The sequence below is a fragment of the Cyprinus carpio genome, chromosome A21 (genome assembly GCF_018340385.1).
Source record: "Cyprinus carpio isolate SPL01 chromosome A21, ASM1834038v1, whole genome shotgun sequence".
Taxonomy (NCBI): domain Eukaryota; kingdom Metazoa; phylum Chordata; class Actinopteri; order Cypriniformes; family Cyprinidae; genus Cyprinus; species Cyprinus carpio.
This window is the reverse complement of record NC_056592.1, coordinates 9904690-10022510: the sequence shown is the minus strand read 5'-3', so window position 1 is coordinate 10022510 and position 117821 is coordinate 9904690. Positions and strand designations below refer to the sequence as shown.

General features: G+C 35.9%; 5 protein-coding genes and 1 pseudogene across 12 annotated transcripts; 1 reads left to right on the top strand and 5 right to left on the bottom strand.

The window, feature by feature from the left end:
* Positions 1-9832: 9832 nt before the first annotated feature.
* LOC109086166 (ankycorbin-like) lies at positions 9833-60894 on the bottom strand. Of its 5 annotated transcripts, none has more exons than XM_042778915.1 (18): positions 60753-60894; positions 59831-59903; positions 32398-32528; positions 27242-27330; positions 27054-27118; positions 25250-25307; positions 24081-24151; positions 18156-18262; positions 17800-17987; positions 17164-17189; positions 16704-16787; positions 16442-16531; positions 15019-15138; positions 14418-14519; positions 12576-14117; positions 12331-12483; positions 11523-11588; positions 9833-11326 (listed from the first exon to the last, which is right to left on the bottom strand). In XM_042778915.1, exons 1-18 carry the CDS (start codon positions 60764-60766, stop codon positions 11249-11251), a joined length of 3057 nt encoding a protein of 1018 aa, XP_042634849.1. In that variant the 5' UTR covers positions 60767-60894; the 3' UTR covers positions 9833-11248. The 5 variants fall into 5 exon arrangements, with proteins under 5 accessions (XP_042634849.1, XP_042634850.1, XP_042634851.1 ...); XM_042778916.1 differs by having other exon boundaries at positions 15019-15135; XM_042778917.1 differs by having other exon boundaries at positions 60568-60844.
* Positions 60895-65491: 4597 nt separating this feature from the next.
* Positions 65492-69099, bottom strand: LOC109046313 (annotated as a pseudogene).
* A 2836-nt stretch (positions 69100-71935) lies between these two features.
* On the top strand, positions 71936-74512 carry LOC109046385 (relaxin family peptide receptor 3). The gene has a single exon (XM_019064136.2). It carries the CDS (start codon positions 72418-72420, stop codon positions 73648-73650), a length of 1233 nt encoding a protein of 410 aa, XP_018919681.1. The 5' UTR covers positions 71936-72417; the 3' UTR covers positions 73651-74512.
* A 404-nt stretch (positions 74513-74916) lies between these two features.
* On the bottom strand, positions 74917-85840 carry LOC109046384 (membrane-associated transporter protein-like). 2 transcript variants are annotated; one of them, XM_042778914.1, is made up of 8 exons: positions 84943-85840; positions 84424-84842; positions 83612-83788; positions 81144-81490; positions 78744-78887; positions 77608-77731; positions 76991-77196; positions 74917-75328 (listed from the first exon to the last, which is right to left on the bottom strand). In XM_042778914.1, the coding sequence occupies exons 2-8, from the start codon at positions 84809-84811 to the stop codon at positions 75113-75115; spliced, it is 1602 nt and encodes a 533-aa protein (XP_042634848.1). In that variant the 5' UTR covers positions 84812-84842; positions 84943-85840; the 3' UTR covers positions 74917-75112. The 2 variants fall into 2 exon arrangements, with proteins under 2 accessions (XP_042634848.1, XP_018919679.1); XM_019064134.2 differs by having other exon boundaries at positions 74918-75328; positions 84424-85839.
* Positions 85841-86019: 179 nt separating this feature from the next.
* LOC122149289 (alpha-methylacyl-CoA racemase-like) lies at positions 86020-96096 on the bottom strand. Of its 3 annotated transcripts, none has more exons than XR_006162919.1 (7): positions 95787-96002; positions 95434-95688; positions 94573-94716; positions 92919-93079; positions 88607-88793; positions 86351-87687; positions 86020-86314 (listed from the first exon to the last, which is right to left on the bottom strand). XR_006162919.1 is itself a non-coding variant. In XM_042778913.1 (7 exons), exons 3-7 carry the CDS (start codon positions 95678-95680, stop codon positions 87278-87280), a joined length of 1149 nt encoding a protein of 382 aa, XP_042634847.1. In that variant the 5' UTR covers positions 95681-95688; positions 95787-95799; positions 96025-96077; the 3' UTR covers positions 86021-87277. The 3 variants fall into 3 exon arrangements, 2 of the variants coding, with proteins under 2 accessions (XP_042634847.1, XP_042634846.1); XM_042778913.1 differs by adding an exon at positions 96025-96077 and having other exon boundaries at positions 86021-87687; positions 95787-95799; XM_042778912.1 differs by lacking the exon at positions 95787-96002 and adding an exon at positions 96025-96096 and having other exon boundaries at positions 86021-87687.
* Positions 96097-110559: 14463 nt separating this feature from the next.
* On the bottom strand, positions 110560-114546 carry LOC109083894 (probetacellulin-like). Its single transcript, XM_019098630.2, has 6 exons — positions 114291-114546; positions 113770-113856; positions 112441-112558; positions 112216-112362; positions 111972-112105; positions 110560-111200 (listed from the first exon to the last, which is right to left on the bottom strand). The coding sequence occupies exons 1-5, from the start codon at positions 114328-114330 to the stop codon at positions 111973-111975; spliced, it is 525 nt and encodes a 174-aa protein (XP_018954175.1). The 5' UTR covers positions 114331-114546; the 3' UTR covers positions 110560-111200; position 111972.
* Positions 114547-117821: the final 3275 nt, after the last annotated feature.

The window sequence follows — 117821 nt, the reverse complement described above, 5'->3', positions numbered from 1 at the left end:
CAAAGACCTCTATTTCTGGAAGAAAACAGCATTCTGGCTGTTGATAGAGGGGCTGCTGGACTGTCTCAGACAGACAGGATTGTTACTCATCCAGACAGGCCTCTACTCCCCTAGCACTGTGAACATTACTCCAGAGAGGCTCCCTCAATCTCATCCCGCCCCAGTGTTGACATTCTCTGCCTGGTACTGTCAAAGAAGAGCCTTCAGCGTAACTAGCCACTCATATGCTGAAGCATAATGAACCACTGTCTGTGAGAACTTCATGAGAGCATCAGGAGATAGAAGCTGTAGATAGATTTCCATACACTGAAAGGTTCTGCGGGCTTTTATGACTCCCTTTCCTGACCTTCGCCTCCTCCCTGTGTATTTGTTCTGTCACTTTACAATGCTAAGGGTTTATGGGTCCTGTGACCTGTGCTCATCATGTCAATAAATCCACACAGATTCACTGGTGGGCAACCACACCAGTGGTATAATTGGTAACACTTTACAATAAAGTCTCATTTATTAACATTAGTTATTAGCTAACATGTACAAACAATATATATTTTTACACCATTTATTAATGTTTCTTAATAAAAATACACCTGTTCATTGTTCACAGGGCATTAAGGTTAACAGATAGAGCTTGATTTTTTATTTAAAAAACATTAAGTAATATGAATAAATGCTGTATAAGTATTTTTCAATTGTTTGTTATTGTTAACTAATGAAACTTTATGTGTTGTTTTATCTTTAACTCTAAAACTATTAAAAATAATTTTTGTTCATTTAAATAAAGCTGAAAAAAAGATGTTGTAGAAAATGTTGACTTGGCAATGAACTGAAATAAAATAACCTGAAAATTAAAATAAAGCTAAAATTACTTAAACTTATTAAATAAATACATTTTAAAACATTATATTATATATAAATAGTACTTAAACAACAATGGACCACAAATGTTTAGTACTATTACATAGTCACTAATAAATGGTTGGTATGTTTAAAATATTATATTTTTCTTCTTCACTTGCTCCAATTGATTCCACATCAAGATTGTTAAAATAAACTCAGAAGCAAATATTAAAGGGACTTTTCAGCCAAAGATATGTCATCACCATCATGTTGTTCCAAAAATGACTTCCTTACTTCCTTCCATCAAGATTTTCAAACAGTTCCTCTTGCATAACATTATGGTGAATAAATAATGACAGAGTCCTAATTTTTGGGTGAACTATTTTTAATATGCAAAAGTTTGATATGTTGAATCCAGCCAGTTGTTGTTGATTCCTCACAAAACAAGTATGCAAGAAATTGTTCCTATAAAAGTGAGGTTAGAATGTTGCCTGCTGTGAGAAACACAAACAAGAATCCAGCAAACCTCAAAAACTCTCAGTGAAGAACAAACCAAGATTACAGTCATTTTGGACACTTGATTGTGGACTTACTGACCAGCAGATAAAATAGCTTAATAGGATTATAGTAATATGATTTACAAATCCTTGAAGAGAGCTGAAAGCACAAAAATACACAAAAGTCCAAAAGAGTGATGAACTGCCTCATTATCTTAAAGCTGTTCACTAAGAGAAATTGGAACAAGATGAACAAAGCATGGTATACTTGCAGAGTGGAAAGACACTGAGCATTGGCATGAATATTTCAGAGCCATAAAGGTTGGATTTCATCAGTCTGGATGTGCTGTCAGAAAACATTAACTGAGCACAGCCTGTAAGACACAACCCTCCAACAAATAACAGCCAATGGACATTTACATTACTGTATGATCCATCAGCTTCACTGCCAGCTAGCTTTGTAATGCTCAGAACTTTAAAATTCTATTAAATTATTTAAGGAAAAAATGGCAGCTATTGTTGCTAGAAAGTAAGTAAAAAACCTAGAATGTTAATTTCAAGCATTATGGGATATATTTGACTTAATTAACTGATATGTTACTAACCTAGGAGTCATAAATAAATAAAAAACAATGGTAAAAGAAGGCAACATGGTGACTTGAAGTTGAACCACACACACACACACACACACACACACACTCAAATGAATGAGATCTGCTCAATAAATAGAAGAAAAAAATAAGGAAAAGAAATATAGAATGTCATTACTGCTATTCAATATCTGAACCAAGTAAACTGTGATACCCTTCTTGTTTTAATGCTTAAAAGCTGCATGCTGCATCCATGACAGCTTACTGTGAACAGACACCACAGAAGGTTATTTATTGGGCACTGATGAGATCTTTATCTCCTACTTTCAAATACTTTGGAAGCATTATCTTCTTCCTCTCCGGTAGTTTGGCCATATACCCATTTACAATAACATAGTGGACAAGTTCTGCTTTGAAGTGTTCAGTCCGTATTCTTTCCTTCGGCTTATCTCACCTCCCATAACCTCCAATGAAACGTCAGTAGCACCCACTGTCATCCAGAACAGTTCACTGCCAGAAACTTCCTCAAGCCTGTATCGAAATGTTTGAAACTTACTGTGGCTATAGTACGAGTCGGTCATGATCATGAGACTCTAATGCTGTGGAGTGGGAGGGTGTGAAATATGCAGGAAGGGTTAGAAGAGTCATCAGTATCGGTTTCCCAAGAGAGATTTGTTGTCAGGTTAAGGTATAAGTCATGGATGAGCTCTGGAAAAGCTCAAACACATTCTTGTTTTAATCAAAGTTCTCTTTGTCAATTGTCAACATGCTAGACACCTCTAGACTTAAGCAAATAGACTTTGCAAATGAGAAAGATCTAATGGACAAACCCCACAGTGGAATTCAAGACGTCTAATACTGAACTAAAACATACTTTGTCTAATTTCTAATGAGAAAAACACATGTGGAAGTTAAAAGCATTAAGAAATGTCATTAAAACATCATCTTACATTTAGTCCTGTCTATCTTTGGTCCATTTCTACCCAGACACCAGTGGGAGGTCTTCACCTCCCTGATGGATCCTAAGGTAAAGCCTGACCACTTGTAGGAAACTCCACCACAGAGCTCTCAAGTGTAATAAAGGCTCAGGATGATCCGTTTACATGAGCAGCTGTGTAAATGATGTCAAGATTTTCCAGGAAACTGCTCCGGGTTGTATTTGCAATATATTCGACCTGATTCATCATTTACTAACGAGACTTGACGTTGCTTCACTTGATTTATCTTTGCACAAAAACATCCAGGGCCCACAGATTATTCATCTTGCTTTGACTTCTCTTCTTCTTGAGCTTTTGCAACAGACATCACATCCAAGCTCCATTTCTGCTTGCGGTCTCAGCTGCACAAGATCTCAGACGTTCTGGGTTGTTAGTGTTTTTTGCGGTGTCTCACATGTTCAATTATGAGCACGGTCCAACGGACCTGATAATTCCCTCTGTTTATTTCTCCTGTGTGGCATCATCTGCTCATTTTTAATTGCACTGGACTTCTCTCTCCTTTTTTTTTTTTTTTTTTTTTGCTTGATCCTAAATGCATTCGTTTAAAGCCAGCAACTGTTACTGTGAGGCTTATCTAACAGGTAATAAATATAACTTTTTGTAAGAATTTACATGCCATAAAAAATTTATATGTTAAAGAGGGACTCATAAATCAATTGTGAAACTCGCAAGAGACTGCAAATGAAATTACTAACAATAACAGGCCAAATGGGAATGGGATATATAACTTTTCAGAAGCGTGCAATAAGTCCTGATTCCATTCCTCTTTTCTCAAAAAAAAAAAAAAAAAAAAAAAAAAAAAAAAACACCACAAAGCATTTTTCTAAATATATGCTAAATATATGTTGTAAACAGTTAAGTAAACAGTGAAATTTAGTTTCAACCTTCATATACCAAAATATATTTCAAAATGTATTTCTGGTAAATACATTTCCAATCTTACAGTAGCCTACATTTTGGCTAAACGCGAATGTGGATGGAATTGCCTATGTGATATATGTTTACACAAATAAAGTTTTTCTTCAAATGTAAAATATAAATGGATATATATGTGACATTGCTGCTGAAATTTATAATTTATTTTTTTGTATTAGCCATAAAAATAACTTGAGTGAGATATTTGCAATATGATGAGGAAAAATGAGCAAAATGTATTATACAACTGTTTATATAACAGTTTATTTTGGTATATCAGAGCTCTAGCCTGCAGAGAAGGCTGAAATAATACTTGCATGCTAAAAGCACCATTAATTTTTTTTAATAATCATTGTCAGATCCCTGTCAAAGAGTCAAAAGCTCAAAGACCTCAGTTTATAAAAAAAAAAAAAAAAAAAAAAGGTCTTCAGATGTTGAATAAGTAGCAAGACTTGGCCGCTATGATGAGGTGCTAAGTGACTATTTATCAGTCTCTGAAGATCTGACTGAGGAATTCAAGCAGTTTTAGGGAGTTTCTAATGCTCCAAGAGATTTTATTACTTGACAAACACTTTGTCCTTGTGCTGTTTTTATGGGAGATCAATGTGCTAGTCAATGTGGACACAACCCATTAGATAGTAGAAACTATTCTGAATCGTTTATTTTGTAAATTAAAGGAATACTTCATCCAAAAAATGAAAATGACATTTTCTATGAAACACATATATATACATTTTTTTAACTTTCCATTCAAGATGTATTCCTTTATTCCTTGTCCCATGATAAACCACATCTGGAGTAGAACGGAATGAAATCAATGGTGACCATAATTTTGATGTCGATGCCTAATCCAGCTAGGTTTTTTTTTTTTTTAGTAAAACCCAATACTTGTCTCTTTACTTCCATTATCCTCCAAGGGACCATTTTTAAGCCACTGAATCTACATCACCATTTTATAATACCAAGAATAAACTTGCAGAGAACATCTGATCCCTACTGCAATGCATGGGAAGGAAGCTTGGTTGTTTGCCAGCCTCTGCAGAAAAGACCTTGCCGCATTTTCTGCTGTAATAACCGAAACTATATTTTACCCTGAAATCAAGAACAAACTGTTGGTAATAGCCCAATACTTATTAAATTATCTATGGTACAGTAGTGGTTACACAGAAAACAAACAAACAAAAAACATTTATACATCTTTTTACAATGTGATATTTTGGTTGCAACTAGGTAAAGATGCAATTAGTTTTAAAAAAAGTTTTAAAATGCAGCTCCACAAAGCCATTTACACCACACTCTTTTGTCACTTAATATTTTATTTTGGTGCGTCAATCTATTAAATTACTTAGTAGCCTATATAAAACCATGATCCACACTCAAAAATAGTCTTCTTTTTGCGTTTTATTTGACATTAAAAAAAACCTACTGGTGATCAATGTAAAATAAAACACAAAAAGAAGACTTTTTTTTAGTGCAGATCATAAAAAAAAGTTTTAAAAACCTCAATTTTTTTTAAGGGGTGGTTGATTTTTTTTTTAATGTTTTTTTGGTTTGTTTTTTATGTTTTTTTTTGTTAGTGTGTAATGTTTGTGTTTTATTTTAAAATTTGTGTGGTTTGTTTTTTAAAATTATGGCTGTTTAGGGATTACAACAAGTTTCTTCCCAGGTCTGTTATGTCATGAACCCAGATAAACCCCGCCCCCGGGAACACGCAACAAAGGGGGCGAGGCCATGTTGTGCTGCTTTATAGAAGAGGAAGAGAAAACTAGGGGTGTATGTAAAAATCTGTTCATATATGAATCGCGATTCTGTCTTCTAACGATTCTTATTGATTCACAAGTTTTAAAATAATCCTGTCCATAGCGTTGCCCTGCCCTACATCTCTCTCTCATTCAGATCGTCAGATCAGCTCCAACAAACTGTTCCATTTATACACTTATTTTAACATAGCTATGAGAAGCATTATACATGGACGCGGGTAAGGTTACTGTGCTGTATTAAAGCTATACCAGAAGCAGTAGCATTTACAAACAACAGCTTATCTAAAAGTATGAAAAAGTACCTTTTTCCTCAACGCGGAAGTAAGCCTATGGGTGAGACTTCCGTTTCATTAGCCGCTATAGGTAAATAATGAGGAGAATAACAATGTGCAGTAAACGGTAAAACTGTTTGCAGTACAAACCAGTGTTCTTAATTAAGATAACAGATTCAAATAATATGATAGGACACATCAATTGTCAATATCAAGCAGCAAAACAAACTGTTTTGTACATCTAAAAATAGCTGGACCCAAATGAGACCAGAAGCTAGACCCATAGAATTTACCAATGGCGGCGCCCATTTTTACTTCAGGAAAAAGGTGGATAGAGGACGTCATTGTTTACAATACAATTGGAGCACATTCTGTCCTTGAGGGGCGGGATGTTCAGATGTGCTCTAGAGGCGGTTTAGCGAATCACAACACACTGAGCCAGCCGACCAATCTCAGCCCATCGCATATTTCTGAGGGAGGGGCTTCATAAAAACAGGAAATAATCCAGAGGTTTGTCAGAGAGGGGACAGATCGGTGTGGAATAAAGGTAAATTATGTGGAAAATAATGCATTTTTTTTTTTTTAAAGGAAGCATAAACACGTTAGACTGCACCCCATAAACACATTGTTGGAGGTCATCCGCAAGGAAGTCAAGCCATCGGTTGCGGTTTACCTCGTGGTCATCTCAAGCCTGTGGCCCTCGGATCAAACTGGAGAATGACTCTCGTCGGATGGTCAAGAGGGAGGCGGAGGACATGGCCGAACCAGCAGGTGTGACGTTGCGGAGCCAGGCAGGATGCTCTGGGCTGACACGTGCGGGCTCTAAGCACTTGATTGGAAACCCTCTGGGGCCACCTGATGTTCTCGATGGTTCTGAGAGCCCTGCTATCAAAGCCATCTAATCTTGCAGCCAGTGTCTTATTTAAAGGCCAAGTCCCCGCGCCATAAAGCAGGATGTTTTCCTTAAGCAGTCAAAAATTACATTTACTACGAAAACAAAACTAGATCAAACTGCAACTTTTGGGAGACTTAGCCTACACGTTAAGTTTGTTAAAATAAATAAATAAATAAAAAAAATTAATAAAAATATCAGTAACACAACAACATGTGAACTCTTGCATAGTATTGGCTCCTGATATTCGAATTGAATAATCTATGTAGGCTATCCATTCTTTGTTCTTTTTTCAAAAACTTGACATTTCAAATTTCACACATCTACAACGCGAAAAAACATCTGTCGCATAATTAAATACGTCGGATTTTACAATGTGAGAAGTTTTTACAAGGTAACTGTTAGTTGTGTAGCTGCATAATCTTAAACTAACTAACTGAGTGATGTATCGGCAGTGCAGGTAATAACCAACCCTATTTCACCATATTAGCACGTTTCACGGATCGTAACAGCAGGGAGTCAAATGTGGTTCCACAATAAGATGGACACGAGGACAGCTGGACATGGTGTCTACCGTTCCTCTGCCCCAGACGGTTTGATCCACCACATGCCTATAGCACGGTGGACCCTCATGAGCCATTTCCTTCACATGTTGCTAACGGTTTTCCACCGACATGACTGGCCTTTTGAAGTCCCTTTTAAGAGCACAATTACTCCCCCTTCCAGACAGTACATTCACTTCTCACCTTTTTAATAAGTCACTCATAGACAAGTGTTTGCACCTTTTACTCGCTCTCTTTCTTACTTATTTCCCTAGAAGCCTTAAGTGCTACCATAAATTCCCTGTCACTTGACTGCACACGGTCGCCCCCCTCACCAGGTTGATTCTCCTGCTATTTTGAGTCACTGTGAAGGGGCCTCCACACTTTGATTTTCAATGAGTCAAGTGTGACTGAATATAAAAGAAGCCATTAGAGGGCTTGAGACTTAAGAGGCTCGAAAGTCCCAATGCTGCATTAAGAGAGTTCACTAGTGAACTCACCAGTTCATGGTGTTCTTCTATTTACAGTTTCTTCTGTTAACAGAGAACGACAGCGGATCTGGGAATGATGTCATTAATACTATTATCCCGTCTGTTTTGATATGCAATTACATCTGGTTCCATTTAGGCGTATCGGATTGTGATGGCGATGCTGTTGGCCTAGAGGAGGTTTTGAGAAAGCATCAGGTTGTTGTGAAGTTAAATTTAAATTAAAGTGAAGTGTAATTGTAGTTATTGTTTTTAATTTTCATATTCATCATATTGTTATAGTTTGGAAATGGGTAAAAGTGCACATGTAAATGAAAATACACACACACACACACACACACACAGTGTCTGGTTCACTATCCTCGTGGGGACTCCCCAAAGGCATAATGGTTTTTATACTGTACAAACTGTATTTTCTATCTCCCTACACCTAAACCTACCCCTCACAGAAAACTTTTAGCATTTTTACAATCTCCAAATAAAAAAATATATATATATTTTGACCAGGCCCCTAAGTTGCTGTGTATTCAGGTTTAAGTCCCCACCAGTATAGAAAAACGTACACACACACACAATTATTGCACTGCATTTATTGCATATATATTGCATGGTCATTTCTGCTACTTATGCTTTTAAATGCATTTTTACACAAACTTTTTAAGTCACATTAAACTTTTCATTCCTCATCAAGTAATACAGCATGAAAATCTCAGGATAAAATGAAACTATGTAACTAGATAGAATTTTACTTTTTACTATAATTAATAGTTAATAAAATGTCCACTTTTTACTTTAATTTATTTTTGATATTTTGTTATTAATTTTGTTTAATTTGTTGTTTAAGCTGAGACAACACTGTGGTGTAGGTTCCAGAGCAGAGGTGGGATGCGGAGCGACTATTCAAGCTCATTTCTTGGGACAGAAAAAGAATAACAGCTGAAAGTCTTAAAATTAATGCGCAGCAAAGTAAACAGCTTTCCACCTCAAAGTTCTAAACCTATAAAACCGTTACTAGTATTTCTGCCGTGGCAGGCACTTCAGTATTAAGTACTCTAATGTGGTGTCTATTTGGTTAAATTAGATGTTATTCTCTCAGAACAAAGTGAGAAAGGGTTATTTTAAAGGGGTCATCCCACAGGGTACAAGTGGTGACATTACCCAGAATTCAGTTGGCATGACATCTAAGAACATTCTAATGCTGTGTGCTCAGAGTGAGATGGACTATTGTCTCTGGATCGGCCTTCAGGCGCTGACAGTTTTTCTCCTTGCCAAACTAGCATCTTAAAGCATTGACAGCAGCCTTCTTCATCAAAGCAGCAATTTTATGAAATTACCAACAGGACATGGAACTCACATGCCGGCCTGTTTGTTTTTGTGTTTTCTCCTAAAGAACTGTAAAATGGAGTAAAATGGAAAATCTTCCATTTGTACAGCATTACTTTTACAGCTCCATGAAACGATTTCAAATTGTTTTATAACTCTTTAAAAATGAGGCGCAACTAAAAAAATGTTCAACACTGGTAAGAATCCTACAGCACTATTAAAAACAATACCATTAAATTAACTTTATCAAATTGGTAACACCTTACAAAAACGCCTCATTTGTAAACATTAGTTAAAGCATTAGCTAACATTACCTAACAATGAGCAATATCTTTTGACAGAACTTATTAATCTTTGTTAATGTTAGCTGATTGTTAGCTCATTTAATAACTTTAAAAGATTATAAAGCAGATTATAAAAAATAAATATATAATAACAATAAAAACTCAATGCAGAATCACCATTAGCCATGAAATTGAAGCCAGGGCTGAGCTCTTCCTGCCTCTGGGAAGCTGTATTCACATTTGTAGAATATAAATTAAAAATCAATAACAGGAAAGCATTTTGGTGAAAAAACTGTTCTTACATAAGCCTAAAACAATTTGTAATATTTCTACATTATTTGAACTACGCTACAGTGACATAACTTCTCTGAACTCACTCCTAGTCCCTATATTATTTAGATTTTTGTTTTTTTATTTTATTGAAGACAAATAAGAACCAATTCATAAGTTTAATAACTAAGCAAAAAATACTTGGCAAACAACATCTTGTCTTACTTAACAAATACATTCGAAACATAACTCAATTGACTATGAACTGAACATGAATTATGACACAGTATAAGAACAATAACAATATCATGGAAATTCAACAGGGCAGTTTGATATTTTTGCATTCAAAATCTTCACTTCAGAAACTTAAATTTAGGGTCAGATATTTGTTGAATATTTTCTGATGCAATTAGGGCTATATGATCTAATGTGTTTTTTACATTATGAACTTGTACAATAATGCAATGGCACTCTGCAAGCAATTGCAAGTAACTGATAAGAAAAAGCAAATACGGCACACAATAGTGTTATTTCTAGGTAATGGGAACTCAAAATTTCAATAAAAAACTCCTTACAAATAAGTTTATATCTTATGTGTCCCTTGAATTCATTCAAAAGCTAAACCAGGTAACGAGTGAATAGCATGTTTTCAAGTGCTATTTTATATTTCTTAACACTAAAGTGGGGTAGAGTGTTTATGCTTACACTGTTGAAGTACATGCACACCATCTCATCCTTTTCAAACCTTATTTGTTGTAAAAACCACAACTACACTGAAGTGCTAAGGCTAATTCACCCCTCACTGTGTCACTGGAGTCTTTAGTACACTACTAACTGCAGTAATCGTTTTTAACATACAGTGATTCATTACTATCTTAGTCTTAAGAATGAACAGAGGCACATGGACACAACTTATCAGGTGTCCTAGAAATGGCAGGTAAATGCTGGCATCAAAGACAGACGAATGACTAAGAAAAGTGCATTAGGCACATGGGCATTTTGTCAAAGCACCTACCCTGAAAAAGTGGAGAATTCAACACTACAGGAAAAGGTAACAATGTCCTAGAACAAACACTGACGCACTTCACTTTTCACAGCATGCAGATAGTACAGGTGGCTGCGATTTTAGAAAGTCCACATACTACAACTGAAAAAGAGAAAACAGTTGTAAAAGGTGCATTGTAATGGACTGCTATGCAGGCAAACATGCTTCGTGCTTTGTTTTTGCTTTCTACCCCAATGCAAACTGATTACCTCACAACAGATTCAAATACTGATAAGATTTTTTTTGACAATGTACAAAAATTTTCAAAAGAGATTTCAGAAAATCGTTGACTGTAGATTGTGTTTCTTTTTCTGGCACTGAGATTATGCACACATCAATTGTTTTCCTCTTTTCGTAAATTACTCAAGTTCACTATACTTTTCCAAACTACCAGGGGAAAGCCAATGGTGATTTCAATTGCAGTGCTTCACAACATGTGTCATTCTGATTGATGGATTCTGGACTTTAGTTCTCAGATAAAATCCTCTGATCACTGTTTTTTGGCAGTTCATGAACAACTGCAATACTGGCTCCTTCATTTGGCCTCGGTTGGCATTTTGCACATTACAAGTATCTGCTTCAAAGCCTTTTGCACATCTTCATCCATCTGGCCCTAAAAAAGAAAGGTTTGAGAGTTTAAAAGTGCTATTCTGAACTTAGAGAAAAAAACACAAATAATTTAACAAGTTAACAGTATATGGATGGGAAAAAACTCAAATGAATAACTTGAACAACAAAATAAAGAGGGAGAATTTTAAATGTTGATATGTGCACACTATAACATGAACTGATTGGAAATAAATACAGACCTGGACAGCATAAAGAAGGTGCATCCGGTAAACGGAGACAATTTCATGGTGATGTTTCTTTGATTCCTATTGTGAAAAGCAAGCAGTTACTTTGAATATGTTTGGAAAGCTATTTTGAAAGTATGTATGGGGCATTTGTCATGCACATCCAATACAACTTATTTCATTTTCTCTGTTGATTACACAATACTGTTCAAATGTTTTGGGCCAGTAACATTCTTTTGAAAGAATTTAATACTTTTATTCAGCAAGCATGTATTAAAATGATCTAAAGTAACAGTGAAGACATTTATGTTTTTTTTAAACCTTAAAAGAATCCTGAAAAAAATGTATCATGGTTTTTAAATATTAAGCAGCACAACTGTTTTCAACATGGATAATAACAATAAATATTAAGAATTGTTATAATTTTAGAATATTACTGTTTTTATTGTATTTTTAAATAAACGAGGCCTTGGTGAGCAGAAAAATCATTACAAAATTGTACCATCCCCAAACTTTTGAATAGTTCACTTGTTATATTTCCTATAAAGAAACGGTCCACCATTAGAAAAGGTTGTAGTGCCAAACACTCGTCCAAAAATCCAGTAGGCAATTAACATCAGGTGCTTAGATCCAAAATATACAATAATATAAAGATGAAAGAGATCCGCACTCGCCCAGATTCAGCCAAAAAGGCTCATTACATTTATTGCTCAGAAAAGTGCAAATATCTTTGTGACCTCTGAGCAATAAATGTAATAAGCCTTTTTGGCTATAAAGAAACAGAAAATCGCTAATTTAAGACAGAACAAGGTTTGTAACATACAGCAAGTTGATATTGCAGTTGTTTGATCTGCTGTTGGAGCGAGTCCACCTGCTGGCTTTGCTGTCTCTTAGGGGTGCTAGTGGTGTACGACAGCTGTGAAAGGCTGTTCAGAGCATCCTTTAACTTCATAACCTCCTTCGAGAGCTCATCAATCTGTAGATAATAAACAAACATAACACATTAGTTGCTAACATGACACACCAGCATCATTTAGACAGGGATATAAGTGGGAGAATCAAAATCACCTTTTTATTCTTCTCTCGCTCAGATATCACATGGTTTTCCACCTGCTTCTTCAGCTGGACAACAACATCCTGAGCCTCCCTGTGCTTGGTATTCAACACACTGCACTCCTGCTCCCTGCACACTACCAGCTCCTGTGCTACTTCTCTCTCATTCCTGGCATCCTTCACCTCCTGCCAAGCGGCGGTAACCTCCAGGGCCATCTCATCCTGTTTCCTGAGAGCATCCTTCAGTAGGTGGTTCAGGTGACTTATCTCACTCTCCAGCTGCTCCCTCATCTGCTCATATTCCATTCGGGATAATGAATCATCTGGAGTTACATCCTTCTCAACTGTTAGTCTGTTCTGCAAAGCGTCCACCTGCAAAGTCTTCTGGACGAGCTGCTCTTGAAGAACCTCAACTTCTATCTCCAGGTTCTTGATGGCATTCCCCAAGGATGCCACAACCTGGGTGTGGTCTGCAATGGCTATAGATGATTGAGCCTGGTTTTCGGCGTCTTGTTTAACCTGGGCTATTTCTTTAAGTGCCGCCTGATGCTTAGCCTCAGTGTCCTTCAATACTTTCTGCATGTCCTTAATCTTGAATGCCAGCTCTTGAATTTTCTGCTCATGTTCCTCCTTGGTGACACAGATCTCGTCTGCCTTGTCCTTAGGCACTGAAGCTTTGGCCTGCAGCTGGTTGTGGGCAGTGCTAAGCTCGCTTTTGGCCTCACTGTATGACTTTGAGAGCTCCAAAAGCCGCCGCTGCAGCCCATCGATTATCTCGCCGAGCTCTGCCTTCATCTCCTCAAAGTCTTTGGCAGCAGCCTCCACCGGCACAGTGCCACGAAGAGCCTCCTGGAGCATCCTGATCTCCTCTTGAGACTCCTTGTACTTCTCGTTTAACAGCGCCTTCTCCTGATTGATGTTCTCCACCAAAGCATTGTATGTGTTCTTCAGTTCTTGAAATTCTTCCTCAGACAGATGGTCACTTTTGAGCTGAGCCTGAAGATCTCTTATCAAACAAGCATCTCGCTTTTGCTCCTCCTGTGATATGGCCAACTTTCCCTTCAGTTCTTTGACCTCCTGCTCCAAGCAGCTTTTCAAATACTGAAACTTCTGCACCAAATTGTCTTCTTGTGTGCTCACAGAACCACCCCTCATCTGTAACTCTTGCAAAGTTTCTTGGTATTTTTGGGTATCTTCACCCATGCTTTTAGATGCAACTTCAGTTTTTTCAAAGTCAGTTTTGAGTCTGTCCTGAAGGGTGCTGTTCTCCATTCTGGATTCTAGAAGTTTCGCCTGCAGATTCTCCAGCGCGTCCTGTAGTAGTCTCATTTCTTTATCTGCACTCAGCCTGGTGTCCTCCTCCATCTCAGGTTTGATTGAGGAACCACTGATGTCCAGAACAGACAACTCTGAAAGATCCTCTTCGTCACCAGTATGGATGTGCACGTCGCTGGAGAGCTCGAAATCAGCACGGGTGGAGTGGTACGAGCCATTAGATTCAATGCTGTTTGGACGGGAACTTCCCTGGCCTTCCTCTCCTTGAGGAGCTGGACGTTTCTGCTCAGTGAAAAAAGATAATGACTTAAATGGCTAAAAAATTACAATGACCTGCAATTCTTATTTCCAAATGCTCCTTACTTAGAAGTGCTGTGTGCAATTTTCACCAACCAAACAAATTTGTAAAAATTTCCAAACAGGTTTCCCAGTCTAGCGCTGTTTACACAGGCAGTCCTAACACTGACTGTTTGAATGGCCTGACATGGCAATATTTTCTCCAAAATAATTTAATTTTAACTGAAAAACATTACATGTTATCTGTAAGGTAATTTTGAAAATCACAATTTTACGCCAAGTTACCTTTATTATTTGGGCAAGCTGTTGGTTTTCCAGGGAGAGAGAGGCTATTTTTGCTTGCAGGACTGCAATCAACGTCGAATCTGCATTCCCAGAGTGCTCCGTCTGTTTCAAAACAGGCGGACAACAAGAGATTATTTTACAACACATACTTTTTATTGGGCCTTAGACACCAAAAATTCCGCAAACAGATTACCCATGATCTGTTACCACATTGAGAGAAGTCAAGCAAGCCACCAAAAACTTTCGCTGACATAAGCGACTGTTTTGAAGAACATCATTACTGAACACAAAACAGTGTCTCCGGGCTTCGATGCTTACTCAAGACTCTGTAAGGTCACATATTAAAAAAAAACCAAGGTTTGCGTCACTAGTTAAAATTCAAACACGATGCACAAACTTAAACAAAACTCATCCACAAGTTTGAGGCCAAGACCGGTGGTGAGGAAGAAAGGTCTGCTTTTGTGTCCCCTTAAGCAAGGTCCTTCACCTGGCCAGGGCCAGTAAAAATGCAGCTGTTAAAATGGGTTCCAGAGAGCAAAAGTGGCTGAAGATCAAAGCAGCTGCCACATAAAGGAATACTAAAGGGCTGTGCGGTACTCGCCTTGAGCTCAGTCTGCTCCACAATCTGCTTCAGATCTTCAATGGTCTCAAGCAGCATGCTCTTTTCCTCGTGCAATTTTTCGATCTCTTCTTTCAGTACAGCACTTTTCAGCTCCTCCTCCTCGACAAACAGGAAGTGAAGAACACCCAGTTAATCATGTCATTAAATAATGAACAAAACATAACAGCAACATGGCTATGGATTAGCTAAAACATTTTCAAAATGCCTACCTAGACTGCATTTTCATTATATATACAGTACAGACCAAAAGTTTGGAAACATTACTATTTTTAATGTTTTTGAAAGAAGTTTCTTCTGCTCATCAAGCCTGCATTTATTTGATCAAAAATACAGAAAAAAATGTAATATTGTGATATATTATTACAATTTTAAAATAATTGTTTTTACATTTATTATACTTTAAATTATCATTTATTTCTGTGATGCAAAGCTGAATTTTTAGGATCATTATCACATGATCCTTTAGAAATCATTCTAATATGATGATTTATTATCAAAGTTGGAAACAGTTCTGCTGCTTAATATTTTTTCAGAACATGTGATACTTTTTTAGGATACTTTGATGAATAAAAAGTTAAAAAAAAAAAAAAAAAAAAAAGAAGCTGTTTTTAAAATATAAATATTTTGTAATAACAATATACACTAATGGTCAGTAATTTGGGGTCAAATTTGGGGTTTCTTTCTTTTTTTTAAATAAAATCAATACTTTTATTCAGCAAGGATGTGTTAAATTGATAAAAAGTGATAGTAAAGAAAATATATTATTAGAATATATGTTATTAGAATTTTTTTTTTTATTTTGAATAAATGCAGTTCTTTTTAACCTTTTATTCATCAAATATATTAGACAGCAGAACTGTTTTCCAACACTCATAATAAATCAGAATATTAGAATGATTTCTAAATGATCATGTGATAGACTGGATGTTACATGTGACGCTGAAGGCTGGAGTAATAGTTTGATGATTATTCTTTTTTGCACAGGAGTAATTTTTTTTTTTTTTTAAGTATTTTATTATAGTAGAATATTATTTTTTTTTGTTGTGATGACAATATTACTGTTTTTTTTCTGTATTTTTGATGAGCAGAAGAAACTTCTTTCAAAAATAGTAATGTTTCCAAACTTTTGGTCTGTACTGTATATATATATATATATATATATATATATATTATATATATATATATATATTTTTTTTTACATTTTAATTAAAATGTAACATTTTTAGCTTTTTTATTTTTTGTAGTATTTTTTGGCATTTTATTATTATGTTATTATTACAATCAATATTAAAATAAATTATAATAAATATACTTATTACACTCAATATTACAATTAATACTTTCTTAATTTATACTTAAGCACATTTAACTAATACCCCTCAACACTTCTTGACTATTTTACCTTGTAATCAAATCTTTTGGAAGAATCACTTTTGCTGGACAAAGGAGTTTCAGTTGGAGTAAAATATGGTGGTGAGATGATACCGGCCGACTGAAAAATAAGACAAAAGAAAGCTTTGAAGTGAGGCTAAGCTTAAAGACAGTATGGACACAGAAAAAATGGTTAATTATTGTCCGTACATTCAGAAGTCATCAAATAAATAGTTGTATCTAAGTCTTTTAGAAAGTGCAGAGATCATAGATTCAGCACTATGTGCCTTTACCTGGACTGGGCTAATAGGAGGAGGAGGAGGTGCTTTTCTCTTTTTGAGGGTGGAGCTGCTGTCCTCATTTAACTTTTGACCATGCTGAGATTGTGTGCGTGATAAGGAGATTGGCAAAAAGAGGGAGGAAGACGAAGTAAAGTGTTTAAGTGGTTAGTGAAATAAACACTGCATACTTAGTTTGGAAAAAGAAAACAATTATCACTACTGCGTAAGGCAAACACCAGTGCATATTTCTAACAGTGCATTGCGGGAATGTTTGTCAACAGTGAGAAAAGAATATTCAATCAAAAATCCTGGCTTGAGGTTGATTACTGTTACTCGTGAACTAAGCATTCAGTGAAAATGTGAATTTTAAGCACCTACGGAGAACCTTTGCAGGTTCTGTCAGTCAGAAAATGAGGAAAACCATCAAGTCTGAGGGGAGGAAAATTAATGGAATCAAAATTAGCTTGCTTACCTGAGGGGTTCTCGCTGAACTCTTATCTGTTCAAACAAAGATACAGGAGGGGAAAACATGGAGTGGAAGTTATGATGGGAAAAACGAAAATGGCCTGGTGCTAACATTAGTCATGCTGTCTGAATCTTTCCTTGTTTCATTATTTCACAAACACATATGAGATATTCTGCAAAAAAAAAAAATTTGATTAACTCTCACTCCCTGGACATGTGTGAAGCAAGAGGCATTTTTAAAATCATTTTCATTTAAAAAAAATGCCACTAGATGGCAATGTTGAGCCAAAAAGCTCTGCGCAACATGAGGCCACAGAAAGGAAAACCCAGTGAATATTTCACATTGAACTACAACAGACTTCGGAGGGTTGCAGTAGTTCTGATGTGATATTCAGTACAGTGAAGAAATGTTACTGTTATTGTTCAGTTTCAGATGGAGTGTCATTTTATTATTTAATAAGAGCGACACATTATACATAGTGTCCATGCTACACAAAACAACAAAGTAACAGCAACAGCAATAACAGCAATAATGTGGAATTACAAGCAGCTCCACAAAACAATGACCAATGGTATTATAATCATAATTTGGAGTGTGAGCTTTACAACAAAACTGTGTTAACTGGCATTCACGTGTGTTTACCTGAGTCAGACTGGTGTCTGTGAAGGGTCATGTTGAGAACGGTTCGGACGTCGCTGCTACCTGACAGCTTGGCGTAATAGAGCACATCGTGGCCTAATGAGTCCACCATTTGTAGGTCAGCTCCCCTCTGCACGAGCAGCTCGACAGCAGCCGGACAGCTGCTCTCACTGGCCAACATCACAGCGGTTCTGCACGGATAACAGCACGTCACTTACACTAATGTTCAAGAGTTTGCTGTCAAAAATTAATACTTTTATTCAGCAAGGATCATCTCACTTAACACTTTATGATTGAAGGCATGACATAATGTTTGAACTGAAAATCTTTTGGTATCAGACTGATCACCAGAACCATACCTGCCATTTTTGTCTCTAGCATTGATGTTAGCACCCCAGTCCAATAAACTCTTGCAGACCTCTGCGTGTGCATGCCTAGCTGACAAAAGCAGGGGTGTGAAGCCATCCTAAATGAAAAGAGCTTTGGGTCAACATAATTTTTCTACAAATACCACCTTTTGCATATTAAGAGGCTACGTTATAGTAATAGACAATACATTAGACAGAATTGGCATTAAACAGTGAGACATTTATCATCAAGATGTATTACAGCTTTGGACAGCTAATATCAATAGAAGTATAACCTGATGCATTAAATTCTACATGACAGTAATGTACATAGGTGAATTTCCAAATTTCCTTGAACGAACAATACTTTAACTGAGAAAGGACGAGCTCAGTGCTCCCTGCCGGTGACCCCAAAGGTCACAGGGTTTCTGCCAATAATTCCAGAGTGAGAAAAACTGACAGCTCATCAAAAGCACATTTAGGGTGACAGGGCTGAATTTGATCTACCTGAAAACTACACCATGATTCTGTACAGCACTGCACGAATGCATACGTTTTCTCAGTTAAAACTACAACAACAACAACAACAAAAGAGGCTGTGCATGCAAAACATTGTGAGCTATAAGGTAACGTTTTAACGTTAAGCTATATTTGAATAATTTATAAATAAAAACAAGAGTATATATATTTTTTTTCTTCAGAAAGCAAGAGGTGCATATCTAGACTTCTATTTAAGCTCACAACATGGTGCGTTTTTTCCCCGGAACGTGTGAGGAAACAAGACACAACCATTCCTTTATAAGCCCTTTAAGCTTGTGCGTGTTTGAGGTACACCAAAAAGATTTAAAGTCCTCTTTAGATGCTTTTCATTTAGTATCTTAACTGGCAAATGCTTAGTCATTGCAGTCCAGGGGATGGTTTAAGCTCGTATGGCATTAAGCAGAGAAATTAAACGATTTAGTACAACCCTATGCACTGGCTGGTTTCTATCCTGGCATGTATTGAAGAGCCAAGACAAGATTAAATTTAACAAGCTAACATTTAAGACATCTGGAAGGTCAGCACTCAGCCCAACAGGTCAGGTGCTATGGAGAAAGTCTGCTTACATATACCTCAAGGGCTTTCACAACCATGCCCATTTTGTCACTGTAATAAAATGTTAGGATAGTTGTATCAGAAATGATTGGTTTGTTTGCATAATGAGGAATCAAACCCATAAAAACATTTTATAAATGCACTAAATATCAAATTTTTCGAGGCATGATATCTTAAACTGTTGCAATCATATGAACTTACACTCTTAGAAAAAATAATTAAATATATTAACTATTTTTGCATTTTTCGGATCATCAGTCATCAAAGCTCTGTAAATATTGGTCACAGACAGAGATTTACTGTAAATTTCAACAAGCTGATTACTCACTAAAAACTCCCACAGATCATGTTTTCAGGCCATTTTAAGTCTTATTTTGACGTAACAAAATGGTTATATTGAAGTGTGTGAGTTGTTTACTTACATTTTTAAATTAGTCTTTCCATTAACACCATTATATTTTTCATTCAGACTGATTTGTGAAAGCGGAACACACATGAATACAAGAGGTGGGATTTATCACACAAACCAATTACATGACCAATATAACCAACATAATATCCAATGATACCACGATGGAGGCTTTGCCTCCTCTCACGTGACTTGCCCCCATTCAGTCTCAATTTTCCCCCACCAAACTCACTGCATGCTTTAGGGGGTCTGTTAAAATTTAATGGGCCCAGGGGAACCAAGAAAGATGCAGACTACCACTGTAGTCAAAAAAAAAAAAAAAAATGATTCTGTACAAAAGAACACAAAACAAAAACGAGTGATTTATACACTTTTTAATGTTATATTCTGTAATATTTCCATTGTTTTTATTTTCGTACTACGTATTTTTTTTTCACTGCCTCCCTTGCCTCCTCAAAGGAAATGCCCCTGCTTTGGGGTGCAACAGCTTGTAACTGGAGCTTGTCAAAGGGATACTTTTGAAACTTATTATTACCTTAAGTAGTAAGGGTGCTCTTAAATTTAAAAAATATTATTAGGTTGATAAGTTAGGTTTACCTTTTTGGGTTAGTCATGGTTTTTTACTTTTGTAGGTGCATTTTTGGTTTTTTTTTTTTAATGTTCACTTTTGTTATATTTTGAACAGTTCATCCAAAAATGAAATTTCTTATTTATTTACCCTCATGTCATTCCAAACATGTAAGACTTTATTTATTTTGTGAAACAATAAATTTTTTTAACACAACATGATACATTTGTGGTGCTTTTGCAAGTCAGTTGCCATTCATTGAAACTGCACGAAAAAGAGCCTTCAAAGTAACACCCTGTGTGTTCATTTTTGGGTGAATTATCCCATTAAAATACAACCACATTTTTTCAGTGTAAATTCGATATTTAAGCATACTGCATGCCATATTCTCCTGAGGGTATAAGCACCCCATTTGCGGCAAGGGAAAATAAGAGAAAAAGTACCAGGTGTGAGTTTTCTAAATTAGACCCAGCGGCTTTTGCAAAACTTTAGGTGAGTCAATGTTTTCCATCCATTTTCCAGCTCAAAGGCAAACTCCTAGATGAGTTTTAATTGTAAAAGGAACCTATCAGTGGACTTGTCCATTGCTAACAGTCTGGTCTTTGAAAATAAGGCCCAGTCTCTTCTGAGCAGGCATCAAAGGATCATTATTTGTGCTTGAGCCCAGAATGCTATTGCAACATTAGTTGGGCTACATTGAATAATTTAGCAGTGAAAGTAGGTATTTCCGTGTGTTCAAAGCAATGGGCTGAGTGGGCAAGAATCATCAGAAATGTGCCAAGCTTGCCTCAGAGCATGACGACAGTTGATAATCAGTGACCGAAAGCAGAAGCAGCTTCTGATGCACATCTACTCTGACACTCTCTCTCTCATTCTCATTTCTGTCAACTGAAGCCCTTCAGACACGATTGTCTAAATAAGAGCCACAGCTTGAGGGTTCTTTGCCTCCCACATCGCCACTCTGTCTCTTGAGTATTTTACAGCTTGAGGAGCGAAAAATGGTTGGTTTCATTGGAGCTGCTGATATTATGACAATTTAGATGTGTGAATTAGAGAATAGGTGATAATGTCAAATAGAACACAAAGGGTGTTTATCTAGCAGACAAGCACAGTGGTTAAAGGAATAGTTCACCCAAAAATCAATAAATTAAAATTTTGCCCAACATTTGCTCACTCAGAGGCCATCTAAGATGTAAATGAGTTTGTTTCTTCATCGGAACAGGTCTTGAGAAATCTAGCATTATACCAGTCGTGTGGATTACTTGTGGATTATTGTGATGTTTTTATCTGCTGTTTGGACTTTCATTCTGATGGCACCCATTCACTGCAGAGGATCCATTAATGAGCAAGTGATATAATGCTAAATTTCTCCCAATTTGTTCTGATGAAGAAACAAACTCATCTACATCTTGGATGGTCTGACAATGTGTAAATTTAAATTTTTGAGTGAACTATTCCTTTAAAGATTAAGTTTATGAAAAAGACATGATTTTGATACACGTAAAAGAGACTTGGGACTTTTATTTATGCAAAAAACAAAAATATATCCTGCATTTTGCTCTGCTACATGCAAAAATGGATTTTAAAAAACTTGACTTTAAGGGGAGTCATTATTGTGTTTTATAGTTCTTATGTTGTCTAATATTAAGATGATTATAATAAATAATTATCTTCATTTACCATATATTTTTGTCATACATTTTAGTGAGGATGACTTAGTAAAGGTTGTTTAGCTGTTGCCTCTTTCTTCATGCAGTCTCCCCTGACAGAACATAGCTATTTGAAGCATTATTAGAATGAAATATTTCTCTGGAGTTGCATCAGGGTCGTTCATCCTTCCCTGCAGTCAGTCTAATCTCTGGGATAAAAGCACTTTGAGTCTTAACAGTAAACACTACTAATAAAGGATAACTGTGAATAATTGTGGATTGATTTCTCAATTAAAAGACACTGCAGGGAAAGCTCCGACCATCCAATGATGAATGTTGAATAAGAATAATTTGTGTACTTCTTATATATGCCCAGATAAAGCAGATGCATATTAATGAATTCCTGACACTAAGGAGTAAATAAGGTCAGTGCGATGGGCAACAGATTTGAGTTTTAGTATTGTGATCGTTTCACTTTACAAGAAACTTTTTAACAAAACACTGTGATATAAAAAGCCTGGATGTGCCAGACTGACAATATTTTTCTTCTGTTGTCTAAAGTTCTGAAGTCTTTCAATTATTTAAATCTATATGTACTATATATATATAAAACTACACCTCTGGGATGATTGTTAAACACAAACATGAATGGCAGATGCTAACACGAACCATCCACATATTTCTATGCAAAATTTGGGACATGAAAAAAGGTGGATATAAACAAAATTTGTACAAAATCTTTAATATATTTACATATTCTTTTCAGAATTTAATATAAGAGATCAGACCGTAATTTATTTCATGTGTTTAAATAATATATTAAAGATATAGCTTTATCATAATGTATTACATATTAACTTATATTTATAAATAATTTATTTAATGTTATTAACTCTCTGATATCTAGTATAAAATTCAAACTCTCTTTATATAATTTTTTTTGGTAATATAAATGTTAGGGCTGCCCCCTAATAGTCGACTAATCGTTAGTCGACCAGAAGAGACTTGGTCGACCAAAATTTTATTAGGTGTAGTTATTGAAGTGTCATGTAATGCAGTTACCAGCTAGTTTATGGTAATACAGTATCGATGGGCAGGACATCCAAACGCTCGACTATCATTCATCAACCTCTGAAATATGTTAGCAACTTTATATGGCCGCTCAATCTGATGTTAAACTAGACAAATGCGCGCTATTGAAGTGTCTGTGTGGAAGCTGAACAGCAGCTTGCTTACTGCAGGACAGATGGAGGCGCCGGTGCTCTCACTTGCTCTTAAAATAATCCCTAATTTTTGGTCATTCACAATAACAACAAAACATAGCGCATTTGTAAAATAATGAAAGCAAACATGATGCGCTTTCTGCCGTCTCGGCCTGTGGACTTGAACACGAAAGTCGATGTATATCTTACATAGATATATGCCTTACAGACATTAAAAATATATATATAGAGAGAGTGAAATGTCTACTTTCAAATGAACCAATTCAAATAAAAAAAATTCTCAGATTACATAATCCATATGAAACATGAATACAGGCGCATCCACTACTGCGGAGTCAGTGTCACCGACTTCATCTCTTGGTCAGAAAACAAAGAAAGCACTAGTTTATCAAATTATTAAAATGTTAATGCAGTCTCCTTACTGTTTTTCCCTGAAACATTCAAAATCGTTTCTTCTGCCGGTGTGCTGTGACAAGCTTTATGCATGTACTTGAGCGCTTATTAGGCTATGTATGAAATTAAAGGCTCATTATAATGATTTAAATGGTTTATTAAAAAATTTGCTTTCAGTCGACTAATACTTCAAATGAATGACTACTAGTTGAAATATCTACTACTAGAATTCAAATTATTTTTGTAGTACTAGTCAGTGCTCTTGTCATTACCCAGACAGAAGCCATTTAAAAGCAGCACTGTGAGACTCTCAGAGGAATAAAAGAAAACAACATTGTAGAAGAAAACGTAAAAGACGAGCAGAGCCAAAAAAACAACCCCGGACAAGCAATTTTCCAGTAACAGGGACCTTAAGTGTGCCATGGGGATTTTAATCAATGCAGCCGAACACAGATTCAAACCCACAGAGAACAGAGTTGTGTTTCACAATGCATGTTTCAGGCAGACCACAGGCAGTTCTGAAATGCAGCAAAACACATGCAGAGAAAGACAGGAAAGACATTTTCTCAGCAGTTCAGATAGCATAAGACTCATACATACCAAGTCCTTAAGATTGACATCACACTTGTGCTCGCACAGAAGCTGAACTATCACAGTGTCTCCGCTGGTAGCTACAGGAAAAAAAAAAAAAAGAGAACAGATAATCAGAAGCAGTTCTTTATCCCCACAGAGACACAAACAAGTGTTTAACAGCTGGCCAACAAACTCCTTAAAGAGTAATAACACTTTAAACTTTCCCACAGAGACTGAAACCAGGCTCATAGTGTGTGACAGCACTTATTTCAATTATTAGCGCCCGCTAAAAATTATACCATGTCCCATTTCTCAACCAATCACAGCCATTATCATCATGTGGCAGATGGGCATAAATGCATCCTCCCATCAGCAGAAGGATTTCAATTAAATTCAAGTTTATTTGTATAGCGCTTTTTACGATACAAGTCATTGCAAAGCAACATTACAGAAAATTAATTTTCTACAATATTTAGTAGTAGCTTATTAGTGGTTCCTGTCAGTTTATATACATATGGCAGAAATGTACAGAAGAATCAATTAAAGACATAATCAAACAGACGATGAACACTCATAGTGTGAGATTTATCTGCTTTGTAGTCTGTATGAAACCATGTTTTGCTTCTTGTTTTTCCTCTGCAGGATAATGAAATCCTGCCAGCAGATTTTTGACCTCAGCATGGCTGAAATCTTCTTGCTCTTCGTGGCCTATCCCACCCCAGTTCAATCCCTAACAGCTGGCAAAAGGCTCAATTATAAGCAAACACGCCGGCAGGTTCCACCCCACCACACCACATTTTTTCTATAGAGTGAAATGGGCTTGCTAGGGAGCAATTTTCTCCACAAATAAAAACATGATTTTTTTTTTGGTGTTTGCTCTCTACACCTGGCAATTTGGTGCAAACGGTCTACAATAACATTCTGTGCTCGAAAGTAAAGTGGCACTGGTGAAGTCGTGGGGTTAATGTTTGGAAGTGCACATTTATGCCAAGATGCCACTCTGAGCAAACAATCAATCCTCAAAGAGGTCCATTAAACCAAAATAATGAAAGAAAATGAGACATACTGAAGATAAAGCCTGCTGCTTCTCTTTGAACAGCTCCTCTCTGTTTTTTTTTTTTTTTTTTTTTTTTTTAAGTCTAGAAGTGATAAAGCAAGCAAACTATTCAATAAAACATGAAAATTTTGCACCTCACCTGCGTGATGGAGAGCCGTCCTCCCAGAGCTGTCCGGCGCATCCACCACACACTTAGTCTGTAGAAGGAAGCGCATTAGATTATTGCTTCAAAGACATCATCTAAAACCACCATGACATGTTTTACCCAGAAGGAACTGTTAGACACCAATTACACCTTTCAATCAAAACAGCTACACTTTTCACTGAGCAATTTTTGTTTGGTGCAAGTTAATGAAGTGCACTACTATTAAACATTTAACTGCATGTCAGGCCAGTGTTCATGGATGAACACGCACAAGGCATTTATTTGACGGACATTATCAAAGTAGAGGTTTAATATATTAAATCTGACTGTGGCAGCCAATCAGACCTAAAACTGTGGGTAATGTGGACGATACAATAAATGAGATCACAGACACACAGCAATTAAGCCTCTAGTCCATACTGCTACTATTGCATAAACAAGATTCCATATTTCCTCTTAAATCCCTTAATAACTTGTCTTGTATACCCAGATAAACTGACAAAGCTTAATTTAACCAGTATAGAGCCCAATGATGTTTTTGCCATTAGAAAAGAATAGCTGATCTATCTAGTCTACGGAAAAATTAGCAAAGAAAGCATCTGTTGTATTTAGGATGCCAAGGAGTTTTGGTTTATGAAACTGCTGGATGAAACAGAATTACTACTGTCAGGCCCTTTCATTAGTGCAGCAGTTAAGTCTTCGGTTTCACAGGATCTCCAGGGGAAAAGGCTAATTAATTCAAAGCCACCCTGGCCGTGTGAAGGGGAATATATTTCCAAGTCTTTCCTTAGTGAAACAACACTATTCAAAACCTCTAATTTTTCACTTAAGGAACACTTTTAAGGTTGGATGGTTAACACTGATGCAAAAAGAATACTGTACACTACCATGGGGTCTGTACAATTATTTTAATGTTTTTGAAAGAAATCACTAATGTTCGCCAAGGCTGTGTTTATTTTTTCTATTTTTATATATTTTGAAATGTAATTTATAATTCCTTTATAAAATGCTATTTATAAATGTGAAACCACAGATTTGTTTGCTGTTCAAAAGAAAGGCATTACTTGAAATGCTTAACATTAATTGATTAGTATTATAGTTTTAGAACAGTATAAATTAAATCATATATATATATATATATATAACTGCAGATTCACTTTTCATGCAAAACATTTGACAAATAAAAAGTTGTTTAAATTTTTAAAATAGACTGTTCAAAATTGAGACAAGTATTTGGATATTTTAAGGATTTTGTGAAATGATATTCAAACGTGTTTAAGTGTGTTTAACCATGTCCAAATACTTTTTGGGGGAAGACTTATAAGTCCTACTGTGCGAATTCAACTTCTAGTGCAGTGTTAAATTGCTAATATTGATGCCTCTTTTAATCTATACTGGCAAAGCCAATACTGGTACCCATTAGTGAACAGAGCTGACAGGCTGTGGATATTTCAGATCTATGCAGATCTGATAGAATCACATGGAACAGGGAATGAGTTGTCCATGATGATAAAAGAGATGCTAGATAATGTAACTGGCGCTTCTCCAGACTGAGCAGAGTCTTCGAACATGCCAAGCTGCCCACACACATCCAAACATGCAACACTCTCCAAGCTCACAGAGGGAGGCCGTGGGATTTGCTAGTTTACGAAACTGCAGAACAAAATCTGCTTCCTTTGTTTAGCTGGCACACACTGCATGGCAACAGACATGGCTGTTGTTCACAGTAGCATTCGCTCCATCTGTTTGCGAACATTGAACTATCTGTCTATGATTCACAATCAATCAAAAACATTACCTGAAGCAACTTTTTGGCACACTCTGGATGGTTGTTTTTGGCAGCAAGGTGCAAAGCAGTAAACCCTGATATGAAGAGAGGAAAACAACACTTGTTATTCACAATTTATTCATGATGTGTTACTGATGTAACAAAAGTAATGCAAAAAAAAAAAAAAAAAAAAACATGTTAATCTAGTTGTAACCGACCTGAAGTGTCCTGCAGAGAAATATCAGCACCGTGAGCCAGGATGACAGCAAGGCACTCAGCTTGACCTCGTGTGGCTGCTACATGCAAACTGAGGAAGAAGGAGGAGGGGGCCTTGAACACTTAATTTTAGTTGCACATTACCCATGTCTCTCACATTTGGTCAGTTTTTACACCATGTACAACCTGTCTGTAACCTACATGCAGTAAATAGGGGGCTCTTTGATTTCAGAAGTAGGTCAAAGACATGGTCTACATATATGCTTGTCCTAAGGCAATTGTAAAGCATTCTAGTGTGAATGAGTGACATTAGATCAATCCTTTTCATTCTGTGTAGTAGCAAGTCAAGCACAAAGCAGCAATTAACACGGTTGTCAAAATATAGTAAGAGCTTTAAATTTGAAAGGCGGCTGCATTTATTTTAGATGTGATATCCAAAAATACAAAATTTTTAAAGGGTTTTTAATTATTTTAATATATTTTAAAAATGTAATGTATTCCTGTGATGACAAAGCAAACAATTTTGCTGCCATTACTCAAGTATTCAGTGTCACATGTTCAAACAGTTGTGCTGCCTATTATGTATGTGGGAACCATGAAAAAATAGTTTTTCAGGATGCTTAGATGAATAAAAAGTTCAAAAGAACAGCATTTATTTGAACATGAAAACTTTTGTAACATTATGAATGTCTTTAGTGTCAATTTTGTTCAATTTCATGCATCCTTGCTCAAGAAGACACATTTCTTTCAGAAAACAAGGACCCAAACTTTTGAACAGTACAGCATGTTTTTAACACACATTTTGGAGGTGTTATTTGCATCTTGGTGTTTCCATCCAATGTTAACCAAAATTGAATAAAAAATAAAACTAGTAATGACATCTAAAATTCACATTAAAAAATTGGAAAACAAGCTAATGAGGAATAAATATGTGTGGGTAAACTACTCATTTAAATCCTTCATTAGTCATGAAATCTCTGACCTGAGGGCACAGAAAACTGGAAAAGTGGAAACTTTCCTTGTGATTAAAAGGTTCAGTCTTCTCCATCATGTAATAAATAGCTCCCACTGAATCATGTTGGTTTGATATCTACCATCTCTTCATTAATTGGCTCTTTGGAGGACGAACTTAAAAAAAAAAGACACTAAATTAATCTAAAAGAAATTGATTACAACCTATCTGGAAGATAAGGATCAAGATGCACTGGGATCTCTCTTTTGGGCAGGAACAAAACTAAAGCTACACAAAATGTCCTGAAAATGACCTTGATAATTATGTCACTCATGACAGCATGGGTCTGACCTTTAAATGAACAAACCAAGAACTTTAAACATTCAAATATGGCAATTTAAGAATAATACACATCACTCTAATGTTATTAAAGGTCAGTCCAGGAAAAACTACCCTATTTTTGGAAGAATTAAAAAAATTTAATCATTGGTGCTTTTAAATTTGTCTGAAACAACATATAAAAGGATAGTTATCATTTCATTTTTTTTTTTTTTTTTTTGAAACAACATTGGAACACAAAGAATGTTGGCAACCAAACTTTTTGGTTTCCACTTACTTGTATTGTATAGGAAAAGGATATTTCTCAAACTCTTCTTTTATGTTCCACAGAAGGTCATACAGGTTTGAAAAAATATGTGGGTGAAAAAATGTGGACAGAATTTACATTTTTTTGAGTGAACTTTTAAAAAAGAAAACTTGGTAAAGTTTTAACATTATGAGTCCTAATCACCAATGTTCCATCTAGGCTACTTGCATGCATTGACAATATTAGTTGTATTCATGGATGCACACTTTTTATGCCGCAACGAAGAAATAATATGCCGATAATTGCAATGTTTGGGCAAACCACTACAGAGTTAGTGTCGCTATTGAGTTAGAATTGGTGAATGTGGTTTACAGGTGGAAATAGCGGATGATGAACACAGAACAGTAACAAAACCCTGATACATTTTCAGTCACACACAAGTGTAGTTGTGTGCAGACTCGAGTACTTTGGATGTTTTATAAAACTATATAAGAATTCACATTAACTTTTTTTATTTTTTTTTTTTTTTTTTTTTTTTTTTTATTTTTTTTTTTTTGAGTTTAAATGTTTGTTTGTTTAAATGCTTCAGTTTGTTTTTATATTATTTTATTAAGATAATCTGCTTAATTTTTTCATATTATATAATATATATTATATAATATAATACATAGTACAGGGGTCGGCAACCCACGGCGGGGTTGGCAACATTGGGGGGGTGAGGGATAATCGCTAGCATGAGAGAATTGCATACTGTTCATTTTGAGGTGATAACTTCTCATAGTCACACAGCCTGTTAGGAGCTATAAATACTATTAAAGTGTGAGAATTAACTTGCACTAGTCTACGGATGCGCGCGCAACCGCTGCACATACTAGGCGCTTCAGATCATAGCCTCAGCGGTCTAAGAGCACTCGTCAATGTCATAATGACTGAGATGGCCAATCAAATCAAAGTAGGCAGGGTTAACTGTTCATAGAAGCAGAGCGTGAAGCGTAAATTTAACGTTAAAGAGAGCGAGGTAAGATGAAGCTGCAAATAATTTAATATAAGGTAACAAACGTTTTATGATAGAAATGTTAAATGACCAACATATATCCAGTGATGCAAAACACTCATTTTTTCTCAAATATGGCCACTTTTAGACGATCCATCTGAGAGAAGAGCTCGAGAGAGAGAGAGGGATGTGTAAATTCACTGTTCTGTGTCTCTCTCTACAAATAGCTACTTTAGTTCTTAAAAAAGGCTAGAAATATAATAAAGAATCGATAAGAATCGATTAATAAAAGTTGCATGGCAGTGCTGTGAATTTTATTTTTTTCTGAGTGTTATTTTTTGCATATGATGTGTGTGTGATGTGTGTGTGGGCGTGCACATCAATTAAAGCAGCGCATTAATATAGAACGGTGATTAAACTGAACGGTTTTAATACATTGAAGAAATTATTTTTAAAGAAATGCTTATTTTTAAAGAAATGCCACACACACACACACACACACACACAAACGGTCACTTATAAAAAAAAATTATGAAAAAAATCCTCAAAAAAACTATTTGCATGAAAATCAAATATGCCCGCGTATAAATTTAAAAAGATGTAGAATGCATTAAGGGAGGGGTGGGGGTGTTGGCACAGTGGTTAACCAGAAAAATTTAAAATGAGACGTCATGAAGAAAAGGATGCCGACCCCTGTTATAGTATTATAAAGAATTGAACTGTTCTGTGTGAAATTCTTTTAAAAATGGGTTTTTAATAGAATTTTTTGGTAACAGCACAACTCAGATAATCTAAAATGTGAATTATTTGGTTACAACAATGGTCAAATCAAATATAAATAGCACATTAAAGTTAAAAGTTACACACTTTTTTGTGTGCGTGCTGTACAGGTCTGGTATAAAGAATGTTTTTGCTCAGGTGGCCAAAATGTCCGCACAAAAGAGAAAAGTTTTGTTAGGACATTGATAATAGATGTAGTGTTAGATTCAATTAAATGTTCAAGTCAATTAAATGTTCAGTCACTCTGCATTCTCCACAAGGTAGAGAGGAGATTCTGTTTCTTTTAACCCTGAAAAGTAGTGGTAACAGCATTTGTTTCGTGTTTTTGTAATAAATATGATCAAGAGCTCTCTCACAGTCCTTTTCAAGGTAAATAACATGAGCATATGATTACCAAATCGCACAGGGTCTTGTGTCCGACTCTTAATTATCAGGAAATTATATCTCCATGGCGACTGTGATGGTTTGGAAATTCTGCAAGTGTCATTCTCTGGCTCGTGAACCCTCTGGAGCGCAAGCACTCGAACACAATGAACTCCTCAAACGGGCAGATAAGGATTTATTGTGAGCCTATGAGAGCGCTTCGGCTCGAGCAATCGTAACGCAGGACACTGGAGACTCATTCAGGTCAGCAGTGTCTGAGTTCATTACTTACAGAGTGAAGAGAGCAAGCTCTTCTCTCTGCATTCACTGTAACTCATTCACCTCTGCTGTGCTGTTCGTAGGAATGTTGCTAATTCTTTCTTTATAATTGATGTTTTTAAGGTATGTTAATAATTAGCCTACATTTTATTCCATATAACATGAGAGTTTTCTTCTCATGCATTACATCAGACAGTCTTACAGACTAGAAAAATCACGCTAATATTGTGGTTAAAATCACTGTGCACATTTTCATCACAATATGATTCTATACATATGAGTGTTTTTGTTGTGAATTTATATTTAAGCCTCTGGTCTCTATATTTATGAAGTCACTCAGAACACTCTATCAATGCCCTAGCAACCAGATAGTAACGCACAGTACTGAGCTCTGCATAAGAAAACTAAAACTTAAAAAAAGTGTCTTGCATTAAGAATATTTAATGTTGAACTTGTGATGTCAGACTCTAAAAATGTGGAGAACAAATTCCTTTGTGGTGGATTTAGATTTCCTATTATTCTCACAAACACAATAAATCTGTCCACATCATTACAAAACGTATATTTTTCACCAAAAATATAGACACAAGCATGAAATTACTCAGGTTGAGACTCCAATAAACAAAAAAGAATCCTATTAATCTCTGCCAAAACAAAGAAACAAAGCATTCAAACTTCTTTAATAGTCTAACATATATTTAAGTGTCCTTCCTATGACTTTGAAGCAAAACGACAAAAAGTTGCTAAGTGAAAAAAATCAGAAAAACTAAGCTCTGATCTCATTTTTACAGGACTTCAAGTGTTTAATGCTTTGTTGTTTCAAATGTGTGTCATGCATGATTTTAAAACTGGATGACTTGCATAAACAAATCGAGCATTCACTTCTGAACACCTGTGTGTCTGTTACGGTAAATAAGGGAAAATGAAGGCTGATGTAAATGCAATGTAAGAAAATGCTGATGGGGTGAATGAAGGACTAACTTTGTTTGACTGGGGTTTAAATTATAATTTCTACAGCTAAATAAACACTCTGATGAACGGATGCAAAAAAGCACAACTCACATCTCTCCCTCAGTTGTAAACACTCATACAAATTTATTTATACAAATCTAGAAATTCTCTCAAAACACTGCTGAAGCCACAATTAGAGCAGTCAATGTCTAAATCAAATAAGAATGAGAGCAATATCAGTTCCAGTACTCACGCAGACTTGCCCTCGCTGTCATGCTTGGTGGGACAGGCTCCTTTCTTCGACAGGAGGGAGATGACTTTATCTGCTTCTCCATGCTCTACTGCACTGAGGAGACGCTCATCATTCTTGTTCCATTCATGGGCCTAGAGAAGAAAAATGGATAAAACATTTAAAAACATGCACACAATTCATAGATGAAGGACTGCAATATCAGCTTTTGACAATATATGATTTTATATTCCACAAGTAACAAAGCACAAAGCTCACTGCAATTATTAGATGAGAGTGGCATATTACAAATAATGTTTAGTGAAGTTTTGTTCAGAAAACATCACAGACTAAAAGATCAACCTTGTGATTGAAATTTCATTCTTTTTTCATCAAAAAATTGTAAACCCAGTTCTAATATTTTGTAATGAAAAAAAAAATTTAATGTCAAAACTACCAAAAATGTAAGAATTTCACTGGTGGCCTCAGACTTTGGGCCACACTGTGTCTAGCTTATCTGATAAAGACTTGAACGATTGCAGTAACAAGGGACTTACAGTAACAAACAAAAATGGGTGGTTTTGTAAGAGTTCCCATAAAGTGATTTCTTCAGCCCAGAAACAAGGGGTATGGGTAGGGCTGTGCTATTTATCGCATGCGATTTATGAACGCGATATCGCCTTGCTTGTCAGTGAACTACAGCTCTGTGTAGTGAATGCCCCTCAATCTGAAAGCAGGTGATAGCTATTTACTACTAATCACGGGACGGGCTTAACTGACGAGATGCACATGACAATCAAATGTGATTAACTAAGTAAGTAGGGCTGGGCGATATATTGAATATTAGCGATAATATTGGAATAATTTTGACGACCATGTAAAATTTGAAAATATTGTGAATATTGAATATTTCAAATTCAAGCATATATTTCCCAAAAGAATGCGCCGAACGTCCAAAAATTTGAAAATAAAAAAGGCAACATGTAACTGCGGACTGCTCATTGCGCAAGCACGCCGACAATGATTTGAAAACTAACGCTGGAGTTTTTCATGAGCGTCGTTGCCAGATAACAAGAGTTGAAAATTGCTGTGAATCAGAGCTTTCGCTGTTTAAAGACATATACATTTTCTACGTCCAAAAAGTATTTCTGCCCAGGGTTTGCTTATTTTAAGCAATCTGGCAACCATGCGCATGTGCTCACTCCTCATTGCGGAGGTGATTTGGAAGATGTTTTGAAGATGGTGTTTAGGGTTGTGTTTAGAGATTTGTTGAGAGAGTCTGTGTTCTGTCATGCCGACGATGATTTGAAAACACTAACAAAGCTGGAGTTTAGCGATCTAATGAAAATCAAGGTTTTTTTTTTTTTTTATTTAAATGCAAATGCAAACATATCGAGATATTTGCAATTGTGATTGCTGAATAAATGCACTTACTCGACCGCTGATGTTTGAATAGAGACGTCCTCATAGGCGATGATTAAAAACACCCATTTGGATTTACTATTAGGAAAGCGTTTCAGTCTGTTATATTTCCCACTTTTCATAATGATAGACAGAGAGAGTGCACTTAAAGTCTTTGGTAGAGAAACATTAGGCTATATTTGGATTATATATTATATTTCACTATTATATTTACCAATATCATATATATATATATATAAGTCTTTGGTATTATTTATATATATATATACATATATATATATATATATATAGCTATACCTCTATCTAAGAGGGTTTTTAGTGTCAGTGGGAACATAGTTTCAAGCCACAGAGCTTCTCTTAAAACCGCAGACAGTTGACAGACTTTTGTTATTAGCTAAAAAACTTGTGAAAAAAGTTAAATAAAAAACACTTATCCCAGTTTAATTATTTCCCCCAGTTGCATAGTTTAAATTGTGAATTGCATGCACTAAAAAAAGTTGACAGAATGCACTTTCTGTAATTGTTTTGCACTACTTCAGTTACATATAGGCCTACATGTGTTCACTTAATAAAAAAAGAGTAAGTGATCACTTGGTGAAGATTCTTTTTAACTGCTTAAATTAGCTGTTCATTCTAAAAAAAAAAATTTTTTTTAATGGGGCAAAAGAAAATCATGTTTTTTTTTTTTATTTAAATGCAAATGCAAACATATCGAGATATATATCGAATATCAACATTTTAAATCATGTTTTTTTTTTTATTTTTTTATATATATATATCGCCCTGCCCTAGCTGTAAGTTAACAACCACAATTCAGTGTTTCCCCACACACAGACTTTACATGGGTGGGTCACCTATATTAACGGCCGCCCAAATATACTTTGTGAAACATTTTTGCTTTTATTATTTTCTATACAATAATATAGATTATTATTTATTATGCATTTATTATACATATTCCACTTATAATAATATTTTTATGTATTTTTTTAATTTATCCGTCCAAAATAATGAAACCATCCGCGGTCGATTAACTACACGTTTTGTATCTGCTCGTTCTGTGTGCTCGAGAACTGTTTCCTCCCGCTGACATTCGCACGTGCGCTGCAGAGACAAGTGCGGGTGCTTCAGGATCATTTGCGAATAAAAATAGATGTGTGCGAACTGTAAAATATATTTAGGAGCATGCGAATAAAGCAAAATCCCTCTGGGTGAGTTTTCTTAAATTTAAATGTCATAAAAAATCTGCAATGCATGAAATAGTAAAACAAACATCTTGTTATATTGTATTTTGGGGATGGAAAATCATAAATCGTGACATGCTATTGATTATTAAACTTCAAAAGGCTGTGATTCATTAAAAAAAGAAAAGAAAAAAAAGAGTGTTGGTTGCAGTATCACAAGGTGGCACTGATGAGCGAGCACTTCAGACTGCTTTAAAGCGATTCTCAGTCAATGAATAGCGCACATTTATGCCAAGCGATTGCTTATGAACTCAAGTTGATGAATTATGACAATGTTTTTATTTATTTATTTATTTTTTTAGAAAATGATGGCTCGTTTCGCTAGATAAGACACTTATTCCTTGTCTTGTATCGTGTAGAGCCCTTTGAAGCTGCACTGAAACTGTAATTTTGACCTTCAACCGTTTGGTAGCCGTTGAAGTCCACTATAAGGAGAATAATCCTGGAATGTTTTTATCAAAAACCTTAATTTCTTTTCGACTGAAGAAAGAAAGACATAAACATCTTGGATGACATGGGGGTGAGTAAATTATCAGGAAATTTTCATTTGAAAGTGAACTAATCCTTTAAAAGTCATAAGTTAAGTGTTTTTTTTTTTGTTTGTTTGTTTCTCTCGTTGTTCTGGGCATTATTGGCATTTTGGTTACACAATAAATTGAATTTCCATTTAATTCATAGTAAACTATTGTTGTTTCTGTCTGGAATGCTTACAAAGAAAATACATTTATTATTCAATATATAGATTTTAGTAGTATCAGTAAAATCTGTGTCCCATTCACTGAGAGAGACGCTATATGACAAAGCATGGAAAACTATGCTGTAATTTTGCATAATTTGCAATGCATAATAATGCATAATATGAGTATGTAATTAAATGTAATAGCATCCTATGTAATGAATGAATTTCAATAAATAAAAATCACATTATTTGTATTGATAGTAGACCATTCTTGTGCTGTGGGTTTTCCACCCAGCTACCACCACAAATATTTCAAACCCTGCACTGCAATTAGGCCTACTCATATACTGTATCATTGCATTGTGGTATTGCATAACAGCCCTTTGTAAATGTGAAGACTGACTGCTATTGACACTTGTGGGTCCATAGAAACAATTTCCATCAAAATCAGTGAGGTGAAAAGGAAAGCAATCATATGAAACAACGGATGAAGTCACCTGAATTTACCTATAATTTACATGCATCTCAAAAGGAATGAAATGCCTGTAGCATGAATCACATTATTTCCTTCCAGTTCTTCTGAAACCTCTTAGGCACCACAGGAAGGGATGAAACTGTTTCCTAACAAGGGCTTATTCACAGCTGAGATTCAAATGCAGACAAATCTAGTCTTTGTAGCTGTGCATAACAGTGAAACAATGCCTAATGTTGAATATAGTAAATCAGACCAACTGTTTGAAGACCCCCTTTGAAGTTATCAATGCAGGAAATCATTTGGAGAAGTCCGCAGATACTAAAAACTTGAAGAGTTCAGAATGAACCGGAATGCAATTGCTCTAAATGTAGTCTAGGCAGTAAGCTAAAAGCAGATCGCTGAGGTCAGCCAGCGAAACGCAGAGGCCACTGCTTAAATCTGTCACTATTTTTAAAATGCAGTGTAGCATTACACGAGCCACAGTAAACCCATCACTATTTTTGGGAGCTGTTTTTTGGGACTTTGGCCTACTATCTGCAATCAGCTGATGCTATTTAAAGTTGACTCATGAAACAAAATGAAGATCATTTGTAAAAGAAACAGTTTGTTATTTTAAGTTGACTGTTTGAATTAGCCTCCTGGTGTTCCCTGATACTACATTTCAAAACAGATATGCTGAGAAAATCAATATGGGTCTATAGTATTCCCTTACATTTTGGGGAAAAACAGCATCATAATAATATTCCCTTACATTTTTGGGGAAAAAAGGATTATTATTTTTTTTTGTTAGGTACTTGTTGAAAAGAAAGTACAGTACTGTGCAAAAGTCTTAGGCACGTTAGTATTTTCACCCCAAAGAATGGTGTTCGGCCAGTTATTTCTGTCCTTTGCTGTAGTGTGTCAGTAGAAAATATCAGTTTACATTTCCAAACATTAATTTTGCCATTAATTTTAATAATAATCTAGTGAAATTTTTGAATGCACAAGCAGTCTGACAACAGCCGGTGCTCCACATGGAGATCTGATCTCACCATCATCGAATCTGTCTGTGATTACATGAAGAAACAGATGAAACTGACAAACTAAATCCAAGTCCACCATGTATACACCGGATGCAAGTGGCTCGACAAAATACTATAGAACCACTGATCTATAATAGAGATTCATTATATATAGAACAGTCAATAGAACTCATTATAATCAGTGATGCTGTCTACACTGGATGCCGCGCGGCATGACACCACAAATCCCTGACAGTAAACTGCTGCCACGTTCTATTTATGATGTCCTGACACAGATTTCAAATGATTTTCAACAGTCACTTTGTCGCGTCCAGTGTAGACAGTCTTAAGCTGATGCGGCATGGCCCCACACAACAACTTTTGCGTCCGGTGTAGACACTGTGTAAGGAGAGATGACTGAGCATGATGGCGAATGATTTGCAGATCCTCAGTACCACTGACAAACTGCTGGAGCAACATCGTGATGTCTATCAGCCATCGGCGATGGACGATGGCATTGTCTATCGGCCCAACCCTAACTGTAATTGTCGATTATTCCTCTGAAATTTTAATTGTGATTATTAATTACAATTATAACTTTAATTCAACTATATTCATTTCCCCCAGGGGGCAATTAGTTTTGCAGAAAGACATACAAACAACAACAACATAAAAACAGAGAACAATACAACAAACACAATCCTAATTACACAATTTACAACCCCATCATTGGACTTGTAATTGTGGCATCAGTGATTGTAATCGCGCTTAAAAATTTGATTAATTGTGCAGCCCTAACATCAAGCCATTGACCCTATACTATTAGAACACAAGTAGCCTACTACTAGATCAAATCTGCTTTCAAAATTGTTTGTCTTTTTTCATTATAAAAGTTTTTTTTTTTTAAATGAGGTTAAAATATTAATTTAAAAGAAGCACAAGACAATGTTAAAATAGCAGCTGAATATATAATCTGCTATGTATGGCAATGATATTTCTATGAGAATCTTTCCTACTGAGGTGTTCTATATAAACGCTACATGAATTGCAAGTTTTGGATTAATATCCTTAATCTGAAAACAAAACAGCTTCTGGAGACATAGAGGAATGGTGCACAAAAATAAATAAAATCTAATGCTTGAACAGGATGCATTCTATTTAAAATAAAAATACGAGCAAGGATATAAGATTACATGACTGACATTATACTCGTCTTGCAAAGGACTGCACAGAACATCACTGTCAGTCCATTGCCAAAACTGATATGATAATAAGCTTTTAATCCACTGTTAAGTGGTAATGAACGAACAGACTTTAGACTGTTTAGTAGGGCCCTATGATTTCTGCGATGATGAAAACGCGGACGGAATCGCGGAATCCAGTCATAAAAACGGAATTCACAGTTTAACACGGAATATCACAGAATTTGTCAAATTTTAAATGTATTAATAATAAGTAGGTATGTAGTATAGCAGTAGGTAATCGAGTAGTAGGTAATCAAATTACTATATAGACTAGTATCTGTAAATATTAAGCTGCAAAAGTCAATTTAAATATGAATCCTGCATGTTCTGCGTGTTTCTGTTAATGAATGGCGCAGATGCACGGTTTCGTTTATAACACACATTCTGAAGCACGCGTGATGCTCACGGTGATTTCAGCGTCTGCTGTCTCTCTAAACGAGGACGTAAACACATAAACAACATCTCCAGAACTGCTCTGAGATTCACTTCGTGAACTATTGACCGTTTGATCTGAGTAAAACTAGCGTCATATCACATACACAGAACTGTAAAGGTATTCATGGCAACCCGTCAAAATAAATGTCTGGTTTGATTTGAAGTCTATTTTGCAGTAGAATGTACATAGCCTACTACTACTAAAATGAAACAAACATTATTTTTTAATGATTAATTACACAACATTTCTTCTTCAGTTTTAATTTTTTATAGTAAATCCCCTTTGTTTGCCAAAAAATAAAAGTTTGCTTAATGTTCAATAATTAAAAGATAAATTTAATTGATATTTTATGCCTTCAATTGATAACCAGAAAAGTTTTAATACACAACAGAATTTCTGAGGGGAAAAAATCTTAAGGCTGCTTTAAGAAAAAAATGAATAAATTAAGTTGTTTATGCATTCAAATAATCTGACATGCTAAAACAGAATTTGGTAACAATAAAAAAATGTGGTAAGAAAAAATAAAACATTTCATAGGGCCCTAAATGTAATTTTTGTTAAACTTTTAATAAACTGAGGTGAAAATGTATTAGTTTCATGATTTTAAATAATTATACATGGTTTTTGATTAATACACTTTAATTTAACTATTAAAAAAAGGAGTTGAGGAAAAAAAAAAAGAATCCAAAATGGAATGGAAAAAATGGAATTTGGAAAAAAATAAAACTGATTTCATAGGGCCCTACTTAGGCAATAAAAAGATGTGAAAATCTACATAAACTTCCAAAAGAAACTTTAAACAACTAGCAACAGCCTGGAGATCTTGTTATTTATTTTTTTTGTGTCATGGTGGGCCTTTGCAAAAACAGGAAACAATTAATATTATCTCAAAAGGGCCTGCTGGGACTAAATAACCACTGGAGAACAGGGACATATGGCACAAACATAACCTCCACCTATCGCTAAGTGTAAGCATTTAACTTTTATCTGACAAAGGTCCATTTCAGCCATTTAATATTTAAAACCAGAGGCAAGACAGGTGGTTTAGATCAAATGGTTTTCAAGTTGAATTTGTGTTATCTGCTCATAAACATATGCAGTTAACAAAGTAGGAAAGAACATGGAAATTTCATTATTTAGAAGTTAAGAATCAATGAACATTAGGAATATGTCTCTAGCACAATTTATAATCTCCCGGTCTTTTAGTGCTCATACACTAATATACCTCCTGTCAGTAAAATAAATGGTAGATCATTTTACTTCCTTGCCCACCGGCAAAACAATGTGGGTGTGTTGCCAAGTTGTGACCCTTGTACTTGACATGTCATGCTAAGTATTTTCAGTTCACTAGGCCCTAATGCTAAATCTAATATGAGACTTTTCATGCAAAAGAAGCATAACAATGGATTCATACTGCCTGTACCTGTACATAAGCCATCTGGATCAAATTGTCACATATCACGTCAGGCCATGTGAACCAGCCGTTGGCTTTCAAACTAATGACTTCTCAAATATGAAACCAGCAGCCGATCACCTTGAGAACAGACTGTACTATGACCTCTTATCACACATGTCTCTGTTCAAGCCTGGCACTAGCCGTGTTCTCCGTTTGAACGATTACACTCACATTGCTAACATTTGGACCGTTTCTCTTTCTTGGATTCCCAAGATGATAAGCTCAGAGCAGCATGGTGAATGCTCAGAAAAGCACATTCCTGTGCGAGAATGTTTAAGCCTCAGAATCACTCTATCATATTATTATTATTATTACATGATAGATAATCACATGATACAAAAAAAGCTTCAATGTCCACATATGCTTGAAGTAAAATAAAAAGTTGAAAGTGCATGCAGCAAATGTGTCAATTTCCCATCGCTCTCCTCTTTGACGCTGTTTATTGCACTTTGTTGAACTTTTGCACTTATCCTAGGCTTTCACACTTTGGCCTACACCCAGATACCAAAAAGGTCTATGGGTGCACAGCTTACTGTCATTCAAAAGTTTGGGGTCAATACAAAGTTGTTTTTTTTTCAAAGGGTCATCGGATGCCCATTTTCTACAAGTTGATATGATTCTTTAATGGAAATGCGTGGGAGCACTTTAAATTGAGTGAGGACAAGATAAAGGCAGTGAGCCAAATATGCAATTTGAAACTGGCCTACCACAACAGCACATACTTTATAATGTTATGAAAACCTGCACTGTAGTATACTGTATACACACAATTTCGTTGTCGGTTTTTAAATCCGCATTTGAAATGTCCTGCTTTGTGCAGCGCGCAGTGTCACGTGTCATAACAAACAGCACGTGCTGTCAGTGATTCTGCCTCTAGAGGCCGCTCTCGCTTTCATACTGTATGATGACAGCAGTGCTTCTCAGCCGCTCCAGCAATAGATGCAATCCGAAAAAAAAAAAAACTATCAGCATATCAATATCAGTGGTTTTTTGCCGATAGTTCCAGCAATCAACTATCGTTGCCGATTAATCGGCAAAACAGATATATTGGTCCACCTCTAGTATTGGATACTGATAGAATATTGGTTATCAAATGATATTTTAAAGATTAAGCCACTTAAATTAATCAATAAAAAAAACACGATTTATTAACAATAAATACAATCTGAACAATAAATACAAATTGAACATTTGTTTTTCACTTAAAGGGGTCATATGATGTTACATTATTTTGTGTATTTGGTGTAATAAAATGTGTTTATGCGGTTTAAGGTTCAAAAAACACATTATTTTCCACATACATTATTGTTTCTCCTCTATGCCCGCCTTTCTGAAACGTGACGATTTTCACAAAGCTCATCGTTCTAAAAAGCGAGTTGTGCTCTGATTGGCGCGTATCCAGCGCATTCTGATTGGCCGAATACCTCAAGCGTGTAACGGAAATCTTACGCCCCTTACCATACTGTGATTCCGTGTCCCGGTGCAATGAGACAAAACCAATACAAGCCATTACAAACGAGGCAGTTGTAGCATCCAGTGGGGACATAATTACTGATTAAAATGACTTATACTGTCTTTCTACCCCTGACGTTGCATCGCGCCGTGTAAACATAAAACCATGTCTGCATTTGTGATCGGAGAAACAACAAACAACAAGCGCTACTCTACACTAGGGCTGTGCGATATGGACAAAAAAAACCTATCACGATTTTTTGATAAATTTTGCGATTTCGATTTTAATCACGATTTTGACACACACACAGACATGCTTTATAGTCATAAATGCATTCAGTATAAATTTGAAACATATTTCCAAAAGAAAACCAATGAGAGCTTTATCAAAAAGTTGTAACATGCCTCTAGAACAGACATAAGTCAAAATAATCACTACGTAAAGATGTCAAACAAAATCTCTAGACATATGGCAAAAAATAAATAAATAAAATAAAATCCGTGTCCAGGGCTTTTTTTTTGTGTTTTTTTTTTGTCATGCATTGGTCATAGAGCTTATTGTAGCGGTGCCTTAGGTGTTGAAACAGATTTGTTATACATTATACATGTTCACACGTACTCCGTCTGCAGTGCGTATACAGTACGTGTATGCGTTGCAGAAGCAGCAGCGAGAGCACGTTATTGTAACGCAAAAGCACATTAAAATAATACGCGAGCGCGAATCTCTCCGCTCGCAGCAGATTTCCTTTGCTCTGTCCCAAAACCAGACACACGTTCTCAGATACACGCTGCTCTCCTCCGGAGAGAGTGCGAGCACTTAAAACATGTCTCCTCTCACTCACTCACAACTCTCTCTATCCTCATGCGCTAGATATTCATTCTTTTTGCACCTTTCGATTTATAAGCTTTTCTGTTCACATCTTTTACCGTGTGCAATGTGAACGTTCTGATCCATTAACATGGGCTCTGAAAAAATACGCATCACAGACAGAGTGTGTGAACCTGGAGTTAGGCATATGCCCAGTCTGTTTTGTTCTCGCGCTCCACTTAGGTGTGCTGCATTCTGATTGGATCGGATAGCATACTGCGGGAGGTCGCGGCCGCGGAAAATCGTGCTATAAAGCGATTTAGAAATCGTGCACACTCAAATCGTGATTTTATTACGATTTCGATTAATCGCACAGCCCTACTCTACACTGCTCAAAATTCGCGTTTGAATCCTCAGTGGCAAATCCTTTAAATATGAAAACATACTTACAGGCTGTGAGTCAGCATTATTTGTCAGAACACCGGCATTGTAGGCTGTTCTCCCAGGAAACAGTCCTGCTCTGTAAAATGCATTGCACACATCTAAAGATTTGGTCTGAACTGTTTTGGAATAGTGCTGTAAATTCACTGATTTCTAGTTGTGTCCTCTTTTGGAAGACCAAACAAAGTAGTTTAATTTTCACAATGAGACACATAGTGTCTCCACGACATGGCAGCAGCAGTAACAATTATAAGGAGATTATTGTGGTTGTGTGTTTTTTCTTTGGGTTAATTTTTTGGTGTTGTTATTATTATCTTCCCACACAGTGATGTAGATGTGGGGGCGTGTTTAAATGAGGCATTTTAGGAGGGCACGGACGAGCTGGAACAGCTTGTAACACTCCAAAGTAGTGTTGTCACGGTACCAAAATTCCAGTATTCGATACCAATACCAGTGAAAATCCACGGTTGTCTGTACCAATTTCAGTACCAAAGCAAAACATAAAAACATGCTAATTAAAAAATTTGACTATACTTTTTCATTTAATCCAAACTGTGTACATATTTAATTTTAAAGGGCTTTTAAAGAGCTGGTCACATGGTATTTTAAAGTGTCCTAATATTGTGTTGGAGTCCCCTACAACAGGTTTAAATGCATCTAAAGTAAAAATAAATAAATAAATAAAAAAAAAAAAACACCTTCTAATTAAACATTGTAATTTTCTCAGAATATACATTTAATATTAGAGTCATTTGCCAATGATTTCGAAACGATTCGTTCCAAATAAAGGTCGGAGCAAACCCCTCCCTTCCATAAGTCAACTATGTTCTGATTGTTCAGCTGGCCAAGCCTGTTGTGATTGGCACAGAGAGGAGTCCTAGAGTCAGTTAGCAAGTGCTACCATTGACAAAGCACCTTCACATAAAACAATAATATAGTGCTCCAATCCGTTCTTATAATAATGCCATAAAAAACACTTGTCTAAGCGAATCGTGCCCACAGCTAAAGTTTAGCTGCTAAACTGTAAACACTTAAAACAATAATAGTGGATATGTTAGCCGAGTGCTAACGTGACTAACTGATGAAACAATACAGTTTCTAAACCAAAACAAATCTAATGTAATGTTTGAAGAACGACAGACAAAAGACACTCTGTCTTAACTTTTAATCAGAATGCAGAACAGTATCACAGGCGCACCAGCCTAACTAACTCGCCCGTCTCTTGAATAGTGATGTAAAATTCCTAAATTGATTCACGTTGTTCACTCGCTTGTAGAGGTGAAACGGATCATAGTCAATCATTTGCACTTGTTTCTAAGTCTTGCCAATTTAAACATTCAAGCGTTTAAAACCATTCACGTGCATTCGGAGCTTGAGCACACTCATTCAAAGCGCGCACAGAGCTGCGTTTCAGACAATGCGCGTACACAAAATTGATTCCTCTTTCACGTATCCTTGTTTCTGAATGAACACATACACACAAAATTAGCTCCAAATAATTGTCTCTACAAGTATTTTCATAAAAACAGTCGGTTATGTCTTAAGTGAACGTATACAGTGGAGAAAGAAATCTCCTGTGCATTATTATATTGGTTCTGTGCATTCGGTCTTAAAGGGGCAGCAGCCTTTAATTTGCATCTCATTCGCAAAGCTAAAATCAGACCATTCTGTTTTTGCTTCATATTTTTAAATTATACAATCCAAATGACATGTATTTATCATCTTTTTTGGATAGTACTTCAAATGGTTGGCTCTGATTTTAAATAGAGCACAGACAAAGCCTTTGTTTACATGAAGAGATTTCTTTTAGTTGTATAATTTTTTATTTGATTTGGGCTTTGTTTTATTATTTAACATTTCAATTTCACAAAGAAATATGCAGCATTTTGTCTGAGAAATTATAAAAGAACACCTTTTCATTTATAATTTGTCTTAAATGTCATTTTGTTAAAAAAAACTAAATATATAAATAAATTGTAAGAAAATTTTATGCTGTAATCTGTATTGTGAATTTTATAGCATTATAAGTTTATTGAATCGTTACATCCAAAATATGCTACTAGTTTTTGCTGATCATGCTGATTTGTCCACAGTAGTTCAGCCAATGTCTTTTTATTCAGGCTAGTTAAATTCATTTTAGGCTACCAAAACCTGAAGAATGCCTGGCCAAAGGGCTACCAGGGATTTTGAAATTTTGCGAGCCCTGACACTACTCCAAAGAGAAAGAAAAACTTGAAATTGCATTATATGACCTCTTTTAATTCACTTTTAAGCTATAAATATCCCTAGTAAGCTATATCTGCAACTTATATATATATATTTTTAATTCACTTTTAAGCTATAAATATCCCTATATATATTAATATATATATACATACATATACACACACACACACACATTTAAAAACATACTAGTATATTATGATATTTATCAAATATGTAACTTAAACCATTAAAAAAAATCTATAGAGGTAACAGTAGAAAAAAATATATTTCTTAAAACCCCCTAGTTCAAAATAACATTAAACCTGCTTGCTCTGAAAGATGATGTGAATTAAATATAATAGCTTTAATATTTGTCCAGCCAGATGCCAGTTCACGAGGGTGAAAGTACACTAAAGACATAATCTCCCTCTTAATCTCATTATTAGATTTTCAGCCATGTGGCATATTGATAAAACCCAAGTGAATAGGGAAGAGCTTGAGGGGTTGAAACGGAAGGCTCTGGATATTCATTCAGGGCTTTACCATTAGCATGGTCTGAATGCAAATCTTTGTGGTGCGTCACTGTACAAAAGACATCCAGATAGAACTACTGAGACGTCTGAGAGAAAATCCTTGGTTCAGATTCATGCAAATGGTCTGTCCAGATAAACAACAGCTGTTAAAGCCACAATGTTATTCCCTAAAGCTTGTTTTCACACATATTGAGATGTTCTTAAAACCTGGTTTTTGAACTGTCCCCAACCCCCAACTCACTAAAAGCATACTCTACTCATATAACCAACCACCTCTTCCATAAAAGAGTAAAGAGTCTTTTTGTGGGAAAATTTTATTACATGCTGTACAAATGCCTCCCTTTGTTTAACAAAGTTCAGAAGTGAGCATACTATGGAAGTTCATAGATTTGAGTAACTGCATGTGTTTTGCCAGTAACTATTATAGAAAAGTGTGTTTTTTATTGTAGATGTTTATCTGTGACGTTGTCCAGTTTCAATCTGAAGCAGACCAAAGTCATACGAGGGGCAAGTATCTGTAGCTCTGGGAAATAATTGTGATGTTATGACTTCCAGTACTTTCTAATGCCAACCACATGAACCTATTGCGAAAAACAATGCATCTTTTCTATTAAACTACATCTGCAACTGCTTAAACTATTGCACAATGTGGGGTAGTTTACACTGGTCTGAATAGATAGGAGGATTCAAAAAAAAAAAAAATCAAAAACCACATGACTTTGAAGTTCAGTGAATAAGACTTAAAATAGACCTTCTGTACCTAACTGTGCACATCCATTATCACATTCCACCAAACTCATCCGCTCAGAAAGAATGTGCTTTTTAATCCCTTGAACTTGAATTCCGTCCCTTGCCAAAATTCTTGGAGGAACTCTAGAGATAATTTGCCTCTGAAAAGAGATAAAACAAAGGGTTGGAAGATGTTGTAGAAAGTAAAGTTTAGAGGGCATGATGACTGAAAGTTCAGAAAATCTGGATTGTTAGTGATTAGAGATCAGTGAGGTTTGTCTTCAAAAGTATGAAACTTTCTAAATGACCTTTCTTTTTTTAAGGGCTGCCAATCGATAAAAAAGTCAAATTGTATTGAATTCATTGTATAACGTCATTTATTTTGTTAAGAAATTAGCCCCAAAATGAAAATAATAAAAAAATATTACATTATTGTGAGTGACATAATTCTGGTGGTGACACAGCTACTCATTATAGCTTTACTGCATGTTTGCCATGGTTGTCAACAGTCGCAGATTCCATTATAGAACAGTGTTCTGTCATGTACGGCTCTCATCCACAGCTCACTCACCATTGCAGTGATACCCTAAAATAAAATGCATGCAAATACACCCCCACTCGTGACATACATCCACTGACATACAGATGTAGTTTTTGTATAATATAGAAGTTGCTTCAAATTATGCAGGATTAAATTCAACACCCCTGCTATTTCCACCAATTGACACCCACAGTCTACACTTCTGTCTTAAGATAACGTACAATAAATACAAAGAACACATCTGAAATTATGCATTGTTGTAAGAAATCAACACACACACAGAGACTTATCTGGGATGAACTTCCTAAAACAATAATACTTAGAGTTAGTAGACTGAAGCCAGTTTAGAGAGCCAGACCTGTTTGATTCATCCTGACAGTTAATTTCTCAACCTGGAAAACCTGTCATCACTTCACCATCAACAACTGTTACAGAGATGATTCATGACTAAACCTAACTAACTAGGCTCACAGAACTTAAGCTGACAGAATGTCTTTAGTCACTGGGGCGATACAGACAAGCCATCTTATACTATCAGGGCAGCAACATTAGCAAACCACAACTACATGCAGGGAAAACAAGGCAAATGATAACTGGAGTCTGGAATAGCTGTATTAGGCCAGAGGATGTAATATGTAGACCAGAAGGGAAAAGGGCTGAGGTTAAAGGGAGAGGGGGTTGTTCGGGCTAGATTTGCTAATCTCTAAGAGCCAGGCAGCTGGGTCCAGCCTAATAAAGAAACCACCTTCCTAGTGCGGATACCTGCTAGGGATGCATTGATCTGATACTTAGGAACGGTATGAACTCCGATACTGGCATTTTCTGCCAGATTGGGTATCGGTCAGACGAACCGATCAATTCCGACCAAATCCGATATTGTGCTTATACTATTCTGTGTTATTGTTAAGCCCCACGAAAACACAAACACATTATAAAACACCATAAAGTCAAACTCCAAGTTTCCTGAAGCTGCTCCATAATTCAGTGTGAGGTAAAGGTGAATATTAAAGTAGTTCAATTCAAGTTGACGTTAACTCTTCTCTCCGCTGCGGCTGTCAGTCATCCTCCATTCAGCATTCAAACTAGGGTTGGGTCAATAGACGATTCCATCGTCCATCGCCAATGGCTGACATACATCACAATGTTACTGCTAAATTATCCACTAACCTAGTTTATAATAGAATTTTTGTCATAGATTATTATACATTTTTTCATTTGTTATTTTTCATTAAAATGAAGTTGTCTATATTTAGTAGATTGTTTTTATGCTTAATTATCCACTAACCTAGTTTATACCTGGCCAGATATTTAGATTGGCCAATTTTCTGGATCGGATCCGATAGTATCTGAAAAAATTGTATCACTGCATCCCTGCCCATTCTCATCAGCTTTACAACCAGATACACTCTGATTGGTCATCTAGGGCTTTATCTGATTGGCCCTGGGCAAAATGGATGAGAGCTGGAAACATCTGATTGGTCAATTAAAAATTGAAAACAGAAATGGTATGATGGTCAGTTGTTTGACTAGACAATTACCAGAAATGTCAAAATAAAGCTCACGTTTACTGATGTTATTTTTAGTAATCATTTCAATGTTTGGCTGGCACGACCAAAGATATGAAATGAAAACACACTTGGCACTGTCAATAGAAGATGCTATTTATAAAGCAACCAACTTTTGGAAAGGCTACGGGAATGTTACAGTAGACCATGACCCACTCCCTTTAAGGTTTGAATTAAGCAGTGACCGACTCTACATGTGAAATGTGTCAGTGTACGATAGAGGATAGAAAGGAATTAGCTTCTGGACAGTCTGCTACAACCAAGCAAATAAAGTAAAACTCTTTTGGGGTTGGGGATTCACTACGAATACTTTAACAGGCCCTGTGAAATAGCATACACTCTGATTCAACCCACAAAATAAATATTGCACAGGAGATGTTCGTCTCTGCCATTTGAGGTTATACAATGTAATGAAGGGTTGTGTGTTTTACCCTCACATGGCAGAGACCCTGTTTCTAAAGCCCCTAGCAGCCATATCTTACTGATGAGGTAATTCCACAAAACACAGCAAGCCTTATTACTAACCAGACGACCCTGCCTCCCTCCTCAACCACTTTAACCTCAGCACTGGATTAATTCTTTTCAGAATGGATGCACTGACCCAAGATGAAACCATAATTCCATTAACAACATTATAATGCCATTAATCTACCTTTTTTGTTGACTAAAGTTTTATGGGAAGAGTAAAATTAGTAAAAATTATCTCCTCAGACAGCTTGGGATTCATTCACTGAGAGTTTCATCATGTTGAAGGTTGCAGTTAATGTGGAAAAGGGCCAGGTTAAGGACACTAATTAAGCGCTGTGCACATGATCCAGATGAGAGAAATCCAATCTGCTGGGAGGTTTTTTAAAGAATTTTGCTAACCATACAGTTTTGGTGACAGTCAAAATATTTCATTATTATCTTTTCATATGTTTCACAAAAGAAAAAGTCATACAGGTTTGGAACGACACAAGGGTGAGTAAATTAGGGCTGATCCTAATACCATTTTTTGAGCTTCGAAGCTTTGATAGTCATCAACACCGAATATTCGAAGCTTCGGAGGGAGGGGCTGAACATATTCTTCTCTCTAATAAAGGGACATATGGACACAATATGGACACGTGACACATTCAGAATGAATAAACTTTTAATAACTACAGAACAGTGCGAGCCTGAAGCAGCGCGCCTCACGCAGACAGGGCTTACTGTGCGTTCACACCGCCAGCGTCGAGAGCCATTCATTTTCAATGTGAGCTGGCGTCGAGCAGCGGCGCGGTGCGACTTGGCCATTGAGAGCGTCGAGGAGAGTTGAAATCAGGGCAACTTTATGGTAATGAGCTATGACGCGGTTGGGCAGCAACCAATCAGAACGTAGAAGTCCACCGCTTGAGAGGATTACAGAGAACGCAGCTCTGACCACATTAGTTCTCAAAACAAAAGGTTGATTATTGCTGTGGCGGGTTTGCAGTAATAATGTGTCCCTGTTTGCGTACGGGGATATAAAAAAATTAATTAAAAATGATACGTGGACCAAGGTGTCTGAGATTGTTCATTATTCTGGTGAGTTGCTGATGTGCAGTAACGATATAAGAATAATAATCTAATGATATCATAAATAATAGTACAGTAGTCCCAGTTTACTTTTAAACAAATTTCCTTGATTATACTTACATTAAGTAATGTTTATACTTGATTATATTTATATTTACTTAATATAAGGGCTCCAAACAAAAAAAATCGAGCCATTGGCTCCTATAAGAAAAAAACTTAGGAGCCAAATAATTTTTTTAGGTGCCACAGAATAAACGTGTTTTATTTATTTTACGATTATTATTATTATTTATTTATTTACATTTAAATCATACTGTCATGTGTTTATGTCTCATCTTTTCTTGACTTTATCAGCATTTTAATCCATCTTGTAGATGACCTGGGAACTAAGGTTCACTTAAAGTGGGAACTAAATGTCTTTTCCAGCTTGAAATCTACAGTCACAAAGAATTGTTCATTACACAGAATCTGTACCAGTATCATGGAGCATAAGCATCACTTGGGCCACTGAGTGTAGCTTGGGCTCCTCCTACATGAGACATTTCAGTAAGTTGTACTATAGGATCTCTTATAAAATAGCCTAACTTTTGATGTTAATTCATGTTCATTATGTACTATATTAGTAAAGAGAAAGATTAAATGGGTTCACTTGCCCTTGAACTGAGGCGCTAAAGTGACCGCGCCTGCTGCATTAAGGAGCGCCAAAACTGTATTGTTTGAATTTCGTTATGAATTCGGAATAATTTTAAAGCTGGTACTTTTTATTAAAAAGTGACAAAGCACAGAGCTTTTTGCGATTACTGGACGGCAGTTGCACTTCAAATAATGAAGTTCACAAATTAAAAGAACACAGACAAAGATCTTGTTTAGAAGAAGCCATATTAGTAATTATTATAAACGAGAATTGTTAACGATATTGCCAATATCCACACAGCTGATAGCTTTACCTGTTCTAGTTTGTTCAAGTTGTGCACGAAATAGACGCTGTATTTTCTGCACTTTCCCTTCTTACGTCTCCGTCATTTCTCTCTCGCTGCACAGCGGAGCTGCGTTTATCAGACTGTGTGCGTCAGCACTGATGTGCGGCAGAGATGAGGACTGTCTGAAACTCTCTTTTTCCACTAAAACTTTGACGCGCATCGTCTCAGTTTATTACGTGAACATAACAAAAGATTTGATCACAAAACAATTAGGAAAAAAGGCATTACATTAAAATTTTTAAGTTATAACATGTAAATACAAGATAAGCATTCGATCTACGTCAGAGCGTCAGAGCGTTACCAAATCTTTCTGCAGCGTTGAGAGCAGGGCGGCCAGAGCGATTTTTGACGCTCCCGACGCCGGCGGTGTGAACGCACAGTTACACCCCGAGAACGGACACGGCACTAGTGATACAAAACACACAGGTCTGTTAAGAGCAATAGCCTACGTTTAATATAGACTAATTATTATTAGGCTGGACTATTGTACTTTTTTTATGTATTTTTTTTTATGGCTACCATGCATTCGCAAGAATTTTCCACATTCCGTGCTGATCCAGGCCAGTTAGCACAGATACGGTTTCATTTTCCACTGTGGCGTTTATAACGGAGATCTCTGGAATGCACTACAAATGCATCAGTCCTTGCCATGGTAATGCAAGTGTAATATAAACAGCGATGTGGACAATGAACAGATATTTCTGTTTTTGGGACTTCTTTTTTATCTGTTATTTACTTCGTCATGTTAATTGAAAAGAAGTATATGCATGGTTAAAAAATAAAATAAACAGAATGCGACGACGGGTATAATATCAATAAGCGCAAATGTTTCCTCCAGAGACCAAACTGTCTCTCAAGACATTTTTTTTTCCTTTTTATATTGAACGTAGCATAGCTGTTTACTAGGCTGTTTGGAGAAACTGGTAGCCTGGCAACAGAGTGGCGAAGTCAAGCACACGCACTCTAACAGCACGGCTAAGCCATAGACAGTAAAAGAAACAACCACACAGCCAACCCATTGGAACTCAATTGAGACAAGCCGTGAAGCCCATTTTTAGCGATTACACAAACTTCCGTTTCTGACGCAGGCAGACTCAAACTCGATTTTGATGAGCGTCAGCAACCTGTCTGACAGATGTAAATCTTCTAGTAGCTGTGCGTGCAAACTGCCATCGTTAATCTTGCAGAGACGGCGAGCTTGAGCGGGGAGTTCTTTGGCCTAAATGAGCCCCAAGGAGTAAGTATTCTGATTTATTATTTTGTATAGAATTTTACCAAGACAAAATGTAAAAACCCAGTACGCCACTTATCTCTTGACGTCTCCCCGATTGCCTGCGAGCTTCTCCTCCTGTTTGTACGGTAATTTTCTCTACTGTGCGACAGAGAGTCGAGTGGTTATGACGCAATCGTTAGCCTATTTTTTACAAAACTACTGTTTACAGGGGCCATAATGTAACATAGAATGGTAATGGAGCACCTTTATACATTGTCGTGTATCTTTAGAAATAAATAATGGACAAATGGAGTCTTTAAAATAAACCTCAGATGTAAAGTTATCGCTGTCAAAAGTGACGCCAAAATGATGGGAGTCAATGGGATGCTAACGCAAGTGAAGTTCTGCTACAAGATGGCGGCACTGCGGCCGACTTCAACTGGTAGCCGGCAACGAGTGGGCTTCCTTCCCCCCTGCACACGCACTCTAACAGCACACACGCACTCAATTCCGGCCGAGAACAGTTTGTAATCGTGCTGCGCCATACCAGGCTCACGTGAAAATACCACTGTAACCGCACCTGACAATCCTTAGAACTATTTGGCCCAATAGTAAAAAAAAAAATGGCTATATTCAAGCGCAAATGAAGACCGTTTCGCGGGGGATGCCAGGTGCTTGCAAAAAATAAAAATAAACAAAAGATTATTCGAATCTCAAAATTGAAAATCGAATGCCAACCCACCGAACGAATATTCAAATATTCTTGTCTAGCCCTAGAGTAAATGATGACAGAATTTTCATAACTGGATGAACTTTTCATTTAAGACTTGGGCGAGGAGTTTGACTTCATGGTTAGATTTAGGTTCAGCGCTGTTCATTTTGTACAACCTGATTTCTTATGCTTTCTCAATCTCTTACAAATTATTTTGACTTCTCGTGAAACTGGGTTGGAAAATCATGCTTCAAAGTTCATCTGATCTAAAGCATAGAAGACACAGCTTTGCAAAATAAGGATAATCTATGCCATTTCCCTTTTATTCAATTGACCAAATTCCTCTGAAAAACAAGAAGTACAAATCAGGACAACTAAATGCATCAGTGTTCTAGTAAACAGATAAAAGCCCAAATAGCATCAGTGCATAGCAAATTACAAGTGAAATGTTCAAAGCATTCAGGCCACAACGTGCAATTAAATGTTATCCAACAATTCAAGATACAATATTTCCAATGAATCTAAATTAAGGTAACAACTAAATGAAAATAGGAAAACCAGGGAGCCTATTAAATACATTACATGATACTGTTAATTTATTAAAAAGCTTGTTAGAGACAAGCTAGTAAATAAAGAGACTGAGCTATAACATCAGCAGTCTGCAGAACATCAGCTAACATCTAGTCTCTTACATGGGAAAAGAATCCCAAGCAGGAGTGGAGGTTTTCCAAATGTTTCCTCAATGACTTAGCAGACCCTGTGTGACAAAAGACAGCTCTCATCATGTCAACATAGCAAAATTTGTGTACACAAAAGGTCTATTCTTGCAAGTGAATGATAGAAGTCAAACAAAGACACCATCCTACTGAGATACAATAATCCTAGTCTACACCAAGCTGTTTTTAATGTCTTGTAACTTACACATAAGGACTGGAATTTCATGCCACCCCGAGCAAGAGGCTAGAAAAAGATTTTTATGATTCTCTAAAACATGCCACAAATACCAACAAATGTAATAATAGCACTATCTCTCACTCTTTGTTATGCAATATGTTACAGGTAAACCAGGACTGTTCAAATGGGACTACAGTCGAGTCGAGTAATATCACATATATTACAAGAACTTGCCAATCAGTTGCTCTTATAAAAGTATTTATCCTGGCAGTTCTAATCTCCTGCTTTGCTCAAGAATGAAAACCTGGCCTTACATGAATATTCCTGTAGGGTTCTGGACTGACACACAAACCCCAAATTAGAACCAGGAGGATATTTTGTTTCTCTTGTTTTTGATTTACCTCTTTTTCTAGAAAGCACCATGTATGACAAAGAACTGAAACAAGACTTTTGATTGGTGAGTGTATAAGTTACAACTACGCATAACAGAAGAATTGGTTTTATAGTTAAGACATAATTTAAAATGGTAATAAAAGAAGAAGTTATGATAAAGATTCTCATACACATATATACTATATATAAATATACACACACACACACACATCATACACATATATACTATATATAAATATACACACACACACACACACACACATTATATATATATGACAACATTAACAGTTAAAAATAGCGGCATCAATGCAAGCTCCATTTGACCCTATGAATCACCCATAGTTTATGCCAGGGTTGCCAGATCTGCAGTTTTTCTCTACACCAAACATTATTTGTAGCGCGCCTCCCATCCAGTAATCGCAAAGAGCTTTGTGCTTTCTAACTTCTGATAAGAAACAATGTATCAGCTTTCAAATCCTTTACATTATATCATTAAAATTCAAACAATGAATACCATTTTGACACTTAAATGTGACGTGACAGATTGCTGTAGCAACTCCGTTCAATCAGCAGCGTGTAGTCTCTTTCACTTTAATAAGTTACAGCGCAAAATAAACATGAATGAACATCAGAAGATATGTTGAAAGAGACAGTATAGCTTACCAAAATGTATCATGTCTTATGTAATTGCTCAATCAGTGTTTCAACTCTGGAAAGATGCTAATAAAACAGATTCTGGACAATATGTCAATTAATGTGGCATTTACCTAAGCAAAGTTGTCCACAATTCACAGTTCATTAGCTATAAAACAACACTAAAGAGGAGCTTTTTTTACATAATTATATATGTATGTTTTAATAAGACTGTGCAAATGAATTGTAGACATTTAATTTTTTATTTGAGTGTAATTATGATATCTGAAAATAGTTGAATAATATAACAGCTCTGTTGTTTATTTTAACCTTTAATATTATAGTAATGTACCAAATAATAGGTTTCGCTGTGTAGTAGGGCTGGGCAATGATTCAACATAATGAGAATTATCGTGATATAATTTTCCTCAATAAAACGATATGAAGAGTTCGATAAATGTTCACCAGGGGTATAATGTTTGGCGATCGCTAGTCAGCAGGCTTTTCTAATCTACACACATCTTTAATTTTTAAGTGAGCCCGTCCTTTTACCAGGTGTGGATTTTACTGTAGTCGTAACACACCCCTGCTCTACACCATGGTATTGTGACAGAAATATTCTGAGATATTCACACTGAATTTTATTAAAGGAGTAATGGTTTATAATTTTAGTATGTATATTGTGATTAAGCTTTAGCATGTGTGCATTTATACTGAATGTTTTTAGACTACTGTTTTTCATACAAATAGGCTACCTAAAAACCATATAGTTATATATAGGTGCTATGTGTGATTTTAACTGTGTTTATCATGATTTAAATGTATGCTACTATGGGAGACCAATACTTAATTTAAAAGTAAATAAATAAATAAAAACCTGGTCAGAATAAATGTAATCATATAAAACTGAGGTTGCTACCATTTTTTACAGATGGCTAACTCAAGCTACTATCAAATGTGCATTTCTAAGAGACACAAAATGATATTATTACTATTAATATTATCAGGCAACCAAAACCTGTTTTTTGTTTCTGATTTGAAACAATATCACTCATTACAACATGCAGAAACTAAGAAATATTTTTTTCTATTTAGATATTTATTTTGTTAAGGAAAATTAATGGCCTGATATCTACAACTTTCACTTTGGAGCAAAAATCTGGCTTTAAACTTGAAAGAAATAAAGATTTTACATTTGTCGTGATAATTATCGACATCAACTGATAGGAAAAAAATTATCATGATAATTTTTTTGGCCATATTGCCCAGCCCTACTGTGTAGTTTTTCCTTAAGAAAATCAAACTATCGGTATCGGCAGATAACATTCTGAATAATCAGCTATCGGTAACATACGAGTTCATAAACTTTGCTATTGCTGCTGTTGTTGGTAATTGCTGTATTTGTAGATTATTGCTACAGCTGCAAGCAAGTACAGGAACTTGCTACTGACAGTATACGCCAATATGGTGCTGTGAATATTTAAAGGGGTCATATGATATTGCTAAAAAGAACATTATTTTGTGTATTTGGTGTAATGCAATGTGCTTATGAAGTTTAAGGTTCAAAAAAATATTTTTTTTTGAATATTTGTAGGTTTTTTTTGATATTTTATGCCCCGCCTTTCTGAAACTCTTCGATTTTTACAAAGCTCATCGTTCTGGAAAGCGAGCTGTACACTGATTGGCCAGCTATCCAGTGTGTTGTGACTGGCAGAATTCCTCAAGCGTGTGATGTTGATGTTAAGAACATTATTTTGTTTTTTTGGTGTGTTGTGGTGTGATTATGAAGTTTAAGTTTAACCTATTACAAACGAGGCATTTGTAGCATCCAGTGGGGACATAATTACTGATTTTAATGACTTAAACTGTCTTTTTACGTGTTGCGTTGCGTAAACATAAAACCACGTCGGCATTTGTGATCTGAGAAACGACAAACAACAAGCGCTACTTTACACTGCTCAAAACTCGCATTTGAATCATCATTGGCAAATTCTTTAAATATGTAAACGTTATTGCGGTGTGTGAGTATGAAGCCATGTATTTTCCTTGCAAAGTTGGAATTGCCCTGTTTTATAGAAAAAGACACGGCATTGTAGGCTACTCTTCCAGGAAACAGTCCTCGTCCTCTGTAAAATGCTCTGCATACATCTGAATATTTGGGTTCAACTGTTCTGGAACAGTGTTGTAATTAAATAAAACTTAACCACTGGTTTCTAGTTGTGTCCTCTTTTGGAAGGCCAAACAAAGTAGTTTCGCTTTCACAACGAAACACACAGCATCTCCACAACATGTTGGCAGCAACAACGAGAATAAAAGTTAGCCTTCTTTCTTTGCATGAACATTTGGGCGGCGTTATGCAAATCTTCACGTATCGTGAAGTAGATATTTGGGGACGAGTTAGAGCCATTTTAGGTAGGCATGGTTGACTTAACTATTATAAAGAATAACTCTTTGGATTTGAGACATTAGTCTTTGCAACTTTACAGATCTTCTTTATGCACCAAGAGCTTGTAACACTCCATAGAGAAAGGAAAAATTTAAATCGCATCATATGTCCCCTTTAAGACATACTGCTGCTGCACAAATGGCCTTTATAATAACACGTAGCAGATCTACACAGGTGGAACTGGGGAAGGTGGAGGATTTCAGAGGAAAGTGCACTGCAATACTCAAGCGAATGCTAACCAGTCATTTATATGTAAAGCAACAAGCTCATTGGCTGCATATGAAACATGAACAAATAAGCTTGTGACAAGTCGTTTAATGCTAAAAAATATCATCATTTTTAATTAAGGACACATCAGCCTGCATCATCTAGAGTTTCATGACAGAATATATATTTAATTCAGTTAGAGAAGAGACACTAAAATTAAAAACTGAACACGGCTACTCAATGCAGTTTCCCAAACAACAGTCGCAACACAGATCAGCAGTAGGAGTAAGATTTCATTTATCACGTGAGGAGATTGAGTTAAGCTGACTGACAAGAAGAGTAAGGTGAGACAGACAAGATGATGGCAAAAAATTAGTTTTGAAACAAAATGCGAAAGCACCTGTTTGACTGACTTTGGGATTTTTGTGTTGTCTTGTCTTTGATTTTTGAAGTTTTTTTTTTTTAAATATTCTTTGTTATTTGGTTCCACAGTGTTTGCTGATTTTATTTATTTATCATTTTTTATTTTACATTATGATGCATGCCATCCCTCCAAGCTTTCGTTTTGCTAATAAAAGTTCTATAGCCTGTTTCTTATTTATTTGTTTCCAGATTTTTTTCCCCATTTAAACATTGTGTAAGTTATTTGTTATTTTATATTAGGCCTTATTAGCATGGCGTATTCTTATTAGTTCTTTTTGTATTTGTTTTATTTGTTTTTTTAAAGTTCTATGTTTAATGTAAGTGAATTTGTCATTGTACTGTTTTTCTGTTGTCAATTCAAGCAAGTGACATGGAATTGCTGGCAGATGCAGGAAAACAGGCCAAAACCATGATACTACCACCACCATGTTTCACAGATGAGATAGGATTCTTATGATGAAATGCAGTGCATTCTTTTCCCCAAACATACCGCTTCTCATTTAAACCATAAAGTTCTATTTTGGTCTCATCCAGCCATTAAACCTTTCTCCAACAGTCCTCTGGCTTGTCCACATGATCTTTAGCAAACTGCAAATGGGCACCAATGTTCTTTTTGGAGAGCAAATACTTTCTTCTTGCAACTCGGCCATGCACACCATGGTTATTCAGTGTTCTCCTGATGGTGGACTCATTAGCCAATGTTACATACTTTTGCTGCTTACAGATATGTAATATTAGATCATTTACCTGAATAAATAAATGACAAAGTATATATCATCACCTTGGAAGTATAAGGCTCTATCTGCCAAATTTTGTACATTTTGGGACTGACGTATGAAAGAGACTTGTCCTCCATATCCCATATCACTATATGGAATGCAAAAACTTTGAAACTCAATATCTCTAAACTGCTCAGAATGCAGAAAGAACCTTATAATTCCAAGGTGACGATATTTTCATTGTTTGAATGGGTTCTCTTTGTCAACTCTACCTATGAACTCAGTGAGTGGATTTCTTAAAAAATGTCAGTTTTGTTCCTAGGCAACCACATTGTTGTGCAAGCAAACACCCACCAAGTAAAGAAAAACAGTAAAAGACATCTCTGCCACCATACAAGGAGAAAAATCAATATTATGAGCTGTGAATGTGGCTATGGCAGGCTTGCTCTTAACAACATTCCGTGCAAATGTTCAAAATGCCACTGTGACCATGTGCTGGCAGAAAGTATATTAAAACTCAGCTTAGTTCCGCGGTTTGATGATCACATAGAAATTCACGGTAATCTCTATCCGCTGACTCAGCCCAAGTGGCAATGATTTGGCAAGCCAAAACATGCAATTATAAGCAATAACGTTTCGTTCAAGTACATTCCAATACTTCTCCCTGAGACTGATGAAGATTTATTACAAGCTTAGAAATGATTGCTGAATCACATCTAGTGCCAGGAAGCTCCTCTGAAGCTTGTTTTTTCTTTAATTCTTTCTTTGGGAGTGCAGAAATTCTCGGCTTTAAAATGATACTCCCAGTTATGACTCAGTCATCATAAAGCTGCAGACATGTCTGATTCTGAGTCATTCACCTCAAGTCTAGAACATTCACACAAGTCAACTATGAAACTACACCTCAGATTCCAAATGAATGAAAATATGTGAATTATAAACATCATATAATAAGTTGTTAAATTGTCATCTTATTTCACAGAGGGACTTTTTAGACGATTCTCAATTTAAGTGTACAAGACCAACACAAGAATCCCAAACCAGCTGAAAATACATTAACTCATACTTACATCACTCTTCCTAAACTTTGCCTTCAAGCTCTTCATATTAGTCCATTCAGATTCCAACAGATCCCAGGTACACCTGAATAAAATCAAATTTTAGTTAGTCCATACACACACACACACACACACTCCAAAGCTAACTGTCGCTTAATACGGCAGAAACTAAGGATCAGGTCAGCACTGTTATTAATGGCAAATCTAGGAACAAGCTCTTGGAGGCAAAACACAGAGGTAGATCAAGTTACAGTGGCCAGAGTACTGAATCTAATGTGTGGTCACTGTGCAAAGTTTACAATGTCAGAGCATTTTGTGTTTCCTAAACTTTGAGAGTTAACTGTGTCAATTGTGTCAAGAGTCCAGACACTCTGAGAGCTCCATAAATACAGATAAACCGGGGTCACTGATATTCCTGGATCTTCCTGAGGAGTCTCCACGGGAAAGTGAAAAGTTTGGATGGAGTGTTCAGAGAGACTCCAACAAGATAAGAAAAGCAAACAGGACCGACCCTGCGCTTCACTGGGGAACAATGGCAACATACTGTGTCCAAATATAACTGACAGGAATGATGATTGTAAACAACATTGGCATGTAGATGTAACACTGAAGCGAAATTACAGCTTTTTTATTCGATAGCGTGAAGTCTGAAAAGTTCGCTTCTAAATTTCAGGGGAGTACCGATGGAAAAAGCCTGAAACTGGAAGGAAAGATACACGGGAAAAGAGTGTTTAGATTTCTGCACTTACCCACTTTGCAAAAGTTAAGCCGCACACACAGACCTCAGGGGTTTGTTGCTAACACACTTTTCCGAGTGGTGTTAAATTATTAATTTACCATTTAGTGCAATTTGGACTCGCGGATATTAGAAGAAAAACGGAAGAAAATGTGAGCGGTGGGCTAATGGGGAGAAACCAGAAGCAAAGTTATTCACCGACAACAATCCATTCAAGCGGCGCTCGCGCTGCTTCTGATCGTTCCCCGGGCAGACCGAGTGACGTCACCATCCATGTGTCCTCGTGACCGAGCTTGACTGACACACTCACACTAGGCTACACGAGCCACGTTATTCCCCTTACAAAATTTTACTATGGTAAGCAATACTGTTTACCAAATGTCCGTGTGAGTCTTTAATAAAAGGATGATTTTAAAGGAAAATATTTCTCGGTCAGACTTTTTGAACATTCTTTTTTTTATTTTCTTTTTTTAAATTGTTATTAAAAAAAACCCACCAAGTTTTTGTTGACCTATAAAAAAAATTAAACAACAAAAGTTTTTAACATCAAATTATACGAGGGATTTTCCCCTAAGAACCTAGGAAATAAGTTCAATATGTTCTGTTCATGTGGTATTCATGTGTACAATTTGTAAGCGTTTGTAGCCTATGTTTTTTATTCATAACCAACTGATTTATTTGTATTTTTTATAATTTAATTGACGGCCAACTACTTTGTTGAGTTATAAAAAAGCTTCACTGAAATACTGAAAAACGTCATCACACGTCAAACGCAGGATGTGATTTAACAGAGAATTCAAATTTAAGTATTGCTACTACATTAGTATTGCTAGTCTATGGCTACTCTGTAAAAGACGATCACGAATTCATTTTAGGCTATATTTTACCGCTGTAACAAACTATTACACCAAACCAGTTATTCTGTCTGAGGAAAGCATTTACTGGTGTCAGTAATCCCTCGAGAGCAGATATCTTTATGATTATGCAAACAAGCAGTATATAGAAGTTGTGAGCGATAGGCTATGCTGGGACCATAAAAGTGCCCTCGGGGTCTGAGCCAAACGTCGGATTCTACAATCCGGTGCAGCAGTGCTGGGAAAGGGCGCCGCGAGGTGGACAAGTCCAGCGATTTTAAACCCGTACTTGCTACAAATGCACCATATACTCAGTCAGAACACGTTTATACAATCTCATTGCTTGATAATATAGTACAGCACATATGGCATCAAATAGAACTGTGTGGCCCATCGACTCACATTGTGGAAGAAAAATAGCTGCTGGTAGAATGAGTTTTTGCTGTTTCTTTTCAAATAAACCACTAGGGACAAGGCTTGTATTAGAATCACTGCTGTAACATCAAGCACATTCATGCTTCATTATGTAATTTTGGATTTCACCGTACAATAAAATGCAATGACAGTAGGACTAATAGACTGACAAGCAGCCCGCCCTTATAATTTCCTCAGAGCTGCAACACATCTGTGGTCATGCAGCGCCAAAGCAAAGAATAACACCACAACTGCCTTTTCGGTTAGTGTGGTCGGTATGTGCCTTGGTGGTCCATTGCCACAAGCAACAGAGTAATCAACACAACAATAAGTTCAAACCACAGGTTATTTAGGTTACCTATCAAAAACATTGTAATGAGGAGAATATGAAAAGAGTCTACAAAAGCAACACAGCCTCAGGCTACATAGAAACTTGCAAAATAATTTCAGATTCTTTTTCTTTTTTTCATGTCAGATCCCTCAGCTCCACCTACCCACTCAAAATTACTGTAATTCTAACTAAAGCCACCTGCAACAGCTCATCACTCACCCTACATAAGCAGCACTCTTCACTCCATCATTGTCTGGTCTTGGTGTTACCACATGTGTGCAACCTGACTACCTACCTGATACTTACCTGTAGACAATCCTTCTTCTGTCTTCTTCAGTCCTCTTTACCCACAATGCCCAGCATGATGTTATTCATCTACCTGCAAAGATATAGACTGTTACTCTTTTAGCTAAGTTTGAATTCTCTCTAATACTCACCCCATATCCTTGCTTGTCTCTGCTCTGTTCCTGCAATAAAGACGTGTGTGCACAAGTTACTGTGCCTGTTATCCTCTTCTGTATGCTGACAACAGTGAGGTCAGTAAGATTTTTTTAGGATGCATTAAGTTGATCAAAAGTGACAAAAGAGACATGTATAATCTTACAAAAGATTTCAGTTTTAAATAAATGCTTTATATTCATTAAAAAAAAATCTGAAAAAAATATGTATTATGATTTCAGCAAAAATATTATATAACTGTTCAACATTGATAATAAGAAATAAGTATATCACAAGTGTATTATAATTCTATTATAATATTAGTATATTACAATTATTTCTTAAGGATCATGTAACACCGAAGACTTAAGTAATGGGTGCTGATAATTACGTTTTTGAATTAAATTGAAAATATATAAAAAATATATATATATATTTTTACTGAAATGATATATTTCACAATATTGCTTTTTTTACTGTATTTTTGATCAATCAAATAAATGCAGCACTGGTAAGCAAAAGAGACTTCCTTCAAAATAAATAAATAAATCTTACCAACCTCAAACCTTTAAACTTTTGAACATATACAAAACAATCTGAAACACAAAAAATAATATGGGAAAAAAATGCATAAATATATAACATACAAAATGGTCAAACCACTGTTTTGGGCAAACAAATAAATTAATGCATTTTATAATTTTATAACATGACAACTCACCCCCACAAATTAAAATATAGCAGGTTTTAAGAGCATACTTATTAAAACAACCATGCAGCACTTCTTGCTTATTTTGCTCAATTGTAACCTACAACCAAGGATGACAACATTTCTACAGTCTCGCCCAGAATGATACCAAATGTCCAGAATAATTAAAGCCTTTACCAAAGCCATGTGTTTCTGCATATTCATTAAAACAAGAATCTGCAGAGCATTGTTTATTCTGCTTCCCCCACACTCATTCTCATGGCCAATACACTGGTTTATCCCCTCAAACAGTGACTAAATAAAGGTTTGGAATGAAGGGAGGCTTAGAGTTGACATGGCCCCTCGCCTCACTTCAATAACTGAAGGTGCAGGAAGATTCCACTGAGCTGCCAATGAACCTAAACAGCTATATGTCACAAAACAAGTACGATGAAGCTCAGCTATTCATCATCAACATTTCCCAGACTTGAAATAAACAGAGATTCAATGAGTTCTTGATTTTCATCGATGTAGACAATCCGTCTCCTGGTCGCGCAGTTAGTGGTGGTAAATATTTCAGCAATGCTGAATATTCATCTTCGGAAAACAGCTTTTCCCCCATCATGAATAATATATTGCACACATGAATGCAAACCAGCATTATAATAAGCATGTCAAAAATATCCAAGAACTAGACATGTATCACTCCTACATGATAACAGTTTAGCAGTAAAAAAAAATAAAAATAAAAAAATTAATAAAAAATGTAAAGAAATATAGGTGTCAGGCAAGGATCACCTCAAATAAATAAACACCTTATCTCTCAGAGGAAACCTTCTCTAAAATGAGTTAAAGTACACGCTCGATAACTGAAGTTTTCTGTCCAGGAGGGGATAGTACTGTTCTGTTATTACTACCAATCAATTTCACTCAAGTCTTCTGGCATTCTCTCTCTAGTCTAGTCCTTCTGAGAAGAGCAGATTTGGAGAGGGTCTTGCATCATATTCTTTCGACAGAAGACCTTTGAATGTTATCCACTTTGAGCTGGCAGAGAGCGTATTCAGCAAAAGAACAGAAAAATATTCTGATTATATTGACCCGTAACTTGTGTCTCCACTTACACTGATTAAAGTCCCTACAGCATTGCATCCAAAGCAAAAAGATTTTAGCTATTCCCAAGATTCAAGGATTTAAATGCATATTAACAAGGATACTGTAGCATTATACTTTATTTTTTAATGGTATACACTGTTTAAAAAAAACGCAGCTGTGGTTGCCAGAATTTTACAGTATAAATAAAGTAAAAACTCTGCAGGTTTTGTGAAAAATTTAACTTACATTTACAGTAAAAACATATCATATTAGCTATATACCAGCCTATCTGTTTTGTACGCTTAATACACTTACAACCACCATAAACGCAGCCATGATGACGTTCCACAAGCTGAAGAAATATACAGAAGGTGCACATGGTCATACACAAATACATAACACCACCATAACACACACAGGTGCTAAAATAATGCAATAAACATTCATTGAACATATGATGTAACATAAAACTCCAATGTACCTAACTGATAAGAAACTAAGTTATTTAAATGTTAAAAGCAGAATGTCAATTTACGTTTTTTTTTTTTTCATTTCAAGATGACTTGATATTTTTCATTTTCCAAAACATATTTTATATTACATGAAATATATAAATAGATTCATGTTATAATTTGCAAGAATTTTATCTCATTCACTGAATTCAATTTACATCATGTTTACCACCATGCATTAACTACACTCTGAAGCTGAATGTAGACTTCAGATGTAAATTTCATTTTTAGAAGAAAAATCTTTAATCTCTGTTATACAAGTTTTCAGATGCACTTTCAAGCCCTGTATATTCTGTCCTCTGTTTAATGTCCTCACCAGGAGGCCTTTGCTTGTTTTTGACACTTTGAATTATTTTGAGGAAGTGTCTGATTTTGTTTGCATACAAAGAATATTATAAAAGCCAGTGGGAGTTTACTTGATGCGCTTTGGTGTTAATGTGTCTAATGTAACAGAAGACAAACAGAAAACATGACTATTTAACCAATTCACAGTCATTAGCTACTGAAGTTTTAAAAATGTCACCTATCAAATTGAGAATAAAATAATTGTTTGGTTACAGCAATCTGAACTACAAACAAAAGTCTATATACTGGAAATGTTTAGCTTCTTAAAGGGTTATGCTGTTGAATTGCTTTTTCAGTATATGCTATTGATCCAGCAGATATGTCTTTCAGAGTAAAAAGTGTACACAGTTGAATTCTTGGGATTACCACATCCTTTCCGACCTTGATACCACTCTGACTATGTTTTTCTTACATTCCAGAGGTCCACCGGAATCTCTGTGAAAAAAGAACACAAGGGTCTACTTCCTTTAGATAGGTAAATAGATGATTTCAAAGAACCTGCAACCAGCCATAAATCAAAGACTACAGTATGACATACCCAACAGGTGCCTCTCTTTTCTTGCATGTTTCCTGCGCACAGCATGTCTTTGGTAATCCCAAGAACTTTGTTGTAGTAGCGGTTCCACAGGTCCCTGTCCACCACTGTCACTTCTAACATTTGCAGTTTATCAGAAGGTTCCAATACCTTATAATCAGTGTTTTCCCAACCTGTCACAACACATTTTGTTCCAGGTGGAACATCTTTTTCCTTTTTAGGGATTTTTGCTTTCACCTTTTTCTTTAGCTGCAGAAGAAAAGGCAAAAGACAAAAGCATACTGTGAAAAAAATCACAAGCTCACCATGTCTAAACAACATTAAATAACCAAATTTAATTCGTCCTTACCTTAATGAGCATGATGTCCTTGCATTGAATGTGTCAGGCAACTCATATTTGAGGAAGCCAACATGCTAAGAGCCGTTACTCAGAGGCAGCAATCATATGAGAACTGTTTCAGATAATGAAGATAATGAAAGTAAATTTGACCCATACCTTAATTTACATTGACAGAAAGGCACCTACAATAGTCTATGGGACAATCAATGGACAGCAACTGTTATCCCTAAAGGTTTCCAAGGGATTGTATTTTACAAACTATGGGACAAGCTTTTGTTTTCTGCAGTAATTGACACTATTGATGCTGTAGATTGAACACACCATTCAGAGTAAACAGAGGACACTGCAGTATTATTAGATTCTTTCTAAAAATGGTTTCCTCTATTAAAATGAGGCTAAGAAGGGGTCTTTGAGACATGAGTTCAAGACATGTGTCTCGAAAGGAGAAGTCTCATCAGGGGACATGTACCCCTCACCGAAAGATTGATGTGAACCTGAAGTAACTAAGAGTTTTTCACACATTCAGAAGTAAAGCAGAATGTGCAGTCTCCTGCTGCACCAACCTTACAAACATGTGAATCACAGCTGGATATTCAAATGAAGACTGAGTTTTTATTTAGCTTCATGTCAAGACAGAAGAAAAAAGATCAATAGAGGGAAAAATGAAACCGTTTTTATAAAAATGAGTTACTATATAGATAAATAAAGAGCTTGAAAAATTTATGTTGTAAAGAATTTCAATGGGACTGGTTAATAATGTTCACATTATCATATGAAACAATAATAATTTAGATTATAAATAATTTATATTTAGATATAAAACAGCAAACTAAGTACATATTTCCATCTATTGAAAATGTTGCATTCTTGGGAACAAACACAGAGTGGCACATTCTTCCAGATGATGCTGCCCAGATGTGTGATCAGATTTGTTAACACCTTTTGAACATCTGCTAATGATCACCACAAAGAGCTAAATATGCATTAAACCATGCATATCACCATGACAAACAAAAATAATTTGAGGTTTCCATTTTTGCCTTTTTTTTCTTCATGTATTGTAATTGGTGGCAGTGTGAAGATATCTTGAAGCAGAACTCAAAACTTTCACATTAGTTTGAAAACAGCTTATATTGAAGCCAATCTGCCAAAACAACAGGTTATGGAATGTCCCACTTTGTGACATAGTGTGGCTAAACACCACCAAAGACACTGAAAGGCAAGCCTGTAACCTTAGTCAAAAAAGCACTTTTTTGCGACGTGGGATACAGCTTACAGCACTTCTCATTTATTTCTATGGTATCCATAAACAGAGATTGAGTGTAGCACAACTCTGACTGAAATTCAGTGACATCAAGGATATAATATGATGAAAATCTCTGACACCGCCTTCGCAGAGGAAGATCAACTTCTACATCACTGCCTGTTTAGCTCCGCCCACTGATTCGCATATGTAGTGTAAATAATGAGAGAGGCAAAGGCAGGTCCACGCAGATACCAAACGTTAAAGATGGCTCCGAAAAGATTTATGTTTTTTGATGTGAAAATCTAGATCAGTGCTTCCCAAACTTGTCCTGAAGGACCCCCTGCCCTGAATATTTTGTTTGTCTCCCTAATCAGACACACCCAATTTAGTTCTTGCAGTCTCTACTGATGAGCTGATGAGTGGAATCAGGTGTGTTAGATAAAGGAGACATACAAAAGTTGCAGGGCAGGGGGGCCTCCAGGATAGGTTTGGGAAGCACTGATCTAGATAACATTATAAGTGGACCTAAGAGGACGGTCCAAAATAATAAAAAAAGACAGCTCCTTTAAGAGAGGAAAAAATATATAAGGTAAGGTGGCAAATACAGTAGGTAGGCTAATAAGAGTAGAAGGAAAGGCGGGTTGCAGTGTCTGTTTGCTCATGTGCATGAATCAGAGTGTAACAGAGATCTCGAGGCAGGTGAAAAGCATTTGGTTAATGGTTAATGTTCACCTATAGAGTGCGTCGATGTAAACAACAGCATGGACTGCATGGCTAATGTACTACTGAAGATGTTGTTCTACTAATTTATGAAGTCTAAACCACGGAAAAAAAACATGTTTGGTTAATGGATATGGCCACCGGAGCTGATCATGTCCACTTTAGTCAATGATTGTGTTCACACGCATCTATCGGATTGGCAGCTGCCTTTAGCGGTGACTTTACCAGTTACCGCCACTGTTAAAAGCATTCGGGACAATCGACTGTGAGTGACGTCACTTCCCAACACAAACATATAGTATACCCCATAGTATGGTCCCTACCCGATTGACAGGTTTCAATGTAAGGCATCGGAAACTCAAATGCTAAATGAATTGGGTTTCCATTTGAGTTTTGGCAGGATACATACGCAACGCAGTAAGAGTGAAAAAGCAGACATGCCAATTAATATTGCTATTTAAATATGTCAGGATCATAACTCGTAAGAAATGGGAAATACAGTTGCAAATTAACTTTGTTTTTCCATTTAAAATTTGGCAGTCACTGTGCGTTCATGAATGAGAAAACACAAACTGTAATGCAAGATTTGTTATTATGTCACATCCACATACAATTTGCAATTCCTTTTGAAAATAGTTTGGAATATCCTTCCATAGCAGTTATTGCCTCCATTATAAAGGCATCATCAGATGGGATGGATTCAAATGCTTTGGACATTAAAATGTCTGGACAAAAATATTTTTTTCTGGTATTTCTATCTAAAAATAAATGTGACTAAACATGTCTAGAACATTTAGTGAAATGTAGCGATTTTTTTTTTTTTTCTAATACAGATTTAATAAAACAGAACACAGGAAAAGAATAAGAGTAAATTAATTGTTTTGTGTTCAATCAATGAAAGACAGAAGTGCTAAAAAGACAGGCAGCCACAATGACATTCAGAAAAAATCAACTTCCACAACACCTCTATACATTTTCCACAGTTCTTTTTAGCATGTAATTACTTTTAAAGTTCTGTCTAACCTGTCATAGTCGGCAACTGGATTAGGTAACACAAATTAAATGACACATGTATGAGTATCACAGACATTCTGAGTTTAAATACATCTGATTTACTAACTTGTTGAACAAATACAGTTAGAGAGCAAGTGGTAATCTGTATCCACCAATTTACATCCAGCAAGGCCCTTGTTTGCTTCAACTAAGAATTGTTTTCCCTGGGGAAATAAAATGACAGCGCGCGTATCAATTGACTAAATGAAAAAGTAGATGCGCACAGTGTGAGCAGCAACCTGTGACAAGTTTGTGACTCATCCATCACTCAGCCTGAAGCAAACAACAAAGCCAATTACTTCTTAAGACATTTCATGAAATCAAACCTAACACGAACTGAAAAGTGCAAGGCTTTCTTTGCACTTTTTGGTGGAATGGGGAACATCCAGATGGCTGAACAACTAACCAAAAAATTATGTGAATATTTAAACACGTGCAAGTACATAAAGTGTCCTGTTACTTGTCACTTCAAAAATTGTATATATATATATATATATATATATATATATATATATATATATATATATTGTGTGTGTGTGTGTGTGTGTGTGTATATATATATATATATATATATATATATATTATATAGTGTATGTGTATATATATATATATTTATGGTTAACTTGTTTCCTGTAAAACATATTGCATTTGATGAATGTTGAGCATAAAGAAAGTTTGTATTAATGCACTAACTTTCTTTTTCATTTAGTTTCCTTCTCACTCCATTTGTGCTTGTCATGTTTAATGAAATATTCAATAATAGTCATTTGTTTTGGTCTTTCTTGCATAGAGTGACATCGGGAAATCTTCTCAAGACTCACATCTGAACTGTCTGACCTAGGTTTGAACTCAACACAACAGAAAAGGCTTGTATTCAGCTTTGAAAACATGAGCTGAGACAGTTTACGAGTGCAGTGCCATTCAGAAAAGGACAGAGGAAATGCTCTGAGGGAAAAAGAATGCTGCGCTCCACCCTCAGCTATTCATGTCCCCTTGTTTGGATACTGTGAGGAGATGTGATGAATTATTCATAAGCACAAAAACAAGCTGTTGTGGAGACTTAATTATTGATTGATCATTGGACTTCAACATTCTATATGCACTTAGATTAATAGAAGTCCTGCCAAGAGTAATGTTAGAGACATAGTAAGGATTTATTTCAAGTTGAAATTGATTTTATAATGTCAGAATTAAATTTGTCAGAACATTATTTATGATTTTGGGTTGATAGGGGAATGTTTCAGATGACCATGTCTGAGACCAGAAGGACTAAATGTTTCAGCTGACCTTGTCTGACAGCAGAAGGACTAGGCCTAAACCTACAAACCTCTAGTACAAGGCTATTTCATAGTAAAACATAACTGCAAACTGGTAATAAATACAGTACCTGCTTGAGAAATATGAATTCCCAGAACCAAATACTAATGACAAAAATAATATAATTATAATACAGTGATATCTTTAGCTAAATAAATAAAAACATTACAAAGAATTTTGGGCTACGTTCCAATAAAATTCCCTTTATCCAATCCCTGGAACGTGCACTTCTCACTCTTCACTTGCATTTACACCGGAAAGCCAAGCTCTGCCACTGGCACAGAAGCGAAAAATTGAGCCTATTCTATGTTATGAAGAGTCTGATGTGAACTGACCTTTGAAGTTGTGACAATACCTGACGTAACATGGTTGCCAAGAAACTATTTTGCTAGGGCTTCTGTTAAAAAAACGGAGTCTCATTATTAAAGATAACAGACAAGAGCACTAAATGACTAAAGACTGGTAAGCAGTAAGAGATTACAGAAATCCTGTAGTTGAATGTCTTAGTTCAGCGAATCTCTGCTGACTCAAACTTATTATTTAACTTGAACTATAGAAAACATTGGACTTTCATTCTGTCATTAGAAAGTACAAATGTTGAGGAATTTAGAGTTTTACAGTAAACATGTTTCTCAAAACCAAACACATTTACTGCACTCTCGCCTCTCATCCAGATCCATTCATAAATCCCACTGGCACTGCAAAGCTTCATTAAACAAGTTCTATGCACCATCACAAGCTGATGATGAGGATTTGGAGAGGGGCAGAGATCACATCATTAGATCTGACCTAATACAGCAGCTTATGCGCAAAGCAACCTTCAAGTACTTTTTTTTTCAAGGCAACATGATAAAACTTTTAAAGGTACCTGGTGCTAATAAACAGAAACCCAATGCCAAGGGGGTATAATTTTGCTAGCCTGCTTTGTATCTGTCAGTGATCAGCATGCCAACATGAAAGTACATAATTTTTTTTGTTTTGTTTGTTTAATCAAATAAATTACACTAAAAACATTATGTGAAAACAAGTGAATACTTTAAGGATGTCAGTCAAGAGAAAGCTGACCTCTTTCATATTATAAAGGTATCATTTCAAAAACAAAAGTAATTTATATGCAAAATGTATCTTTTCTGTCCTGAGGATACAATACAAAAGATAAGGGCTAGTTGTAATTGTAACTTCGTTTTTTAAGTCAATTTCAGTATAAAGCATGAGAAATTATGACAATGATGAAAAATATCCTTCTCTTTATTACTGTATATCCTAAAATCTACCCTCCTTGCACTTTGCTGAAAGTATACCAGTGTGGTTTTAATTAATTGTGTTTACTTGTTTACCCAAAAGCTATTTCATCAAATATATATATGAAAAGTTTGAAGAACAGATCTTTTTCATTTTAAGCTGATTTTAAACCAGCACACATAACTACTGATATAAAAATAAGAATTTCCATAATTGGACTCAAAACCTAGCCATTATGACAAATAGCCCCCGTCTCCTCCATGCTCAAATAATGCTTCAAAACTCAATACAGTGCATCAATTTAAAATGTAAATGTTAATTGTAGAATTTATCCATTAAATCACTCTATTTATCTATTCACGGCACCGCATCACTGGGAGCACCACTGTCTGTGCTGCGTAAAAGCGCACGCCATCCAATCCATCGACTCTTGGCTCTATAAAAACGCAGCGAGCTGTCAATGCGCCTGAAGTTACGCACTGGCAACAGTTTTGTGCGATAAATATTATTAAATTAAGGTTAAAGGCCCTATCATAGTTAGATTTATTTAAACTGAATTAAAAAGATCCACTTGGACTTAAATATCACAGTTGGGATGTGCGCGCAAAGACTATTTTGCTCCCCCACGGAAACCTAAAATGGCAATGACAGACAATGAAGACGGGAGAAGTTGGAATGATACGATTCAGCAGTGAGTAACTCGAGCAGGATGGGAAAATTACACTAAAAACGAGCAATGCAGAAGGAGATGATGGACGAGCGCACCGAGTACGCATCTGGAAGTCTCCTGTTAAGTGTTTACAACACGAGCTTCACGGGGAACAGGACTAATCTCTCCTGGAGTGACTTTCAAGATCTCGCCGATTTAGATAAACCCGAATTTATGGGAGACGGATCTGCGGTCCTGAGAATAATCATCTCTGTCATTTACTCGGTTGTGTGCGCACTGGGTTTAATCGGTAACATCCTCGTCCTGTATCTCATGAAGTCCAAACAAGCATGGAAGAAGTCTTCTATCAACCTCTTCGTGACCAGTTTGGCAGTCACAGACTTTCAGTTTGTTTTGACGCTTCCTTTTTGGGCTGTGGAGAACGCCATGGATTTCACTTGGCTGTTCGGGAAGGCGATGTGTAAGATAGTTTCTTATGTCACGGCTACGAACATGTACGCCAGCGTGTTTTTCCTCACGGCTATGAGCGTGGCGAGATACTGCTCCGTGGCTTCGGCGTTAAAAAGTAGAAGACGCCGGCTGCGTTTCTCCGCGCAGTGGATGACTATCGTTATCTGGATAGCAGCGGTCGGTGCCGCTCTGCCGAACGCGATATTTTCAACGACCGCCACGGTTTCCAACGAGGAACTGTGTCTGGTGAAATTTCCCGACCGGAGCGGGGACGCGCAATTTTGGCTGGGTTTATATCACGCGCAAAAGGTACTTTTGGGGTTCCTCATTCCGTTCGGTGTCATCACTATCTGCTACCTGCTTCTCCTGCGCTTCATAACTAACAAAAACGTGAACACCTCCAGTGCTAAGAGGAGATCAAAAGTGACTAAATCTGTTACTATCGTCGTTTTGTCTTTTTTCCTGTGCTGGCTACCGAATCAGGCGTTAACAGCGTGGGGAATCTTAATCAAACTCAATGTGGTGCACTTCAGTTACGAGTATTACACCACACAAGTGTATATTTTTCCAGTTACAGTATGTTTGGCTCATTCAAACAGCTGTCTCAATCCCATTCTGTACTGTCTGATGAGAAGGGAATTCAGAAAAGCGTTGAAAAGGCTGTTTTGGCAAATCACATCGCCTTCTGTGACGAACATGAGACCGTTCACCGCCTCCACGAAGCCCGAGCAGGATGATCACGGTCCGGTACTGGTTCCGCTCAGTGCCGCGGAGCCCGCGCTTATTTTTTATCCTCCGGGGGCTGTCATGTATAACGTCAAAAACGACCCTCTGCCTAACAGCACATAACGCGAAGTTGTTAGTGATGAGAAACGTTTAAGACTCAGACAAAATGGCAAAATAATTAGTTTGTACGTTTGTTTGTCTTTGTTTTTGTTTTGTTTTTTCTCCCTCCGCCAACTAAACTAAAGCGCAGACTTAAAGAGTTCCGGTTTGGAACACCTTGCAGAAGTGGAAGGGATCCTCCCCGTTCTAAACGCTGTAGGCTAATCCATACCGGGTTTTACAACCCTTTAACTTCGCTCCCTGTTCCACTACTCTGCTCATACTCTAATATGGAACTGTGAAAACAATCTAATTAGAAGTTTTTTTAGGCCTATTCATTAAAACCTTTTAGAGCCTGTTCACAGAGCACAACGTGGATTCATATTTAATTCTACTTTTGCATTGTTTGTATTTTTTTTTAAACCATGAATGTGTCAACAATAACGGACTTATATTCACCTATTTATTCACAGTAAGGCACACATATATAGGTCTATTTTTGTTCAACAATTACCCAAAGCAAAAAAATTACCCTGCTAATAAACATCTTACATCAGTGATGATGGGTTGTGCTTTTTTTTTTTCCTTTGCAAGGTAAATCCTCTAAAAAAAATAAAAAAATAAAAAATCTCCAAAATCAGCCAGTTTACTAGCCTGGCAAGGTTAGGAGACAGTGAAGACCAGCAAACCATTTTAGGCTGGTTTAAGATGTTTTTGCAGCTGGGTGAACTTCATGTGGATCATTAAGAAGGTGTGTTATCATCATAGGCGTATATGTGAACTGTGACTATGATAATTTTGTCAGTTATTTATGTTTGATTTTATTGATATGTCCAACTTTGTTGTCAGATTAGAAAAATAATTAACACCACCTGCATAAAGATGTTTGTCAATTTATATATATATATATGTCATTTTTATATATATTTTATTATGTCATTTTTTTTTTTTATATATATATATATAATATGTCATATATATATGTCATATATATAAAGGTATAATTTAAATAATTACAAGCTGAAACACTTTATATCTGAGGCACAGCTCACTACCAACAGTTCATCGATTATCACTGAAATAAAGTAAATCTAAAATGTTTGAATCCAGTCATTTTGTTTAAAATGAATATTATATGGAGTTTTACAGTGGACATGATAATATTCATTCCCTCAAAAACAATTCATCTTAAAAGAGCAATGAACATGCCATAAACAAAACATCCAAACCTTGCAATTTTGTCAGCTGTTCTTTGAGTACATATAATCTTTCTTTCCACCTGACGGATGATGGAGGTTGTTATTTTAGAATGTGGCATGTGAATTGGAGTGCACAGAGAAAGACTTGATGGAATCAGCGAACAGTCAAGCAGAACAGTCTGGCACAGTACACACAAAATGTGTCTTTTTCCTGCTCTCTCTGTGAATAGAGGAGACGGACCATATGAAATAGAGAAAGGGTGTTTATTTGAGGCTTAATCTGTACATCACATAAAGAGAGCAATAAAGAGGCAGCCAATTAGCGATACTGTTGAGGCAGAGAGAACCACCACAATCACACTGCCTGCTAGATTGACCAGGGCTCCAAGACCAGCTCCCACTATGACCTGACCCAGCTGCACCATGCAGGTAAGAGCTGCGCAGTCCATGCCAGTGCCACGGCCCTCAAGAGCTGGTTCATCACTGCCCAATTTCCTTTCCACCTATGACAAAACAGATGCTTTGCATGAGAAAAAGGCTAAATCCTTGACAAATGTTATGCACATGGACTTAAAATATCAGAAAACATCTATACAGCATTGCAAAAAAAAAAAAAAGAGATGTTTCTATCATCCGAAAAGTAGGGATATAATGATGCACGGGGAGCCTTTTAAACATTGATTCAAATAGGTCATGATACATTTGGGAATGTGAGTTTATATGAATGTATCTCTGAGGGGAACTGACCATCTTTAGAAAAGTTTAGATGGTAATTGTTTACAGCAGCAACCAAGGAAACCTGCTGTTCCATTAGCGCCAGAGCTGTCAAGAGAGTGAATTTGCATTTCATTCAGCCCCTCTGCTGTTTTTGTTTCGTGCAGATGTTTTATGTAGCATACTTTAAAAAAAAAAAAAAATAGTTAAAGCATTCTGTTTTTGTTGAAAATTTCAAGTTATACAATCTAATTTAGATAAAAAAAAAAAAAAAAACTGCTCATGTTGCATGGATACAGCATCTTTGTTTGGGCTGTGATTCAACTGCAGTGACTGCCTCTTATTTTGAATGGAAAAAGCAAAGGCAAAGCCTTGATTTGTTTATATTAATTTTTATTTTTTCTTATTTATTTGATTTGGGGTTTGTTTTAAAAATTCAATTTAGGTTTGTAATTTGACATATTTCAAGAAAAGTGCAGCATTTAAGTCCAAGCAATAATAAAAAGACACCTTTTCATTTGTAATTCGTCTTAAATCTAATTTTGTTTAAAAAAAAATTGAGAAAATAATATAGTGAAATCAGTGGATATACAGATCAGGAAACCTTGCAGAGATCATTGTGTTTGCTCTTTGACAGTTAAGACAGCATGTTCATAACTTCTAAGCCAATTTCAAGCTCTGTGAACCAACACATAACAATAATTCAAATGTAAGTAACAAGCCAAGTTGCATTTGCAGGATTTAATCAACATTTTTATTATAATTCAGTATGAGTTTCAGGGATTGCTTTAGATTTGTAGACTAGCAACCTCATGCTTTAATGGATTTTAGATAGATAGAGGCTAACCAAAGTGAAAATCTATGTTTAAAACAAGTGAAGTACTATCTTGAATTAAGAAATGTTCTTAATGAACTCATCTGGGGAAACGTATGTTTCCTAGCTGTGTTCATCTTCTGTCTCTCCACCAGCTCTACAAAGCAATTTAATCATTTCAAATCAATATTTATCAGTATAAGAGTTTTATGTTTTTACATATTTATTAAGTATCCATGCAATAAGTTGAATAATGCTCAGTAAGATGTTTTTTAAATCACAAAATAAACACATGATCCTCCAGAAATCCTTCTGATTTGCCGCTGAAGAAACTTTTTTTATTATTATTATCAATGCTGAAAACAGCTGCTTAATGTTTTTTTTTTTTTTTTTTAAATTTCACTAAGTTCTTTGAACAGAAAGTTCAAAAGAACAGCATTTACTTGACATAAACTTTTGTCTTATAAATGTCTTTACTGTAACTTGTAACCAATTTAATGCACCTTTACTGAATAAAAGTATTCATTCATGAAGTATTCACACACACACACACATATACATACATATATATGTGTGTGTGTGTGTCTATGCAGCTGTTTATAAATGTTCTGTCCTGTTGTAACAGTCTAAAACTGACCTCTTCAGCCTTGTGGTACTCTGAGATGAGGTTAAATGGGATGGTGTAGAGAGTGCTGGACATGACTCCAAATACACTGCACAGCGTCAGCGTGGCCACAATGTTTGGAAACAGGCCGATCAGACCAGTTCCCAAACCAAACACAAAGTAGCCAAGGAAGTACAGTCCCTTCAGGCCAATATATGGCAGGAGCAGCCTCTGCACATCTGAATGGACACATATGGAAATCTTTAAAGCAGACTGCAACAATAGCATTTAATACAAAAAAAATGGTGCATCGGATGAATAGCAAACATATTAACTGATCAGACATATTCATATCACTGATAAAACGTCTTTATTGATAAAGCCCTCTGAAATGGCCTTTTCAGTGACATATGACTTGAAGCCCCAATTAGAAAGACAAGATGATGAGAAGGACTGTGATTCTCTCATCAAAACATATTAATAACTCTGAATAAGTGAATAATCCAGTTTCATTCCCGAACTGATGTGGTAGGGCCATGTATTATCAAACTGTAGTTAAACAGATTTCTTTTGTCTGGATGAATTAAGAAAGTGCAGTTTAATAAAGTCCGGAAGTATGAACAGTTGAGTCATGGTTCAATATTACTCACATGAATAGAGTGCAGAGGAGACAGCGTTGATGCACAGGCCCCAGCATCCCACTTCAACCCCTCTCTCATACATCGCATAGGAGGTGGAATTGTGTTCAGCATAGGGGTTCCCCTTATATACAATCTATAGATGTATAGACAGATATCAGGGATGTAACATAAGATAAAGCATGTGACAACATCACATCCTGTATGATCTTTTGTCAAATGGGGTAAAAACACTAAGTACAAAGCCAGAGAACCTTTCCGCAGGTGTTTCTGCTTTCATTATGCTACTCAAGTGAAGTTCAGGAACATCACAAGGCTTTTTCCATTCAGACACCACGTGGAAATTTAAAAGGACATCATCCTCTTCTCTGCTGTGATCTTGTGTGTTGGTTTTAAGGCTACTGAGAGTTTTATAACTCTTACCTCAAACTAGCCTTCGATAAGGTTCACATGCATGCACAAGACATACTTTTCTTTCAGAAACTCATTTATTCAAGTCATAAGGTTCATACGGTTTCTTTAACGACCCTCAGCTTTCAAAGATGGCATCTTCTTCTTAAATTCATCATGCCTTTTGTTACTGCTATTACACAGTGAAGATCTAATCATGTTCTCATACAGCCTGTTAAGTTTGTCTATTCACTGCATCAGTGGTGAAATGGCCAGTCATTGCCCTCAACATTTTTCACCTTGTTGAGGTCAGAAGAACAACTTTCTCTATACATTAGCTGCCTACAAGGAGACTCATTTATCTCAATTCAACTCTGACTAAGCCAGTTGTGGCTTAGATAAAGGAACTATGCTACCTTTTAACCACAAATCAAAGCATCCATTGGTCTATTTTTCAGTTTCAATTAATAATCTTACTGGCCCCAAACTTTTGAACAATATGCTTGAAAATATTTGTAAACAAAAATTCCAAAATCATCAGTGATTACGAAACCAATATGATTTTACACTGAAGAATAGATCAAGTGGTTTTACCTACAACTGTTAGTTGGTAGGTCAGGGATTTCAACTGAAGGCACTAGACTGTGGTGCGCTAACATTAGGAGTGTCAGCATGTGTATTTTATGGCTGCTCTGAGCCCTCTCTATAAAGATAGGGATGTGCAAACGAAGCACAACTCAAAAACCTCATTCACTCACCTGCCCCATGAAGTCAGTGAAGAAGAGCATGTTGCAAAGGAAGGCTGTCCAGCCTAACAGATGACTCACACACAGACAGCGGTAATGGCTGGGCATGCTAATCACAGCTGACAGTAGAGATTTCAGGGTCATTCTCTTCTGCACCTGAAACACAGTAATGCACACAGGCTGATAATATCTACTGAAAGGTTCAAAAACTCAAGGTCATGAACACTTACCAGTAAATATTTGAAGTGTCCCTATTATGCCATTTTTAAGGTTCCTAATATTGTTGTGGGAGTCTCCTACAATAGGTTTACATGCATGCAAGGTAAAAAAAAAAAAAAAACATACTTCGTTTTCTCAAAATATGCATTTAAAATCACCTCATTTTTCAAGGAGTCTCTCTAAGCCCCTCCTTTCTGTAAGCCTACTCTGCTCTGATTGGTTGGATGGCCCAGTCTGTTGTGATTGGTCTACCACTATTTATCATACTTACAGGTTGTGATTCAGTGGAGCCAGCTGGTCCAAATGAACAGTTGTGGCTAGAAGCAAAAACCAGAAGCTAATAATAAATTGAATTTTCTACCTATTACATTGTGTTTTATTAACATCTACACCTACCCCAACCCTAAACCTACCCATTACAATAATGCAAAAATAGTAATTATTGTTGTACGGTGTGAGAAAAATTACACTTTATTGATGTGCACATGCCCAGTAGTTTTTGCTGTATGCCATCTAGCCTTAACCCAAATTAACTGGGTTCTGAACCATCTTTCAAGAGCAAGAGTTTTGTGAATACTGTCCACGTTGAACTCCTGTAGCCTGTTGTCCTGATTTAGTGTTTAAACACACTCATGCATGAAATGCAACTGATGTCTCCCTTAATTTGAATACAATTTCCCTCAGGTATTTACAACTCACTGTGTTTCATTTGAGACTTTTATCAGCCTAATTAAGCCAGTGTGCTATCTGTGAAACAAGCCTCCCTTCACATTTGTACATTAACAAGAACTATATGTTCTGAACATTTTGTCCAAGAGCAGTGTTTGGTGGAATAGAACTCTTTCTCAGGGACAGATGGCAGATTATGTGAGGTTTGTAGGAGGTTAATGATTGCGAGACTCAGTTAGTGGGATTTACAGTTCTTTTTACCTTAGTGTCATTAACAATTCGATATAAACATTATATAAATACATACATACATATATATTAAATATATTCTGATTAATACAGACATACAGCATTAGTAACCATAATATCTTACCTGAGTTAATTCGTTTGTACGACTTATATATACATCATTCCAATTAATACTGATATATTCTTATTTTGATGAAAGCAGTGCTTAATTACTGCTATGTTGACGTTTTCAGCATGAATAGTAGTATTGCTATGATTTTTTATTCTTGCTACATTAAAGCATTACTTGGTGTGACTCAGTGGCTTGACAAACTGCAGACTGGGTTAAGGACCACAGCGGAGGTTTTACAAACAGCATGCCCAATTTTTATGATTTGAGACACTCTAATGATAATCTAAGATTTTAGGGTGCAAACGCCTTAAGTATGTGGCCTACAAGCTTGTAAAAAAAAATAAAAAATAAAAATAAACAAGAAATATTTAACATTCTGCACTATTTTAGGACATTAATCAAATAAGTTAATGCTTGTACTTTTGTACAGACAATAAGATTTTCTTGCTTCCATTGAAAAACAAAATGCTCTTTGCATTATTATTATTATTATTATTATTATTATTGTTGGTATAATTATTTAATAATAATTATTATACATATTCAACTTTTAAAGGATTACTATAACTACGAACAGTAACAATAACAACAATAATAATGCATTATTACCATTATATTATTAATTCCAATTTTCTTAAATTATTATGCTGAAAATCTGATTTTTTCTTTTTTTTGTACTAATGCAAATGCAAAACAGAGTTATTTTCATAGTGGTCTCAGATTTGTAGACAACCATATAATGAGACATATGTCTAAAATTCCCTTATGTAACTATTTTTAACTGTAAACCTGAGCCTGTTTTAATAAAATATAGTGTGAACTTTGAGAGCCATGTACATTTTTTACACTTCATAATTAAGTTACACACAATATGGCCATAATGAGTAATCATAACATCATCACATCACCATCAAGACCTCTTAACATACCATTATTTGTTGTATTTTTATTAAAACGGAAAAGGCATGTACTTATTTTCATTATCGACCAAACGAGGAATTGTTTCTGTGAAATGCATTAGTATCCAGCCTAATTACAGCTCACAAAGGCTGATGCTCCGAGGTCTGAAACAAGTAATTAAAATGTGAGGGGAAATTGGGTGCAGGCTGAAGCCAAGAATAAAAGCCATATGAAAGGGATTCAAGGTAACACAAATGACCAACCTCACTGTTAAGCTGCTTGGCACTGGGTGTGACTGCATTGGCTTCACTCAAGGCAGAAAACGAGCGCTGCCTCATTTCAGGCAGAGGTTGTGGCTCTTTGTATACCGTGCCGTAGCCGTTATGATGTGGGTCTTCCAGGAGCAGTGATGCGGCTGGACAAGAGTCCGAACTGTGATCTTTGATTAGTGGTTTCTCTGGGATGCTGAAAAGGTGCATGGTGAGAAAAATGCCCCAGGTCAGTGATGAGAAAAAATAGATAACTTGGTATTCTGAACCCAGTACGACACCAAGAGCAGAGTGACCCCAGTCCATGGCTCCAATCAGGTATCCACAGGCTCCACCTAGACCTGCAAGGAAGCACAGCAGGCTGCTTTGAAAAAAAATCAAGCTCAGAAAATCAAACACAAATGAAAGTTTCGGTGTGATGTGCTCTGTTTGCAAAAACCAAAATGCTTCTTCAAAAATCAGATAAGGCACTGAAAGTACTTTAAAAGTACTTTTACTTTAGGTGTTGTTCTTGTTTTAAGATGGAATTAAACTGTATTAGGTCTTGTTACATCAATTATGACCTGTAATAGCAAAGCTGAATTCTCAGCAGCCATTCCTCTAGTCTTAAGTGTCACATGACCCTTCAGAAATCCTTCCGATATGCTGATTTGCTGATCATAAAAAAATGCTGCTGTACATATAACATATGAAATAACTCCCATATGTAACAAACATGAAGTCACTCCGTAGCAGATCTATACAGGTGGAGCTGGGGAAGGTGGAGGGTTTCTGAAGTGCACTGTAACTGCTACAGCAAGCATTAGCCAGGTATTTGAATGCTGAGCAGCGAGCTCATTGGCTGCTGATGTGAAAAGAAATGTGAACAATCATGTGATTATATCAGGTAGAGTTAGAACCTATCAGTCTGTGCCATCTAGAGTTTCATGACAGAACTTCGTATTTACAGTTTTTAAAATATGTCTGTTTTTATGTAACAGTATAATAGATATTTACACTACTATACAACAAAAATATAAATAGGTATGATAATAGATATTTTGGAATCAATAAAAAGTAACAAGTTATAGTCTAGGGGCAGGTGGTTCTAGGGGTAGTGAGTGATAATAAAATTATATAATTTCAATACAGAGAAATGCAAACTAATACTTAATTTAAAGAACATTCTAATGATTATAAGGTGTAAATGAGCTATTGTTAATATGTCACATATGCATAATATGTTGCATATTTTGTCCCAGTTTGCTCCAAGAATCAGGAAAAGCAGGAAAAAAGCACTCTGTTTGAAAGGTTATGCACAATTATCAACAAACAAATACACACACCTTTGAGCCACAGCAGCGATCCAGTCATGTGCTTCTGAAGCTCTCAGCTCTCAGCCCATGATCTCAGCACATGACTAGGCCTGTATGGATTAGGACACCCTGACTGCACACGGACCCCTCAGTGCCAAAACCAGACTGACACAAGGTCACTGCCAAGTTTTACTATAATTGGAAAACAGTCCTCAGGAAGTCCTCACAAGCATTTGCTTATTTTTTAGGGTGCTATTTTTCTTAAATGGTAATTGTGTATAAAAATCAAATAAAATCATTTATGTAGACTGGGTATCTGGGTAATTAAAAATCTTCACTTTATTTGATTTATTAATCAGTGCAAACCACGACATATACAAAAGCCTGCCACATTTACCAAAGATCAGTGAGTACAAGTACACAAGTGTCTTTTGTTGTATAAATGTTATTCACACGAGACTGAAAGCACACGTGTCTCTAGTAGCCTGACTAATATGTTGTATTCACTCTTTTTTGTAAACAGATTTAGAATGTTTTTTAAGATGACTTTATTCCATTTTAGGTCGAGGAAGTTAATGCGTGACAGTGATGAAAGGCACAGGAGGGAAACCCTCAAAAGATATCAGGATTTTGACCAAAGAACAACCCAGATTTTACTAAGGACGCACCAAAGCAGGTGTTTTCTGACATCTTGTTAACACAACCAAATCCCCAGGAGCCATTGCCGCTGCAGTGCAGACAGCAGGATGTTCGGTTGCATCAATTATACAACACCAAAGCACCCTACCGACCATGTTACAGATGCTGAAAGAAAAACGAACTGTAGCCATAGTGCCAACTAATCACACATATCTGGAATTCAGTCCAAATAATACACTTGAAAGCTTTCGAAAGTGCTCCCATGAAAAACAGTTTGAAACAAATGCTGTCAGTCATCTTCACATAGCAGAGAGATCTGTAATGTACTGGTTCCTGTAGCAGTAATTTCAGAGAAGCATGTGAATCTTAAAAATCAAGAAAATAATGGGCTTTCTCATGTTTGAAAGCTATTATTACTTTCTTTTTAAGCCTTTCGGTCTGAACTTCAGATTAATTCAATGCACTTAGAAACATTATTAAAAAATTACATCTAATCTAATCTACTAATCACTCATTATTACTCCTTACCTGTGAGTAAGGCATGATAATGAAGCCCTCTCTCCTTATCCCGATGAGAACACACATCAAACAAATAGGCTTTAATGGGCCCGTCAATGAAGTCTGCCGCAAAGTCAAACATCACCACTCCAAACATAACCACTACGATCGCCCATGTCCTTTTAACATTTCTGTCCTCTAGTATAGCTGGAGGAGAGAAACAACATCATGTTTAGTTTAATAAAAAGCACATACATTAAATGCTAATGAATACTATTGAATATAACTTTTTAGAAATTTAAAATTGAATGTCAAAATTTAATGTCAGGCCATTGCTCAGAAGGCAAAAGTGCAGTTTATGTTTTTCTTCCAGTTATGTTTAAGTATTAAACAAGAAACATGGTAGGAATAGGTAAAAACTAATTTGTTAATGTGTTAAAAAAAAAAAGAAAGAAGAGACATCCATGCAATGTCCAGCTGTGTTATATTCCTGTCTAATTCCACATAACTATTTTTGAGTCACATTTTCATTGGTCATTTCAAAAAGCTATTTGATATATAATGTGAAAAACACAGTGGAAGAGAAAACCAGTTGTAATCAAATTTTTGTAATTATTTGCAGTTCCTATATCTGCTTACCCTTCCTTCCTTGGTCATTATTTTCTTTTTAGATTTCAACCTAACCACATTTTTAGTGGTGAATGGAAAGCAGATATAGTTTGCTAACTGTTTTTAAAATTGCATTGCCAATCTGCAGATACTTTAACTACCAGCCTAAACACAAGTAGCTCCTGATTTCACGATCTGGACAGATCCATCACATTTACTTCATCAACACCTACCTGATGTGACCGCATCTCCATTTAGAAATAAAGTCAGGCCCACTAACATCATAATCCCGAGTAAGAGTATGTATGGTCGCCTTCGGCCCCATGGGGACCTACAGTAGTCACTTGATGAGCCGATGACAGGCTGTAGGATAAAACCCAAAACAGGGCTGATGAACCACACCAGGCTGTACAGGTGTCTGGGGAGTCCAACGCTCAGTAACACCGGCGTGACAAACGCAGCCTCAACAGCATAGCAGAATTCCCTTCCAAACATGACCATGCTGTGCATGATAAGCTTTCCTCTTGAGCGCTTTAGAGGCTCCACCACTCCAAACACAGGTGGTTCCATGCAGTCCAAATAGTCCTCTTTCGGTCCTGAGTCCACCGGGTAGCGCTCCATGGATGTGAGCGGGCTGTCCGGTGCAGAGAACCTGCAAGGTTGGTCCTCGGTTAGGAGAGTCATGGTTTCAGTGTTGAAAGTCTTAATTCCTACTGCATAGCTGAGCGATAAAGCTCAAAACTAGTATTTACAATGTCAGCTGAGCTGAGAAGAAATGGAGGTGGTCGTCTGGTTGGGATCAAGGAAGTAAGCCTTGCTTTTTTTCCTCGTTTTTGTAGCCAGTTAAGTAAGCCTTGTTGCCAAAGGCCAATGGTGGAGTTGTCATGATCACGTGACACAGATTACAAGCTGTGGATGTTCTTCTCTTCCTCCTACTGGGTTACAATAGAAGATCAGTGCAAGACAGAACCAACAATTCATACGTAATGTAATAGCAAACAGCTATCAAACAATAAAAACAAAATAGAAAAAATTTAAATGTAGACTTAACAAACATTCTTTTGTGGTCTTGCATAATGGGATGACCCATTAGGTAAATCAAGTGATGTACCATGTGATTCCTCGGCAGATGGCTTCAAGGGGGTCGGAAGACAAGAAGGCAATGCCTTTATAGTCAAAGCACACATCCCCACTCAATGTTCCTTCTCCATTCACACAACTAACCTCTACTGCTTTGTTTTACTCAAATCTGTCATGAGACATTCACAGAGTCTGTCGAAAAGTCATGTGAGTGTCTCACGGAACATCATCCACTCTCTCTCTGACTTAATCTATAGAGGTCGAGCTGTGGATCACAGGGAACTGGTCAGATGGTGCCACATGGATTAAAAAGCTACATTCCACACATATCTCTACGTGAATGAGAAACGATTTCAGGCTCGAGTAGCTATGAAACATCATTCAGCAACTCATTCTGTGGGGTTACTATAGGGATTATTCAGAATGTTATCAAGAGAAGTATTGTTTGAAGCCAAACAGTGTTTAACGTGTAAACTCTCAAGTTTTAATAACAGTTTTACAAATTCATTATGATTTTATCCCAATCTTCAAGCATAAGAAAATGTGTCCTGCTCTATAAAATTTATTTTCTAAATTAAAACAAACAAACAAAACAAAAAAAAAAAATATATATACTTTTCAAAAGTTTGAGGTCAGTAAGATTTTATTTTTTTTAGGAAATTAATGTTTTTATTAAACAAGGATGCATTAAATTGATCAAAAGTGACAGTGAAGACATTTATAATTTATATCAAATTAACACCATTCTTTTGAACTTTCTATTCATGAAAGATCCCTGAAAAAAAATAATAATATATATTCGTTTCCACAAAAATATCCAGCAGCAACATTCTGTCTGGAACATTGATAATAATAACAAATGTTTATTGAACACCAAATCAGCATATTAAAATGATTTCTGAAGGATCATGTGACATTGAAGACTGGTGTGATGGCTGTAGAAAATTCAACTTCCATCACAGGAATAATTAAAACAGATTACAGTTCATTTAAATTACAATAATATTTCACAATATTACTGTTTTTACTATATTAAAAGTAGCCCTGGTAAGCATAAGTGACAATTTATACCACACTGACATATGCCGACTAATACAATGATCCCCAGATTACAGTACATCATTTCATAGACATTTGAAGACCAAAAAAAACACCAATTCAATGGGCAAAAATGACCAAGCGGTGACCAATGCCAACAGGACACGGATGGGCTAACACACTGATCCAACAAAACCCGACAAACGTGTCTGTTGTCATTGTCAGTACAGTGTGAATTGGCCTCAAGTGACAAAAACAAAACTTACTGACCCCATTACAAATAGTAAATACAGGCCATAAAACAGATATCTACATTATAAGCCACTACCATGTTCAACAAGTGTTGCATTTTATACAAGTAGCGATATTATGACAACAGAAAACTTCATCTTAAGCTAAATCATTAATTGGTTTTATCCTAATACTATTATCTTGGCTCATCAGCGCTGCATAGCAATTAGGCAAAGGCAAATATTTCACTCAGTTAATAAGTCTATGACTCACACTCAGCTATTCTTGCTAAAGGCACTTATTAGTCAAGGATTTAAATTCAGAACCAAAAGCGGTATGCTTTAATCAACTACAAATAATATGCCCTCACAATCCTATTATTTATTCAGAACAGTCTTAAAAAAATAAGCCAATATTGAATATCTTTGTTGAATGAGGTTGCTGACAAAAATAGGGATGTTAAGATTAATACAGAATATTTGCAACAGGCTTTAATTAAATCCTACTTGACTTTCCCTGCAGCAATTACAAATGTGAGTTGAATTCTTTGGACATTTTAACTGAAAAGCCCAGGATCATTTAGTCCACTTCGACAGCACTACCCACTGATTCACAAGGGAGAGTAATTTTGTTCTGAAATGTCCCCTCACACTCGAGACAGAGGAGTTCAAGTGCTCAGATTCCTGCGCTGCATCACTGGCCACAAAGTGTAATGATTCTCCAATCAGAGTCTTTGATTTATAGACGCGCTTTAGCTTCGTTACACTCTATGATACCGGCAGATAAAAGCTGTTCTATTTGTGCTTGCTCAAACCCGTACTCCTTCAGCACAGAGCGAGTGTGCTCTCCGATGAAGGGGTCCCGGGAGTGGCAGGGTTCTGCAGGGGAGCGAGACAGAACGGGTGCAGGTCGGGGGCTAATTTCCCCTTGCGAGTCCTTGAAGAATGACCCCCGTGCCTGGTTGTGGGGGTGAGAGAGTACCTCATCCAGTGACAGCACAGGGGTGACACAGGCATCTGTCCCATCAAAAATCCGACTCCACTCCGCTTGCGTCTTGGTGGCAAACACCCGGGTGAATGTCTGCCTGAGCTGCGGCCAATCAGATACACTCATTTGTGCGGGCAGGTCAGCATCATCTAAGGCCAGACCTGTGGTGAGAGAGAAGATAAGGAAGATAAAAAAGAGGGAAAAAAAATCAATAAAGGAGTTTAGAGGACAAAGATCAAAGAGATCATGAAAGATGTTGAAAACAGAAGCCATTAGTACACTGCACTGGCCACAGTAGGTGACTTATAAGGAGACTTTCTTCTTTTGAGGGCCAAACATGAATAGTAATAGAGTCATTATGGTTACAAAAGCAAGATTAAGTATTAGCACTTGGGTCATCGGGACATACGGTGAACACCTATACACATACTAATAAAGCATCTCCCTAATCTTTGCATGCCTGTGCAAAATCGACAGCCATGTAGCCAAACAAATGTGACCCTGAGAATCTTTTGGTTAATTGTACTGAGATTTCATTCAGGTTATAGGTTTATTTCAGTTGAATTAAAAGCAGCTAGATGTTTAGATAATAAAAAAATAATAAAATAAAATAATACACAGAGATAAGAGATGTAAAAAAAATAAATAAAATAACACCATAAAATGCCAAAATAAGAGAATAAATATACTTAAAAATTAGAATATACAATTAAAAAGAATGAGAATATATATAACAAAAAAATAAGAAAATTAAACAAAAACAAGAGAACAGAAAAAAGAAGATAAAAATAAAATAATAAATGCCAGTTGTTTTTAAAAACATCTATTTAATGATGTAAAAAAAAAAAAAAAAAAGAAAAAAAAGTGGTAGGAGTTCAGCTGTCTGCCTGCAGGCTTAAATAAGTAAATACTTTTTTCAAAAAAACAAACAAACAAAAAAAGAAAAAACCTAAAATGACATCTGACAACTATCCTGAAGAAGACAGCAAGCATTCATATCACAATTCACACCATGAGAACATCCAACATATTCAGATGACAGTACAGGAACCATATTAAGAAGAAATATAATGCACAGACCTTTAATAAGCTGTTGATAGAACTGAGGCTCAATGGCCCCCACTGCCATATACTTTCCGTCAGACGTACGGTACGTATCATAGAATGGAGCGCCACTATCCAGCATGTTTTCCCCACGAGGACGATTCCACAGGCCGAGGCTACGGGACTTCCACATGAAGGAGCCGACATATGCTGCACCTTCCACCTGCACATAAAACAAGGGGTGTTCACAAAAAAAAAAAAAAAAAAAATTAATCCATAATATAAAATTAGTCCATTTAAATTTTAAAAATTGTAATCCAGTATTTGCCATAATTCTGTCATGCTGAGCTTTGGATGTAAAGCAACAAGGTCCATGTCACTAAGGAGGAAACATTATGAAGGGCTAAATCTTCATTAAAACTGTAGTAGTCATACATATTCATCAGATTCAGTTTACAATAACTTCATATGCAGCACATGGTGCAGATAATCACATATATTTACATACATGAACGCACTGAACAAGATAGAAATGTGGTACGACGGGGGAAGATTTAAGCAACTTTGTAATTCAAGCACACCACAGTAAAACACAACCTGCATTTCTGTAGAGGCTTGTCAGTAGTTTAATTTCTACATCCATGGCACAGTCAAAATGTCTTTTATCTTTTATGCATAATAAAGCTTGATGTCCTATGAAAACATAATGTAACCTTCAGATATTTCATCCTCAGTCCACAAAAAGCATTTATTGATACTAAACATCAAAAATGTAGTTAATAAATAACGCTCATGAAAAGTGGATTACATTTATTTTTAACAAAGTCCCTGATCTTTTTAGTCTGATTTAAAGAGTTTGTGTGGCATATTTCAGCATTGATTTTGTGAACCAGTCACACCGTAATACTGTTGTCTTTACAAAGGCTGTTATTAAAAGGGGGGAAAAAAACTATTTGACACAACAATAAACTTTCAAAGGCAGCAGCACAGAAAGCAATTCATATTATTAATAATTTCACATGCAATGGGGACATTTCTCAAAGGGGCAGCAATAAAAAAAACAGGATGTTTATTTCAGAGAAAGGGTGAAAATGGCAATGAAAAACTAGAATATGACTGTCTTACACAAATAAACTCACTTGCATAAGCAGACTTATGTCAAATATGTATGATATGACCCCTTTAAAGAATTATAGCACTTAGATCTTGAACTGAATCTTTTCTGAATGACAAATTTGGCATCAAGGCTGAGGTTAAAGGCTCCGTAGCAAGTGTTCCAGAAACATTTTCACACATGAAAAGAAATGTTTGTAGGTCAAATCCTCCAGACTCATGCATAAAAATAAATATATATGCATTTCAAAGACTGTGACCTTGCCAAATTAACTTTAGTGTGGCTATACTTCATATATTTCCCAGTGAACCCAGGCTTCAAAGAGACATTGACAATCTGGTTTTCTATTTGAGCCCATGATTGGCCTGACCACCGAGAAGTCACTCTCCCAGAAGACGCCTGTCACTTGGCCTAATACTGAATGAGTTTTCACGTCTCCCACTGTTAAAATTATCCCACCAGGCTTCATTTTTTCGCTCGTTTTTTTCATCCTTTTTTTTTTTTTTTGCCGACACATCTCCGGGAATTTTTCCACACTTCCACCTTTTATATTGGTCAGAGAAAGACATGTGCAGCAAAGTGGAATATTTAACTATAGTTCTGAAAAATAATGGATTAATGTAATATGTGTCAACTCACTTGTTTACTATGAATTTTACTACGTTTGGATGTCAATGTGAAGACAACTGTGGTCAAACACTATTTGGGATTTAAACCGAAACATAGCCCCAAAACAAATGTTGCATAACACAATTATGAAATGCGAATGAAACACCCAGGCCGCCTCTTAAATTTCTAATAAGTATTTAAATAAAAAAATTTGAAAGCATAAAGTTTGCAAGTTGTAATACATCCAACTGTCATGCAAGTGAAAAGCAATTTGCCTGCCTTGCGGGTTAATAACACTGACATCACTTAAAGCGGCTGTCAGTATCAAACCACAGGTTTTATCAAAGAGTGGCAAGGTGACTCTCACAGGAACATGCTTCAGATATCTTTACTGCCTAACAGACAAACATCTAATCATCATTATCACAGCTCCTGCCCACAACTGACATTAGTATCAGAATCTTTATTGTCATTATACATAAAGTACAACTAAATTATGTGCAATCCTATTTCAGTGCAAAATAAGGTTTACAACTAAAAGAAACACTAAAATAAATAAATAAAAGACCAATATGTGTATATATGCAAGTAAATGCATACATACATACATAAACACACACACACAGCACATATCTATGTACGTAAAAAGAATAAAACATATATATACACTTTAAGCAGCAATATTTACATATCCATCACATTTGCAGCAGTTTTTGAATACACCACTGTGAATAATTGCAGAGTTCTTAGGGCTTAAGGGCTTAAAGTGGCAGAGATCGGACTGTGTTAGAGCAAATGACATAACCTCAGTTGAATTAGAGCTCCATTGTCTGGTTAAGGGTTTTCTAATGCATAAAACTGCACTAAGTATAATGTCATATTTAATTAACAAGCAGAATAGCAATTGCTAAACGTCATTATTTTTCAGCAGAGAAAACCTAGAGTAGTGTGATCAAAACAGGGTGCTTTAATAAACTGACCAATGTGCCAACAAACCCTATACTGCTTTTTCCCCCAACTGCTTCAATAAACACCAACAGGGTTAACACAGATTTAATACAGCAAGGGTGAACTAGACTCGAGCAGTGTCTAGTCAAACCTTTATGTGTGCTAGATGATTCAACAGGAAAACCCAAAGAAATTACTCACTAGAGTAATTTATAGTATGGAAAGAAAATTTTTACAATAATTAATTATAATTATATACAACTTAAATGTTAAGTCACTCTGATGCCAACTATGGTTCAATGTATCAAACTGTCAAATATTATCTTTATACTGTAATCATTACAAACACAAGTTGTAATTGCTGCACAAGTTGTAATGTGTTGCATCTGCTTAACTGAATATGACTTTTAACCACATAACATGTCTTATATTGTATATTACTGCCATATGGATATTACTTTGATACACTGACTAATAACAGATCACTTCCTAAGTGTTACACTGAAACAAGCATTTTCTGTGAAGCTGCTTTATATCAAAATTGTAAAAAAAAAAAAAAAAAAATTTTTTGAATAAACTTTTTTTGTTTCGATTTTTCCCGCTTGCTCATTTTCATGTTATAACGTTATATCGACTCAATACAATTTTTTAGCATTCTGTAAGCTACCATTATATTATACTCTAAGAATGCAATACAGGTCATTGAGCAAACACTTTCCTCAGCTCATGAGAAAATGTCAGATGTTAATAATACAAGCATGTCATTTTTCAAATATAAATAACAGTAGGAAATGATTATCAATATTATCATTTAATAATGATTTCAAATATAGGGGAGACCAATGAAGTATGAGAATCTCAGTGAGCTGTAAAATAACATCAATATTGTAATTTCTCATGGTTAAGTGACCTACTCATTAGTTATCATACTTTATTGGTTAGCGAGCATTAATGATGAGCTTTGCAGCCAAATATTTCATAGTTTCGACCACAAGTCCAAATTCAAATGCATATTATCAGTGAATAGCTAGCTAAACAATTTAGATTCTTGAATCTTTTTTTTTTTTTTTTTTTTTTTTCAAAATGAAGTACAGTACATTGATTTGGAGGAACATTTAATTTCTCAAGGATCCACTGGAGAATGGGCAAGACTACGATATTAGCTATTCCTTACTTACAGGGTCATCCTTAACTGGAAAATAACCATTCTAACAGTACTCACACATAGCTGTGGTAATGAAAATAGATTTTGCCAATTTAAGCAACTTGAAAGGAAAAAAGAAGCAATTATTGGAAAATCCAGATTACAGAAAACTATTGACAGGCTGGTCAGAACATGCGCGATCTTATTGAGATAAACAAGGCTTGTAATTCCCTCATTCTGTGCAGTGCTTGCTCAAAACAGGTAGAGGAAAAGATTTTTTTTTTTGCACTGTGGGGGAAAACAATTCACAACACCCTCAGTATGATAACACTTTGATGGTATGGAATGAAAACAAGTCAGCACAAGTACTTATTTTTCCAGTAACTCTTTAGCTTTAGCTTAACCGGCCCAGGAAACAATCACATTCAAAAGAGTCTGTAGAAAACAGGAAATTGTTCTACTGGTATTTCAAAGACAAGTTAATAACAATTTGTCAGCAGGAACCCATTTTAAGACAAAGTGCTGTATCTTACCATGCTGGCATCAATGATCTGGCCTTGTCCTGACCTGCTCCTTTCCAGGAGGGCCAACACAATCCCAAAAGCACACATGAGACCTCCTCCAGCAAAGTCTGCCACCAAATTCAGTGGAGCGTAGGGTTTCTCTGAGCTACGGCCAAGCATGGACAGTAACCCTATTGCAGACAGAGAAGGACAGAGACATGTTAAGAACTGTATAATGAAGAATAGCTGAATAATTACTGTAACAGTTATTTTTAAATCACAGTTAAAGGTCAGCTAAAAATATCACCGATTAAGCCACTTGCATCACAAGCGATCATTAAAGCACAACCTCCGTGCTTCCAAACTGGTTGAAATATTATTGCCTGTTCAGTGGTGTTAAGAAAAGTGTAGCCAATGAACAAAAATAAAAGAACAATTATTACAAGTGAAAGCATAAAATTATTCAGATTTAACACACCAATGTCATTACAGATAATAAGGTTACAAATGTGTATTGTATACTGTTAGCACACATAATGTCACAGCAAACAGACAACAAAGGCCTCAAAAAAAGCATCTTGTGTTTTATGTAATAAGGTTGTATTTGTGTTTTTTTTTATTTTGGCCAGTCTAGACATTAAAAAAAGATTTAAATCTTGTGAATTAAAATGGTTTTTTTGTTCCATGGCAATGTATCATAGTTCACAATTATAGTCTGGCAATGTTCCTTGACTTCAATATAACGGTTATTTGACACATCAATGGTTCAAAATCAGGTGTTGTCTTTATGCATGAAAGCAACACTGAAATGCACCTGCCAGGATGATAATGCACAAATCGCTTTAATTTAATATTTTATGCAGTTGGCAGCTGCTTTTATCCAAAGCAACTTTAATTGAATTTTAAGTATACATTTTATCAGTTTATGGTTTCATGGAGAAAAAAACAAAAAAAACAACAACACTATGATTATTTATAATAAAAGTTTACTTAAAGGTGCTGTATGTAGGATTGACACTGAGTGGTTGAACTAGGTATTGCAGTCCAAATTCAAAATATTGGAGAGGGTTTTTTCACCCGCATTTTCCAAGGAGTATGTTAACTTAGCATGTTTCTTAAATATCTGCAAACATATTATGGTATTTTTATGCTTTAGTAGAGTCAAACTAAACATCTTACATACAGCACCTTTCAGCTTTTATTGTAATAATGACTGCATTGTCTTCAGCTCCAATTATATTATTTCAAATTATGATTTCAAGTAGAAACATACATTATCAATGCATTTTCTCTTGCTATGCCAGAATATATTGAGTAAAAAAAAAATTTAAGAACATTAGGCCTGTAAGTCCTGCATCGATTCAGGCTTCCACATATATTCTGCAGCTAAGAAAAGATCAACATAGCATAATTTCCATTAAAAATCTTTTAATTTATAGCAACACTGACGCACACTGCTCCATATGGCTTCAGTCTGCAACCTTTATAAGGCCTGGTTCATGTCTAAGTGTGATCGACACACTGATTCTGCTTGTATGAAATGTGCAAGAAAAGTTTTCCACCAAAGATATTTTGAACTTCACATGACTCTAATCTACTCTGCTTTACAACCACTGTGCCTAAAGGCAGTCTGGCAAAGCTTACTAGCCAGGCTCCTCTGTAGTTGTTTAACACTGGTGTTTACCTGACATGGCCAGGTAGTTGATATCATGGCCGGCAGCCTTGGCGTAGGATCCGCTCTGACCGTAGCCGGTGAGTCGTGCATAGATCAGGCGTGGGTTCTCTTTTAGTAAATCTTCAGGACCTAATCCCATCTTCTCCATAACACCTAATTATACCAGAGAGATATAATATCGCAGCATGAAAGGAAAAAAGCCTTGAAGATAAATAAATTTGAATTTAGAGGACCAGAGGTTAAAAAGTAGCTAATTATTCGTGTTTGGATGTAAAATCAAGAAAGAAATGGCAATCATCAATTAAAGTCAGGAACATTTTTATTTATTTATTTATGTTAATCAACAATGCTTTCATTAAAGCATTTATTTACACAGAATAAACAATATGGACAGAGGTTAATAGTTTAAAAAACAAAGAGTAATTAATTTGCAAACAAAAAGAACTAATTGTGATACGACATGCTGTACAATCTTGCATTAAAATGGAAGAACATTGGTTTATTTTGTAATTACTGTTTATCAGAACTGCCATAATAATAATTAAGATTAGCAGAGGCAACATTATTCACTATCAGAACTAGACAAAACACAAAATAAAAAAAACATATTACTTTTTGAATTGGATTTATTTATATTACAACATTTATATAAAAAAAAAGAGAGATAAATGAATCACAGGTGCTGTTATTAAAAACTACTATTATTGTGTCAGGAAGATACTACAATCTAGCAATAAATTAGGCCTACACCCTGTGAACTAGCTAGAAATGGATTAACTGGAAAATGCTCTGTCATTGTATGTAGAACATTATAAGATTTAACCATGTGAATGTGGAGTCATGTTTGCTTCTTTTAATCAAGACACTGACCTTTACGATAGGGCTCCAGAACCACATCTGACTGGACACACAGTCTTTTGAAAACAGCCACACCTTTGGGATTCTTCAGATTCAATGCCACTGAACGTTTGCCTCTTGCCTGAGTATCTACAGTCATTGCCCCCTTTGTTCGATCTACCCGGATCACTCTTGCACCGAAGTCCGCCAGTATCATCCCGCAGAAGGGTGCAGGGGCCAGTCCTGCGAGCTCAATTACACGCACTCCTGCCAGAGCCATAATGGAACCTGCTCATAAATAAACACGTGAAAGAAATACTTTCAAAATAGTATACAGTGTAGTAGTGGAGGAAACACACTGAAACATGTATGTACAATATACTTACACAATATGCGAACCTAGGAGGAAAAAGATATTAGTGAAGTACCAAGCACAAACAAATGATATTGTTATTTAGGTCACAGTTCACTCCAGCTGTCCATTTCAAGTTTATTATTAAACTACTATAGCACTAAATAACAACAGTTCTTTATTTATGTTTTCTGTACAAAACACCTCTGAGCAAACAACACAAGAAAAAACACTAGGAGACACGACTTTTATACAAAGTACACACTACATACCTTTTAAATTTTGTACTTCGAATTCGAAACAAACGGGTCGACGCGCGTTTATGACGTATGCGCACAGGATTGTGGTTGTTGTAGTTTTACTGATCTCTTTTAAAGAAGTATACATTTTAAAACATAAATCGTGTAACTGACAATAAATAAATAAATAATAAAATAAATAAATATTAAAAATAATAATATAAAAAAAACGTTTTGTGACTTTTCCATTGTGTGACTTGGTTAGGCTATTCAACTTTCATGACTTTATTTTATTTTTTAATTGGTTTTTGTTTTTCAATTTGTATTTTATTTTCGGCTATGCGCAAATACTAGTGCAGTCAGGAATGAATAATTGAAAATATGCTAAATAAGTGACAACGGAATCAGATTTCAAACATTGCTTGGAAACAGCAACGCTCAATATTCCATAAATATATGATACTGACAGGAAAATGTTTGGTGACTTGCTGTAGCCTAAATTAATTTCCCAACACTGCGCTACATACATGCATGAGTTTATTCATGAGCTGACTTCATGGCCTTTCACACAATAGCAGTCTTGCACAACATATCAGTTAATTTAATCAGTTCAAGTAGTGGCGGGAGAAGATATTTTCCCCGGGATTCTCCCTTATTTTACCATTCTATCCCGCTATCATCCCGTTTAAATATTTCCCGTATTTTTAATCTTTCTATAAAAAAATAAAAAATAAAAAAATAAAAAAAATCCCACTGGCGTATTTTATATGTTTGCTACATTCCCTTCCGGTAAAACTCCTGTAATTTGTATGGACCACTTATAGATCAGTGGTATGGACCAAACCTCATTATATAAATAATCACGACTACAAATTCCAAGGTTGTCCAGTTGCCAGATGTTGTATAAAACTCATCTATCTCACACGATCGACGCATACAAATTTCAACCCATTTTTCCCCTCAACTTGGCAACCTACAGCCCAGCGTCGCTATTTTTATGTGCGCAGGGAGTACCGCGGGAAGGAAACAATGGTCACTAGTAGAAATGGGAGAAGAAGACTCAGGTGGTGCTCCAGTGAAAAAAAAAAATGTAAATACATGTAAATGTATATTTATTAAATTTATTAAAAATGAGCCCTGCAAGTTTCAAAAGTCAGGTGCTGTCGCTGCTTTGTTTACCGCGGTTACCAGGGAAACGGCTATATTCCTGGTGAAAAGCGCCACCTGCTGGCAGAGAATGATTTTGCATTTTTTCAATAAGCCTTTCTGCTCTTTGTTGAGACCAAAGCCAAAAACAACCTTTATTTTTGCAGAAAACATGCAGTTGTAAATGTAAATGATATATAAATTAATATAATTGTTTGATAATAACTGTTTAAATTAACATTTTAAACATCGGGTAGCAGTAAAATATTGTACATAAGGTAAATTAATTTAAACATAATATTACATAATATAATATAAAAAATGTTACCAGTTACATCAGTTAAAGAGTCTGTGCAGCAGAGCCAGCTGAATGTCTCAGTTAGCCCATCTTTTTTTCACCATTTATTTGTTTTTATATATATACTTCTTACTTCTTTATTATTAAGCAATAAGCTTATGTCACTACCTGCATTTTTTCATGCTGCAGTGCATACTGGGAGCTCACAAATTTCTACAGTATGAAACGTGTTGTTCAGGCAACACCATAAGGCTAATTAGAAAACATTTGGAATGTTGTTGGCCTAACATGTCATGAAGATTCTAAGGAATTCTCTTTTCTTAGTATTTGTGAGCATTTTCTTAGCATTTGTGGGTTATCGTGATGTTTTTATCAGCTGTTTGAAGTCTAATTTTGATGGCACCCATTCACTGCAGATGATCCATTGGTGAGCAAATGATGTAATTCTAAATTTCTCTAAATCTGTTCAGATGAAGAAACAAACTCATCTACATCTTGGATGGAAATTGTTAGAAAATGTAAATTTTTGGGTGAAGTATTCCTTTGAAACCCCCATCAGTATAGTTCCATATCAAAACCCACAAACATGAAAACAGTAGGCTCTGTTTTTTTTTTAGTCCCAATGAAGTATACATCATGACACATTCATTTACAGCATTTATTGTTCTACTGCAACACATACTGTAAATCAAGACGTTATCCAAATCACCACTTTCTGTCTAAAGTGTTTCTGCGTTTTAATTATATCAAAGTGATTCAGACAGTGTTGTCACAATTAACACCTCCCATCTTACAAGTATAAAGTTTCAGATAAACACAGCCAAAACAACATGACACTAACTTTGCAGAGTCATTTGGAATTCATTGTCAGACTTCCAGCAGTCAAGGCAATTAAAATCAACCTTATTCTCACTGAGAAGGCCTAGTTTTGCTTATGATTTCTTGTTGGTTCATAAAAGAAAATTTGATTGCGCTTCAGATGAAAGAAAGAAATTTGATTGCGCTTCAGATGAAAGGAGCTGACTTGACTTGACACTGCCTAATGAACTGATGAAAGCGAGAAGCGCCCTCTCTTTGAGGACAGAAGAGATTCCAGCAGTCATTTAACTAATCTAAGTCTTATTTGAGTTGGTAAATTCAATGGCTTCAACTCAGCATAAAAGCATCTATCTATGTTTGACATCCCTGATGTTTTGTGGATAGAATGAATTGCTTTACAAGATTCTCATTCATTTGCTGCATGTCATTTTGATCACATTTTTTCAAAATGAAATTAGACATCGGAAATCATACTGTCTTAATTTTCACCTTTGAAATAATCCAGTATATTCAGTACAACAAAGCATTTCTTTGCCAAGAAGTAGAACAATACTTGCTCCAAAGAGAAACATTTTCTTTTTGACATTAGCTCTGTTCCAAAATCTTGTGAGCTGCCTTAGCATCCTAATCACGTACCCTCATAAGAAGTGTTGGGGGTGACGTATTACAAGTAACATGAGTTACAGAATCAGATTACTTTTTCAAATAACTAGTAACATATTACATTTTAATTACAAGAAAATATCTGGGTTACCTTTTCAGTTGGTTGGCATGGTAGCCCAGGCACACATAGATATATATACATACGGTTCACATGGCTCTTTGGAGTAGCAGCAGTACATATGTCTTGGTAATAGATCTGCTTGTTTGGGGGGTATTTGTTCTATTCTGACCTGTTTTCATTCTTTCCATATGTGTGAATATGCATGTACACTGATGCAAGAGTTTATATTCTTACACTCAGCGATATGCATTTATTTGGCTGTATTGTCCATTTCTGTGTCTCCTGCTTTGTTGGTGGCTTGTCTCATATATGTTGTATGTGCAGCAGCAGTATCTCTTACATGTTCACAGCAGTGTGTCATGGATGTACTGGCAGTAGCAAGTCTCGGTACTTGCTCTGCAGCAGCAGCGCAACAGATATTTTCCGCCAAAACCAAACATTTTGACATTGCCATGTATATTTCCATGCTAAACTCTCCTCGCAGAAATAAAAAGTTCTGTCATGAAACTCTAGATGGCACAGGCTGTTCTAACTCAATCTGTCATAATGTCATCATTATTCACGTGGCGCAGCTGATTGGTTCTTTTGTATCAGCAGCCAATGAGCTTGCTGCTCAAATTTTCAAATACTCGGCTAGTGCTTGCTGTAGCAGTTGCAGTCGCTTCAGAAACCCTCCACCTTCCCCAGCTCCACCTGTATAGATCTGGTATGGGGTGATGTTATGTATGTTTTAAATGGGGTTGAATATGTTGTATGTGCAGCAGCAGTATTTCTTACATGCTCAAAACAGCATGTCATAGATATATTGGCAGTAGCAAGTCTCAGTACTTGCTAAACTCTCTCCAGGAGTTGTCATGGCGTTTCTGTAATTCTCACATCCATCATTCAGCAGTTGAAGGAAATGTACTATTACCTTTTTACAATAACATATATTACTGTTATTAATTATTTGTGGACTGGATTGTGAACTTTGGAATCAGTAATTATTAGTAAGCATTTTTTTAACTACAGCTGAATTAATGATTCAATGTTTCGTTCTGTGATGCCATTTCATTACTTGTTTTTTCCCTTAATGACTCAGCATTTTTTTAATTAATCAATTAAATGAAGGGTGCAAAGATTTAATTTCTTTTCATCCTAAATAAATCAGCATTTGTGAACAAATCATTTGAATAAATGCGGTTTCTTTAATCAACAACACAAGTTATTGCTGTCTTTATGGGCGAATCATTTAATCATTCATTCACCCGATTCACTCATAAAGAAAGCGGTAACTTTTGTTCCTGAATGATTAAGCATTTTGAACTAATCAGTTGAATGAATGATTCAATGACTCATTAATAAAGACAGCGGCGCTCCTGCTTCTGGAGAGCTACTGCACTGCAGACTTCAAACCCTCCAACAAACCTGCCTGGAATTATTAAGTTACCCTGAACACCTTCATTAGCTGGTTCAGGTGTGTTTGATAAGGGTTTGATAAGCTGAAATCATGGCTGCCTCTTGGGCTCTGTTTAAAGGGGTCTTCTTGAAGGACATTTGTGCCGCTGCAAGCTGGGCTTTTTCATATACATTTGTCAGATACTTATACTTTTGTTACCCAGACCCCGGTAGCTTTTAGGTGTGGGTTCTTCGTAGCCTTGTGCCCTTAGACCCTTTACACCTTTTATGCCAGGGTTGTCCACCTCGGCTTATTCATGTCATTAAGCAAGTCTTTTGTATCCTCCCCTGACACCAAATTATATATATATCCCTAAAAAATGTCCCCACAAGGTCAAAAATTACTGGTATTACTGTCCTTGTGGTGACATTTTGTCTCCATATTGTAGGGAATGCTAGGTACACACATACGCTGAAAGCCCTTTCAGAACCCAAGGATGGATGATAGATAATGACATGGAACAAGTAGAAGAAAGCCATGTACTGTGGTTACTGTTTCCCAAAGGGCCACCAAAGAACATTCAGTTATCCACAGCTAATATACATATGCTATTGTAGAAAACTTTACCAGCATCTGAACGTCATCTCTAGCATCTCCACATCTGCTTTGATCTCAGCTGTATAGGGGCAGAAATACTAATTGTCCTGTTTTTGGAAGACAGAGAAGGAAGATCTTTTATCTGAACCAGACATTCCAACATCTCTCTTTTCATCAAAGATAATAATAATAATATGTTTAATTTAGCACCTTTCCCGAGCTCAAGGACGCTGAACATGGTACACCAAAGCAAGAAATATTGATAAGAATGAACAATTTCGTTTGAAGATGTATGGGGGTGTTATGCGTCACTAGGTACAGTAGGTGATTTTTCTCTTTCCTTTATTCCAACTATTTCACATACATTTTTGTCACTACTTCTTGCAGAATGGATGATGTAATCTTCCCTAATGATCAAAGGCAGTGTTTTATCCACCATCCTGACCCCTGCTGAACCCCCAGCACATCTGGATAAAGAACAGAAAGAGGTTCCTTTCCTTAACAAGACAAACCTGCTCTAAAATTGGTTTTAATATACTTAATAGTTATTATTACTGCTGTCTTTCATTTTTAACAAGCTTTTACACATTTCTTAACCCTTCCGACCTCAATCATCGTCAATCATCAAAACTGAGTTAAGCCCACAGAAATGCATGGAATATTTTTTTTTTTAAATACTTCACTGTATTTGTCCTCGGTTGCTCTCATGTGATTATGTGATTTTATGTTGCTTTTTTGTGATGCATACCGCTGCTCACCCCCATCAATGCACAGATGGAAACACAAAGAACATGTGTGACAGTAATCACTAAAGCCAAAAGGTGCTCGTTGAGAAAGAGGCTGTGTGATCTGAATTTTAAACATACTGGTGCATGTGAAATTATCATATAGCATAAGGTTTTTTTTTTTTTTTTTTTTTTTTACATAATTTTTTTAGTAATGTGACAAGCATTTCAAGTAGTCAGGTGCTGTTTAAAAAGTCTTTAGTGGTGTAACACTGACCCTATGTCCTGCTGGCTGGCTCACATTTCCCCAACAGATACCAGTAAACATCTTTGTTGGTGTTTATTGCAGTAGTGTCAAAAAAGTTTTTTTTTTCCTCAAAGGAAAACAAGAGTGTTAGAGATTTAGTTTAGTTTAGTTTAGTTTAGTTTAGTTTAGTTTAGTTTAGTTTAGTTTAGTTTATTACCCATATCTAGAGTATATAACCGTGAAATAACATCTGTGAAACTTCATAAAGGAATGAAAAGAGCAGGACTGTGAATTGGAACAATCTTTTGATCCCAGAGTAATGACTAATTAACTGTGTTCAGAGGAGATCTTCAAGAATATTAAACACCCTTGAGTAATTTCTGAACAGTGGACAGCATGAGTAATCACAAATATCACTAATTTAAACATTCGCCTTTAATATACACTCAGACTGCTCAAATATGTCAGGAACTCTGTTCACGACAAAGGGGATTTATTAATTTATTATTATAATTAATATGTTCAAAAGTACTAATGTGCATAACAAATTCTTATGCACATAAGAAGTTAACATATAGTTAACATAGTGCATGCAATTGTTCTACATATTCCACAGTCATCATAATTCAGTCATGCATGACTGATGAAAGATGTTGAGGAAGAGAGAATGGTAATGATGTTGAACTCTTTTTGAACATGGGGAGAATGTAATCACAGGGAGGTTAATCTCAAATTAAGACTGTCCTGCTTAAATTACTGTCCTGTCTTCATATAAACACAGCTAAGTGTAAATGCCACAAGACAGCTATCCTAATGTTGCATGAAAATTAAAACAATTTATCAACATTTGCAGATAGTTGTTCAAAGAACGAGAAAAACGAATGTGTAAACATCACTTTCACATTCTTATTTTGTATTATATCACTGTTATCGAAGATTATTCATGCCAGTTTAAATAATTTAACATTTGTTTGTTAATAAATTAAAATAGAAAAATAATATATTATTAATATAGAATATACATAAAATATAGAAATTATAGAAAATTATAGATTTTTTTTTTTTTTTTTTTTTTTACTTATCGGCATATTATAGTATGTACCTGTTCAATTAACATTTTTTTCACACATTAAATTTGTCCATTTTAATACTGTATATCAGGTAGATTTTTCTGTTCAACTAGTTATGAAATGTAATGAAGTGAATCATTATCTTAATATGTAACCATGTGAATGTTTCCATTATAGTACAGTCAGTAGCCTATTACACATCAATTTGAGATGCACAGAAAGGTTCTTCATAAAAAATCACAAAGTAAGATGTCTCCTGAGACATTTCTATTATTCGAAGGAGCTGTGCAGTTGATATGAATGAATGAGAAAGGCTGAGGACCTTTGAGAAACTTGTTACCTAATCTGAACTGTTGCTGAAATTCCACCGCTGCTGGGGAATGTTTGATTATACAGCGTATTTTCAGCTAAAAGCTCTATAAGATATGTGAGCAAGATCTAGGAGGATAAAACGAACATAAAGCCTCAAGGTCCTCTGCCCAAATAAAGATTCGTTTGGGCTAATTAAACAGATCAAAACAAATGTCCTTAATGCTTATTTTGGAATGTTTACAGCTTGTGAAAGTCAAACACTTCCCAGGTCCTCTGGAGCATCTGCTTTACCGCTTTATGAATTTCAAGACAGCCCTGACTGAATGTGTAAATGTCAACCGTACACTCTTACTGAATTACAAAACTGGCAGAGATCTTCATCTCCAGATGATTGCAAATTTGTTTGTTTGGTATTCAGCTTTCCCAAATTTGCATTAGTCATTATTGTATATCAAAACAGCATATTTTTCATATAAAAAGGCAATGTCATAATGAAAGAAAAACATATCTATATCTATGTCTACAGTATGTCTATGTCTATATCTATTTCTATAAAACTGACATCCTATAAAACATACTCTTCGCTTTTTTCTTTTACTAGCAGTGTAAATAACTAAAACAAACAAACAAACAAACAAATAATAATAATAAATACATGACACACAATAACCAAGATATTTGATATGCTGTGTAAACTGAAGTGCCATGCATATAATCTCTAAACCAGCTATTCTGTGTGTCCTTGCGATGTTCTTGCTTGTACATAATTTGCACGTGCTGTGTAGTAGCTGGGACAAATATGAAGGAATTGATTCCTTGTTCTCTGCTTGGCCATTTAAAATGAAACCCAGTTCCCAATTGAATTCCCAATATTGATGAACGATGTGACATCCAAATGATTCCATGTTGATTCTCTATGAGAAATTCATTGTTTTTGTCATTATTGACAATAATAGCTTTTGATTTTTACTTAGCTTCAGAACAAACACACCTATAGATTTAAATGTCACACACACTTCATAAACAGGAGATGGCAATGCAGTATTTTGGGACTCTTTGGGGATTAGACTGAAAATGTCACTCCTTATTGTGAAAAAGAACATTCTTTTTATTGTTTTCCTTTGTTCCTTTTCTTCTTCTTTTTATTTTTTGCTATGCTATGTAACCACACACATCGTTTCTAAGCAACCATGACAAGCACTCTGCTTCAAAACCTATAGAGCTGCCTACAGAGAAAGCATTTTAGGACATAATAAGTGATGTCAAGACTATTCTAAAAGGTAAGCAACTTGCCTTAGCATTTTAGCCATATTCTGAGGCTTTATCACCGTGGGAAAAAAGTAACTAAAGAAATATTTCATTACTGGATACTGAAAAGTATTTAAAAAATAGATACATATCTCTTACAAAATACTTGTGTATTTTATGTTTATGAGCAAACTGTTATTTGTGTGAGTTGCTGCCTATGTAAAGCATTGAGCAGTGTTGGGGAAAGTTTCTTTTAAAAGTAATGCATGACAACATTGTGTTACTCCCTAAAAAGGTAACTAATTACGTTACTTAGCTAGTTTTTATGGTGTGTTATGTTACATTTGCCTTAATTTTTTTAATCTGGGAGGGGCTTTCTTGTTTGTTTGAAATGCAAAAAGTTCTATTTTTGGAAGAATATCTAATGTCCTTTTTCCTTATTATAGTTAGAATGTGTGCTATGTGTAGTTCATTGGCTCATTGGCTGCTGATACATGTGAATAATGATGTCATTATGTCAGATTGAGTTATCGGCCTGCCATCTAGAGTTTCATGACAGAACTTTGTATTTGATGCCAAAGGTAATACTAATTTAAACTCCAGCAGTCACTCCATAGATCTGTGCCTCAAGCCAAACAACCATATGATCACACTTACTTCAGGATAAAACATTTACACACAAAGAAAAAAAATGGTTTAAAAGTACATTAGGAGAGAATGGGCTAAGATGTGCCATTTTTTATTTTTTTTACTTATGTGGTCCTCATGTTTTTGGTTAGTTTGTCCATATGGGAAGTATATATTAGTGAGGTGTTTATATTATTTTTAAGTTACAAAATATTATTACTTACCTACAAGTCCATTAATGGTTTAGCTCCTACGTACCTAACTAGTCTTCTATCACAATCCATCAAGCTCCCTAAGGTCACAAAACTCTGGACTTTTGGTAGTATCTTGGATAGCAAAGTCCACTAAAGGAGGTAGAGCTTTTACGCATTTGGCTCCCAAACTCTGGAACAGCCTTCCTGATAATGTTCAGGGTTCAGACACACTGTCTCTGTTTATATCAGCTGCAGTTATATCTGATCAAATGTGCATTATTATTCCCTAGCTTGGGTTAAACAAATTAATTTTACTTGGTTGGAACAGCAGCTACTGTTTCTCTGTTTCTGTAACTAGGATTTACACAAGCTTCAGTCTGGATCCAGAACAGCTGAGAAGAGATCATGCCAACCCCAGAGGACCTCAGATCATGCTAACCCTGAAACAACATACAGAACTACCACATTTTGCTATAAGTTTGATTGCATCATATAATAATTGCTGTTAATAGTGTTCATCATTTGTTTGATTACGTCTTTAATTGATTTTCTGTAAATTTCTGCCATATGTACATAAACTGACAGTCACCGCTGATAAGCTACTAATAAATATTATAGAAACTTAATTTTCTGTAAAGTTGCTTGGCAACGAACTGTATCGTAAAAAGTGCAATACAAATAAACTTGAACTGAATTGAATGTGTTTCTCCTTCTCACAGTCTGGCAGTCTTATCCACTGGTTCAACTTACCCCAGTCTCCTCTGTATGATGGTATACATGGATGCCATACTGACATTTAAACTAAAAGGTGTCAGAAAATTTGTGCATCTGTGCCATGTAGGAAATCTCACTTAGATGCCAAATCAGTTGCTCTTCCTCACACAATGTCAGCATGATTTCTGAGCCAATCAAGAATAATGAGCAACACCTATCTCACATTGCACCATATGACGTCTGTGTTAAAGGGGTCATATTATGCGATTTAAATTTTTCCTTTCTCTTTGGAGTGTTACAAACTCTTGGTGCAAAAAGAAGATCTGTAAAGTTGCAAAGACTAAAGTCTCAAATCCAAAGAGATATTCTTTATAAAAGTTAAGAGTCAACCACGCCCTCCTAAAACAACTAGATCTAACATGCCCCCACATGTCTACGCCACGATGTGGGAAGATTTTGCAAGGACAGTCTGGCGTTTCTGACTCACAGCCTGTAAGTACATTTGCCACTGATGATTCAAACAGGAGTTTTGAGCAGTGTAGAGTAGCGCTTGTTGTTTCTCCGATCACAAATGCAGACATGGTTTTATGTTTACGTAGCGCAATATGCAAGGCAACCCATAAAAAGACAGTAGAAGTCATTATAATCAGTAATTATGTCCCCGCTGGATGCAACAATTCCTCGTTTGTAATGGGTTTTATTGGTTTTGTCTCATCGTGCTTGGAGATGGAACCACACACAGTATGGTAAGGGGTGTAACATTTCCGTCACACACTTGAGGCATTCGGCCAATCACAATGCACTGGATAGCTGGCCAATCAGAGCACACCTCGCTTTTTTAGAACGATGAGCTTTGTAAAAATCGATGCGTTTCAGAAAGGCAGAGCATAGAGGAGCAACAATAATGTACATACAAATAATGTGTTTTTTGAACCTTAAACCACATAAACTCATTGCATTACACCAAATACACAAAATAATGTTCTTTTTAGCAACGTCATATGACCCCTTTAACATGAGCAGCACAAACAGTGCAATACACTTTCCTATTAAAAAATATATATATATATTGCTTTATTTGAGCAGTCAGTGTTTTTCGCACAACAGATTGTCTTGTTTTTGAGACATTATCCAAAGTCCTAATCTAAAATTGTGATTTTCCACTTGTCACCTGATGCTCCACATGCTCTGTTCACCTTCCATTGTCCTATTTGCCAGCACAAAGATGAATCAGATTTTTGGATTTTGGTATTACTATATACAACAGGGTGCAGTTAAGTGAATTTCAGACAAAAGAAAGCTGACAAAAGAAAACAATTAATTCTCAGTCGGTGCTTTCAGCAAACAAAAGTCATCGCAAAAATATCAAAGCCACAATGAATCTTACCTTGGCTGAAAAAGTATAGCTTGATGTGAATTGTGAATGCATATGGGCCTGCAAACTGTCACCAGGACTAGTTGCTGTGTAAATATGATAGCTATAAAATAATGCATTTAATGAGAAGCAAACTAAATACATCCCCAGCTGCTTAGATACAGTCATCTCGGCAGCTGACATCCTCATAATTAAGTGATAGTGCGATGGATGTGTTAAAAAATTCACTGATGGTTCACAACACAAAACATATTCCCCTTGTTCAATGTGCTTAGCAATTTTCTGAATAAATGACTACCCTGCTAGTGATTACTGTTCTTTGATGAGTCAAACAAAAACAGTTCTATACTGTGACAAATAAAAAGCTAGATTGTTTATATATATGTATATATATATATATATATATATATATATATATATATATATATATATATATATATAATTGGTTATGATTTATCATGCACGTATTTGTTTAAATGAGTTTTTTTTTTACGCAACAACCCACATATATCTCTGTATGTTTTTATTCAGCAGAGATATTTTCAAAGCACCAATAAATTTTAAATGTCTAAAGTTGTTTTCTATTAAAAACCTTTATTATAGAAAGTAGAAGTGTCAATAAATTAAAATGAACTTTGATTAATATGCTGTAACCAGTAGTTTCAACAACTTTTTAATTTAAGTAGTATAATATCAGTAGGGGAAGTCGTGGCCTAATGGTTAGAGAGTTTGATTCCTAACCCTAAAGATGTGGGTTCAAGTCTTGGGCTGGCAATACCACGACTGAGGTGTCCTTGAGCAAGGCACTGAACCCCCAACTGCTCCCCGGGCGCCGCAGCATAAATGGCAGCCCACTGCTCCAGGTTTGTGTTCATGGTGTGTGTGTTCACTGCTGTGTGTGTGCACTTTGGATGGGTTAAATGCAGAGCATGAATTCTGAGTATGGGTCACCATACTTGGCTGTATGTCGCGTCACTTTACATGTTGTACACTTTGATGTTTAGCTATTTTACTTACATTCAATTATTTAAATATTTAAATAATCCAATAATGAATGGGCCTTAATGGGCCCCAGAACCCTGGTTAAGAACCACTAATTTAGATGTCCTCATTTTCTTTGCTTCCGACTAAAAATATTATTAAATGGCATATTTTCAAATTATTAGTGATTGTGAAAGAACACAGGGTTATTTGTCTGTCTCTGAAGATAAACATAATTTTTGAAGATGTTAGTTGTTACCATGACAATGCAATATTCTCTTTTTTTTTTTTTAATTTTATGTATGACATCATTTCTTCCTTGAAACAATGAGGTGAATTTTTCAAAAACGCTGTAGTGATGATATTTATTTTAGGCCAAGGAAGTTAGCATCGCCCTGATTCTCTCGCCAAAAATAAACATTTTATGCCATAGACTAAAACATGAAAATATCTTGAATTTGTGTTAACCACAGACATCATTTCAGGCATTTAACCAAAGACCCACTGACTTCAGGAGGATTGAAAAGTGCTAACTGAGTTCTAAAATGCTAACTTGTTTCCAGGTTTTGGCCTACAAAAACACCTAATCCCTGCAGCACTCTATGAAACTGAATCATGATATGGGCTGGTGATATACAAAATGAAAAGAAGCACCATAAAAATGCCATAAAAGTTGTTCACACGACTCATGACCAACATTTCAAGTCTTCTGAAGCAATTCAACAGCTTAATTTAAGTCATTATTCACCAAAAACCTACCTCTCCTTAAAGCTAAGACTTTTTGTCAATGAATCAGTTGATGCGGTTCACAAAAACAAAGTGACTTGCTCACAAATCAGACCAATTCCTGAGTTTACCATCTCACAGATGAAGATATCATGTGATTTCTGAAGACCTTATCTCCTGCTAAAAAGACTGCTGTATTGGTTGCCCATTAAATTTCTTTGAGACACACCTTATATTTTCATTTCCTGCCGCTTCAGTTCAGGGGAAATTCAGCTGAAGGACATATTTGTCACATGTCTTTGCTATGCTAGGTGGAACAGAACCTCAAAAGGGCCTCAGATCTTCTTATCCATCACAGCCTTTACGTCTTGCAACAAAAATGACTATAAAATCTCTTTTTAGAGTGTTTTTCTCTTTTTAAAACTAAAAGCTTTTAAAAAAAAAATATTAAGAAAACAGGTTTGTAATCAGCGCATTCAGTTGTCTGGTTAAGTAATGTTCTGATTAATCATTTGAGACAGCATTGAAAATATAATGGAAAAACATCTGCCTCACAAAAACCCACCAACTGAGGTGCTGGATTCCTGTCATGCTCCAACTCCTGACATCAGGCAAAGGCAAGCTATTTATGGCTGTGCTTGAAACATGAGGTCCGCCGTGCTGCTCACACAGCCAGTTTCTATTGGCATCAGCCCACACTGAGGATTCAAACATTTATGAGTAATAAAAGTTCTTAAGACAAGATGGCTCTTCAAAGCTTTATCTATAATGATAAAGGTTAAATAATCCCACAGACTGGATGTTTTTGAGGGCAGCTGTAACTAGGGCAAAAAACAAACAATAAAGCAGATGGAACATTTCCTGGAAACATGATTGGTGGACCGTTTATTCTAGCTAAGCACCCTTGCACATTCCATGGACATTTTCCACCATGCTGTGAAGAAATGATCGGTTTATGTACCACATTCACCTTGTTTATTGAACACAATGCAAGCATTTACAATACCACAAAAAAGCATTTCTTAAAACCACTGGAAGACCCACAGAAAATGTAACTTTCTTGTGTAACATTACAGTAATAAAAATACTGCATGAGCAAGTACAAAAAGACATTTTATGGTATGAAGTAAATAGCATTTGAAGAAAATCTCAAATATCTTGGGTTAAAAAGGAAAACAAAATCTGAACAGCATGTGCAACATCTAACTTTACCAGCAAAGTTTGTAATTATCGAATAAAATATCTGTACATCAGAAAACAGATATATAAAATGTATTCTAAAATTTTTTCACTTAAAAATATTTTGGACCAAACATGACTGCAAAACATTTTTATTTATTATGGCTAATACTTCTCTCTCTCTCTCTCTCTCTCTCTCTCTCCTCTCTCTCTCAAAAAAAAAAAAAAACCTCTCAATAAAGACAAAAATCACACTAATGGTAATTTCACAATTTAAAATATACTCTTTTAACACCAAACAAAACATTTTCTTTGTACATGTTAATAAATAAATCTAAGTCAAAAGAGAAAACGTTGGTCCATTAATTTTGGGAGAACTACTTCCTTACTGTTGAAACAACAATTTATTATTTAACTTAATATCTTATTTTGTCAAATCCAATATAGCAACTTTTTTTTTTCAATATTCTGTGCTCGCAATGTATACAGGCCTATAATTAAAGCAACATAAATCAGCTTTGTTAGCATTCAGCAAATTGCACGTCACCTCATCAGTTATTTGAATTATGATATGCTTTCACATTACAGCCATTCTGAAGGCATATACATTCAGATCATCTCCCACTTTTCTTCTGAAAAGTCTGAAAATGAGATGTTGCATGAAGAATGAAGTAAACAGAAGCACATAGAAAGGCAAAGATTGCCTGACACACCATTTCTTCAAAGTTCATTTAAAGTCCACTCAGGATTACTGTAAAGCACTGCTTTCATCACTCAGCAGGAGAAGTCCTCATTTCCACAGCACAATCACGCCAATACCGACACTGGCAGGATCACTTCACTGTCTCACTGAACGAAAAAGATCATTAGACCCATCTATTTGAGCTAAAAGTTGATCTGACTGCCTGGCAACCCAGGTCTGAACAGCGTCACATAACCACACATGTCAGACAGACATTTTGCTTATTGTTTCCATACTTTCCCTTCTAGAGCCTGTAGTGTGCTTCTAAAATGTTAGACGATGACAGGTCAGTGCCCTTGCATGGTATGAAAAGACTGCCATTCAGTCTTATAGAGCTTGAGTGCGGATCACTTTCATAAAAAATTATTTTGAAGAAGGCTGGTAACCAAACCAGAAGCAACATTTGGAACAACATAAGGGAGAGTAAATGACAGTATTTGTTATTTTTGGATGCACTATACCTTTAATAGAGGCTAGCCAATTTTGTCAGATGCCAATATAGAAAAACCATGCACAAAACTAGGCAAGATAAAAGAAAATATTACTCATACTTTATTAAATACAGGTTTACTTGTAACAAAGATAAGCATGGTTTGTCCTGACCATTTTATGCAGTGAATTATTGGTTGCAGACTGCATGAAATAATAGAAAAGGGCATTTACCAATAAAAGAACAATGTTTATTTTCAAGGATATTTTGTTTTGTGTGATAAACAATTATGGTAGTGAACTGGGTTGCCACTTAATATCCAATGTAAAATCTGAGTGCTGAACCGTTTGAGAGCCGCTGGTTTAATAATCTGAAAAGTAAGTGGCCCTAATGCACCACATACTTAATGTAAAACAAATGAAGCAAGAGAAGAAATAAACACACTCACTTCATACAACATTTGTGTCAGATGTGTCAACCGGAGCAGCTAAAGCTTCACGTGTGTTTAGTGAACTGAGCTTCTCATCTTCAGCACTTGTTTGCTTTGTTCTCTTCTTTCTTCTACATGGTTTATATCGTTTGCTGTGAAACGAGACAGGAAGACGGGGAAAAAAAAAACATTCAAGGTTAAAAACACTGAAGATTGACTCTGTTAAGTTATGAAAGTATTAATAATGTAACACATCACTCACTGTGTACAGACACATATGAAGATGATGAGCAGAATCAGAAAGACCAATCCTGCGACCACACATGCAATGATTATTTTCCTTCGTTCTTCTACATGGTAATTAAGATCAAGATATTCGCACCTGGTGCCAGTATATCCTGCTTCACATCTGTGCAAAAAATAAAAATAAAAAAAATCAGCATTTTCATATCTGACTGGTTGAGAGATGGACAGGTCAAAGTCTCACCTGCATGAAGGAGTGTTCTGCTCCTTTACAAAACGGCAAACACCATGGATACAGTAATGCTTGTATTCTTTTGGACACTTAGAAAAATACCCACTCCATTTGTGCTCATCATTTGAATCTATAGATTTGAAACAGGTAAACATATCACCATTAGACACATTATATGCACATAAGATTTTTTTAATATTTCTGAAAGACTCTTCCAAAGGCTGGATTTATTTGACCAAAAAAAGTAATAGTGTGAAGTATTATTACAATTCAAAATAACTGTTTTCTGTTTTCATAATTTATTCCAGTGATGGTAAAGCTGAACTTTCAGCATCATTACTCCAGTCTTCGGTGTCATATGATCCTTCAGAAATCATTATAATATGCTGATTTACTGAAGAAGAAACACTTATTATTATTATCAATGTTAAAAAAAGTCGCTGTTTAATATTTTGTGGAAAAATTGATACTTTTTTCAGGATTCTTGGAAGAACAAGAGCTTGAAAGACTTCACTGACACTTTTAATCAATTTAAAACATCCCTGGCAAAGGTGATCTAAATGAAAATACACAATAAAGATCCAATATCGATCAATATAATACATGTTAAAAAAAGCTCTAACATTGGAGATAACTAAAATAATACCTATATATTGTGGATCCTTACAACACAGAGTAACACAACCAGGGTTGTCCGTTTACTTATTTACAATATTATGCATGTCATTATACAAGCCAACCGTAAAGGCCAAACTCAGAGGACTGAGCAAGAAAAAAGGCCAGTCTACAATCACTGAAACTTGAGCTTTGACTTCAGAATGGACTAAAAGTTGAATGGAAAAGTATCTAATTACCACCTCTGGCCACATGTAACATGATACCAGTTCAGTCAGAGAGGATTATCTGCTATACAGAGATGCTAAACTTGAGCTTGGGAGCGTTATCGCTTCTTAAATAAAATTAAAAGGCTTAAAAATGTCTAAGAAGCTTGGTTATAATCATAACAGCCCAATTTTCCTCAGTGTATGAAAATGCATTTGGCAGAATTCTGTGGTGATCAAATAACACCAGTGAAAATTTTTCATGCCATAAGAAAATCTTTTAATTTAATATTCTATTTATCTCTTCAGCAGGTGGTCAGGCTATCAAGACTTTCATGTTATGCCCCCGGGAAGCTCATTTTCTTTTACAACACAACAGGGGTAAAAACAGTATTACATCTCACGTCTTCCAAGTCAGTAGTAGTCAGACCTCACCACAGCTGCAAAATACGCTTTTTTAATATGGAAAATATCGAAGGCTTGGTCTGCTCATTTCACTAGGGGTGACGATGATATTTACCTGTGCAGTTGCTGCTGTTGTCATGGTGATTGCATGGTGTCTTTGTGGTATTCCATTCAGCCTGGGAGTATTTGCATAGAACAACAGCTGAGGGCAGACAACAAACAAATCACAGGTGGCACCATGCATGTCTCCAGAACTCTGGCATTACATGGCTTTGCAGGATTCCAGGCAAATGTTATAGTAGGTTATATAGGCCTTTTGATTGTGGTTACACCTTGAAATCCCTCCCTCTATGATTAACCAATTAATGCCTTCTAATGTTCCAAACTGGCTTCCAGTGCTAAGAATAGAAACTTTCATAGTATTATAAAAGAAGTCTGACACTCAACCGAAGCAAAGACGCACCCGCTGCTGATGTCACGAGCACATTCATAAATGCAAGTAGGCTAAATAAAAGACGGAAAGGTTGGCAAACGGGTACTTCTACAATCTGTAGTGTCGTAAAATGTTCTATAGCTGTTGCAAACGAACAAAACACAGTGAAAGGCGTTGAATAAAGCAACAATGGTGGACAGTACCTGTTATTATTCCTAAAATGAACCTGCGCGTCCTGTCCATTTTGCGTTGCGCGTCAAAGCGAAGAGTTCATTCCCTGTGTTGCTTCAAAAGTCATGTCCTTCATTTTAGAGCGATTATTTTACTGAACAACAACACTGAGTTGCTAAAAACTTTCCAACAGCCTTCCCAAAGTTTACCTTCGGGTTTCCTCAAGTTTAGAGGGGAGTGACTGGCTGGATGCGATTATTCGTGAACCGCTTGTGGGAGGAGCTAGTGAGTTTTCTCCGCCTTTATGTGTGAATGAACATTTACTATGGGCTTTTAGATTAGTTTAGACTAACAGAGATGTTTAACTTTTATTAGGCAAACGATTCATGTTTATACATATTGCATAAAAGTCAGCGTTTCCTATAATGGCATGTGAATGTTTCCATATTAATTAATACAAATATTTACATACTTTATGATACTTACATGTTTTTTTTTTCCACACAGGAACAATAGTTTGATTGCAAATAATAACTGGCAGTCCTACTTTAAACCATCTGTTGGAAACCCCTGAACTCTAAAATGCATGTATAGCCAAATAATGGCATCAAGGTTTTAGAGGGAGGCTAAAGCACCTTCAGTAAAATAAAGATTTTTACTGAGTGCTAAAAAAAATCATTGACCCAGCATCACACAATATAATCTTGACATGGATGAGTACCATCTCTGAAACCTTGTTGAAAGAAGAAATAAAATCTTAGAAGAAAAATGAAAATGAAAAAATCAGAGAAGAAAGTTTTCAGATTACTGAACCGCAAGAGGGTCAACAAACAATTTAAGAAAGAAAAATATATGTATAAAATGTATTTAGAGCTGTCAAAGTTCATCTGTCATATGTTAAGTAGACTATTTTTATGGTTTAACACATTTACAGATTAGAATAATAATAATAATAATAATAATAATAATAATAAATTAAATTATGCTATTTAAAGACAAATGAGTGAAATTATGAGATCAATCAATTCCTATTTTATTAAATTGACTTGTATTTTTAGCAGTAGCCTAAGTAATAAAAAAAGGTATTTTGAAATAATAATAAAAAAATGGGATATCGTGATTATGAATACAAAATAAAGAAAAAATAAAAAAGAGAAAACGCACGTCATATTTGTGTTCCCTTGAAATCAAAAAAGTTCAAACCCCCCCTGGTTCACTGAGTCATTAGAAATACTTCAGTCAGGGTTGCCCAAGGGGTAGCCTACATCTCTGACTCTCCCTAAATCCCCTCAAGTTTCCAGACGGCACCTCTTAATGAAGCTGAGAGGGCTCTGTGGACACAGCACACTGCTGGAGTGAGGACTTGTGTTCATTGGCCGTGGGATTTCTCATGGGAGATGGAGAAGATGTGTGACTGGCACTCAGGCCGGGGTTAACAGAGTTTGCTCTCCTCATCGCACACAAGTCACGTATTATCAAGGGTCACTGCAAACAATGACCCCTTCAGCATCTGCCATGCTCAACTTACTGTAGCACAGACACGGCAGGGCTTACTGTGCTCGTTCATGAGAGAGCCACGTAAACTGTGATTTTCAGTAAAATGTGCTTATAAAGTTTTACGGACTTTAGAATGGAACAAGTAATGGAAATTTTTATATATATATATATATATATATATATATATATATATATATATATATATATATATGTGTGTGTGTGTGTGTGTGTGCGTGTGTGTGTATATATATATAATTTTCATCAGCTAATCATCATACATCTAAGTAAAATTAATAAATTATAGTTTATGACATTATAAGATATTACAGTACATTTACATTTAATCATTTAGTAGATGCTTTTACCCAAAGTGACTTAAAAATGATGACAATAGAAGCAATCAAACCAACAAAAGAACAAAAATATGTAAGTGTTGTGACAAGTCCCAGTTGCAGTATACGTGACAAGGTTTTTTATATAATAGATAAAAAGGAAAAAAAGTAGATAAAATAGAAATAGAACAGAGAGAGCTGGTCAAGTTATTATTTTTTTGTAATAGATAAAAAGAAAACCAATAGATAGAACAGAAATATAAGAAATGCTAATGTTTGAGGGTCAAGTGTAGATGGAAGAGATGTGTTTTCAGCCATTTCTTGAAGATGGCTAAGGACTCAGCTGCTTGGATCGACAATTATGACATAAAAAGTAAACATTATAAGATAAAAGCCATACAATAAATATGATATAAAGACTTAAAGGTGCTGTATGTAAGATTTTGACTCTACTAAAGCATAAAATACCATAATATGTTTGCAGATATTTAAGAAACATGCTAAGTTAACATACTTGTTTATCTGAAAAACAATGGTACAGTCAGTTTTTCTTCTTTGAAAATGTGCGTTCCGGGCCGGAATGTCGGTGTTTGTTTTGGTTTGTGAGACCCGCCCACTGCCAGTTTACCCAATTGTATTTTTGCACCCCGGGTTGCCAGTTGGCGGAAAACACAGCTATTTTATTTCGTTCATCTTCAAGTGCGCTTGTTCCCGTTTATGTCGTCAATCTGGCAACCTATCATCTTCAAGTGCGCTTGTTCCCGTTTATGTCGATCATTGGCTGATAGAAAGGATAGTAATAAGATCAAGATTGGCCGGGTGAACCGCTCGCGCTTGTTCCCGTTTATGTCGTCAATCTGGCAACCTATGTGTGCGTCAAGTCTGAGGAGGATTGTACGTGTAGCACCTTTAATTAAATTGAACAAAACTGAAATTATGAATCAAAATGATGAGAAAGTCAAAATTATGACATAAAAAGTCATCATTCTGACAATAACAACCGACAAATTGTCAAATTCTCATTATTTCAACAAAGGTATTTTTTTTTTTTTTTTTTTACAGGATTCATTACCTACAAGACGTACAGGCTTTTGTAATGAACCTCTTCAACATTTGGGGTATATGCCAAATAAAAGTGAAGTATTTATCCCAAACTAAAACCTCACAACACTGAAAATCACCAACAATTAATAATGGTCTTAAAGGTCTGTGGTCTATCACACATCGTGTTATGTGGCTTCCAAAATTATTCTTGGCCAATTCAGACTCTCAACAGTGGTAAACATCGCCATCCGGTGGGGAAAACAACCCACTGCAGGGGTTTGTCCACTTAGTTCCAGACACAAATTAGGCAATGAGCAAATAAAATGTTGACTAACTTGCTATTTTTTGTAAATCTATGCAAAAGCCATTTTAAAACCCCATTAACAAACCAACGGGTGGCTGGTTAAATAAAATTGCAGTCATTATTTCACAAAAATAGCTTCCCTTTTGAGAACAATCCATATGCTAGTGACTTATTTTAGATGAGGCCATGCTTTTTCAAAGTTAAAATGTTAATGTTAAATGTTTACATGACAAAACCTGTCATGCTGTAAAAATCCTATTTAAATAAATCTAAATTTGTTCACAGATAACACAAGCAGCCAGAATCAAAGACTATTTATCTGTATTCATACCAGCTGTGTTCTCACTTAGTATCCCACGTTTCACTCCTCTAACATAGACTCTCTG

What these genes read in the sequence shown, in the direction of transcription:
- LOC109086166 (XM_042778915.1), bottom strand. An exon ending in GACGGCTCTCCATCACGCAG is followed by an intron (nt 24,152 to 25,249) that starts GTGAGGTGCAAA and finishes TTTTTCCTGTAG; the next exon opens with CTACCAGCGGAGACACTGTG. An exon ending in ACCTTCTTTATGCTGTCCAG is followed by an intron (nt 11,327 to 11,522) that starts GTCTGTATTTAT and finishes TTTCTTTTTTAG; the next exon opens with GGCCAGATGGATGAAGATGT.
- LOC109046385 (XM_019064136.2), top strand. Translation starts at nt 72,418, where the DNA reads ATGCAGAAGGAGATGATGGACGAGCGCACCGAGTACGCATCTGGAAGT.
- LOC109046384 (XM_019064134.2), bottom strand. Translation starts at nt 84,874, where the DNA reads ATGACTCTCCTAACCGAGGACCAACCTTGCAGGTTCTCTGCACCGGAC. An exon ending in TCACTGACTTCATGGGGCAG is followed by an intron (nt 77,732 to 78,743) that starts GTGAGTGAATGA and finishes ATACATCTATAG; the next exon opens with ATTGTATATAAGGGGAACCC. An exon ending in CTCCTCTGCACTCTATTCAT is followed by an intron (nt 77,197 to 77,607) that starts GTGAGTAATATT and finishes GTGTCCATTCAG; the next exon opens with ATGTGCAGAGGCTGCTCCTG.
- LOC109083894 (XM_019098630.2), bottom strand. Translation starts at nt 114,330, where the DNA reads ATGGACAGGACGCGCAGGTTCATTTTAGGAATAATAACAG. An exon ending in CATTTTAGGAATAATAACAG is followed by an intron (nt 113,857 to 114,290) that starts GTACTGTCCACC and finishes GTCTGCCCTCAG; the next exon opens with CTGTTGTTCTATGCAAATAC. An exon ending in CAGAACACTCCTTCATGCAG is followed by an intron (nt 112,363 to 112,440) that starts GTGAGACTTTGA and finishes TTTTTTGCACAG; the next exon opens with ATGTGAAGCAGGATATACTG.
- LOC122149289 (XM_042778912.1), bottom strand. Translation starts at nt 95,680, where the DNA reads ATGGCTCTGGCAGGAGTGCGTGTAATTGAGCTCGCAGGACTGGCCCCT. An exon ending in AGATCATTGATGCCAGCATG is followed by an intron (nt 88,794 to 92,918) that starts GTAAGATACAGC and finishes TTTTATGTGCAG; the next exon opens with GTGGAAGGTGCAGCATATGT. An exon ending in CTATCAACAGCTTATTAAAG is followed by an intron (nt 87,688 to 88,606) that starts GTCTGTGCATTA and finishes CTCTCACCACAG; the next exon opens with GTCTGGCCTTAGATGATGCT.